The 144,179-nt window shown below is 43.7% G+C and overlaps 1 protein-coding gene, 2 long non-coding RNA genes and 1 other non-coding gene across 5 annotated transcripts; 3 read left to right on the plus strand and 1 right to left on the minus strand.

The window, feature by feature from the left end:
* Window positions 1-22,082: 22,082 nt before the first annotated feature.
* On the minus strand, window positions 22,083-26,022 carry LOC141278623 (uncharacterized). Of its 2 annotated transcripts, XR_012331620.1 has the most exons (3): window positions 25,871-26,013; window positions 24,625-25,625; window positions 22,083-23,756 (listed from the first exon to the last, which is right to left on the minus strand). It is a non-coding gene; the product is annotated as an uncharacterized lncRNA (long non-coding RNA). The 2 variants fall into 2 exon arrangements; XR_012331619.1 differs by having other exon boundaries at window positions 22,083-25,625; window positions 25,871-26,022.
* LOC141278624 (uncharacterized) lies at window positions 25,911-103,639 on the plus strand. Its single transcript, XR_012331621.1, has 3 exons — window positions 25,911-26,036; window positions 29,884-30,028; window positions 103,539-103,639. It is a non-coding gene; the product is annotated as an uncharacterized lncRNA (long non-coding RNA).
* Window positions 67,560-81,170, plus strand: B3GALT5 (beta-1,3-galactosyltransferase 5). The gene has a single exon (XM_033856093.2). The coding sequence runs from the start codon at window positions 67,566-67,568 to the stop codon at window positions 68,499-68,501; it is 936 nt and encodes a 311-aa protein (XP_033711984.1). The 5' UTR covers window positions 67,560-67,565; the 3' UTR covers window positions 68,502-81,170.
* A 14,797-nt stretch (window positions 103,640-118,436) lies between the features above and the next one.
* Window positions 118,437-118,543, plus strand: LOC117312310 (U6 spliceosomal RNA). Its single transcript, XR_004526564.1, has one exon. It is a non-coding gene; the product is annotated as a U6 spliceosomal RNA (small nuclear RNA).
* The last annotated feature ends 25,636 nt before the right edge of the window (window positions 118,544-144,179 follow it).

Raw genomic sequence — 144,179 nt, forward strand, 5'->3', positions numbered from 1 at the left:
TTTTACAACAGCAGAATATACAATTTTGCTCCTTGAAAGTAAATAATGTGAAGATTTTGGTAACAGGCACATGAAAATATGCTCAATGTCACTCATCATCAGGGAAATGCAAATCAAAACCACAATGAGATATCACTTCACACCTGACAGAATGGCTATTATCAAAAAGACAACCAGTAACAAGTGTTGGTGAGGATATGGAGAAAAGGGAGCTCTTGTGCACTTTGGTGGGAATGTAAATTGGTGGAGCCACTATGGAAAACAGTAGGGAGAGACTTCAAAAAATTAAAACTAAAACTACCATATGGTCCAGCAATTCCACTCTTCGTATTTATCTGAAAAAAATGAAAACACTAATTCAAAAAGATATATGCACCACTATGTTCATTGCAGCACTATTTACAATAGACAAGATATGGACGCAATCTAAGTGCCCATCAATAAGTGAATGGATAAAGAAGATGTGACATAGTGATATATAAAAATATATATGTTATAAAAAATGAAACCCTGCCGTTTGCAACAACATGGATGGATTTAGAGCATATTATGTTAAGTGCAATAAGTCAGACAGAGAAGGACAAATACTGTATAATTTTACTTATATGTGGAATCTAGAAAACAAAACAAATAACAAACATAATGAAAGACAGTCATAGATACGGAGAACAAACAAGTGGTTGCCAGAGGACAGGGGGGTTGGGGGAGGAGAGAAATAGGCGAGGGAGATTAAGGGGTATAAACTTCCAGTTACAAAATAAATGAGTCACAAGTATGAAATGTACAGTGTGGGGACTATAGCCAATAACTATAATATCTTTGTATGGTGATATATCGCAACTAGGGTTATCATGGTGATCATGTTTGTTAATTTTCTTTTTTTAAAAAAAATTTATTGGAGTATAGTTGCTTTACAATGTTGCATTAGTTTCTACTGTACAGCAAAGTGAATCAGCTATACGTATACATATATCCCCTCTTTTCTGGATTTCCTTCCCATTTAGGTTATCTTGGTGATCATTTTTAAATGTATAAAAATATCAAATCACTATGTTGGGTAACAGGAACTAACATAGTGTTGTAGGTCAGTTATACTTCAAAAAGAAACAAATGCATAGAAAAAGAGATGAGATTTGTGGTTATCAGAGGTGGGGGCAGGGGGTTGGGGGACAGTGGTCAAGAGGTACAAACTTTGAGTTATAATTAACTACTAGGGATGTAACGTACAACATGATAAATATAAGTAATACTGCTGTACGTTATATATGAAAGATGTTGAGAGAGGAAATCCTAAGAGTTCTCACACAAGGAAAAAAATCTTTTTCTCTTTCTTTAATTTTGTATCCATATGAGAGGATGGATGTTCACTGAATTTACTGTGGTCATCATTTCATGATGTATGTAAGTCAAATCATTATGCTGTACACCTTAATCTTATACAGTGATTATAAGATTATATAATTATATAATAATAATAAAATAATAATTATTATATAATACAGTGATTATAAGATTATATAATTATTATATAACTATATGTCCATAAAACTGGAAGGAATAAAAAAGGAACTAAGGAAGACACAGAAAGAATAAATGCCTTCTCCTTAGGGAGAGCATCTCACAGCTCTAATCAGGGATTCAGGGAAGAAGACAGCACTTGGAATTTGACAAAAGACAAAGATGAGTGAGGAAAAATACTCCCTCAGTACATTGCTGTAATTTCCTTTCAAGCAACTGAGTTCCTCCAAAGTCCCTCAGAAGCTGGGTAACATAGGTGCACATCTTGTAGGGAGAGGAGCTAAAGATGGTAGCTTGTCTCTCCTCTCAGCACCGCTTCTTTGCTCTCCATTTCTATCTTGGAAATGTTACAGACCAGGAGGAGAGGATGGACAGTTGTGGGGTGGGATGAGAGAGAAGAAGATGGGGAGAAGAAATTTAAATATTGGTGAGAAAGGAAGGAATGACGATTTTGGCTAAATTTAGAATTTTTTGAAGTGTGGTTTATATTTATTGTTTATAAATGCATCCTGAAAAAATATGTACAAACTTTAAAACCAGTTGATGGCCATGTCTATTTTAATTTTGGGTGAAAGATCAGAAGAACTCACCAGGGAATAGCTGGAAGCATATAGAAACCAGTCCTTGGGCGAGTGGCTGGCCCATCTGCAGATGGCACAGAGCATTAGTCCACTAACAAAGAAAGTCTTGAGTTGAGACTACAGGAAATTGAATTATGAACTGTTCTGGAACCCAATAAATGGATTATAAAACGACTGTTTTATGCCCTCAGCCAAACTTCTCTTGTGTTTGGGCAGCTCCCTGGCTCTGTGGCATGAGGGTGGGTGGGTTTCCCTCACACTCAGACAGGGTTCTACATTTGCATGGTAACATTTGCATTTTGCACACTGATTTAATTCACTTGGCAAGTTTATGCAAATCATAACAGAAACCTTTATATACTGGTGGAGGAAAGAGAACCATAAACTGCTGCTCGAGAAATTATACTTTAGGAAATAGCCTTTTTCTTGGAGAAGAAAAGCAAAATTAATGACTTAGTAGCCTTATCGGAATAATGCACAGAAGACAATATGGTGTTCTTAAGCCTGAAATACCCTTGCAGGTTACAAGCCCAGAGTAGATCATGGCTATTTAAGTGGGATAGAGATGGATTTTCAAAATGTGGAGAGGCAAATTCTAAAACAGTATTGTGAATATTAAAACAAAACCAAGAATTTAATATGCTTTCTTTTACAATGTAGCTGTCCCTTCTTTTTTTTTTTTAAAAATAAATTTCTTTCTTTCTTTCTTTAATTTATTTTTGGCTGTGTTGGGTCTTTGTTGCTGAGCACGGGCTTTCTCTAGTTGCAGTGAGTGGGGGCTACTTCTCATTGCGGTGCGTGGGCTTCTCATTGTGCTGGCTTCTCTTGCTGCAGAGCGCGGGCTCTAGGTGCACAGGTTTCAGTAGTTGTGGCTCACAGGCTCTAGGCATGCAGGTTTGAGTAGTTGTGGCACACGGGTTTAGCTGCTCTGTGGCATCTGGGATCTTCCTGGAACCAGTGATCGAACCCATGTCACCAGTACTGGCAGGCGGATTCTTAACCACTGTGCCACCAGGGAAGTCCTGCGGTTCCTTCTTAAACAGGTGTGGTTATAAGCTCTCAAAGGGCATCACTGAAAAACTCCCCCAGTGACTAGACTCAGCATGGAGATGCTTCTCTTGTAATGGCTACCTAAGTAATTTAAGAATGTATGTGATTCAATAATTCACAGTTAAGTCAAAACATTTGCAATTATTTACAAGTCTCAGAACTTTGTTCATGGAAACAAAATATTTTGAGGATATGAAAGAAAAACTGGTTCAGTAAATACCTGCAAAATAAATTGTTGACCAAAGTATGGGAAAATTTGTCATTTTAGAATATCCTAAGGGAAGAGCAGTCTGCTCTGCTGACCTTCTCAGGCCCCAACTGGCCGTGGCTACAGGGTCCACACAGGAAGGAGGAGAAAATTGTCCCTGAGCCCCAAAGTCACAAAGTCTTAATCAAAACATTCTCTTTGCCCTTGACTTACAACCCTACTTTTTGAAGGGCAAGTAGGGGAGGGGCTGGGTTCCCCACATCCTCCCACAAACTTCTCCAGGTTCCCTCCAAGCCTCTTCCCCAGGCCCCAAGCACCATCTCTCCCCTCCTTCATTAACTCCAATGCCATTCCCCACCCCCAAACAGCTTATGAAAATGGATGCCTGGGTGGGGTGGAAGGGACCAGAGTCCTACACCCCATCAATACTCGATATCCACTTAGACTCCCAGTTACACTGAAATACAATATTTAGCACAGTGCCTGGTCCAGAGCAGGAGCTCAATAAATACATGTTGGCAGGTAGTGGACCAACGCTTGGGTTGCATGTAGATTCACTCCCATATCCTGCAACGCCCTCACCCACATCTACAGTGTGGAAGGGATCTCAGTGACAATGAATGATCTACACAACAATCTAGTTGGTCGGCTATGACTGTGACCTTGTAGGTGTGAAACATGGCAGCTAACGACCCCGAGTGCCTGTACAGGTCTGGATGGCGGGCGTGTGGAGTCCTTCTTGTCTGCTGTCAGGGCCCAGGGCTTCCAGCCACAGGCACGGCTGACTTTGTTTCCCAGAGAGGGATTGCATGGATGGGCTAAACAAACAGATAATCAGCAGCTCCCTCTGCAACGCTCACCCTGCTTGGGGGACTTTTCTCTGCTGTACTTTTCTTTCCTTTCATATTTTTTTTCCTTTCTTATGTCTCCTGTGTTTCTTACTCTCCTGGGAAAGGCTGGTTTTCCATAGATACTCAGCCAGCTAGAACATGGATTTCTACAAGAACTGGGCATAGTCTTTGGAGCCTTGGTTCTTCTCAGCTGATTTTGTTGTTTGTTGCTGAAGAGCTTCTTCTTTTAGATTAAAGTGACTTTCAGGGCAAAGGCTGGAGGTGGGAGTGTTTTACGGGCTGAATTGTGTAACCCTCCTAACCCTATGGTGACGTCCTGACCCTTAGTGCCTCACAGAGTGGCTGTTTTTGGAGACGGGTTTTTACCAAGTGAAAATGAGGTCATTATGGTGGCCCCTAATCTAATATGACTGGCGTCCTTATAAAAAGGGGAAATTTGGAGACAGGCTTGCAGATGGGGATAGTGCCATGTGAGCATGAAAAGAGCCATGAACAAGCCAAGGAGAGAGGCCCGGAACAGATCTTCTCCTCACAGCCCTCAGAGGGGACCAACCCTGCCAACACCTTGATTTCAGACCGCTAGTCTCCAGAAATGTGAGACAACACATTTCTGTTGGTTAAGCCACCCCATCTGGGGTACTTTGTTATGGCAGCCTGAGAACATTAAAACGGGGTGACTGACAGATTCAGAGCTATTTAGGAAACCTCATGTTCAAGAGAAGTATGATGGCAAGAAAGAGGGATGCATATGTACATATGTATACAGATACAGATGAAGATACATATGTTTGTATAGTCTCATTTTATTTATGTATGAGGAATGGGGCATCCTTTTAAATAGGAAAATATGCAAACTCTTCAGTAAGTGTATTTGGCTGGGGGCTAAGCTGCCACCCTCTGTCCTCCAGAGAGGGTGAGTTCTACAGCAACATTATGAGCAGCTGCTTTAGAATTTCACCTTGGGTAGGTGCCCTGAAGACTGAATGACTTATTTAGAAATGATTTTGTCAGTTTGGGTTTAGAACATCCTGCTTGCTAAACATTACTAAGTTTGATGCTTCTGATCTCTCTGCCATGAAACCTCATTTGAATCTTCAGGTTCAATAAAGACTGTCTCGAAGAAATCCTGCATCTTAGGAAGAGACACACAGACTTGTTTACTGTGGTTTGTAACTGGGTAGCGATCATGGCATTTGTAGAACTCAGCGCAGCTCTGGAATGTCTGGGTTCTTCTACAGCAAGCACGTGTACTTTCGATGTTTTTAGTGCAAGTATGGGAAAAATCATGTGCTTCTTTGCTTTCATTCCCATATATCGCTTTTACGTTCCGATAATAACTAAAGTGCCTTCCTACTTTTGACATTCTTGTATTTGAAATTTTGAATGTGAGCTTTTTTCATCAGCTACAAACTTCTCAAATTATTTTCTTGGCATCCTCTCGACTTAATCTCTTGCTTGTACACAACTTTCCCTACTTTCTGGATTTTTCTATTTATTTTAAAAGGATGTTAAGATTCAGTGATCTGACTACAGATTCTTTTTTTTTTTTCAAACATCTTTATCGGAGTATAATTGCTTTACAATGGTGTGTTAGTTTCTGCTTTACAACAAAATGAATCAGTTATATATATATATACATATGTTCCCATATCTCTTCCCTCTTGCCTCTCCCTCCCTCCCACCCTCCCTATCCCACCCCTCCAGGCGGTCACAAAGCACCGAGCTGATCTCCCTGTGCTATGCGGCTGCTTCCCACTAGCTATCTACCTTACAGTTGGTAGTGTATATATGTCCATGCCTCTCTCTTGCTCTGTCACAGCTTACCCTTCCCCCTCCCCATGTCCTCAAGTCCATTCTCTAGTAGGTCTGTGTCTTTATTCCTGTCTTACCCCTAGGTTCTTCATAACACTTTTTTTCCCTTAAATTCCATATATATGTGTTAGCATACGGTATTTGTCTCTCTCTTTCCGACTTACTTCACTCTGTATGACAGACTCTAGGTCTATCCACCTCATTACAAATAGCTCAATTTCATTTCTTTTTATGGCTGTGACTATAGACTCTTAAAAGGGATATTCATCTGTAAGGAATAGAAGCTTTGGAAAAAAATAAAATAATATTTAGAACTCACAAATAATATTAAAGGGAAAGACATCTAGAGAAGACAAAAGGCTGCATAAGAAGGTCTTTGAGCTCAACTTTATGAAATAATGTACAAAGGATGGAGGGGGAGGTGCTCTATATAAATAGAATAAAACTCTTTGGCAGGGGCCTGTAAGAAGAGGGTCAGGTGACCGAGAAGTGTAAGACCTTTCTATGAGGAAGATGCTCTTGTCCCTAGATGGAGGAAGGCCAACAGACTCACTCAATCTATGCTCTTCCAAAGGAGGTCTTCTGGTTAGAAAGCATAGAACAACATAGAAAGGGAGGTAGACACAGGAGAAGTGAAAAGATAGTCAGAAAATTGGTCGAGCATTTAAGTGGCAAGTAGATGCTTCAGCTTCAGACCAGTCACATCCCAGAGCATTTCTCAAAGCTCCCACCAGGTAACTTTGAGGAGTCACAGTCCAGGGAAGGGGCTCCAGACACTGGACTCATGTGAGTCCCTTCAGAAAAATGGGAAAATGGAGACTCTGAACTGGTGAACTTCAAGTCAGTCCCTGGTAGCCTTGGGAATGGTGCATGAAACAGATGGCGTCTGAATATGTACAAGAGGAGATAACAAACACTGGGTGCCAGCTGAGGTTCCTGATGAACAAAACCATCACCATTAGCCTCATTTTCTTCTTGCTTTTAATTAGTGAATTTAGGAATACTGTATGCATGTTTTCATCTCCTTAAAATACTTGATGACGTTTCTTATAGAAATGTTCTCTGATACGGTGGAGAAATAAGGAAATATGGGCTAAGATCCAGGAGGTGGATTCTGACCTGATGAAGGACTGTCTTCAAATAGCGTTGATGCAGGACACAGTCTGGAGGTAAAGAGTTGTAATCTTGGGCCACAGGTCTCTGCCCCGGGGTGGCTTTTGTTGTCAGTCATACAAATGAAGACTTAGATGTGTTTGTTAGAGTGTGGGGTCCCTGCAAACAGACATTGTGTCTTGTAGAAATTCATGTCCCCCATGAGGGTTTAGCTAATGACTTGCACATGGTGGGTTATCAGTGTTTGTTGAGTGAATAAATGAAGAAACAGAATGCATGTGAATTAAATTTGCAAATCACAAAAAGCTGAATGGAAATTCCTATTGGATATTCAAGATTAAAATATTTCTCCAATTCCTGGAACATTTGACAAAAGCCAATATAAGATTTTAAAAGAGTGAACATAAATTTCTGCATTGAGTTTATTGTCTCCCCCACCCCTTCCAACTACAGGTGCTATGCTTATGAGAAAAAAGTGGGCTGTGAATTAACTGACAATGAGTTAAAAATGGGACAAAACTTGGGGCCATGGAAAAGCTCAGTCCACACTGATAGAAAAATGGTGTCCATCTGGTCTCATTATGGCCTGTGGTGGGCAGATCATACGTAGAGTATTGAATCCATTTATATGTGTGACATAGTTTTTGAAGCAATGTCCAGATTAGACTGAATACAGACGAAGGCAACTGGAGAACATCACTTTACAGACCCAGTTAAAAGGATGAGGACTGTTTCACTGAACAGAGGAGAAATTTGGAGGAGAATTTGTTGCCAGAATAGTGACCAAATTAGTGCTGGCCCATGAACTAATTGCATCCAAAGCCACTGGGGAAATTCCAAAAACTGACCCAACCTCAGATCCTGTCCAACTCTAAGAATCTATTACAAGATAAGGGAGAGGTTTTTTAAGATAGGTTATCATGCAGAATCAAGTATAATCCTAGGAAGCATTACTGCAGAAGAATCAACTGGGACCCAGATGGACTAGGTGTAGGAAGTAGAGTGACTCAAATAAAAAAGCCCAAACCAACCAAACAACTGGGTCTAGTGGGGGACAGGTCTAGGGGTGAGTGGAATAGATTTCTGTATGCTGTTGAGAGCTCTTTGCCACTGGAGATATTTAGGTAGAGTTTGGATTACTCTGATGCCACTAAAAGGGATTCCAGCTTTGGGAGGGAAGTTCATTTGAAAAAGCTTAAAGTTTCTTTCATTCATTCAACAGATATTTGTTGAGTGCATCCTACAGGGCTGAGGATATAGGGCTGAATAAGAACGAGTCCCTGCCCTTTTGGAGCTCCATTTTATGACTTAATTATTTCAACAAAGTCCAGACTTAAAGAATGCCAACGCAGGAGATGGAAAAACCGAAGGCATGTAATTATGCAGCGAAACATTTAACTTAGAAATGAATATATTCTCTTTTTCTCAGCAGAGTTAAGTTGAAAGAAAAGAAATAGGGAAATTTGATTTTGAGTGTGAATTTAGGCAAAAAGAAAAAAAAGCTGGCAAGTATATAAAATGCTATCAAGTATTCTGAAAAAATATAAATTTAATGTTGGTATGTTTAATGGAATGAAATCATGATGCTTAATTAGCCCACAGACAAGAGAATAGAAATGGGCAGGTTGGTGACCCGAAAAAAGAAACGCATGGTGTATCTTCTTTTACTCACTGGCCTTGGTAAGAGGTTTCTGCAGGCAGATAAGTTTTTGGGAAAAAGGTGTTGGCACAATAAGGTTTTTGAACATCCTTTGAGTGTCAGTCAGAGGAAATTTAAGTTCAAACATTCCCTTGCTTTCAATGATCAGCTTAGCACTCTTATAAGAATAATGTCATTGTATGCAGTGTATACAGATTTTCCCATTTAAATAAGTAATTTGGGGGTCTAAAGAGTTCTTTGGTATTATATTTGAATTTAATGTTAAATTTAAAGAACTTGAAAAGTGCACAGATTAGGACTTTTCTTTCTGTCAATGAGGTGATCCACATACACGGAAAACCTTCCTGCTATTAAAGAAAACCCTAGAAATACGGGATGACATAAAAAAAGATCCTTCTAAATGCAAGGTTGGGCTTGCAAGAGATAGAGGTAATATTCAAGGAAATAATGGCTGAGAATTTTCCAATCTCAAGGAAGAAAACAAGTTCTTCGATTCGGGAAGTTCGGTGAGACCTAAATAAATAAAAATAAACAACAGATAGATACACGGGAACGAAATTGTAAAACACCTAAAACGAAGATCCTACATGGAAGCAGGGAGCAAAGTCAGGTTACCTAAAAGAAAAGAACAAAAATTAGACGTCATCAGACTTCTCAACAGCACCAGTAAAAGTCAGAAGACAGTAAAGTGATGATAAAAAGAACAGCTAACCTTACGGCAGGCATTGTTATGTTCTCAGGGTTTTACATGTACTATGTCTTTACAACAATCCTACAAGGTAGGACCTATATTATCCGGGTGTTGCCAGTGAGGACGCTAGGCCCTGAGTCTCTGAGTCACGTGCCAAGTTCCTACAGCTAGTAGTTGGCGAAGCCAGGCAGAGCCTGTGCCTATAACTCTCACACCATACAGGAACATTTTCAAATAGCTGAGAGAAAATAGCTTCAACTTAGAATTCTATACCTGGGGGGATCATTAAAGCGTGAGTGAGCAAGGGCATTTTCAGACAAATAAAATGGAAACCAGACGGAAACCAGTAGACCTCCACTGAATTCACTGAAGAGAACAGCTATTAGCAAAAAAAAAAAAAAAAGCATGGACTATATAAAATAACAAAAATAATGATGACTAGTTTGGGGCTGTAAATAAAGGGAATGAGAATGCAGGACAACAAGGCAGGGAGATACAGCAGGAAGAGGGCTGGAGACCCCACATTGTAAGGTCTGCGCTGCCCGGTGGGATGAGAGAGTGGATTAATTTTGGGCATCTGCCATGTATGTCTAGTCTAATTTTAAGGATAACCACCCGAAGAATAGAAAGGGGAAGGCATAATTTCCAAATGTATAGAGAGAAAACTTGATTTATCGAATAATTATTTTGATATAAAATATTCAAAATCATATTGAGCCTCTTCTCTTGGGGTTTTATTATTGGATGTGAATTTAAACGTGACTCCCCTGTTGAGACAGAGGACACAGGCCTTTGCTGAGTGCCTGCTGTATGCCAGCTCTTTGGCTTACGTTGTCTGAGTTCATCATCAGAGGACGCCTACAAGGGAATGAGTATCACCCCCGATTTCCAGATACAGAAGCCAAGGCTCACTCAGAGAGCTTTCTTAACTTGCTCACAATCACACAGCTTTTATGAGGTCGGATATAACTTTAAACATGTCACTGACTCAGAGGCCAGGATGTTTTCCCCTCATTAGGGTTTCCAAGCTCCTGAGGAGCAGAGAGCTTTGTAAAGGGAGTTTAAACCCGTGTGTGTGCCATTAGCATCGTGCATGTCCCAGAAAAAGAGTTTTCCTCCTACGTGTTCTCTGTTGTTCAACTATGTGTAGAGACACTTGTGAAACAGAAGGTGCAAAATCATTTAAAATTTATGAGGCTTTTAAAACAGTGTTTACCTTCCCAGGCAACAGATGTCAGGAATGCAGGATGTCTTTTTTATGTCAGGAAAAAACCCCCCCAAAAACAAGCAGTTCGCTTACTAAATATGTGGGAATCTCTGAACTTGGCTTTCCACGCAAGACCCTCCAAGACCTCAGTGCACTGCACTGAAAGGGGTGTCTTCCACATCCACATTGATCCTGCTTTCAGGGGTGTGGAGAGTTCACTGCTTTCCTGCCAGAAAAACATATACTCCTTTTGGTTTTAACTCTACGGGTCTTGGCCAGCCTTCATACAATTTTAGTTAGCAATAAAAGATTTAAATAAAATTTTACCTTTTTTTTTTTTAACACCTTCTGCTCTGGACTCAGCCCATCCTACACTCATTCACTCCCTCCCTCCCTCCCTCCCTCCCTCCCTCTTTCATCTAGCACTTGCTGGGGTCACCGTATGCCAGGCCCCATTGTTACTGAATCTGGACAGCCCTGAGGTCTGACAACGTGTAAGAGGCTTGCCCAAGGTTATGAGCTTGTATACGGAAGGGCCTTGCCTTTAGATTCACTGTATAGGGCTGTCTCATTTTATTTGTACATATTTCTATTTAATCTCCTTTCTCTACTCAACAGATCTTTATCTAAATTTTTGCTTGCTCTGTTTCTGGCTGAGCACTGCGTGGATTAAGTCAGTCCAGGGCTGGGCAGGTGGGGTTCCCAGACAATGTGGGGGAACGGAGAGCTCAGGCTGGCTTCTGGCCCTGGCAGGGACACAGCTGTAAGGATGTGTTGTCAAATGGACATCGTGTAATAGACAGAAAGGACATATCTCACCATTATTTATTTCCCTTTGATTTATTTTGCTTTAGAACATCATTCTCCAAAGTGAGGACCTTGGAACAACAGTTCTACAACGTGCTCTTTGAAAAATGGGTTACATTATTAGATACATTTGGAAAAGCCTGCATTCCTCATGCCCCTCTTGAACATTCACAATTCACCATAAAGGCTCTGAGAAGTCCTGCACTAAAAAACTGTATGGACCAGGTTGTTAGTACATGAGACTTTAGACACTGTTTTTAATTTTTTAAAATACACTTTTAACGCCCAGGGGACGGACTTTTGTAAATGCTGCCCTAGGACACACAAACCATGAGAACCTTAAAAGTCGTGTTCTTAAGTCCATAAAAAAGGAAGAAAAATGGGAAAACCGTGGGTAATGGAATGCAGGGCTGGTCCTGGACATCTAAAGAGGGTCTTATCATTTGTCGCATGGCTCTTCCTTTTCCATTTTTTACCTTGTCTCTAATTAATTTTTCTTATTGCTCTCCACCCTATTCCTGGATGTTTTGCCTCAGAGGGAAGCAGGGTAATTGGCTTCCTATCTCTTTTTTAAAGGTTTCTGATCCAGCTTGCAGCCCAGGCACTAATGATGGATTCTGGGGTTTCTTCTTTTGAAACAAATCTCTGCTAACTCCTGCCAGCCTTCCATTCACATCAGGTTAAAAGTGATGCACATACATGATTACTTTAGGTTATTTCTAGTTGGCCAGAGACTGTTTTCTGGGGTCCAATGATTTGACCTCTCTGTGGTTCAGTCTCCTCATCTGTAAAATGGGGATAAAACAGCACTTACCTCACACAACTGTAGTGAGAGAAAGAAACAAGTTAATGCTTATAAAACATTTAGCGTAATGATTGGCATGGAGATTTGATAATAGTTAATAATAATATTACCTCCAAAAAATAACAGTGAGTTAGTCACACTATGATTAATTCTTTCTCCCAGGCTTCACTCAATGAAATCAACAATTAAAAATTCTGGATAACAGAGCCTTCACATCACAGTGTTGTTCATTCATTCACCAATAAATAAATGCTAACACTTTTTACTTTCTTTTGGAGACCAGAAGTGCTTCTGTGCGGACTCAAGCAACCACACAAAGGGCCCTGGAATAGCAGGACTAGGGAGGCCGTTCAAGGGGGGACTCAGAGGCTTCGGTCTTGGTGCTCAGCCCCCCACCTCCTAGAGATGTGTTCGTGGGTCAGTGACCCGGCCACCAGAGCTGCCATGTCCTGAGGGCTTGCGAGGTGCCAGGCAGGTACAGTTCAAAACACTTTTCCTGGGGAGACACCTTCAAGATGGCGGAAGAGTAAGACGTGGAAATCACCTTCCTACCCACAAATACATCAGAAATACATCTACACGTGGAACAGCTCCTACAGAACACCTACTGAGCGCTGGCAGAAGACCTCAGACCTCCCAAAAGGAAGAAACCCCCCACGTACCTGGGTAGGGCAAAAGAAAAAAGAAAAAACAGAGACAAAAGGATAGGGACGGGACCTGCACCAGTGGGAGGGAGCTGTGAAGGAGGAAAGGTTTCCACACGCTAGGAAGCCCGATCACGGGCGGAGACGGCGGTTGGCGGAGGGGGGAAGCTTCGAGGCCGCGGAGGAGAGCACAGCCACAGAGGTGCGGAGGGCAAAGCGGAGAGATTCCCGCACAGAGGATTGGTGCCGACCAGCACTCACCAGCCCGAGAGGCTTGTCTGCTCACCCGCTGGGGCGGGCGGGGCTGGGAGCTGAGGCTCGGGCTTTGGTCGGAGCGCAGGGAGAGGACTGGGGTTGGGGGTGTGAACACAGCCTGAAGGGGGCTAGTGCGCCACGTATAGCCGGGAGGGAGTCTGGGGAAAAGTCTGGACCTGCCGAAGAGGCAAGAGACTTTTTCTTCCCTCTTTGTTTCCTGGTGCGCGAGGAGAGGGGATTCAGAGCACCACTTAAAGGAGCTCCAGAGACGGGCACGAGCCGTGGCTAACAGCGCGGACCCCAGAGACGGGCATGAGACGCTAAGGCTGCTGCTGCCGCCACCAAGAAGCCTGTGTGCGAGCACAGGTCACTCTCCACACCTCTCCTCCTGGGAGCCTGTGCAGCCCGCCACCGCCAGAGTCCCGGGATCCAGGGACAACTTCCCCGGCAGAACGCACAGCTCGCCTCAGGCTGGTGCAACGTCACGCCGGCCTCTGCCGCCGCAGGCCCGCCCCGCACTCCGTGCCCCTCCCTCCCCCCCCCCCCCCCCCCCCCCCCCCCCGCCTGAGTGAGCCAGAGCCCCCGAATCAGCGGCTCCTTTAACCCCGTCCCGTCTGAGCGAAGAACAGACGCCCTCAGGCGATCTACACGCAGAGGCGGGGCCGCATCCAAAGCTGAGCCCCTGGGAGCTGTGAGAACAAAGAAGAGAAGGGGAAATCTCTCCCAGCAGCCTCAGGAGCAGCGGATTAAAGCTCCACGATCAACTTGATGTACCCTGCATCTGTGGAATACTTGAATAGACAACGAATCATCCCAAATTGAGGAGGTGGACTTTGGGAGCAACTGCAGACTTGGGGTTTGCTTTCTGCATCTAATTTGTTTCTGGTTTTATGTTTATCTTAGTTTAGTATTTAGAGTTTATTATCATTGGTAGATGTGTTTATTGATTTGGTTGCTCTCTTCCTTTTCTTTTAAATATATATATATATATATTTTTTCTTTCCTCTTTTGTGTGTATGTGTATGCTTCTTTGTCCAATTTTGTCTGAATAGCTTTGCTTTTACCATTTGTCTTAGGGTTCTTTCTTTCCGTTGTTTTCTTTTTTTATTACATTAATTTTTTTTATTTTTAATAAATTTTTTATTTTAGTAACCCTTCCCTCCTTTCTTTTTCTCTCCCTTTTCTTCTGAGCCAAGTGGCTGACAGGGTCTTGGTGCTCTGGCCGGTGTCAGGCCTGTGCCTCTGAGGTGGGAGAGCTGAGTTCAGGACATTGGTCCACTGGAGACCTCCTGGCTCCATGTAATATCAAACAGAGAAAGCTCTCCCAGCCATCTCCATCTCAACGCTAAGACCCAGCTGCACTCAATGACCAGCAAGCTCCAGTGCTGGACACCGCATGCCAAACAACTAGCAAGACAGGAACACAACCCCACCCATTAGCAGAGAGGCTGCCTAAAATCATATTAAGGTCACAGACACCCCAAAACAACCCACCGGACATGGTCCTGCCCACCACAAAGACAAGATCCAGCTTCATCCACCAGAACACAGGCACCAGTCCCCTCCACCAGGAAGCCTACACAACCCACTGAACCAACCTTAGCCACTGGGGGCAGACACCAAAAACAACGGGAACTACGAACCTGCAGCCTGAGAAAAGGAGACCCCAAACACAGTAAGGTAGGCAACAAGAGAAGACGGAGAAACACGTAGCAGATGAAGGAGCAAGGTAAAAACCCACCAGACCAAACAAGTGAAGAGAAAATAGGCAGTCTACCTGACAAAGAATTCAGAGTAGTGATAGTAAAGACGATCCAAAATCTTGGAAATAGAATGGAGAAAATACAAGAAATGTTTAACAAGAACCTAGAAGAACTAAAGAGCAAACAAACAATGATGAACAACACAATAAATGAAATTAAAAATTCTCTGGAAGGAATCAAGAGCCTCTTGATCAAGAGCCTGAGGCAGAAGAACAGATAAGTGACCTGGAAGATAAAATAGTGGAAATAACTACTGCAGAGCAGATTAAAGAAAAAAGACTGAAAAGAATTGAGGACAGTCTCAGAGACCTCTGGGACAACATTAAATGCACCAACATTGGAATTATAGGGGTCCCAGAAGAAGAAGAGAAAAAGAAAGGGACTGAGAAAATATCTGAAGAGATTATAGTTGAAAACTTCCCTAATATGGGAAAAGAAATAGTCACTCAAGTCCAGGAAGCACAGAGAGTCCCATACAGGATAAATCCAAGGAGGAACACACCAAGACACATATTAATCAAACTGTCAAAAATTAAATACAAAGGAAAAATATTAAAAGCAGCAAGGGAAAAACAACAAATAACATACAAAGGAATCCCCATAAGGTTAACAGCTGAACTTTCAGCAGAAACTCTGCAAGCCAGAAGGGAGTGGCAGGACATATTTAAAGTGATGAAAGGGAACAACCTACAACCAAGATTACTCAACCCAGCAAGGATCTCATTCAGATTTGACAGAGAAATTAAAACGTTTACAGACAAGCAAAAGCTAAGAGAATTTAGCACCACCAAACCAGCTTTACAACAAATGCTAAAGGAACTTCTCTAGGCAGGAAACACAAGAGAAGGAAAAGACCTACAATAACAAACCCAAAACAATTAAGAAAATGGGAATAGGAACATACATATCGATAACTACATCAAATGTAAATGGATTAAGTGCTCCCACCAAAAGACATAGACTGGCTGAATGTCTACAAAAACAGGAACCGTATATATGCTGTCTACAAGAGACCCACTTCAGACCTAGGGACACATACAAACTGAAAGTGAGGGGATGGAAAAAGATATTCCATGCAAATGGAAATCAAAAGAAAGCTGGAGTAGCAATTCTCATATCAGACAAAACAGACTTTCAAATAAAGACTATTACAAGAGACAAAGAAGGACACTACATAATGACCAAGGGATTGATCCAAGAAGAAAATATAACAATTGTAAATATTTAAGCATACAGTATAGCAGCACCCCAATACATAAGGCAAATGCTAACAGGCATAAAAGGGGAAATCAAAGTAACACAATCATAGTAGGGGACTTTAACACCCCACTTTCACCAATGGGCAGATCATCCCAAATGAAATTAAATAAGGAAACACAAGCTTTAAATGATACATTAGACAAGACAGGTTTAATTGATATTTATAGGACATTCCATCCAAAACCAACAGAATACACTTTCTTCTCAAGTGCTCATGGAACATTCTCCAGGATAGATCATATCTTGGGTCATAAATCAAGCCTTGGTAAATTTAAGAAAATTGAAATCGTATAAGTACCTTTTCCAACCACAACGCTATGAGACTAGATATCAGTTACAGGAAAAACTCTGTAAAAAATACAAATACATGGAGGCTAAACAATACACTACTAAATAACCAAGAGATCACTGAAGAAATCAAAGAGGAAATAAAAAAATACCTAGAGACAAATGACAATGAAAACACGATGACCCAAAACCTATGGGACACAGCAAAAACAGTTCTAAGAGGGAAGTTTATAGCAATACAATCCTACCTCAAGAAACAAGAAACATCTCAAATAAACAACCTAACCTTACACCAAAAGTAATTAGAGAAAGAAGAACAAAAACACCCCAAAGTTAGCAGAAGGAAAGAAATCATAAAGATCAGATCAGAAATAAATGAAAAAGAAATGAAGGAAACAATAGCAAAGATCAATAAAACTAAAAGTTGGTTATTTGAGAAGATAAACAAAATTGATAAACCATTAGCCAGACTCATCAAGAAAAAAAGGGAGAAGACTCAAACCAACAGAATAAGAAATGAAAAAGAAGTAACAACTGACACTGCAGAAATACAAAGGATCATGAGAGATTACTACAAGCAACTACATGCCAATAAAATGGACAACCTGGAAGAAATGGGCAAATGCTTAGAAAAGCACAACCTTCCGAGACTGAACCAGGAAGAAGTAGAAAATATAAACAGACCAATCACAAGTACTGAATTTGAGACTGTGATTAAAAATCTTCCAACAAACAGAAGCCCAGGACCAGATGGCTTCACAGGTGAATTCTATCAAACATTTAGAGAAGAGCTAACACCTGTCCTTCTCAAACTCTTCCAAAATATAACAGAGGGAGGAACACTCCCAAACTCATTCTATGAGGCCACCATCACCCTGATACCAAAACCAGACAAGGATGTCACAAAGAAAGAAAACTACAGGCCAATATCACTGATGAACATAGATGCAAAAATCCTCAACAAAATACTAGCAAACAGAATCCAACAGCACATTAAAAGGATCATACACCATGATCAAGTGTGGTTTATCCCAGGAATGAAAGGATTCTTCAATATACGCAAATCAATCAATGTGATAAACCATGTTAACATATTGAAGGAGAAAAACCACATGATCGTCTCAGTAGATGCAGAAAAAGCTTTTGACAAAATTCAACACCTATTTATGATAAAAAATCCTCAAGAAAGTAGGCATAGAGGAACTTACCTCAACACAATAAAGGCCATATATGACAAACCCACAGCCAACATCGTTCTCAATGGTGAAAAACTGAAACCATTTCCTCTAAGATCAGAAACAAGATAAGGTTGTCCACTTTCACCACTATTATTCAATATAGTTTTGGAAGTTTTAGCCACAGCAATCAGAGAATAAAAATATATAAAAGGAATCCAAATTGAATAAGAAGAAGTAAGACTGTCACTGTTTGCAGATGACATGATACTATTCATAGAGAATCCTAAAGATCTTACCAGAAAACTACTAGAGCTAATCAATGAATTTGGTAAGCAGCAGGATACAAAATTAATGCACAGAAATCTCTTGCATTCCTATACAATAATGATGAGAAATCTGAAAGGGAAATTAAAGAAACACTCCCATTTACCATTGCAACAAAAAGAATAAAATACCTAGGAATAAACCTACCTAAGGAGACAAAAGACATGTATGCAGAAAACTATAAGACACTGATGAAAGAAATTAAAAATGATACAAACAGTTGGAGAGATATACCATGTTCTTGGATTGGAAGAATCAACATTGCGAAAATGACTATACTACTCAAAGCAATCTACAGATTCAATGCAATCCCCATCAAACTACCAATGGCATTTTTCACAGAACTATAACAAAATATTTCACAATTTGCATGGAAACACATGAGACCCCGAATAGCCAAAGCTATCTTGAGAAAGAAAAACATAGCTGGAGGAATCAGGCTCCCAGACTTCAGACTATACTACAAAGCTACAGTAATCAAGACAGTATGGTACTAGCACAAAAACAGAAAGATAGGTCAATGGAACAGGATAGAAAGCCCAGAAATAAACCCATGCAGATGGTCACCTTATCTTTGATAAAGGAGGCAAGAATATACAATGGAGGAAAGACAACCTCTTCAATAAGTGGTGCTGGGAAAACTGGACAGGTACATGTGAAAGAATGAACTTAGAACACTCCCTAACACCATATAGAAAAATAAACTCAAAATGGATTAAAGACCTAAATGTAAGGCCAGACACTATAAAACTCTTAGAGGAAGACATAGGCAGAACCTCTATGACCTAAATCACAGCAAGATCCTTTTTGACTCACCTCCTAGAGAAGTGGAAATAAAAACAAAAATAAACAAATGGGACCTAATGAAAGTTAAAAGCTTTTGCACAGCAAAGGAAACCATAAACAAGATGAAAAGACAACCCTCAGAATGGGAGAAAGTATTTGCAAATGAAGCAACTGACAAAGCATTAATCTCCAAAATTTACAAGCAGCTCATGCAACTCAATATTAAAAAAGCAAACAACCCAATCCAAAAATGGGCGGAAGACCTAGATAGATATTTGTCCAAAGAAGATATACAGATTGCCAACAAACACATGAAAGGATGCTCAACATCACTAATCATCAGAGAAATGCAAATCAAAACTACAATGAGGTATCACCTCACACCAGTCCAATGGCCACCATCAAAAAATCTACAAACAGTAAATGCTGGAGAGGGTGTGGAGAAAAGGGAACCCTCTTGCACTGTTGTTGGGAATGTAAATTCATACAGCCACTATGGAGAAGAATATGGAGGTTCCTTAAAAAACTAAAAATAGAACTACCATACGACCCAGCAAGCCCACTACTGGGCATATACTCTGAGAAAACCATAATTGAAAAAGAGTCATGTACCACAATGTTCATTGCAGCTCTGTTTACAATAGCCAGGACATGGAAGCAACCTAAGTGTCCTACGACAGATGAATGGATAAAGAAGATGTGGCACATATATACAATGGAACATTACTCAGCCATAAAAAGAAATGAAATTGAGTTATTTGTAGCAAGGTGGATGGACCTAGAGTCTGTCATACAGAGTGAAATAAGAAAGAGAAAAACAAATACCGTATGCTAATACATATATAGGGTCTAAAAAAAAAAGAAAATGGTTCTGAAGAACCTAGGGGCAGGACAGGAATAAAGATGCAGATGTAGGGAATGGACTTGGGGACACGGGGAGGGGGAAGGGTAAGCTGGGATGAAGTGAGAGAGTGGCATGGACATATATACACTACCAAATGTACAATAGACAGGTAGTGGGAAGCATCTGCATAGCACAGGGAGATCAGCTCGGTGCTTTGTGACCATCTAGAGGGGTGGGATAGGGAGGGTGGGAGGGAGACACAAGAGGGAGGGGATATGGGGATATATGTATACGTATAGCTGTTTCACTTTGTTATAAAGCAGAAACTAACACACCATTGTAAAGCAATTATACTCCAATAAAGATGTTAAAAAAACCCACGAATGCTTTAAGGAACAAAGATGTATGAAGTAAAAAACCGCAAAAAACTAACCCCTCCCCACCACTTTTCCTGCACCTCCCTTATGGGCACAGGTCACGGTGGTGACAAAGGGCACAGGGCTGGTAAGTGACTTTGGAGCCCGTGATCTCAGTCACCACTGGGTCAGTTTCATCTGAAAAATAGTAAAGCCTCCCACGCAGTCCACCAGGGGTGGAAGGGGTAGAGGGGTGGAATATGGGAAGCTTGAATGAAACGGTTTACAGACACGGTGCTTTGAAAGTAGGAGAGTTCGGACAAAGTAAGAGGCCCTCCAAACTGCACTGTAGCTTTTGCCTTTATCTTGATTCCATCTCGGGGAAGGGAGCAGGCAAGAAGTCACGGCTGATTAATATTTGATTTCCTCGCCCTGCCCTGGCACACCCACCTGTGGGCTAAAGGGAAGGAAATGTCTGAGAGGCCAGAGTCGAGGGCAAGGGCCCCAGCATACAGCTTCGGAAACAAGTGGCCAGTGCCCTGACTTCCTTAGCCTCCTCCCTGCTCTGTACTTCTCCCCCTTAACTGACATGATGGTTAGAACCGGAAGGAAACGTCCCTGTGCTCAGGTCTAGAGACGCTGAAGCGCTTGCGCAAAGTCCTAGGGGTGTAAGATGGTATCCCTGGGACGATGAAAGAGAGCTGTTGAGTGGGCTGGGGGGTCCCGCTAACCTCCTAGAGAACAACTCTGACCTAGCTCGTTTTGGGGTATTGGAGGCCCACACACATTGCATTTGCAAAGAGGGTTTCTAGTGCTAAAAAAGGATGGAAAACAATGATGAAGTCTTGATTCTAAATGGTGACTGATGCTGGGTAACAGTTATGAGCTTACTTGCTACCTGTATATCTTCTTCAGTGAGGAGACTGTTCAAGTCTTTTGTACATATTTAAGTTTAGGCTTTTGTTTTCTTCCTATTGAGTTCTGAATGTTCTTTATATATTCTGGATACAAGTCCTCCTTTGTCCCCCACTTAGAACTGAGCGGCCCTTCCTTGTTCTCCCACCACGTTCTGTTAAACTTCATTCACGTCCAGATCCAACTCCTGAAATGGACAGTTACTGACAAGCTGGTCCCTCTTCTGCCAGGGGGGCTCCCTGAAGGAGAAAGATGATGACTTTTACCTTTTTTTGTGCCCTCTTCAAAAGACGATCAATATATGAAGCCAACGCTCCGGAGTTTATATGCTTGAAATGAATGTCCTCTCTTGCTAATGGTCCCCGTGACTCTCTTCAATGCCTCTCTAGGAGCTGTTAACAGAGCTCAGGGCACGTGAACGTGAAAGTCTCCTCAGTCGTAAAAGAATCTCTGAGTGTGGAGTTGATTTCAACACCTCAAAAAAGAGAAGGTAGATAGCTTCTCTGACAAGGATGGTGCATACCTCTGAAGAATGGGTTTCTTAAGAGGGTCACCAATGCTCCTGCAGGCAATGCTGAGACAAGGGTTGGTGGCTGTCTTCCACATAACCCTCCGTCCTGATGTCCACTGTTCAAATGAGGGAGCTGGAGGACCCAACGCCCAGAGCCAGAAGCTTGCAGAACCAGGATGACTGGCCCCACCTCTCTGTCACCTCCCTGGCTTGGAACTTCTATCCTTAAGATGCAAGGCGGGACTGCCCTGGTGGCAGTGGTTAAGAATCCGCCTGCCAATGCAGGGGACACGGGTTCGAGCCCTGGTCCGGGAAGATCCCACATGCTGTGGAGCAACTAAGCCCGTGCGCCACAACGACTGAGCCTGCTCTCTAGAGCCCACGAGCCACAACTACTGAGCCCACGTGCCACAACTACTGAAGCCCATGCGCCTAGAGCCCGTGCTCCACAACAAGAGAAGCCACCGCAATGAGAAGCCCGCGCACCGCAACTAAGAGTAGCCCCCGCTCGCCACAACTAGAGAAAGCCTGCGCGCAGCAACGAAGACGCAACAACGAAGACCCAATGCAGCCAAAAATTAAAAAAAAAAAATTAAAATGCTTTAAAGAAAAAAAGAGGCAAGGCGAACACTTATTTTTAGACTTTAGAATCCAGTTATGTTTATTTATTTATTTATATATTTATTATGTTTTTGGCCATGCTGTGTGGCTTGTGGGGTCTTAGTTCCCCGACCAGGGGTCGAACCTGAGCTCTTGGCAATGAAAGCTTAGGACTTGCTCTGCTTGGTTAGCCGCTGGACCACCAGGGAGTTCTCTGGGTTAGGTTTAGATGCTCCAGCACTCACTGGAGACGTCAAGGGGAGCGTGTCCCTGCGTGGATGGTGTTCATTGTGCTGAGGAGTAAGTACAAATGACCACGCCAGCAGCTGAAAGTCAGGGGTCTTTTTCTGAGTCCTTGGGTTTTTCATGTGCCATAAAATTGCATGATGATAAAAAAATCCCAAAATAAAGCAAAATACTTACATGAAAGTACAAAATACAAAACTTACTGATGCGAGTTCACACACTGTTTACTACACTCCGGCTGTGGCCTAAGGGCTGAAGGGCTCTATCTGTTCAGAGGTGGCCGGGGTCATCGGAACTCAGCCCTTCTGCCTAACCCGACCCTCTTTAGACCGGGGTAGACTGCCATTTCTGGACTCACTCGGAGCGTGAATCCCTTCATTGTCTGGGAAGGTGGGGTCCCATCTACTTATAAGAATGAGGGGCGGCCCTAATATCCCAGTATGTAGGGTGTGACTGGCCACAGCCTTGTAGGACCACATGGGCCAACCTGGCTGTAGCCAGGATCTCCTCACTGAGGCCTCACACAGCCAGCACATACACCAGATCCCGAGCCAATTTCAGCCACTTCCTCGGAGCTCGGGATATCAATTCCCACAACCCTTCACCTTGCTCCCTGAGAGCTTTGCTTAACGCTTCAGAAAACTGCTGCTGGCCTGAAACACCTCCCCCAGCACAATCACTCTAATTAGTGTAGTGGATGCCCCAGGAGCACCGTTTTCCAGGCCTCAAAGAAACTCTGGTCTGTTCTGTAAATTTCCATGCGGGTCCCCGGGACTGTGTGAGTCACGGTGCTGGTTCCACCGGGTTCTTTATCGGAAGTGCAGGACTTCTCGCTTGGGGCAGCTGTCCCCTGTCTGAGATGAGAGAAGTAGGCACTACCTCCACCCGCTGTGATCACCAAGGAGGGAAAGGATTGCCCCCTGCTTCCCATAACGCCCAGACCCAAGCCAACAGCGTAAACGGAGCTTTCTCCACGCCCTCCAGCCCCTGTGCACATCTCTGCCCCCTGTCCATCCTCCCACTTGTCTATCCAATAAGTACGGTCCAAGCGTCCACTGCGTGCCAGGCCGAGCCTCTGCTGGGGATGAGGTCGCCTTCCCCTGGATATTCGGCAGAGGAGCACTCCAGACAGAGGGAAGAGGAGGTGCCCAGACCCTGCCATGGGATGAGCTCGGCCTGTTCAAGGAGCACAGGAAGGATGCTGTGACCGGACGAAGTGGACTTTGGCCAGGGGCCCCGTTCTGTAGTGAAGGCTTCCAATCTGAGAAACAGCCCCTTTCCATGGGGCCATCACTGATAAATACGTGTTCTGCAGTATTTGTGGGGCACTGGGTCCCCTTCCTTCTTATTAGAGCAGTGCTTCTTCATCAGGGCCAACTTCGCTCCCTTTGGGACACGTGGCAACGTCTGGAGACAACCATGTGTGTGCGCATGCGCACACCTGGCATCTAGTTGGGAGAGGCCAGGGTTCCTGCTAGACATCCTGCAACACACGGGACAGTCCTCACAACTCTGATCCCAAATGTCCACGGTGCTGAGGTTGGGAACCCTTGTTTTGGGTCTCAGCAGCCTACGACTGGCAGTCACGGGTCCCCTGCGGCGGAGAGGGCGTGGGGTGGAGGTGGGGGACATGGGGCAGAGCTGCCTCTGCTTCTGCAAAATCCTTTCCTCAAGGGGAGTGCTGTGCGTCACTCACAGGTGAGACCCACCCCGCGGTGAAGGGGACAGAGCAGCCACTACCCGGGTCCTCCCGGAGCTTAGCAAACACCCGCCAACCTCAGTGAGCTCTGCTCCAGGGATGGTGCTTTCATTTTCCCGACATGTGTAACCAGAGCTACGTGATTCGCGCACACTGACCCGTGTCACCACACGGTAGTACTGAGCCACGGGCAGGCAGATTCGTGCCTCAGCCTTCCCTCTGCCTGGATGGCTTTTCATCGTTGCAATCTCAGGGGACACTGGCCTTCCACCACTCAGTCCCATCCTCCCCAGACCCTTTTCTCTAGGTCTTGGACCCACCTTGCTCTCCTCGATTAAAAAACATCTGCCCTGTGTCACAGCCCCTCGGGATACCAGAAGCGAGGCCTAGAGCCCTCTGAGCTGAGGTGAGCTGAGGTGTGTGTGTGTGTGACAGGCGTGGCTTGGTACCAACGCTGGACGGAGGAGGCACAAGACACGGAGCGCGAGACTGAGAGGGGCTTGGGGGAGGGAGACGACGGGGATGCCTGGGGAGGCCAGGCATTTCCTCACTCACCCCTGGGCTCTGGCCGCCTCACCTAAAGGCTGTGGAAGCTGCAACCGCCTGGCTGCGCCAGCCCATCAGCGCTCAGCTGCGAGGCTCATTTGCTTACCGCAGGAAACGAGCTGCATCAACCGAGTGAGGCTGGTGTTCGCGCCACGCCACCCTGCTCTCAGCGCTGACTCCTGTCTCATCAGCCTCTTCACGGGGCATTCGCCAGCCACCCTCAGCTCAGCTCCGCCCACTGGATCTCGGGGCGGGGGCGGGTGTCTGTGACTTCCTTTCTCTCCAGCTCAGCAAGGGTTCTGCACCTTTCAGGCTCTGGCGCTGTAGCTCACCAAGTATCGGGGGTCTTCGTCCTCCCCCCGAGAAGAGCTCACTTCATCTTTGCGCAAGAAGGATCACATGCTAACCGTGGCAAAAGAAGGCCTGGCATTGTTCTGACGTTACTGCAGATATGAGATTAAGGAAAAGAAGTCAGTTCCTTTGGCCTGGGGTAGGGCCTGAACGTTTGGAATTTTGGAACTTTCCCAGGCAATTTTAATGTGCGGCCAGGGTTGAGATGAATGAGATGATCCATGACGTGTCCCCAGCTCTCAACAAGCGTACATGTATATTTTCGCACATGAATCTCTAGCCAGCGATTTTTTCCCTGCCAGAGGGAGCTGGGTGCCCACCGGCATCTTCTCATCCATCTCGCTGCTCATCCCCTCAGCCGCTGCACGCCCCTTAACTTTCCCGCGCCTGTTTCCTCATCTGTGAAGTGGGAATGGGGATACAGCCTGCTTCGCTCGGCCGTCCTAAGGTTTTAAGAGCCCCCCTAACTCCCCATTCCGTCGTCTGACCTTGACTCTGCTCATAACCACGTTGTTTGCTATGAAAATAGCATCTCTTTTCTGAAAGGCGGGGGGAGGGACTTCTTTCTGGAGGCCTCTGGGGTTTAGGAAGTGCTGGACCGCGGGGCTTCTCCCCGCACGGAGAGCGTTTTCGAAGTTAACTTTGGGATCGTCCCCAGGGAGGGCAGGACGGTAAACGCAAAGCCCCGGCCTGAGGGGCATCGGAGCAAACTCCACCGTCGTGAACGTCTGGTGCTCCGTGAAAGATGTTCTTCCCCTGGGGGCGACCAAAGAGGAACGAGTCAGAGCGTGCCTGCCGCCTCCCCTGGCGCTCGGCGCGGGGGTACCGCCACTTACCGGAGCCCCGCGCGGGGCGCTGGCGGGGACTCGGGGGGGAGGAGGAGGGGGAGGGGGGGAGGAGGAGGGGGAGGGGGCGGGGGAGGGCGGCCCCCCCCCCCCCAGCAGCAGCCGCAGCAGCACCGCCCCGCGTCCCCGCCCCTCCCCCCCCCCCCGCCTCCTCACCTATCAAATTTCCCGTGCGCACGGCGCGCCGCTCCTCCCACCTCCTAAATGCCTAGCGGAGGGGACAGCCACGCTGGGCCTCGACCTGCTGCTCCGCGGACGGCCGCAATGCGGCTCTGAGCTCCCGCGGCTGCACCGGCTCCGCGCGGGGAGTGCTGGGCGCACGGTGAGGGCCGGCAGGGCCGAGCGGGCGCGCGGGGAGCGCGGGCGGGGCCGGGGCAGCTGGGGGCGGCGGCCGGGGCCGGGCGGATTTCCCCTCCAGCGCACTTCCGAGGAGCGCCTACGGCGGGCTTGGGTTTGACCTCTTTCTTTCTTCTTTGCACATTAAGGCAGTGGTTACAAACTAGATGTGATCCAAGTTGGTCCAACAGTGTATTCATTTAAAAAATTTACCTTTGTTGTTGAGAGCGTTTATGTTCTAACCGCTTAGCAAATTTCAGTTATCCGATACAGTGTCACCAGCTATAGACACCTTGCTGTGCAGTAGATCCTCAGGAGCTCTATTTCCCTCACGCTCTAGCGCCTGGCAACCACTCTTTTACTCTCTATGATTTCCACTTAAAAAAAAAAAATTTAAGCTTCCCGTGTAAGCGATACCATGCAGTATTTGCAGCATTTGTCTTTCTCCCTATGGGTTACTTCACTTAGCATAATGCCCTTCAGGGTTATCCATGTTGTTACAAAGGGCAGGATTTTTTCTTTTTTAAGGCTGAAAACATTCCATTCCATCATTCCTATGTGTGTATCACATTTTCTTTTCGTTTTTGAAGATTTTTTTTTTGATGTGGACCATTTTTAAAGTCTTTATTGAATTTGTTATAATATTGCTTCTGTTTTATGTTTTGGTTTTCTGGCCACGAGGCATGTGAGATATTAGCTCCCACACTATGGATGGAACCTGCACACCCTGCACTGGAAGGCAAAGTCTTAACCACTGGACCGCCAGGGAAGTCCCCCCACGTTTTCTTTATCTGTTCATCTCTCCACACTTAGGTTGTGTTTGTACCTTGGCTATTGTGAATAATGCCGCAGGGAGCATGGGACTAGACAGCTCTCTGAGATGATGTTTTTATTTCCTTTAGGTTTTATACTCAGAGATGGGATTGCTGGCTCCTGTGGTAGTTCTGATTTCTTGAGGAACCTACATACTCTTTTCCATAGTGGCTGCACCTATATATATTCCCATGAACAGGGCACAGGGGCTCATTTTCCTCCACATCCTTGCCAGCGTTTGTTATCTCTTCTTCTGTTGATAATAGACAACCTAACAGGTGTGAGGTGATATCTCACTGTGGTTTTGATTCGCATTTCCCTGATGAGTCCCTGATGATTACTGATGTTGAGCATGTTTTCACATACCTGTTGGCCATATGTCTTCTTTGGAAAAAATGTTCACATCTTTTGCCCATTGGATGATTTGTTTCTTTCTTTCTTTCTTTTTTTTTTTTGCGGTTCGCGGGCCTCTCACTGCTGTGGCCTCAGCCGCTCCGCGGCATGTGGGATCTTCCCAGACCGGGGCACAAACCCGTGTCCCCTGCATCGGCAGATGGACTCCCAACCACTGCGCCACCAGGGAAGGCCTGATTTGTTTATTTCTTGCTGTTGATAACAATATATTTCTGAAGGGTTATCCCTACTCACATCACACACCCAGGAAGTTGGGTTATTGGGTGGACACAGTGCAAACAGAAGATTAGGGAATTAACATTGGATAGAAATGTCTCACAGTTAAAATGAATAACTGATCTAAAAAAAAAAAAAAAAATGTCAGCTCCTTAGCAGTCTGCACAGACAGCTCCTGCAGAGCGTGGGCGTTGTGCAGGGACTGACAGACAATATGATGAAAAGACATCTTTTCACCAAGTGCTAGTAGGGTTTTGACTTTGTGGAAGAGATGAGAAAGGGAGTCTCTTTAGATCATTTCTAAGTGCGGTGAGATTTTATAATCAACATTTTTGCAATATCTGTGCCAGTCGTGTGTGTGTGTGTGTGTGTGTGTGTGTGTGTGTGTGTGTGTGTGTGTGTGTATGTGTGGTAAATATTGCATCTAACTTAAAAAAGAAAAAATCCTGTTTCTGTTTCACTTTTTTGTTGGTTTCTTTAGGTTTCTGACCTGTTGGGGATAAATACAGCTTCCAAAACCCTTTCCAAATCAGTAGTAATCAGATATTGTGAAGTTATTTTTCACTCTTCCTTTGTATTAGCATGACAAACTTAAAAAAAAAATCTTTGTTATGTTTTTACCCTTTGTAAATATTAATATCACCTCCCATCCCCTTGTCTCCCTCATTTACTATTTCTGCCCCCGCTTCTTGAAATGGAGGAGTAGAATTTAAGGAAGATAGAGATCTGGGGAGTGTCATATTCCAGCGAGCGCTGGGGGGTGGGACATGGCAGCTGTGTGGAGTGTCTTATAGACAGGAAATCCCTAGAACCACATTTGTGGCTAAATGCATACTGATTCTGCCCATCCTTACATGTACTAAAATATTTCAGTTAAGTTGTCTAGTCTGGCAGATGGCCATCTTTTATGGTGTTTCCTCTGAAACAGCTACAAGTAATAGGCAAATTGTTTCAAAGAGAGAGCATTTAATATCTTCCTTTTGGTGAAATAAGTCAGACAAAGACAAATACCGTATGATCTCACTAATATGTGGAATCTAAAACAAAACCAAACAAAAAACTGAGCTCATAGAGATCAGATTGGTGGTTGCCGGAGGCCGGGGGTGGGGAATTGAGGGGTGGAGGTGGGGTGGGCGATAGGCAAAGTGGGTCAAGGGGCTTAAAATGTACAGATTCCAGTTAGAAGAGAAATAAGTTCTTATTACAAGAGAAACAAGTTTTTTTTTAACATAGTAAAAAAAACACCCTATCTATCTATCTATCTATCTATCTGTCTGTCTACATATATCTTCCTTTTAAGGAATGGTTGCACATCTATTAAGACCTGTTTTCTCTGTCCTTTCTTGTTTTCTTTCTCTTTTCAAGTCAGTTCATCTTATATAGTTCCTTTGTTAGGTAAACTTAAAAAATAATTAAGCTCTAATATGTGCAGAGAGGATTTCAATATGAGGTCCACTGACATTTAACTCCTGCATATGCAACTCGGAGTGTAAAGATATTTCACTAAGTTGTCACCTCAAAAAATTGACAAGGACAGTGCTGTCTTTGTGAAGATTCTTCCAGACACTGGCACCCTTTCTTCTGTATGATTTCTAAGTAGGTGCTTTGAATAAACCAGGACCACGATTAATATCTGTTTTTATGAGAGGCTACGTGCCTGGACAGACTTCCTCGTGTGGGTGGCAAAGTTCATCCTTTCATCAGGGCACTAGCGCGCAGCCCTCCTTCCTCCGTCCTGCCTGCCCAGCTTCAGGCAGAAGACAAGCGCAGACTCAGGTCAGTTCAGACCAATTCTGGAAGGGTGTCAGGGTCTCCATTGCCTCCTGCCTGGACATGGACTTGGACTTGGGCTCCGAGCCAGGCACTGGTGTCCCAGGGGAGTCCTTTGCCTTCTCAGGATGCTTGTCTATTTGACCCAGCCTCTGATCACATTTTTACTTGATTCTCTGCCAGAACTAGATCCTCGTCCTGGGTCCTGGTTCCAATGGCCGAGAAACTCGGCTTGGCCCTGGTGCTCTGTTGACCTCCTCTGCTGCACCTCCCCACCCCCAGGAAAGCCCCTCGAATGGGTAGGGGCTACTTCCAGCCCTCCTAATTCCAGACTTTTCTCCTTTGCCCTTGGCCTGAGGACCAGGCTCCTTTGAGTTTTTTGTGGCTGGTCTCTTGTGGGTTTTGGCAAGACTTTTCTTTGTTTACGAAGGGAGTGAACCTGTGTCTGAAGTGACAAGGTGAAGTGTGTGGGGGGGCGGGTGATTTGTAGAGATTTTGACAATAAACGTGGCCTTCCTTGCAAACCAGAATTATGGGATATGGATATGGTGGAATGAGACTCATTTGAAAGAACACATCAACCAGAATTTTTATATCTAACTTTGGATGTTTTCCCATAGCCTCAATAGAAGAAAAAGAGCCAGAAGTTGTGTGAGACCAAGTTGGGTAAACGAAGTAGCTGGCCATCTATTCACGCATTCATGGAGGGATGAAGAGTTTGGACGCTGGACCCAAGTGCCTGGGTTCACATGCCAGCTCTGTCAGGTACTTGTTCTGTGACCTTTGGCAAGTTACTTAATTTCTCTCTGCATCAGTTTCCTCAATTGAAATCAGAGGTCATAGTGATATTTATTTCATTGGGGGTGGTTATGAGATTAGATGGTTCCATATCTATAGAGTTTTACAACAGTGCCATTATGTAATATGTACCATAAAACTTATAGCTATTACTATTATTTGCCTTTTATGTGCCACACACTTAAAACCATGTTGTATAAAATTGTTTCATGGGCTTCCCTGGTGGCGCAGTGGTTCAGAGTCCACCTGCCAATGCAGGGGACACGGGTTCGTGCCCCGGTCCGGGAAGATCCCACATGCCACGGAGCGGCTGGGCCCGTGAGCCATGGCCGCTGAGCCTGCGCATCCGGAGCCTGTGCTCTGCAACGGGAGAGGCCACAACAGTGAGAGGCCTGTGTACCGCAAAAAAAAAAAAAAAAAAAAATTGCTTTGGATCAAGAATGAAAATGAAGTAACAAAACTGGTTTTCTTTTATTGAATTAAAAAAAAAAGCACCTTGGTTTTAAAAGCAATTGCACCCAAAATGTGCCCGGACTATTTTGAGCAACAGCAGAATTGTTGGAATAAAATGACTAATGTTAGGGCCACAGTATTTAATTTGATGTCTCAGTTTTGGTTCCTACGCCTTATATTTAACTTCTGACTCTGTAATTATTTGAAGCCATTCCTGGGCATTACTATGTAAGTTTTCAGCTTTGTCTATGCCGTTTCTTACCACTTCTAATTTATTGATTAGTTTTAAAGATTAGTTGTAAAGTTTCCCCACCTTGTTCTTTTAAGCCACTTTTCTAGATCTTATAGCTATGGGGAGAAATGGAATCATATTTATGATATTGCATCTTTCTACCTATGAACATCGTATGTCTATACATAGTTTATGTCCTTTTGTTATATTTGTTATTTATTATATTGCTATCTGTTGCATTGTTCATTGAATGTTCCTTAATAACATTTTAAAATATAGCAGTCTTGCACATCTGTAGTTAGATTTAGTCCTTGATACCTTTCTTCTAGTTTTTGATGCCCTTGTGAACGAGATTTTTGTTCATTTTTGTGCTGCTTTAAAAAGTATTCATTTTGAAACAATTCTAGACTTACAGAAATGTTGCAAAGATTGTACAGAGAGTGCCTGTAAACCTTTCACTCAGCTTCCCCTTTACATGGTTATGTAAGATGTTAACACTAATAGTTCAGTTATTGAGATCAGAAAATTAACATTGACACAGTACTCTTAATTAATCTTCAGACCTTATTTGAATTTTGCCCTTTTTCTTGCTGATGTCATTTTTCTGGTCCAGGATCCCACCAAAAGCCCCATTTTGCATTTGGTTGTTATGTCGCCTTATCACCTTCAATCTGTAGTAGTTCCTCAGTCTTTCTTTGTCTTTCACAAACTTGATATTTTGGAAGAGTCCAGGGCAGTTATCTTGTAGAATGTTCCTCAGTTTGGATTTGCCTGACATTTTCTTAGGACTAGATTGAAGTTATGCATTTTTGACAATAGTAACCCCGATGTTTGATAAATTGGATATGTTTTCTTATTGGTTATAACAGTTTATATGTAGATTCTCTAGAATATTTTATATAGAAAATTGTATTAGATATTTTGGTTATCTGTGTTTTCCTAGCATGTGAGAGGGTTTTACTTCTCTAAACTTTTGAAGTTAGGCACAGTCACATGACTTTTTTTGGTCAGTGAAATGGGAGCTGAAGTGGTGAATGCTAAGAGATTTAATTGCAGCTGCTTGACTTTCCAGCTCTCTATTCTCTGCTTGTGTAAGCACATATTGATATGAACATGTCATAAGAAAAATAGCATAAAATGATAAATCAACATATGAAGGATAGCTGCCTTCAAAAGTAGCCTGGATCAGCAATGGACTTTGCTTATGTGAAAATAAATGTTTACAGTATTTAGATCTGAGATTTTGGGGTTGTTTGTTAATGTGGCATAATCTAGACTATTTGGTTTGATACAGTATTTTCTGTAAATAAGAATAGCATAGTTTCATTTCTTCCAGTTCTTATATCTCATTTCTTTTTCTGGTCTTATTGCATTGGCTGGGACCTTGAGTACAATGTTCGATAAAAGCAGTGATAATTGACATTCTTGTCTTGATCTTGACATTGAAGGGAAGTCTCTTAATTTTCACTATTAAGTATGATGTTTATGATTGGGGTTTGATGAATACCCTTCTCTATCATGAATTAGTGCTGAATTTTATTGATTCCGTTCTTTTGGTTGCATCCCTAGAGATAATCATGTATTTTTTTCCTTCATTTAATTTACTGATATAGTATATTAATAGAAACCTGATATATTATTTAGGAACTTTACCATTTATGTCTGAAGGAGATATTGTTCATAATTTTCTTTTCTTTTACTTTTGCTCTCTGAAGTTGAAATTTTTATTTCTGTTTCTCTAAAACAGCTTGTATAAAAGAAAGATTTTTATCAGTATTTTGTTCCTTTAAATTTTGTACGTTTAAATCTAAATCTTTTTGAATTGTTGTCTTTTAGGGTGGGATAAGGTACAATATCTTTAATTACTGTTTGTTTATTCAGGTTCTATTTCTTCTTCAGTGAACCTTGTTATTTGTGATTTTTTTACAATATGCTTTCATCTAAGTTGAAATTTATTACATAAAGGTTGTTCATAATATTCCATTATGATTTAAAATGTTTATTTCTTTATGGTTATGGACCTTTTTAATTTTTAATATGATTCATTTGTGCCTCTTTTCTGGTTAAATCTTGCTAGAACTTTATTTTATTGGTGTTTCTAATAAACAGTTTTTGAATATGTAGGTATCTCCTCTGTTTTATTCTCTATTTCATTCATTGCTACTCATATCATTTCCCCATCGTTTTTGCCTTTTTAATGTTTATTGTCTTTTCACTAGCTTCTTGAATTACATGTGTAACTTATTTTAAATCCTTCTTTTTCTATCTGTAAATTTATTCTTAAGTGATTTTTAGTTGCATTCCAGAGGTTTCAATATGTTGTTCTTTCATTGTTATTTGGTTTAAAATATCCGTTGTGAATTCCTCTTTAAGCCATAAATTATTATTATTATTTTGATTTATTTGATTATTTATTTATTTTTGGCCATGTTGGGTCTTAGTTGTGGCACACGGGCTCTTTGTTTTAGCGCGCGGGCTTCTCGCTAGTTGTGGCGTACAGGTTTTCTCTCTCTAGTTGTGGTGCACAGGCTCCAGGGCACGTGGGCTCTGTAGTTTGTGGCACACAGGCTCTCTGGTTGAGGCATGCAATCTCAGTAGTTGTGGCATGTGGGCTTAGTTGCCCCGTGGCATGTGGGATCTTAGTTCCCTGACCAGGGATCGAACCCACATCCCCTGCATTGGAAGGCGAATTCTTTACCACTGGACCACCAGGGAAGTCCCAGCCATAAATTATTTCATATATAAATTTAAAAGTTTCAAAACATACGTTTTTCTCCATTATGTTTTTATGTTTTTTTTTTTTTTTTTTTTTTTTTTGTGGTATGCGGGCCTCTCACTGTTGTGGCCTCTCCTGTTGCGGAGCACAGGCTCTGGACGCACAGACTCAGCGGCCATGGCTCACGGGCCCAGCCGCTCCACGGCATGTGGGATCTTCCCGGACCGGGGCACGAACCCGTGTCCCCTGCATCGGCAGGCGGACTCTCAACCACTGTGCCACCAGGGAAGCCCCTATGTTGATTTTTAGATTCTAAAAATGGTACACGTGCAATTAAAAAAAGTGTTTATTCTTTATTTCTCTACATATATATTAAATGAAGTTCATTAGTTTTCTTTATTAAGTCACTATTATTACTGTTTTTTGGTTTGCTTGTCTTATACTTTCTGAGAGGAATGTGTACACATACAATTTATCCTTGTAATACTTGGATATACTGTATCCAAGTACACAATTTATACTTGTAATACTGTCTTTTTTTGTGTTGTATGTTTTGAGGCTGTGTTGTGAAAGGCTTCCAGGTATATCAAGGATCTGTATTATAAGATTAAATGGTGAACTGCTGTGTTGAGTTGCTACTTTTGGCTTGAATCCTCCTTTGTCTCAAATAGCTGCACTAGGGATCTCCCCCAGCCCACCTCACTGCTTAGTACTGCAGGTATCCGTCCCACCTATTTTTGTACCTTTACTTCGGGTGTGTTATTTGAACCTGCATATAGATGGACTTTTTCTCCCAATCTGATAAATTCTGTTTATAAATGAGTTTAATCCACTTATAATAAGTATGATTTCTGAGGTACTTGGATTGAATTCTATTTTCTCATGAGTGTTCTCTTTACCAAAGTGTTTTCTTTTTTTTTATAGATTAAAATAAAATCTTATTTTATTTTTGGCTGCGTTGGGTCTTTGTTGCTGCACATGGGCTTTCTCTAGTTGTGGCAAGTAGGCGCTATTCTTTGTTGCGGTGCACAGGCTTCTCATTGAGGTGGCTTCTCTTGTTGCGAACCATGGGCTCTAGGCATGTGGACTTTAGTAGTTGCAGTGCGTGGGCTCAGTAGTTGCAGCACATGGGATCTAGGGCCCGCGGGCTTCAGTAGTTGTGGCGTGCGGGCTCAGTAGTAGCTGTGGCTTGCGAGCTCTAGAGCACAGGCTCAGTACTTGTGGTGCACAGGCCTAGCTGCTCCGCAGCATGTGGGATCTTCCCAGACCAGGGATCCAACCCATGTCCCCTGTATTGGCAGGTGGACTCCCAGCCACTGTGCCACCAGGGAAGTCCCCATTTTTCTTTAGTTCTCTTTTCTTCATTTTTTGTCTCCTGTTGAATTGATAAAGTTTTCTATGTTTCTATATTAGCCCTTTGCTGATTTGCAAACTACAGACTGTATTTGCATTATTTTAGTGATTATCCTTAATTTTGAGTCATGCATTTTAACCATATATAACTTAAAGTTTTTCAGTATTTCTATCATTTTCCCTACCATGACAAGGACCTTAACACACTTTAATTATCAAACAACCTCTTTCCCTTATTTTTAAATTTATTTTTATTTTTTGCGGTACGCAGGCCTCTCACTGTTGTGGCCTCTCCCGTTGCGGAGCACAGGCTCCCGACGCGCAGGCTCAGCGGCCATGGCTTACGGGCCTAGCCGCTCCGCGGCATGTGTGATCTTCCCAGACCGGGGCACGAACCTGTGTCCCCTGCATCGGCAGGTGAACTCTCAACCACTGTGCCACCGGGGAAGCCCTCTCTCCCTTATTTTGTAACTGTTTCTAGAGTTTGGTTTTAACTTTTTGAACATGAAATAGTAGTTCTTTATATGGACATAAATTAATTAAAATTAATTAATTTATTCACACAATTTAATTTATTAATCACAAATTTGGTCAATTTCTCTGCCATTGTTGTGTCCCATATCCCGGGATGTAGGTCTGGGTTTGGACATCTTGCTGAAGTGCATCCATTAATAATTGTTTTAGTGGTACTACATGGGTGGTAAACTTTCATACTATTTGTGTGCTTGAAAATGTCTTAATTATGGCTTTACATTTGCATGTTAGTTTAACTGGGTATAACATTTTAGATGGGCAATAATTTCCTTCCAGCATTTTGAAGATAACACTCCATTATCTTCCGTCATGAGAAATTTCTGTCAGTCTAGTTGTGTGGCTTTTGTGGACAATTTGCCTTTCTTTCTGATAGCTTTTGAGACTTTCTCCTTACCCCCCATGTCCCACAGTGCCCCCATGATGTGTTGAGGTGTGGATTTATCTTTATTTATCATGCTGGGTACTTACGGTGCCGGTGCCGTTTTGATTTCAGAACTCATATCTTCATTCTGAAAAAGTTTCAGCTGGTATTTCTTCTGGTATTTCTTCTCTGCTATTCCCTCAATTCTTTTCTTCAGGAACTCTTTTCAGATTAAGCTGATCCTTTTAATCTGTTTGCAACATCTCCTTTGTCTTTCTGATAAGTTCTGGTTGTTGTTGGAGAGTTATCTCTGAGGGGAGATAATGATTCTCCTTTCAGTAAGGGTCTGCCTTTCTCTATGGAAACTGGGAAGGCAAGCCTGGAGGTTTAACCCTCATTTTACTCTAGAGCAGGGGTCCCCATCCCCCAGGATCTAATGCCTGATGATCTGAGGTGGAGCTGATGTAATAATAATAGAAATAAAGTGCACAATAAATGTAATGTGCTTGAATCATCCCCAAACCACCCCCCCCCAACCCCGGTCCTTGGAAAAATTGTCTTCCATCAAAATGGTCCCTGGTGCCAAAAAGGTTGGGGACCGCTGCTCTAGAGGATCACTTCCCTCAGGTTTCCTACCTACCACCTCTGTTCACTTTTCTCCAGCTTGGGAAGTGCAACAAGTAAGACTTTTATGAATTTCAGTTCCTCACCTTTTCCCACTTTCATCTGCCCATTCACCTGTGCATGTAAAGTTCTGGTGTTTCCAGTGCTTTTCCTGGACCAGCACTTTCAAGGAGTATGCCAAGAGTTGTGTCCCTTCATTTGAGTGTTGCTTGTATAATTTTGGCCCATTTGAACTTATTGTTTCATTTCAGTGTGGACAAAGTAGAGGAAGAAATGTCTCGGTACCCTATTACACATTTAAGCAATAATATCAATAATTGCTAATATTATTCAACCCATCAGCAGTGGGTCATGATGCTGAAAGCTCAGCCTCTCTGTACACTGGTGCCGAATTGAATCTCGGAGACAGCGTTTTGGGTGAAGTAGAAAAAAATAGCTTTCTTGCTTTGCGAGGCAAAGGGGGACACAGTGGGCTCCTGCCCACGAAAACTATGTGTCCCAACCCAGGGGAGTTTGGCGAGGAGTTTTATGGCAACGGTTCAAGGGTGGGGTTGCTGACAGGATGAGGATGTGAGCAGGGTCTCGGGTGGTCGGTCTCCTAATCTGGATGAGCTTCTCTGGTCCCTTTAATCTTGCTTCGGGTGGTTTCCCGGCTGTTCCTTCCTTGATTAGCAGCTGTTCAAATCTGCCCTTTGGAACTCAGGGCAGGCCATGGAGGCTGGAGTCTTGCCTACAAGAAACACGGGACAAAAAAGGCCTCCATGCCTGGGAGCCCCACAGGGCCCCACTAGGTTTCAGTCAGAGTGGGTGTTCAATATTCCTATTTTGTATGAGGTCTGGCACCATGCCCAGGTGATTGGAATCTTTAGAAAGAAAGAGGTACCCACTATAATTGGACATGAATTAAGGAACTGAGAAATTTGAATGAGGCAAATAAATGGTGGAGAGATGGCCTTATTAAGGTGTAGGTGTAGATGGAAGAATGGTGGTCAACATTCCATAGATACAACCCGTCATGAATGCTCCACAGTTAACTCTCAAAGTTTTCTGGAGAATCCTGAAACTGGATTTTTTGGATACCCTTATTTGGCTTTCTCAAGGACAAAATGCCCAGTTTCCCTCCTTGCTAGTTATTAACTAATCAGTTTACCCCTCAAAAAAGTGCAAGTAAGATTCGTTATCCCAAAATTGAAGTTTTTCTCCCTGTACACATTCTCTTGTATATCTCGTTTTTGCTTCTGCTCTGAGAGTCAGTTTACCAGTTGCTTCCCATGCGAGAACATCATTTATAAGAAAGATAACTAAACTGCATGCAAATATGCAATTTCCCCTGCGTTACGCTTTGACGGATCTACACGTCCCATTGTAGACTTAGGGCATAGCACTTACATCCAGTATCGCGTGCCCACTTTGCCTGGTTCTTGTTTTGCTGACTTCTAACGTGCTCCTCGCACCTGTCTAATTGAAACTCCTTCTTGGATCACCTGTAGTTTGTACTGGTTTTTCCATCAGGTGAAACGGAGGAGCTTTTTCAGGCTAATGAAAACCTATGATGCCAACCACCATGTGGGAGATTTGAATGGTTAGAGAAAAGGACTTCTGAGGTTAGAAAGGCATTTTGCATGTGGTTGGTTATTCAGATTCGTGGGGCTGATGGCTTTTGCTGTCTTGCTGCCCCACCCCATCTGGGCTGCTACCCCACGCAGTCAGTCTGTTCTTTGTTTGTTCAACGTCTTCATTAGTCTGTGGGATATGTTTCCTATTGTTCAAAGATCAGAGAAATTTGGGCAACTCTGCCTGTGAATCTTCTCTTGAGGTTCACTCTGCACATGGTCTTTGTAAAGTTTCCCCAAAGTCGTGCATTAAAGAAGCCTGTTTAATTTTGTTTAATACAGTGGTTCCCCAACTTGCAGTTCCGCCTCTCTCCCACCCTCACCCCTCTGCCCCCAACACAACACACAGTCTGCTTGACGTATGTGTGGGCACCTACGTGGGCACGGTGGGGCAGTGTGGGCAAACCTCCCCCACACTGACAGAAAGGACTCCATGTTCCCACTCACTCTCATCTTGGCTTCCCTTCAACCCTTGATTCTTTCCTTTTTCTTTTTTTATTTAATAGTTTTATTGGAGTATAATATCCACATCATATATTTTTTTGCACAGAGTTTACAATTCATTGACCCTCAAACTCTTTTTTATAAATTTGTGTAAAATATACGTAAATTAAATTGACCATGTTAGCCACAATTCCACAATATTTAGTACATCCACAGTGGTTTGCAACCATGCCTACTATCTAGTTGCCGAACATTTTCATCATCGCAAAAGGAAACCCTGTACCCGTCATCAGTCATTTCTCCCCAGAGCCCCCAGCCCTTAACAACTACCATTCTACCTTCTGTCGCTATGGGTTTGACCATTTGTATTTGTCCTCGTGTGACTGTCTTGTTTCACTTAGCATCATGTCTTCGAGGTTCATCCTTTCTGTAGTGTGTCAGAATTTCTTTCCTTTTCAAGGCTGAATACTATTCCATTGTATGAATATGCCACATTTTGTTTATCCATTCATCCATCAATGGGCTATTGTTCCCACATTTTGGCTACTGTGAATAATGCTGCTGTGAACGTGGGTGTACAAATATTTGTTCAAGTCCCTGCTTTCATTTCTCGTGGGTTTATACTCAGAAGGAGAATTACTGGATCATATGGTATGTCTAGGGTTTCTTATTTTGGGAATTGCCATACTGTTTTTTACAGTGCCGTGCCACTTTATAGTTCCACCAGCATTGCACAGGTTGGGTTCCAATGTCTTCACATACTTGCCAGCACTGGTTAATTTTTAAAAAGTTGTGTTTTTGTAATAGCCTTCCCAGTGGGTGTGAACTAGTATCTCGTTTTGTTTTTTGCATGTGGGATCTTAGTTCCCTGACCAGGGATCCAACCCATGCCCCCTGCAGTGGAAGCGTGGAGTCTTAACCACTGGACCATCAGGGAAGTCCCCTCATTGTGGTTTTGATTTACATTTCTCTAATGATTAGTGATGTTGAGCATCTTTTCATGAGTGTATTTGCCATCTGAATGTCTTCTGTGGAGAAAGGTCTATTCAGGTCTTTTGCCCATTTTTAAATATGGGTGTTTGTTTTTTGTTATTGATGAACCCTTACTTGTTAACAGATAAGATACTCTCACTGTCATGAACTTATGGGAAAGATATTGACTTGCATTTATTTCTTTTCTGCTTTTCTCTCTCCATCATAGTTCCCCATTGGTTATTATTTATTGCTGTCCTAGTTTGTCCTGTTCTCAGACTTGACCCAACAGATCCGCTCCTTCCCTCCCCTTCCCACATCCCATGTTGTGGACTCTTGTCTCTTTAGCTGTTGGTTCCTTGGACAGAGAGTTTTATTTAAGCCAACGGCCCCCATTGCCTTCTTTTTCTTCCTAAGGATTGTCATCTGCTCTCTGATTTTAGCCACAGTTCCTCCACTGAAGCTGCATTTTGGGAGCCCAGGAGCTTCTGGCTCCACAGTTTTTTTGTCAGATTGACACTGATGATGACCTCTTCCTCCTTGAAGCTCCTTTGGTCCCTGGGACACTTCTCTGTGAGGGGAGGGGAGTGAGCAGTGGGGTTTAGGACGGTGGACCTTTGCCTGGCTGTAGATGCTAGCTTTGACTGTGAACTCACTCTAGTGACGTCATTCTGTGGGATTCCTCTCAGTGAAGGAGAACATTAGCACCCACCTCGGAGATGTGTGGTGAGCACTGAATGAGTCATCACATAAAATCTGCTTAGACACAGTAGTTGGCGCATAGGAAGTGTTAGTTTTTAGACACTATTGGAATGTTACATTTGGCCTTCTATATCCGTGGGTTCTGCATCCTCGAATTTAAGCAACCACAGATAGAAAATATTCAGGAAAAGAAATTATAGAAACCTCGCACCTGCAACTGTTTACATAGCATTTACACTGTATTTACGAGCATTGACATAGTACTTACATTGTATTAGGTATTAAAAGTCATCTAGGGACTTCCCTGGTGGTGCAGTGGTTAAGAATCTGCCTGCCAATGCAGGGGACACGGGTTCGATCCCTGGTCTGGGAAGATCCCACATGCCATGGAACAACTAAGCCCATGCACCACAACTACTGAGCCTGTGCTCTGGAGCCCTCAAGCCACAACTACTGAGCCCGCGTTTCACAACTACTGGAGCCCGCATGTCACAACCACTGCATGCCTAGAGCTCATGTTCTGCAACATGAGAAGCCACTGCAATAAGAAGCCTGCGCACCGCAAGGAAGAGTAGCCCCCGCTCGCCACAGCTAGAGAAAGCCCGCGCGCAGTAGCGAAGACCCAACGCAGCCAAAAATAAATAAATAAAGTAAATAAATTTAAAAAAAGGTAATCAAGAGATGAGTTAAAGTATACAGGAGGATGTGCGTAGGTTATGTGCAAATACTACGTCATTTTATAAGATTGAGCATCCTTGGATTTTGGTATCCGCAGAGGTCCTGGAGCCAATCCCCATGGATACCGAGGGATGCCTGTAATCTGGTTTTTCTCTTACGTGTCCAGTTGGTCCCTTTTCACCTCCATTTGTTCCCCTCCTGACTCTTGTTTCCTAAATTCTGTTCTTTGCTCCTCATCATTCTCTTCCTAGACATTGTCTTGCTGTCGTCATTTCATTGTCCGCCTTTGTGCAGACAGATTCTCACTAGGTTACCTCTCTACCTTTTAGTAGGAGGCTTCTTGTAGCATGAAACTGTGCTGTATGGATATCTTTTGGGGAGGACATTTTGACTCTTGTCAGATCACTCCATGTCAGCTGCCCCCTCACCAGCTCATACACAGCCATGTCAGTTCCACCACAAACCTGGAAGAATTTGACCTTTCACCTATTTCTATGAATTGCGTTATTTTGAAGATGAAATCACAAGTGTCACCCTGCACAGTGGACCTAATAGGACCACATTAAGTGATTATATCCTGAGTAGATGTAAGAAGGGATGGTGGGGCTTTATGAATCAAACAAACTAACGTCATGGAAGTCCTAGGAGTGATTTAGAATGTAGCCTGGTGCTTACTAGTTACTGGATAATGTGAGGTACTTAATTGACTTTCACAAAAACTTTAGAAGGTAGTTAGTATTATCTTACCATTTTAGACTTTTTCCATTTCTCACTTATAGAGACAATAGTCTTTTTTTTTTTTTTTTTGAGATTCCAGAAATATATTCAACCTTCTGTGGCCAGTTGATTTTCTTTCTTTCTTGTTTTTTTAGTGTTTTCCAGCATGTTTTTTTTTTAACATCTTTATTGGAGTATAATTGCTTTACAATGGTGTGTTAGTTTCTGCTTTATAACAAAGTGAATCAGTTAGTCTTAAGATGGTAAATATGCCCAGAGTCTCATAACTAGCAAGTGCCTGACTTAAGATTTAACCCATTTCCTTGGACTCCAAACACAGAACTCTTAACATCTTGACTGTCTTCAGTATGTGTCATTTCCCATTTTCCATTTCTCATTTTATTTTTTCCTGCCCCCTCTTCCTATATTTATTGGATATGCTACAGCTTAGTCCATTTCAAAGAGAGGATGTGTGTGTATTTATCAATAATATCTTGTTTTAATGTGTGAATTAATTCAATCCTGCTTTTAGTTTTTATTATTCCAACTCTTTTCTATAATTTTCATTTGTTTTCTAAATTCTATGAGAGCTTAGTCCTTTTCTTTAATAATGGAAATACTTAAGGCTATGCATTTGCCTCTGAAAGCAACTTTGAACACATTCTAAGGAATCAACTAGTGTTCTCCTTTGTTTTGTTTTATAATTAAACTGTTATTACACCTTTAATATCTCCTTTTCACCTCATAGTTAATTTTCTTTATTTCTAAGTGGTTAGGATTTGATGATCTTGTTAAACTTAATGTTAATTCCTGGTTTTATTGGTTTATTGCTGGGATGATGGCCTGTTGTTTCCCTCTTAAGTCGGTATACAGTTATACTGCTATTCAGAAGTACATGTAGTTATAATAATGGGAATGCTGGCTTAAAATGAAAATTACCAGCATTTGAAAACAGTGCTTATAACTCACTTATTTTAGTCTAAATTTGAGTTCTCATTTCTCCAACTGATATGCTGTGTTTCTTTTATTATTAAAATAAACTATATATTCTCAATAAAATCCTTAGGGTACATTTCTAGCTTTGTTTTTTACAGGAAAATGGTCCCAGCCTGTTCTGTAACAACCAGCACTCTGTAAAAACGAAGAGCTGTTGTTAAGTGGAACCGTAGGAGTAGCTAACAAATCCGTCAATGTTTAACAATTTTAATGAGCTTTTCAAAAGTGTCATATTTTCACTGTGAATCGTTTCACATTAAAATCTCTAGTTTTCTTGCCAACGTTATCGTTAATGAAAGCTGTGTGCTTCCAGCCAGATTTGGAGCGAAGTGAATGTGAGTGAGCTGGAAGCAGAATCCATAAGAAACCCGTGTCCGAGGGGAAATTTCCTGAGCATGTGGGTCTTGGTTCTGTTAATTACCTCTGGCAATTTTAGCCACATTCCCCCCAAGTCCCAGGGCAGTGACTCATTCAGGACTACTTGGGAATTGGTGACTTAGGTCAGTGAAATGTCTTTCTCACATATTTCTGCTTCTTCCACTGATTCATGGCCTCTGTGCTGGGTTTTCAAGTGAGAATTTCAAGTGTGTATTTCAAGTGAAATACACAAGGAGGTGACTGGCATTTGACCAGGAGATGATGTTTGCATGTTAGTATTTTCTTTTTCCATTTCAGGAAAGGTGGTTTCCATAGATTCATTGAAAAGCTATGATGACCTAGAGGTGGCCAGAGGAGAGAGGGTAGTTCTGGAGAGGTAAGATGAGGCAGGAAAAACTAAGGAAGGATGGGACACAGCTGAATGGAAACAGCCCCCAGCTCTTTTTGACTCTTGAATGTTGTAACCATCTGTCTAGTCTTTTGTAGGAGTTCCTGCCTTTAGAGTTTTCTTTAAACAGAAATAAAAATCAAGTGGGGAAGAATTACGGAAAATTATGGAAAAAACATTTTTCCTTTCAGAATATTCATAGAGAGAGGAGGAAGCATGTCCTGACAGATCTAAATGCAATGTGACTTGTGGGAGGAATTCCACCGAGTACCGTATTGTGTTTGCTGCCTAGCACAGCTCACACAAGATGCGTTGCAGATATTCCAGCAATAACTGCTTTGAGTAATTTTATTCATTTATTCACTTAGTAAATGTGTAAGTGTTCTAGGGCTGACATAACAAGGGACCACAGAGCAAGTGGCTTAAACAACAGAAATTTACTGTCTCACAGCCTTGGAGGCTGGAAGTCCGAGATCAAGGTGTCAGCAGGGCTGGTTCTGAGTCCTGTGAAGGAGAATCTGCTCCAGGTTTTTCCTCAGCTTCTGGTGGTTTGATAACAATTTTTGATGTTCCTCAGCTCGTAGAAGCATTACCCTGATCTCTGTCTTCATCTTCACATGGTGCTCTGTGTGTGTGTGTGCATCTGTGTCCAAATCTCTCTGTTTTCTAAGGACCCCAGTCATATTGGATGAGGGACCACCCTATTCCGGTATGACCTCATCTTAACTAATTACATCTGCAATGTCCCTATTTCCAAATAAGGTCACATTCTGAGGTCCTGAGGGTTAGGACTTCAGTATACGGACTTGGGGGGAACAAAATTCAACCCATAACAGTAAATATTTATTTACGCAGCCAGTGAATGTTTACTGAGCATCTGCTATGTGAAAAGTACGTTATGAGGTGTTGAGGTTTAAATAAATACCAATAAAATATTTCCTGTCACAAGCCACTTACAGTATAGTATAAACAAATAATGTAGCAACAAATAACTATAATCCGGTGGTGCTATGGTAAAGGTGTGTACAAGGAATTGTGGTGGAGATGACAGGAAAACTTCACTCAAAGGGCAAAGTTTGAGCCGGATCTGAAAGGATTAAAAGGAGATCACTTGGTAGACCATGGGCATTCTGGCCAGAGAGAGCAGAATGGAGGTCTGAAACAAAACAGTGCACTCATGGGACTTTAAGCCATCTTGTGGCAGGAGTGTAGGCTGCACTGTGGAGGTGATGGTTGCCACTGGAAAGGTTTTGTTTTAATTGCAGTACAGTTGATTTACAGTATTCTGTTTGTTTCAGGTGTACAGCAAACGTGATTCACTTATATATATGTATATATATATTCACTTATATATTATATATGTATATATATTCTTTTTCATTCTTTTCCATTATAGGTTATTACAAGATATTGAATATAGTTCCCTGTGCTCTACAGTAAATCCTTGTTGTTTGTCTACTTTATATATAGCAGTTTGTATCTGTTAATCCCATACTCTTAATTTATCCCTCCCCCACCTCCATTTCCGCTTTGGTAACTGAAAGTTTGTTTTCTGTGCTTGTGAGTCTGTTTCTGTTTTGTAAATAAGTTCATCTGTGTTATTTTTTTTAGATTCTACATATAAGTGATATCCTATGATATTTGTCTTTCTCTGTCGGACTTATTTCACTCAGTATGATCATCTGCAGGTCCATCCATGTTGCTGCAAATGGCATTATTTCATTCTTTTTTAAAGGCTGAGTAATAGTCCATGGTCACTGGAAAGTTTTAAGCACTGGAATGACACTACTGGACTTGTGGTTTTGAAAAGTTCTGATTGACAGCATAGAGGCTGCAGTGGAGGTGGTTAAGTCCAGAGTTTGTGAGATGAAACAGTCAAAATGGGCTTGAGTTTGGCGCTTGTGAGCGGATTCTAAGGCCCTTCAGCCTGAAAAGAGGAGTGGAATTTGAGATGTCTATGGGAGGTCCATTTGGCATTTGGATTTGGAGATAGGCAAAAAGTGCGGCAAGACAGTATGGATTAGGGGATGATTTTGTGTATAACCGGGGGAGGTGGGGTGGATCAGGGAGACCATGTCAAGTAACAAGAGAGGGTCGGCAGCACACCTGAATTTTAGGGGCAAGATGAGTAGCAGAGACAACAAAGGAGAGTCAGAGTGAAAAATCAGAGTGATCAGAGGAGAAGCAGTTGAGCACAGCGTAGAAGCCAAGGACTGTGGCTGTTATGAGAAGAAACACCCAACATCTCCAGCAGGTCATGGAAGATGAAGCCTGCGTAGAGCTCATGTGCCTTGTGGCTCAGTCTTGACGTTATATCTTTTACAGTCTCACCTGATATATATGAAAATATCAGCCGTTTGATATCCAAAAGGCAAGTAGAATCTTTGCTGAAATCTTTCAAAGGACACCAAAGGCGATTCCATTCATAATGCCCAACAACATCTTAAATTCTCCCTGCTCTTTCCCTGTAATCTGCCACCTTCCAAGTTACCCGGTCCCCGTCCTGTAAATTCTCCAACATCTCTCCAATCCAGCCCTCACTAGCTCTTTCTTTCACCCCAGCCTCTTATCTTCCATGTTGATTCTGTTCTGTTCTACTAGTAACTCTCCGCCTTTTCCAGTATTTCTCAATTCTTCGCACATCTGTGACCCTAATTCTTTGCAAGGAACAAGCTGGTAAAGACAGCATTCTTGGCAGAAGTGTGGAGGAGGAACAGACTATCGGTATGCCTCCGTTAATCCTTTCCTGACCCAAAGCAGGCTATTGGTGACCTCTGGTAGAGTGCTTTCAGGTAAGCAATGGGGGTAGAGGCAGATAGCAGTGTGTTGAAAGTTAATTAATTGGGGGATAAGGCTGTACAAAGTGGTGAATACAGACTATTTATTCCAGAAGCTTGATTTGGAAGGGAAAGAAAATAAAAGACTGACCAGAAGATGTTAGGTTATTGAGATAAGGTCCTTTAAACATGTTTTTGGAGTGAATTTTTGTTTTGCAATCATACTTACAGCAGAGATTCATGTAGGCCGTGGCTGTTATCTTAAGAGGAAAAAACAATACCGTCTGCATTGCTCATTATTATTATTATTTTTAAAGGTTTTTTTTTTTTTTTTTTTTTGATGTGGACCATTTTTAAAGACTTTTAAGTCTTTTTTGTTACAATTTTGCTTCTGTTTTACGTTTTGGTGTTTTGGCCATGAGGCATGTGGGATCTTAGCTCCCCAACCAGGGATCAAACCCACACCCCCTGCATTGGAAGGCAAAGTCTTAACCACTGGCCCATCAGGGAAGTCCCACATTGCTCATTATTAATATGTATTGTCATTGGAACTGATGAAGAAGAAAGTCACAGTACCCCCAGGCCAGAAGCCTGGATCCCAGAACACGGACATTTACTACTAGAGAGGCTTAAACATTATGAGGACAGGGTGAGGTATGAATGTGGGTCCACCTTGAGGGGAAGGAATGAGCCGAGCGATGGGGCTTATTGACGCAGGGAAAAGTGCCTTTTGTTTTATGCTCATAGACTTTACCCAGATTACTTATTCAATAAATATTTGTGCATCGCCTACCATTTCGTTCCCATTGTTCTAGGCCTCGGGGTTCCTAGGGCTCCTGGGGCTGTAGCAGGGCAGATATAATATCCCATCATTCCTTTGCTAATTTTTTTCTTAACCCAAAGATTCCCAGAGGGAAGTGGCTATTGAATTCTTCTATTAAGAGGCTGAGGATTTAGGTCTGGGAACAGGGGAGTGGATATCATTATTTATCTAAATGGGGAGGTGGATGTAGACAGGTGGCTCCGTCCATCACAGGAGGACCATGAGGGTTTGCCGTGACTAGCTGTCTTACACCTTGGCCCTTTGGTAATAAGGGAATCCTAAAAAGTATGTGTGACTCAGCAGCACCTGTTGCGACTGTGGTGAGGTGATCCCAAGTTCAGAAATGTAGGGAAAGGTCAAGTTTAAATTAGTGAATGTTTATGTGCAATGGCATTCACTTTCTTTGCTTCTGCACTTCATAAAACTAGAAATACAAGAAGGTTAACAGAATATTGTCATGGAATACTGCCTGCACTAGGATCTGGGTAGGAATGTTTGTAACCAGCACAATATTTATACACATGTGGCAGTTGTGAAACTGGTTATTAGGGTGTCCTGTGGAAATCTGCTTTCTTAAGAAGACTACAAAAATGTTTGCCCAATCCTTCCTCCCAGTTGCTAATTCTCCTCAAACGTCTATGTTTTACTCTTCATGGCTGGTCTTTGTAAATGAAAGTTTGGGTTGAACAGTCTTGGGAGTTTGAGGGAAGTCTCTTGGCAACTGTGTAGGTCAGTGTTTGAATCAAAAAAGGGGTCTAAACCCTCCCCCATCAGTGAGTCTTTTGGCCGAGTGTCATGGCCTCACCATTTTGTCCGGACCCTGGGCACAGGGATCTGCTTCAGGCCAGGCCAAGTGATCTTGAACCCAACAGGCAGAAGTCACGAGGTTTTCTCTACTTCTACTAGAAAAACAAAGCTCCTTTCCTAGTCATATGTCCTCAGTAGAATCCGCCCACTTTCTTATAGACAATCAGCAAGTAATGACAGGCTGGAGGAAGCTATGTGATTACTATATAGGAAAAAATGACAGGCATAAGTAAGCATTCATCACATTGAGGTAGAAATCACCCACTTGTTACAAGAACATCCACTGTGAAATCAGATTGTTCTACCACACCTCCTGCGATGAAGTCAAGAGCCTGAAATAGCCCACAGTTCAAAGGACATTCCAGCAGAAGACATGATAATAATCGCAGTTACCGTGGGCAGCTCAAGAAGGGACCTGCCTATGTGGATGCGACTGTTGATGTTTGGCTTCAGCTTTTCACCTGTCTGCTTGTAGATTTCTGTGATTGTCTGCTGTCAGGATTGAGAGGGAGCTGTGAGTGATGAAATCCGTGGTGAGAAGTCATCCCACAATGAGAAGAAGTTGTGGGTTGAGGGTGATCTGCGTGTGTCGTGGAGGGCGCAGGTGCGAGTCAAGAGGCAGTTCCGCCAGAGGTGTATCTGCTCCTGAAAGAGTCACTCTGCTGTGTGACAGGTCACGTAGGTTTTTACATTTTGTGTCTGGACAGCCATGGTTTATTACTGTGTGTGCATGATTTTCTGAACAAAGACTATCTTTCTCTCTCTCTGTTTTTAAACTGAAGTATAGTTGATTTACAATGTTGTGGTAATTTCTGCCGTATAGCCAAGTGATTCAGTTATACATATATATACTATTTTTCATCTTCTTTTCCATTACGGTTTATCACAAGATATTGAATATAGTTCCCTGTGCTGTACAGTAGGACCTTGTTGTTTATCCATTCTGTGTGTACGAGTTTGCATCTGCTAATCCCAAACTCCCAATCCTTCCCTCTCCCAGCCCCCTCCCCCTTGGCAATCACCAGTCTATTCTCTATGTCCCTGATATTGTTTCTGTTTCATAGGTTCATTTGTGTCATCTTTTAGATTCCACATATAAGTGATAGCATATGGTATTTGTCTTTCTCTTTCTGACTGCACTTAGTGTGATATCTCTAGTTGCATCCGTGTTGCTGCAGATGACTTTATTTCATTCTTTTTTATGGCTGAGTAATATTCCATTGTATATATGTACCACATCTTCTTTGTCCATTCATCTGTCATGGACATTTAGGATGTTTGGTTATTGTCTTGGCAATTGTAAATAGTGATGCAATGAACATAGGGGTGCGTGTATTGTTTTGAATTGTAGTTTTGTCTGGATATATGCCTAGGAGTGGGATTGCTGGATCATATGGTAATTCTAGTTTTAGTTTTCTAAGGAACCTCTGTACTGTTTTCCACAGTGGCTGCACCAACTTACATTCCCACCAACAGTGTAGGAGGGTTCCCCTTTCTCCACACCCTCTCCAGCACTTGTTATTTGTAGACTTTTTAATGATGGTCATTCTGACCAGCATGAGGTGATACCTCATTGCAGTTTTGATTCACATTTCTCCAGTAATTAGCTATGTTGAGCATCTTTTATGTGCCTATTGGCCATCTGTATTTCTTCTTTGGAGAAATGTCTCTTTAGGTCTTCTGCCCATTTTTTGATCGCGTTGTTTGTTTTTTTGTTGTAGAGTTATGTGAGCTCTTTGTATATTTGAAATCAAGCCCTCGTCGGTCGCATCGTTTGCAAATATTTTCTGGCATTCTGTAGGTTGTCTTTTTGTTTTCTTTATGGTTTCATTTGCTGTGCAAAAGCTTGTAAGTTTGATTAGGTCCCATTTGTTTATTTTCATTTTTATTTCTATTGCCTTGGGAGACTGACCTAAGAAAACATTGGCATGATTTATGTCAGAGAATGTTTTGTCTATGTGCTCTTCTAGGAGTTTTACAGTGTCATGTCTTATGTTTAAGTCCTTAAGCCATTTTGAGTTTATTTTTGTGTATGGTGAGAGGGTGTGTTCTAACTTAATTGATTTACATGCTGCTGTTTAGCTTTCCTAACACTTGCTGAAGGGACTGTCTTTTTCCCATTGTATGTTCTTGCCTCCTTTGTGGAAGATTAATTGACTGTAGGTGTGTGGGTTTATTTCTGGGCTGTCTGTTCTGTTCCATTGATCTACATGTCTGTTTTTGTGCCAGTACCATGCTGATTTGATTACTGTAGCTTTGTAGTATTGTCTGAAGCCTGGGATGGTTATGCCTCCTGCTTTGTTCTTTTTCTTCAGGATTGCTTTGGCAATTCTGGGTCTTTTATGGTTCCATATGAATTTTAGAATTATTTGTTTTAGTTCTGTGAAAAAGGTCATGGTAATTTGATAGAGTTCACATTAAATCCATAGATTGCTTTGGGTAGAATGGGCATTTCAACAGTATTAATTCTTCCAATCCAAGAGCATGCGATATCTTTCCATTTCTTTGAATCATCTTCAACTTCCTTTATTAAAGTTTTATAGTTCTCAGAGTATAAATCTTTCACCTCCTTGGTGAGGTTTATTCCTAAGTATTTTATTTTGGGGGTTGCGATTTTAAAAGGTATTTTTTTTTACATTCCGTTTCTGATATTTCATTGTTGGTGTAAAGAAATGCAATGGATTTCTGTACATTAATCTTGTATCCTGCTACCTTGCTGAATTTGTTTATCAGTTCTAGCAGCTTTTGTGTGGAGTCTTCAGGGTTTTGAAAGAAGGCTGTCTCCCATCCTCTTAATCATCCTGTCTACCTCCTGGCACCAATAGGCAGATCTGTGCCCTGTGTGTGCCCTTCGTTCCCTGTCTTTCTTCTTGCACAGCTTTTTATTCCCCTTCCTGCTAAAGCAGCCTGACTTAGGTTTCTGAATGCTCCTAAAAACAGTCCAAACTTTGCCTCTAGTAACCCACCAGCCTCCTCAGTGTGAACAGCAGGGGGTGAAACTCTTGATATGGCTTCTTCCTCTTCCATTGAAATACGCCAGGTTCTATTTCTTCTGAGATATTATTGAAGTCCTATGCAATGTTCATAAAGCAAAAGTACTTAATGCACTGAAAAATTTTGTAAACAGTTTAATCCTCAGGAGACGCCATATAAACCAAGTGTTTGTTTTCATGTAAGAAACTGTTATCCAAGTTGCAAAGAAGCATAATTTGGCCTTTGGAGACTTGGGTGGCTTCTCTATTCATTCAGATCTTTCCTTTGGGTTTCTTTGAGTCAAATACGGTGAGTCAGCAGATGCTACAATGACAGAAAATATGGAAGATGGTCCCTGCTCTGTCCTTCTGGAGTATCAGCCAGTGAGAAAGGTGGGCAGCAGTCCAAAGTCTGCACAAAGAAATGATAAAATCCCATTCATGAAACTGATAAAATACCATGCAGTGGGTGGCGGAAGTAAAGGAGAGAACACCGCTGCTGGGGAATGGGCCCTGAAGGGTAACGCAGAGCAGAGTGGGGTGGGCGGGGGTGTGGCAGAGGCTTTGGAAACTCACACAAGGAAGGTCATTTGCACAGGAGGGAAGGATCTGAAAGGGAGCAAGCGTGGCCTGAGAGGAGAGGCAGGGAGAGGTCAACTGTAACAGAGAATGCAGGATGTGAGCTGTTTTATAAGGAGCTCGGTGGGTGAGTGGACGGTCATCTTAAAGATCCACTGAACTTATTTGTCAAGAATTGAAATTTCAAGCCATGAAGGGTTCAGCGCAGTCCAACCTGAATCCTGCCTACTGTTGCTATGGCCTCCTGTTGAGGGTGCTTCATGTAAGTCGAAATCTGGGCAGGCTGTATTTCCAGAATGATCACACTCCCTTGTTTCAGTGATTTTTCTTCCTTCTCTCCCCCGTGCCTGTGGTTTGCACGCTGAATCCCTATCACTCTCGACTTTCTTATTGAGACCCTATTCCAGCATTCTAGATTCTGTGACTCTCCCATTCAGGCCGCAGGAGTCCAGAATAATTGGGGAGAAGATGTTCTTTGAGAAAAATCTCTTGTATTTGTTTTCAGAGTGTTTTATATGGGGCTAAAGAATACTTTATTTCACCAGACTCAGGCAGCCAAAGAGTTTTTCCAAAAATTTCAGATTTTTCTAACCTGGTTATTGCACAGAAGAATAAGCAAGGATATGTTCTGCTGTATCCTTTTTCGGTATGTTATTAATTTGTTTTGTTTCATTTTTGGTCAGAAGAAGGGTCCTTATTCTTAGCTTATTGAAGTCATCAGAAGCTTATCGTCTTTAAAAACCCATTGTAGATCGGCTTTCTTAAATCTATGGACACATTTTTTGGTTCTTTTTAACACTGTGGATAAAACTGTTCAATAAAATGAAAATTGTTCATTGTTATTTGGGCTGTTCAGAAAAGAATGCTTCAGAGGCTTAACAGAAATAGGTTCAAAATACCTTGAGTTGGGCCCTTGGTTTCTTAAGGATTGGGAGCCGCAAGTAAAGGCATTATTATTATTATTATTATTTTTGAAATAAAGAAGTCTTCAGCAGTGGGTAGATTGCAGAGTGAGGGGACAGAGCCTGAATGGAGTATGGACCCCTGCAAACACACGTCTCTGTCTCACTGTCAGAATTCCAGTCACAAGGCCCGGTGGGGTGATCTTTTCCACAGTTGGGAGAGAAAAAGAGACAGAAGGTCCAGAAATGGAGCTTCCCAGTGGAAAGCACAACCGATAGCCTGGAAAAGAGCGATGCTTTCCTCTGGATAATAGTTCATATAATTGAGGGAAATCTAAGGAGACCCCCTGGGACCAGCAGTACCTTTCAGATAGTAAACGCTGCGAGATGGTCCCTGGTATGGACTGAATTGTGTCCCTGCCAAGTTCACATGTGTGTGATAGTGTTTGGAGCTGGGGCCTTTGGAAGGTAACTAGGTTTAGTTTTAGTGCATTCTCTTTGCCTCTCTCTCTCTCCTCTCTCTCTCTCATCCCTCCCTCTTTCCTCACTGTGCCACGTGAGGACACATGGAGACATCGGCCATCGCAAGCCAGGAAGAGAGCTCTCACTGGAACCCAGCCCTGCTGGCAGCCTGATCTCAGACTTCCAGCCACCAGAACTGTGAGAAAATAAATGTCCGTGGTTTAAGCCTCCTTTGACTATGGTGTTTTGGTACGGCAGCCTGACCTGCCTAAAATGCCAACCCCTAAAATGCCTTCCTAAAGCTAAACATTTATTGATTCTGAGACCAGGGATCGTTGGTATGAATCTCTGGGCTCTGTCTTCTCAGTCACTTGATGTGGTTGGAGCTGTCATGTTCAAAGTAAGTGGATGGGGAGAGAGGCCCCACTGGACCCCAGACTCAGCAGTCCGTAAAGCCTAGAGAAGCCGACCCCCTGATGTCCTCAGAAAAGCCAAACTCCTCACGTGCTTCTCAAGGCCGTGCTGGCCCCCAGCCTCACTTCCAAGCTTTCCCTTTGCATGTTGCCCTGTTTCTGGGACCCATGGGCCTCCCCAGAGCAGCAATCCTGAACACCCTCAGGTAGGACTTCTGTTCTCTCCTCTGTGCTGTCAAAGCAAAGCCAGAGCCGGACAGCAGATAAAGCAGGAAGCACACATTTTATTGCAGAACTATCGCGATAGGGGAAATGAGACCTCAGTACAGAGCTGGGCTCAGCTCGGAGTACGGCCCGGACAAGTGGGGAGTTATAGCCGAGGAGCAGGGTGTGGGATCCGTGGGTAGGAAATTACTGAGAGGAAGCATCAGGGGTCGGGGGGATTCTGGCTAAACTGAACTTGACAGGGTTCTTGCTGACGGTGGGCCCCAAGCCTGGGGGGATAAGGAATTTGACCAGATATTGAGGATGGGAGATTCTGGCTAAACCCGCTTAGCAGGATTCTTGCTGAAATTGGGTGACACAGAGATTACGTGGGAGTCCAAGGTTGAGGCCTCGTTGAGAAATGGATTCAGAAGAGCCTGACGAATTTGGTCAGGGAGAGGGTCTGTCAGGTCCGCAGACCTCCTCGTTGTGTCGTGTCGTTCTTAACTGCTCTGCTCATCCTGTGGGCTGTGAGCCCCTCAAAAGTTTGCCTTCTTCATCCTGGAACCCGGGGCCCCCGGACCCCTGCCGGGTACAGAGGAGGTGCTCGGAAGAGGTTTTCTGAGGCAGTGAAAGTGTCTGGGATGAGGGTGCAGGGCTCGCTCCCTCCCAACAGCAAGGGGCTACACTGAAAGCTCTTCCAATGGGAAGCATTCCTGTCCCAGCCGGTCAGCCTCAAAGGATGGGCACAGGATGCCCCCGAGGCCACGTCGGTGGGGACGCTTCACCAATATAATTTCCTACAGCCGCCGGCAGCATGAGAGCTGAATGGTAAATGGAATTTTTGTTCACGGTTCTTGGTTGAGCTCATGAGGTGATGTGAAAGGCACAGAAAGAAACCATTCGTGGTGGGGTTGGGACGTTCAAATTCCCTTCTCGCCAAAGAGGAGGCCCCCGGCGCCCTCTAGACACCTCTGTGTGCAGACTCCAGCCACTGGCTCGGCGATGACCCACAGTGTCAAAGGCAGCTGGGGTGCGCGGCCACAGCCCAAGGGTGCCTCCGGGGGAGGGGCAGCCTCCCCTGAGCTGCCGCAGGGAGCCAGAACAGATGGTCTCAAACAGTTTTTAAGTGGGAGAGGGGCTGAAGTAGAGTTGATGGTTTCTTTGGTTAAGCAGAAAAAATTTTAAAAATGGTCAGCCACCGTCACCATTCTTTTTCATAAAATGGAAAAATATGTTTTACTGAGAAAAGTGGTAAAAATGTGCGAAGTTTCCACTCCACTTCACCCCAGCCCTGACTCTCAGGCCCTCGAGGGAAGGTCAGATAAAAACAACTACCGTAACCTTCTTAGAGGGACCAGAAATGTGGAGATGACCTCACCCAGCGCCTCAGATGCCCACGGTGCCGTCTTTCGCCTCCTGGAATCACTGCCATCATTAGTTTTGAAGTGTGACCATCCCTCAGCTCAGGTGTGAGAGCCTCTGTCCACCAGTGGTGACGGAAGACCCTGAGCACCAGAATAGGACTAATAAAGTGGATCTGACACCTTGGATGGGACAAAAATTACATTCTTATTTTCATGAACCTTTCACTGAAATTTAGCACTTCCTTCCATCACGAATATGGCATGGTATTAGTTTCCTAGGGCGGTGGTAACAAAGAACCTCAAACCCAGGGCTTAGGACCAGAGGAGATGGGGTGGTGTGACCGCAGAGAGACAACAGGTACTTATCTTCTCACAGCTCTGGAGGCTGGAAGTTGGAGGTCAAGGTATGGGCAGAATTGGTTCCTTCTGAGGGCTGTGAGGGAGAGTCTGTCCCAGGCCTTGCCCCCAGCTTCTGCTGGTTGGCTGGCAATCCTTGACGTTCCTTGGCTTCTACAAGCATCACTCTAACCTCTGTCTTCATCTTCACATGGTGTTCTTCCTGTGTGCTTAACTGTGTGCAAATTTCCCCCTTTAATAAGGACCCCAGTCATAAGTGGACGAGGGCCCGCTCTAATAGACCTCATTGTAACTTGGTAAAGACTCTCCAAATCAGGTCACGTTCTGAGGCTCTGGGGATTAGGGCTCCAACAGAGGCGTTTTGCAGGGTGGGGGCCACAGGTCAGCCCCTAACAGGCACCGACCCGCTCAGCAGTGGAGCCCGCGACTTCGCCTCCGAAAGAGCTCATCGGCGTTTGCACAGCACAGTAGTAGCTGTGGACCCTTCCAAATACGGGCGGAGCTCATGCTGCCTTCAAAATGAAGATAGTTATTAGACATGCAGCTACAAATCATTAGCAGATACAATAATAAAGGGCATTCCAGCATAGAAGAGTTTTTTTCTTATAAAACTATTTTTAAAGAAATTGATGTATTTCGATGTTGTTAACATGATAGCCCAAAGAGAGCGTCCACCTGATGCCTGAAATCCAGCATACTGTTGCTCTGACCCACAACAGTAGTGCAGGTTATCCTCACCAGCATTTATACAGAGCAGGGAGTTCTAGTTTTTGCCAATTGATAGTGTTGTGTGTATGAGGAGATTCCACCCTACAGACAGCTGCGGGACTCCAAGGGGAGTCCAAGTCCCCTCCAAGCTGCGGAACTTCTTTCCCTCACAAACCGGGTACAAGCACATTCATTTCTCCAGGGTTTGAAGCTGTGTGTCTTCTTATGTCTCCATTTCTATAAGATAATCTGTAGTTTGAATTCATGCTGTATTTTCTTTCAGTGACTAAGTTTAAAAGGCTTGGGATTTGTTCAGCAGCGTAGAATATTACTTTGGTACACTTTTAAAAGTATTTTGATACATTTATTTCAACATCGTTGATTTCCTTTGTAATCCTGTATCATTTATTTTATGAACTGTGGTGAAAGGTTCCATGATATAAAATGTTTGTGGAGGGTTTGTGGCTCCTGCTGCCCTCGGGAAGAACTTACTTACACAGAGAACTGTAGGAGACCCAGTTCTGTTCCTCTCGCTGGCTGTCCAAGAGCCCACTGTCCTCTGAACACTGAGGACACTGTCCTCTGAACCCACCCGGCTGCGTTTTCTCTCCGGTGCCCTTGAACCCTCTGTGGATGTGGCCTGTGTTGCAAGCAGCCAGCCAGGAGGGAGGCTCTCAGGGCAAATCTGGACCACTCTTCCCACGCTTCTCCAGGCTGGGGTCATCCCGGGGGCAGGGCGCCCTCTGCTTGTGTGTGACAGAATCCCTCTGGCAAGGTGGACTTGAAGGGGCGAACTGAGGTGACACTATGGGGTGCCCCCCAACCTGCCAAAGGGCACACTTTGATTCGAAGTTGTCAGGAGGGTGAAAATTCCCCCTCTACCCCTCTTGAGTTCTTGTGGCTGGACTCATAATAAAACTGACACAAGACAGATGAACAGGAGAAAAAGAAACAAATTTTACCTTTTGTGTATGGAAGGAGATCTCATAGAAATGGGACTTGAGAAGTGGCTAAAAAGCAGGCAGCTTTTAAACCTTTGAGCCTATAAATTTGTGGGGAATTGACAAGATAAAGAAACTTAGGTTTGGGGTGCTCTGTTAGGGAAGAATATAAACGGAGTTTGGGCTGGGGTAATAAAGAAGTGACAAGATCTGTTTATATAGGTTTCTCAGCCCTGGATTCCCCATCTCTGGAGATAAAGGTGTTCTTCTACCTCTAGATGCAGGGGGTGCATCTTTCACATGGGAGATTTATTTTTTTGATTTCAGAGAGACGGAAAGGAGGGTCAGAGTGTCCCTCGTGCATCGGCTGTTTCTTAAGTAACCGTAATTCAAGATAACCCATACGCCACTGAGGCATATTTTGGAGCGACCTGCCCTGAGCCCCCAAAAAGTCATGACAGGAGTAATTATCACCAGGCAGGCATGATTCTCCCCAGTTGGAGACATAGACACAGGTGTGGAGTATTTAAATACCCTGGGTCAAATTGCAAACTGTTGTGATCCAGCCAGATGTGAACAAGATCTTTTGTTTCCAAATTCCCGGATCTTTCCATCCCAGCAGGCTGCCTGAAGTTAACAAAAGAGGACTTTTTTTTTTTTTTTAATCTGCTCTGCAGCATCTTAAGCTGATTTAAAATGGAAAACGGAGTGGGTACTGATTTGGCAATTAATGAAATACTGAAGCATCATCATAGCAACCTCATACTTGATTAAGGAGCCTGCCTTTCGTATCTGGCCAACTGGTGTGTTAAAGCAACCGTCAGTGCTTTAGAGTTTATAGAAAAAGCAAATCTCAGACTTTATTTCCTGGGGTTGTATTAATCCTATTTTTAATTTTCTGTATATTATGATGTTTTGACATTTAAAAAAAAACCTTTCTGGCTGGGGAGAAGAGCTGTCACTTCCTAGAGATCACAAAGTGCCCAGCCAGGAGCTAGTCTTTAACATGTAAATGAACCCATGTGGAGCCCCACTTCCTCTCCGTGGCCCTGGGGCCCCAGGAGAATAGTCCTGTGCCTTAGTCATCCCAGGGCCAGGCACCAGGCAACTAAGGGCACCCCTGTAGCCCAAGGCCCACCAAAATTATTCAAACTAGCCAATCCTAAAGTGTTCACCCTGTCCTGTCTCGAAGGGTCCTGGCCTTAGTCCCCATCATCTGTAGGGGTCTTCTGGCCATCACAGGACAGGTCACCATCCTCATGGAAAACGAGGGACCTAAAAGTGTCATGTTTCAAAGGCAGGTCTGGTTGTGGTCGCTTACTCAGCTGCTGTCCCCATCCCATCCTTAGATACCTGTGGCTCAATGCTTAGTCAAAAATAATAAAAGACAACCCTCAGAGTGGGAGAAAATATTTGCAAATGAAGCAACTGACAAAGGATTAATCTCCAAAATTTACAAGCAGCTCATGCAGCTCAATAACAAAAAACAAACAACCCAATCCAAAAATGGGCAGAAGACCTAAATAGACATTTCTCCAAAGAAGATATACAGACTGCCAACAAACACATGAAAGAATGCTCAACATCATTAATCATTAGAGAAATGCAAATCAAAACTACAATGAGATATCATCTCACACCAGTCAGAATGGCCATCATCAAAAAATCTAGAAACAATAAATGCTGGAGAGGGTGTGGAGAAAAGGGAACACTCTTGCACTGCTGGTGGGAATGTGAATTGGTACAGCCACTATGGAGAACAGTATGGAGGTTCCTTAAAAAACTACAAATAGAACTACCATATGACCCAGCAATCCCACTACTGGGCATGTACCCTGAGAAAACCATAATTCAAAAAGAGTCACGTACCACAATGTTCATTGCAGCTCTATTTACAATAGCCCGGAGATGGAAACAACCTAAGTGTCCATCATCGGATGAATGGATCAAGAAGATGTGGCACATATATACAATGGAATATTACTCAGCCATAAAAAGAAACGAAATTGAGCTATTTGTAATGAGGTGGATGGAGACGCAAGAGGGAAGAGATATGGGAACATATGTATATGTATAACTGATTCACTTTGTTATAAAGCAGAAACTAACACACCATTGTAAAGCAATTATACTCTAACAAAGATGTTAAAAAAAAAAAAAAAAAACCAAGCAAGGAGCACTTGATCCCACTCCCCTAAAGCCCCTGGGGAGGTTGCTTAGCTCAGCTTCGATCACAAATGTCCCACTCCACGTCCTCAGGCACTTGTAGGTGTGGCTGCCTACTGACCTGCTCAGTCTCTTCCTGAAACCAAATAATCACAAAATCAGGATGCTGCCCGCGGCTCTCCTGAGTGTAGACCACAGCTGCTCTGAGCTTGGTTGGGACACCTGGCCAAGGGAGGCCCTGTGCACAGCAGAGGCCATCAGGGCTTATCAGGAAAACATCCGAAAAGATAAAAGCAAACAAACAACAGTTGGGGATGGACAGGAGATACAAAAGAAAAAAAAAAAAGAAAAATTAAGCTGCTTAGAGATACCAGCCGACCAACCATTCTCAAAAATTTTGCTTAAGGAAAAAATAAAAGAGGAAAGGGTTTTCTCCAGGAGAGGTCCCTGCAGACACTGGGGTTTCCCTTCCTTCCTCATATTATTATTATTTTTTTTTGCGGTATGCGGGCCCCTCACCGCCGTGGCCTCTCCCGTCGTGGAGCACAGGCTCCGGATGCGCAGGCCCAGCGGCCATGGCTCACGGGCCCAGCCGCTCCGCGGCATATGGGATCCTCGCGGACCGGGGCACGAACCCGCGTCCCCTGCATCAGCAGGCGGACTCTCAACCACTGCGCCACCAGGGAAGCCCCCTTCCTCTTATTGACCTGAGAGAGAAACTGATGATGTGACTTTGGGTGGCTAAAGCCTCAAGCAAAAAACAAACAACTCTCACCCCAGTACAGCTTTAGGAGGCTACAAGACCAAGAGAAAAAAAAAGGGAAACTGAATTTTTTTTTCTTGAGCACATGGCAGGTCTAACCAACATTACTAGAGCCCTAGATTACCTAATGATTTCAAAACACACTCCTAGATACAGAGGGAGAAACTGGAGAGGGCATTAAATAAATTATGGATACATAGAATATTTTAATATAAATATATAACACGTTGTGTAACTGCTAAAACAAATATTTGATTAAAATATTTAATACTAATAAATATTGATATAAGCATTTTATTATTTTTACTATTAACTATTTAATTATTAATATAGTTCATGAAAATGATTATGATTATATAACTAAATTAAGACAAAGATTTCATATACATAGATACTAAAGAATATATAATTATATAACTAAATTAAAACCAAGTTCCATAATTTGATCCAGTTAAAAACCCAAAATTTGCATACTAAAAAAAATTGTGACAAAAAGTAAAAAAGGCGCCTATTGGCTTTTGTGCTTGTACCACAGAGTTTCTCAAATTATCTTTAACATTTGCTAAAATGCAGTAATTAACAAAACTTCATGGACTTAGTCAGTACTGGGCCTCAAATTATAGTTATATCTGAGGATCCCACTGAATTGAAACATTGTACCCCCATAATCTTAAAAAAGTAACTAAATATCAAATGGAGGAGAAATGGGTATACTCTGTTGTCTTGCCTAAATTACCCGTCATCACAGCACCCATTGCTTTGAAATATTCCAAATTGGACATAGATGGTCTGACACAATAAATAATGAATTAAAATAAAAGGACTTTTTTTTGACACTTACAAACTGGCTCAGTAAAATGGAATCCCATAAACACCCAGTTAAAATAGTTAACATGGCTCCATGTACGTTAATACGGGGCCTTATTAACTATATGAAATCTAACGAATAAAGTGTGATTATCCCCACTGTTTCTCCATTTGACAGCTCAATTTTCCTTGTTCTGGAATCTGGAAAAAATAAAGGGCGCCTCATGGTGGATTCCTACAATCTTTTTTTTTTTTTTTTTTCCATGAAACAAACCAAACCAGTATTTCTTTCAAGTTAACCAAAATACATTCCGTGTTAAAACACAATTTTTGTATAGATACAGTTGCATTTAAAAAACTCGTAACGGTTTTCTTACCAGTATTTTTGCGTTCATAATACAAAAGTGAAATAAAGCACTAAGGAGAGCGCTCTTAACTTTTTATTTTTAAATTTTTATTTATTTTTAAAATTAAAATTCAAAAATTTTATATTGGAGTATAGTTGATTTACAATGTTGTGATTTCTGGTGTACAGCAAAGTGATTCAGATACACGTATATGTATAACTTATATGTTATACACGTATATGTATAACTTATATGTATATGCATATACATACGTATATGTATAACTTATATGTATATATGTATATACACGTATATGTATAACTTATATGTATTCAGATTCTTTTCCCATATGGGGAATTCCTACAATCTTAATGCTGTGCTTCCATCAATTAGGGCCCAATATCCAATACCCAATATTATTAAAATTATTGATATTATTCAGTCCACAACTGGCTAGCATTTTGCTCTTATGGATATGGTGGACGTGTCTGTTCAGTGTCAATTTCAACAGCCTCTCAGCTGAGTTGCTCCACTTCCCAAGGGACATGTTTTCCATGTTTCCCATGGGGCACCCCAGCAGCTTTGCCATCCTGATCTTTTCAGACAAGACCTTCACTGCATCCACCTTTCTCTAGGACACAGTATGACATTACATTAATGATATCCTCCTCCAAGGACACTCATTTGACACCCTCATTAAGGACACACAAGTCTAACATCTTTTAGTCATTATCGGGTTCTGGTGGCATCATGTATTTCTCATTTACAAATTTTACTTCCCAATTAAAATCAACAGACACTTCCATTTGTACCCTCAAAAACTCCTTCACTATAGAAGCTTTGAAGTTCCATTTATCATCCTTTTCTTTTATGGTGTGTTTTGTATCCTGTTTTAAAAAAAAATCACCCAGTCCAAGATCAGAAAACTTTTCTTCCAGAAGCTTTATTGTTGTACCTTTCACCTTTAGATATTGCAATCCACCTGGATTTGACTTGTGTATGGTGTAAGGTAGGGGTCAGGTACTTCTTACCCATGTGGATATCAAATAGACCCAGGACTCTTTTTTTTTTTTTAACATCTTTATTGGAGTGTAATTGCTTTACAGTGTTGTGTTAGTTTCTGCCGTATAACAAAGTGAATCAGCTATATGTATACATATGTCCCCATATCCCCTCCCTCTTGCATCTCCCTCCCACCTTCCCTATCCCACCCATCTAGGTGGTCACAAAACACCGAGCTGATCTTCCCGTGCAATGCAGCTGCTTCCCACTAGCTATCTGTTTTACATTTGGTAGTGTATATATGTCCATGCCACTCTCTCACATCGTTCCAGCTTACCCTTCCCCCTCCCCATGTCCTCAAGTCCGTCCTCTACGTCTGCCTCTTTATTCCTGTCCTGCCCCTAGGTTCATGAGAACCATTTTTTCTTTTTCTTTTTTTGGATTCCATGTATACGTGTTAGCATACGGTATTTGTTTTTCTCTTTCTGACTTCTCTCTGTATGACAGACTCTAGGTCCATCCACCTCACTACAAATAACTCAATTTCATTTCTTTTTATGGCTGAGTAATATTCCATTGTATTCATGTGCCACATCTTCTTTATCCATTCGTCTGTCGATGGACACTCAGGTTGCTTCCATGTCCCGGATATTGTAAATAGTGATGCAATGAACATTGTGGTACATGTCTCTTTTTGATGGTTTCCTCATGGTGTATGCCCAGCAGTGGGATTGCTGGGTCGTATGGTAGTTCTATTTTTAGTTTTTTAAGGAACCTCCATACTGTTCTCCATAGTGGCTGTATCCATTTACATTCCTGCCAACAGGGCATGAAGATTCCCTTTTCTCCTCACCCTCTCCAGCATTTAGACCCAGGACCCTTTTTCTCTCCCGTTGTGGAGCACAGGCTCTGGACGCGCAGGCATAGCAGCCATGGCTCACGGGCCCAGCCACTCCATGGCATGTGGGATCTTCTTGGACCGGGGCACAAACCCATATCCCCCGCATCGGCAGGCGGACTCTCAACCACTGCGCCACCAGGGAAGCCTGGAGCCAGGACTCTTGATTGAAAGATCACTCTTTCCCCACGAAATTGTGTTGCATTTATCATATGTATGGGTTTCTTTCTGGGCTCTCTCTTCTGCTCCATTAACCTATTTTTCTATTGTAATGCCAGTTTTCTTACATAGTTAACTGCACATCAGCTTATGTGTATAGTAAAGGAAATTGCTGAACTTGGTTAAAAGATTAGATAGACACCCTCAGCTTTTGTATAAGATATCTAGTTGCCCAGGCTACCAGACAGCCTGGGGGAGTCATCTGGGTGCAAACAGAATTGCAGGACATGATTGTTCTGTGCCTCACTCCCCTCCATTTACTCATTGTCCTGTGAGAAACCTGTGATGGGGTGTGTACTCCTGATGTCTTCCTCCTCTTTTACTCCTCTCCCTTATGCTTCCAGAAGAATCTCTTTGCCCCCTCCACCATAAATGCTGCCCTGGAAGCATCACTGACAGGCTGTTCCCAAGACGCAGGGGTGGGATGGGGTGCACTCACCACATAACAGAACCAACAGGAGATGCTTGATAAGTTGAGGTTTATTTTAAGGAGCTGGGTCACATGGTTATGGAGGATGAGAAGCTCCAAGATCTGCAGTCAGCCTGCTGGACACCCAGGAGGGCCAAGAGTGTGGTTCTAGTCTAACAGCTCGAGCCTCAGGAAGAACTGATGTTTAGCTGGAGTCTGAAAGCAGGGAAAGCCGTGAAGTACCAGTCCAAGCAGTCAGGCAGGAGGAGTTCCCCTCACTTGGGGGAAGGTCAGCCCTTTTCTTCTCTTCAGGCCTTCAACTGATTGGGTGCAGCCCACCCGCACTAGGGAGGGCAATCTGCTTTATTCAGCCTCTTTATTCAAATTTTCATCTCATCCAAAAAACACCCTCACAGACACACCCAGCATAGTGTTTGACCAAATGTCTAGGCACCTCATGGCCTAGGCAAGTTGACGCACGGCCATTGCACTGCAAGAGCTGCGTTGTTCCCACTGCCTTGGAGGCTGACGCCCATGTCTCCTCCAGTGGGCAGGGGCTGGGCACCAGGTGGGAGCTGAGAGCTGCGGCCCAGCGTAGGTCTGGGGCAGTTGTAGGGAAACTTATTCCAGACTGCTTTACCCGAGTGCTGCCCACTGGTGTTTTCAAAGGAACCAGCCTAGAGTAGTCACCTGGGACATATGAAAACACAGATTCCTGGGCTCCAGACCTGCCTTATCTGAGTCTGTGTGGGATGACACCCTTTTGTAAAATAATTTATTGTATTGAAATATAGTTGATTTACAGTGTTGTGTTAATTTCTACTGTACAGCAACGTGATTCAGTTTACACATATATACGTTCTTTTTCATATTCTTTTCCATTATGGTGTATCACAGGATATTGAATCTAGTTCCCTGTGCTCTACAGTAGGACCTAGTTGTTTTTTCCAGTCTTTATATTATAACAGTTTGCATCTACTAATCCCAAACTCCCAATCCATCCTTCCTCTATACCCCCTTCCCTTTGGCAACCACAAGTCTGTTCTCTACGTCTGTGAGTCTGTTTCTGTTTTGTAGATAAGTTCATTTGTGTCATATTTTACAGTCCACATATAAGTGATATCATATGGTATTTGCCTCTCTCTTTCTGACTTATTTCACTTAGTATGATCATCTCTAGGTCCATCCATGTTGCTGCAAATGGCATTATTTCATTCTTTTTAAGGGATGGAACCTTTGAAATTGCATTTTTAAGCAGCCTCCTGGGAGATTCTTCCACCTACTGAGTTTGAGAGCCTCTGGGTTTCTCAGGCTGCATGTCGTCCATTCATTGTGCATTCCCTGCAATGCCATTCTGCTCTCCGGTGGCCCGTGGGTTGGCAGCAGTCTTCTCAGATGTGTGAGGATAGCTCTGGAGCAGATGTCCTGAAGGTGGATCCCAGCCCTCTGAACTGCCCACCACCCTCTGTGAGTCCCTGGCTCTGGAATTCCCACCTCTGCTGCCACCTGTCACATCGCACCTGCCCTTCAAGAACAAGCTCGAGTACCACATCCTTCACCTGGCCCATCCAATGGGCTGGGCACCTCACCAGTTCTCTCTCCCTTGAGGCCATGGGCCTCTTGGCTGTGTGCCTTGGCCCCGGACACTCTCTCTGGCCTCAGAGTGGACCATTGCTGTTCATTCCAGGTCCTTCCCTTCAGATCCAGGAGGTCTTCCCCACCAGCCCACTTGAACTTAACTTTCCAGACTGTCCCTTTGGCCTTCCAGGCCTTGGGGTGTGGACTTCCAATGCCTTTGTCTCCAGGCCCTGTAGCCTCTGGTCCTTCGATGGAAGGTTGGATTCCTGGTCCTGGTGACACACCATATGCTCGATCAGAGATGCAGATGTAAATGGGAGTGTGAGGTATAACTTCTGGAGAGTGTGTTTCCTTTTTTTTTTTTTTTTTAAATAAATTTACTTATTTTATTTATTTATTTTTGGCTGCGTTAGGTCCTCGTTACTGCATGTGGGCTTTCTCTAGTTGTGGCAAGTGGGGGCTACTCTTTGTTGCGGTGGGCAGGCTTCTTATTGCGGTGGCTTCTCTTGTTGTGGAGCACGGGCTCTAGAGTGCAGGCTCAGTAGTTGTGGTGCACCGGCTTAGTTGCTCTGCGGCATGTGGGATCTTCCCAGACCAGGGCTCAAACCCGTGTGCCCTGCATTGGCAGGCGGATTCTTAACCACTGCGCCACCAGGGAGGTCCCCAGAGTGTGTTTCTTGGTCACTGCGCTGTAGGCAGGAAGTTTCTTCCAATTGCACGTGAAGACGAATGACCCCAGGGAGTGCTGGCCAGTCGGGCCATGGAGCGTGGTGCTCGCTCTGCCGTCTGAACGCCAGTGCTGTGAGTGAGCTGAGCGTCCCTTCCTGGGGACTGAGATCCAGGCGAAGGGTCCCGGGAAAGGGCACAGGAGGTGGAATGAAAACCAAGGTTTGCTGTTGAGGCAACCACAGAGGAAGAGCAAACTTATCTGCGAAAGGAAGCAAAATCGAGAAATAGCGTCTTTTCCCCTGCATTGGTTTTCATGTTTCTTTCTAGAGTATACTGCGGGAGAAAATGCAATTTCGTTTCCCTTACACCTTCCCCCCGCCGCAAATCGACTACACATCCTAGCCCTGCAAGTAAATAACCTCACAAAGAAAGGGTTGTAGACTTCTCAGCCTCCTGCAGGCTCAGCCACGTTCTCAAAGTCCTTTTGTGTCCTGTGGTGATTTCTGTGAAGTCAGTGAGGGCTGCAGCTGGTCAGGAGCTCCATGGGGGACCCAGAAGAACAGCAGCTGGACCGAGTTAGCCTCCAGAGAGTGGGCTAGTTCTGGAAAGCTCCATCATTGTTCCATTTCTTTTATGAAGAATGTACTTGGAACAGATTTTTACTTAATGAAATTTCAAGTCCTCTTTGGCTATCAAAACAACCAACCCTTTCTACATTTCACTTTGTGGGTTTCTTGCTAACCCCTATGTCCTCTTTTTTTTTTTTTTTTTTCTTTGCGGTACACGGGCCTCTCACTGTTGTGGCCTCTCCCGTTGCAGAGCACAGGCTCCGGACGCGCAGGCTCAGCGGCCATGGCTCACGGGCCCAGCCGCTCCGCGGCATGTGGGATCTTCCCGGACCGGGGCACGAACCCGTGTCCCCTTCATTGGCAGGCAGACTCTTAACCACTGCGCCACCAGGGAAGCCCACCCCTATGTCCTCTTATCCAGCATAACATTCTGAAAACGTGGACAGTGAGTTGAGAATTGATGGGTTGGTTTCCTCCCTGTGTTAGGTTCTTTAAGCATCCTCCATGGACTCTGTTACGTGACTGTCACTGGCTTACATGTCCGTCGTGTCTCCTTAAAAATTTCTGGCTGCTGTCCTAACCCATTAGGCTAAAAAGATTCCTGGATATTTGCTTGCTGTTATTATTGTCAACAGGGGAACGGTGTGTTGGGATTTGTCTTGACTGGACCCATTTTACAGATGAGAAAAGTGAGGCTGGGGATTAATGTCTTGCAGGTGGGTGGTGCATCGGCACTACAGCAAATGCTTCAGTACAGCAAAAGGTGAAGAGCTGCCGGTGAGGCATGAGTGCTTTTAATGACACTATTCTTTTTGGTTTGCCCTTATAGGGCGTCCCAAGGAAGAGAATCATTGTTTTGGCAAACAAACCAGGCCCAGAACCTGATCGTGCTGAATGTCATATGCTGACAGCTCTTGGAATCTACCCTTTGGCTTAGCTTTGAACCCAGAGGTTCATCTTACCCAGGAAAAGAGTGAGTTATTTGCTTTCTTAATGTTATAACACTGACATGGATAATCCTGAATTTGTGGAGCATAAAAGAGAGGTGAGCAAAAGATAAGAGAACCAGGAGATTTAAACAGTAAGCTAAAAACAGAACAGAACAAAACAAAAAACGGCCACTGCTAGCAGAGACGGAATTCCGAGGTAGTTGTGCACATCTGAAGACTGGTCTTGCTTCTTTCTGGGAGTGATGAAGTGGTACTTAAATCAATCAGAGAAGAATGCCAGGTGGCCTGTACATGTAGGTCTAGCCTTGCAGGTTCTCTAGCCAGATGTCGTTATGGAGTCAGAGAAGGGCAGAACCGGAAGGACGGACCTAGTGAGCCCTGTGTTTCCATATCCTTTTGGGTAAGGAATGTGAGGCTCCCATCGGTGAAGGGCTGCCTGAGCCTGATCTTCCACTAGGGGGTGAGAGATGCTGGCAGCCGTCTCTGCCTCTGTGTGGAACCATGGTTCTCCACTTCTGTCTGCAACAAGATTCCAGAGTTTCTAAAACCTGAGCCATGAAACGTGGGTCTTGTCCCCCATCTCAGCCTCCCAGGGTAAAGCTAAACAGGCACTCCTGCTTTTGAGGTCTAACCATGTGACTTTGTTCCTTTCAGATGGCTTATGTGAAGATGAGATGGATTTATATTTCCCTGGTGGTCCTGGGAGCCCTTTGTCTGTATTTTAGCCTGGATGGTCTGAGTCCTTTTAAAGGCGAACCATTGGTTTTCAAGAACGAAGGTGGGAGCTTCCTTCAGCTCCCAGATATAGACTGCAGGCAGGACCCCCCCTTCCTTGTCCTGCTGGTTACTTCATCCCACGAGCAGATGTTTGCCCGCTCGGTCATCCGGAACACGTGGGGGAGAGAAAAGATCGTGAGGGGAAAACGAATAAAAACATTCTTCCTCCTGGGAACCACCCCCAGTAAAGGCATGTCGAGGGCCGTGTCCCAGGAGAGCCAGCAATATCACGATATTATCCAGAAGGACTTCGTGGATGTTTATTCCAATCTGACTCTAAAGACCATGATGGGTATGGAGTGGATCTACCGTTTTTGTCCGCAGGCATCTTTCGTGATGAAAACAGACTCTGACATGTTTGTCAACATCTACTATCTGACTGAACTGCTCCTGAAGAAAAACAGAACAACTCGGTTTTTCACCGGCTACTTAAAACTAAACGAATACCCAATCAGGAAAAGGTATAATAAGTGGTTTGTTAGTAAATTCGAATATCCGTGGGACAAGTACCCGCCCTTTTGCTCCGGTGTTGGCTATGTTTTCTCCAGCGATGTGGCGGGCCAGGTGTACAACGTGGCTGAAAGTGTCCCATTCATTAAACTGGAAGATGTCTTTGTGGGGCTCTGCCTGGAAAAACTGCAAATCACACTGGAGGAGCTTCACTCCAAGCAGACTTTCTTCCCCAATGGGTTACCCTTCACCATATGCCGTTACAAGAAGATCGTGGCCTGCCATCACATCGAGCCTCACAATATCCTGCTGTATTGGCAGGCTCTGGAAAATTCCCTGGAGGAAGAGTGTCCAGATATCTGAAGGGAGCCCAGCGGCACATCTGGACACACAGCAGACAGCCCGCGGTGATGGTGTTTGAAAGATCTTGGATGGCACGGCTGAGACTCCTGGGGTAGGGAGGGAGCAAGGAAGGAAGAGGCCGAAGAGTGAGGGTGATATCCTGAAGGCTTCCCGATCTAAACCTGAACGCCACCGCGGACGAATCCCCATCTGGTGCCCTGAGCCATCACAAATACTCTCTCTTGAGTACCTACCCTGTTGCACTAAGTGATGTATGCCTGCATTTTCTCATGTCCGGGGTCAGCATCTATACGGAGTGGTGGGTGTTAGCACCCCATCTCACACACAAGGAAACAGCAGCTTAGAGAAGCATGCGGGCCTGTCCCAAGGATTACAGCCAGCACACACTGGAGCAGGGATGAGAGCCCACCTCTCAGTACACCCCTGCGTGCTGCCTCTTGGCAGAGGACGGTGGTGTGGGAGGCTCCGAGGGAAGCCTTGCTGCTGGCATCTGTCAGTCCCTTGCTCGAGTCCCCTCCTCCTCAAATCCCATTCCTGTGCCTTTTAGTGCAGAGACTGGGGTGAACCAATGCACCCCCAGTTCCCTTTGTTCACTGCAGTGGGTCTGGCTGGCCTGAGACCGTGTTAGCAGCTTGGCCCTCAACTCACTGCAAAAAACGTGCCAGAAGACACCTCCACAGTGGCTGCAGCTCAGCCCCCCAGAGACACCCAGCTCGAGACAGCAATCAGCCTTTCAAGATTTGGCTCAGAAATCGCTGTGAAGCTTGGCCCACTGTAGAGACTCGCTGGCCACTCTGCTGAGCGCGCGACCCCGAGAGCATGGCATTTCTTCCCAGCCATCTGCGGCAACCCCGCCTGTCAGCTCCACGTGCCCTTGGTCTGCACGTCAGGTCTCCAAGTGCAAACCGGAAGGCAGCTGGATGCAAGGCTTCGTCTGTGAAGGATGCTGGGAGCTTTGCTGGGAATTTGGGTGGATTTAACTCAAGACACTCTTAAGAACCCCCTGGGACTCTGAGCACTGAACTGAGTCCTGGTCAAGGGAGCGTCTTCCTGGGTCCGTTTCCTAAATCAGATCCTAGCTCAGCTTCTTTGAACTTCTCAGATGGCCAAGGAACAGCTGAGTTTTGTGGTGTGGAGTTAAACCTTCAATATTCTTCTGGTGGTTTGGAAGAGCCTGTTCTGCAGGGTTGGGTGGCAATGAAGCACTTTTTTTTTTTGGCCAGGGTCTTTGCCCGTTCAGTCACTGTCACATGACACGCAAAGCTATTTTGCTCGCGATCATCGAGATGAACGGTTCTTACTTTCTACTTTACGGAACTGGATGTTAGCAGCCTGCAAAGCCGAGACCTCACGTGGCTGTGAAACTTACAAAAGCTGGGTGAACCTCTTACCTGAACTCAGAAAGAGATGTTCGCTGCAAAATGGTCACGGCCGTGTTAGATTGCAAACTGGCATCTTATTTTGCACAGTGTTTCTCGTATCTGGATGGGGCTGCTTCTTGCAGATGTGTTTTCTTATCCTGGCTGCTCTGAACGTGCTGGGTCACGTTCAGAGAAGCCACCTCCTCAGGTGGGAAATCAGGGACTGAACTTGTTTTTCTGAAGCCCAGATTTTGCCAGGGTGGGTCCCTCGGTCCTGTAGGATGGGCTGCCTCTCAACGGTGGGCTTTGAGGGTGAAGGAGTTTGTCTGTGCTTAGAATCACAGAACCAGCCCTTGTCTGGTGCGCGTGTCCAGGTGGCCACCAGGCTGGGTGGGTGAGTGTGGCTGACTCAGGATCTGGTCTTCTCAGCATCCACCCGGAAGCCCTCGGCCGTAGGAGTCCATGAGCACAGGCTCAGCTCCACCGAGAGCCGCTCTGTGTTCTTGAAGGACTTTCTGCAAAACACATTCGGCCCCCTGCACCCCTCGCCGACTCTATTTCTTTATGTAGTCAAGACTTTTTCTTCTCGAGGGAAAAAATATGTTTCGTGACTGTAGACCTTGAAGGGACCACAGAGCTCATTCGGTCCTGCCATTACGTAGGATGAAAATAAAGCTCGAAGAGACCCAGAGGCTTGCCCAAGACTTTGCCCGAGACTTCACAGCTTGTTTGTTGTGGAATGCGGGTTCCAGCCAGAGCTGTATTCCATGATGCCGTCTTGCCTGGGTGAGAGTAAGAAACTGTGAATTAGGAGGCGAAGCGACGCTTTTCCAGTAACACCCAAAGCGAGTTTCATAATGGGATCGGAGAGGAGCCCGGCTGGCGATGCAGTGGCTTCACTCACAGGCACCCAGGGACGAATGATGCTGATGGCAAAGGCTCTTTGCTAGGCACTGAGATAAGGGCTTTCAAAGTATTACCTCCTTAGATGCGCACAACCACTCCAGTGGGGAGGTGACTGCCCACTTCCTTGCTTTACAGATGAGGAAACCGAGGCAGAGACAGAGCATGAACAGCTAGTTCAAGCTTATATAGCTGAAAAGCAGCAACAATAGAATGTGAACCCAAGCTCTTGGGGGCACGATGCGTGCTGGGTACACTCAGCGCTGCGGCCCCTAGGCGGTCAGCGGGCCCCAGGGATGCGGTCAGTGTGCAGAGGGATGCAGGTGCCCGCTGCCTTGGCTGCTCAGGTTGTACATCTGGCCCGTCATCAGTCTCTCCGCATCACGCACACCCACCCTCCAGGATCTGAACCCCGAATCCTCCTCTCTGCTGGGCTCTCACAGAGCCAGCCTCTCCACTTTTGGGCTTGATTCCCAGCTCTTCTTACCTCAGCAAGAGCAAGACCCCTGCCTAGGCCTCACTCTCACTCTCACGCTCCATCTCCCCTCTGCCGGCTCAGCCCTCACGTGCCCAGATGTGCTGTCATTTCCCATCTTCCAAACCATCATAAAACCCTTCCCCTTCACTGCCCCACCTCTCCCTTTGCTGTTCAGCCCCACAAGAGCGTGTTCCATATTTGTCTCCTTTTCTACCTGAAATCCCCTCTCATCAGACTCTGGTGCCTGACTCCACCAGATGGTTCTTTCCAACGTCACTGATGACCCGAGATGCAGGATCCAAGGTCTGGTCTCTGTCCTCATCGTGCCGCCTGGACTGCGGGTCTTGCCCGCTTCCAGGACGCTGGGTGCTTTGTGTTCTCCTCCTCGCGGGTCGCTTCTTTGCTTGTTCCATCTCCTCGCTGTGCCTTGGCCTCCTTTCTTCCCTGGTTGTACTCTGGTGGTCTCATCCAGCCCCACGGTTTAAAACATCCTCTCTCGTGTTGAGGACGCCCGTTTATCTCCAGCCCGGAATCCTCTCTCACTTTTCAGTCTCACATGTCCCACTGTCTGCTTAACATCCCATAGTGAGCAAATCCGAGACTGAAGTCGGGATGAACCCCTCCCTCCACTCCTAACCCGCACCACCTGCAGCCTTCACTACCTCAGGTAATGGCCCTTCCATCCTTTGGTGGCTCAAGTCAAACACTTCGGAGCCATCTGTGACTCCTCTCTCTCAGCCGGTATGTCAGGAGAGAGACCATCATTTTATATCCAGAAGCCAATCACTGGCCCTCACTGTGCTATGGCCACCCTGTCCAAGCCCCCGTCACCTCGCACCTGCGTTCTGGCAGTAGCTTCTACCTCGTCTCTCCACCTCCATCGCTGCATCCCCTTGGTCTGTTTCCTAGGCAGCATCCAGACTACTCCTTTAAAAATATGGACCAGAGCATCTTACGTCTCTGCTCCACACCCTCCAGTGATGTCCCATCTCTGAGAAAAGCCACATCTTTAATATCATTGTCTGCCTCTGTTATTCTCTAACCTCATCCCTTCCTACCCTCCCCTCACTCACTCTGGCCTCCCTGAAAGGAGATACTATTCCAGCAGCACAAGCCTCCTTGCTCTTCCTGGAACATCCAGGCACCCTCTATCTTCCTCAGGGCCTTTGCACGGGCTGATCCCTCTGCCAGGCTCGCCCTTTCCTTAGACAGTCTCATGGCCCATTCCTTTGCTTTCTTCACATCTTTGGCCATATATCCCCTTCTTAATGAGGCTCATCCTGATTACTTTCTTTGGAATTGCAACTCAACCCACCCCCTGTCCCCTTGCCTTGTTATATCGTTTCCATTGCACTTATCAATTTCTAACAGAGTATACAATATCTATTTATTATCGTGTGGCTATTTTGTTAATGTTTATAGTTCAGCCCACTTGAGCAAAAGCTTCGTGCAGGAATGGGTCTTTGTTTTCTCCACTGATGAACCTCAAATTCATAGCACAGTTTCTGGTACATAGTAGATGCTCAAGAAATATTTGTCGATTGGATGTGAGATGACCTTTATGGAAGGTGGTTTTAGAGGGGAAGTGATGAACCTTGACTAAAATGTGAAGGATTTCTGACATGTAGCCAACACTATGGGTCCAACGTATGGTTCCAGTATCAATCAGTAAATGGGATGCTGAAATCCTGTTTTTACTGAAAACTGGGACCTGAAAACCTAGAAATGCTGTATGACAGTGCTTCTTGACCTCACATCCCCCTTTTTCTAGAATGGAAAACCTCCCACCTTGAGAAGTAGACAGAATCCTATAATGTACTCAGGGTGCCTGTCCCCCAGTCCTACCCACCCCCAGCCCCTGCCATGGCCAATCTTATCTCATCTACAACCTCCTTCTGTTTTCATGATTATAAAATTTTGGATCTTTTCCTCAACCGTATGCAACTTTTAGTCTCAGGAGAAGGACAGCAATAAAACACATTGTTACGAAATAGACCTCATTTCTAAAGATGATGACAACTGCAATAAAGGGTAAAAAGATAGTTTCAGGTGAAGGTACAATTGCTGTGCTTCCAAACTTCAAGAGGTTTTAGAGCTCTGGTCCCATCCCTTTAGTTTATGTGTGAAAACCAAGATTTGCAGAATTTGAGCTTCAGGTCAGCACTCAGAGGGACGCTGACCCTCAGCCTGATGCTACACCCATGGTGCTGTACTGCCTCTTTCTGTCTTATGTACCTAATTCCTATTTGTCTTAAAACACACCATTGTAGCCACATCACACTCTGTGTAAAAAGGGAGGGAGGAAAAATCCAAACAAACAAAACCTGTTAGACCTCCTTTCCTTGAGTTCCCGACTAGCGTCTGCTCTTGGACACCCCTCCCAGGTGCATCTAAAAGGCACATCGAAACCACATCTTCACCCTTCCGACCCCAGCCCTGTCTTCCCCCAGTGTTTCGGGTTGCAGGAAATGTTGTCACTGTCCATTTGCCTATTCAGTTCTTCGACTTTTCCTCTGCCTTGCTGCGGCCCTGCCGTACCTGATGGTTGCCGATTCCCATGGATTTGGCCTCTTCTCTCCACATCCATCGTTGCAGCCTCAGTCCAGGACACCATCTTGGATCAGCTGGTCTCAGGCAACATGTTTTTAACTGGTCTCAGATCTGATCATGTTGCCTTCCAACCTCTCCTCCACTTTACACCCAGAATAATTAAAAAAAATTATTGAAGTATAGTTGATTTACAATGTTGTGTTAGTTTCAGGTGTACAGCAAAGTGATTCAGTTATACGTACATGTATATAAATCTATTCCTTTTCAGGTTCTTTTCCATTATAGGTTATTATAAGATATTGAATGTAGTTCCCAGTGCTATACAGTAGGTCCTTGTTGTTCAACTGTTTTATTTATAATGGTGTATATCTGCTAATCCCAAACTCCTAATTTATCCCTCCTCTCCCACTTTTTGGGCAACCATAAGTTTATCTTCTATATCTGTGAGTCTATTTCTGTTTTATAAATAAGTTCATTTGTATCATTTTTTTAAGATTCCACATATAAGCGATATCGTATGCTATTTGATTTTTTTCTGTCTGACTTACTTCACTTAGTATAATAATCTCTAGGTCCATCCATATTGCTGCAAACAGAGTAATTTTTTTAAAAAACGTGGATCTGATTAGGAAACTCAGAGACCCAGGGAAGCTGAGTGATTGCCCTGGGGGAATTCTGTCCTCCTGTCCATGAGCCAGGAGCTGTTTCAGAAGTCAGACTGATGATGCCAGCTACTTCTGGGCACCCCAGCACTGCTCCAGTGATCTCCACATGCTGGCATGAAGTGCTAAAATGTACTTTTAGGACAAACTGAATTAATTTTCATGTGAGTTTTTTGATCCTCTTGAAAGTGGTTGCTCTGGGGTTGGGCTGCCTGGGTTTGAATTTTACTTTCCTCCCTCACTCCATAAGCAAGTTACTTATCTTTACCTCATTTATTTATTTATTTTACACCTTTATTGGAGTATAATTGCTTTACAATGGTGTGTTAGTTTCTGCTTTACAACAAATTGAATCAGTTATATATATACATATGTTCCCATATCTCTTCCCTCTTGCTTCTCCCTCCCTCCCACCCTCCCTGTCCCACCCCTCTAGGTGGTCACAAAGCACTGAGCTGATCTCCCTGTGCTATGCGGCTGCTTCCCACTAGCTATCTATTTTACGTTTGGTAGTGTATATATGTCCATGCCATTCTCTCGCTTTGTCACAGCTCACCCTTCCCCCTCTCCATATCCTCAAGTCCATTCTGTAGTAGGTCTGTGTCTTTATTCCCATCTTACCCCTAGGTTCTTCATGACCATTTTTTTCCCTTAAATTCCATATATATGTGTTAGCATACTGTATTTGTCTTTCTCTTTCTGACTTACTTCACTCTGTATGACAGACTCTAGGTCCATCTACCTCATTACAAATAGCTCAATTTCGTTTCTTTTTATGGCTGAGTAATATTCCATTGTATATATGTGCCACATCTTCTTTATCCATTCATCCGATGATGGACACTTAGGTTGTTTCCATCTCCTGGCTATTGTAAATAGAGCTGCAATGAACATTGTGGTACATGACTCTTTTTGAATTATGGTTTTCTCAGGGTATATGCCCAGGAGTGGGATTGCTGGGTCATATGGTAGTTCTATTTGTAGTTTTTTAAGGAACCTCCATACTGTTCTCCATAGTGGCTGTACCAATTTATATCCCCACCATCAGTGCAAGAGTGTTCCATTTTCTCCACACCCTCTCCAGCATTTATTGTTTCTAGATTTTTTGATGATGGCCATTCTGACTGGTGTGAGATGATATCTCATTGCAGTTTTGATTTGCATTTCTCTAATGATTAATGATGTTGAGCACTCTTTCATGTGTTTGTTGGCAATCTGTATATCTTCTTTGGAGAAATGTCTATTTAGGTCTTCTGCCCATTTTTTGATTGAGTTGTTTGTTTTTTTGTTATTGAGCTGCATGAGCTGCTTGTAAATTTTGGAGATTAATCCTTTGTCAGTTACTTCATTTGCAAATATTTTCTTCCATTCTGAAGGTTGTCTTTTCATCTTGTTTATGGCTTCCTTTGCTGTGCAGAAGCTTTGAAGTTTCATTAGGTCCCATTTGTTTATTTTTGGTTTCATTTCCATTTCTCTAGGAGGTGGGTCAAAAAGGATCTTGCTGTGATTTATGTCATAGAGTGTACTGCCTCTATTTTCCTCTAAGAGTTTGATAGTTTCTGGCCTTACATTTAGGTCGTTAATCCATTTTGAGCTTATTTTTGTGTATGGTGTTAGGGAGTGATCTAATCTCATACTTTTACATGTACCTGTCCAGTTTTCCCAGCACCACTTATTGAAGAGGCTGTCCTTTCTCCGCTGTACATTCCTGCCTCCTTTATCAAAGATAAGGTGACCATATGTGCGTGGGTTTATCTCTGGGCTTTCTATCCTGTTCCATTGATCTTTCTGTTTTTGTGCCAGTACCATACTGTCTTGATTACTGTAGCTTTGTAGTATAGTCTGAACTGAGGGAGCTTGATTCCTCCAGCTCCAGTTTTTTGTTCTCATGATTGCTTTGGCTATTCGGGGTCTTTTGTGTTTCCATACACATTGTGAAATTTTTTGTTCTAGTTCTGTGAAAAATGCCAGTGGTAGTTTGATAGGGATTGCATTGAATCTGTAGATTGCTTTGGGTAGTAGAGTCATTTTCTCAATGTTGATTCTTCCAATCCAAGAACATGGTATATCTCTCCATCTATTTGTATCATCTTTAATTTCTTTCATCAGTATCTTATAATTTTCTGCATAACTACAGGCCAATATCACTGATGAACATAGATACAAAAATCCTCAACAAAATACTAGCAAACAGAATCCAACAGCACATTAAAAGGATCATACACCATGATCAAGTGGGGTTTATTCCAGGAATGCAAGGATTCTTCAATATATGCAAATCAATCAATGTGGTACACCATATTAACAAATTGAAGGTGAAAAACCATATGATCATCTCAAGAGATGCAGAGAAAGTTTTTGATAAAATTCAACACCCATTTATGATAAAAGCCCTACAGAATGTAGGCATAGAGGGAACTTTCCTCAACATAATAAAGGCCATATATGACAAACCCACAGCCAACATTGTTCTCAATGGTGAAAAACTGAAAGCATTTCCCCTTAAGATCAGGAACAAGGCAAGGTTGCCCACTCTCACCACTCTTATTCAACATAGTTTTGGAAGTTTTAGCCACTGCAATCAGATAAGAAAAGGAAATAAAAGGAATCCAAATCGGAAAAGAAGAAGTAAAGCTGTCACTGTTTGCAGATGACATGATACTATACATAGAGAATCCTAAAGATGCTACCAGAAAACTACTAGAGCTAATCAACGAATTTGGTAAAGTAGCAGGATACAAAATTAATACACAGAAATCTCTGGCATTCCTATACACTAATGATGAAAAATCTGAAAGTGAAATCAAGAAAACACTCCCATTTACCATTACCTCATTTATTTTCAACTGAAAAATGGGACAATAGTAGTTCCCAACTCACAGGGTTATTGTGTTAGCTGAGACATTGTGTGTAAATTGCTCAGTAATCTGGGTGCTTTTGAGATGGTCAGTGTTCAGGCTGTGAATTTTGGTGCATTTTTTAGTGATCCGTGGGCAAATCAAGAGATCTTCAGGGTGAGTCTTTAAGACTTTGTTTCAGCTCTTGTTTCTTTCTCTCCTTTTAATCTTCCCTGGCACTCTTGAAGAAGTTCTTCTATCCATTGCATTCTTCAACATCGCAGAGTACAGTGTTTCTAGACTCAGTTAATTCAGAAGGTACGACAACCTGAACAGGTAAAAAACAGATGGAGCCGGAGGTGCCATAGAGATTATATGCAGTTTAAAAAACAGCCTTCTTTTTCCAGATGAGAGAACCAAGACTCAGGAAAATGGAGTGACTTTGCTAAGTCCTTCAATTAGCGGCATCTCCAAGATCAGTAACCAGCATCAGAGAGCTCATGTCAGCCATTCATTCTTCTATTTATTCACCCCTTGGGAAAATATGCTCAGTGCTTTTTACAAGGCACCAGGAATGAGAGTCAAGCTCAGGTTCACGGCCAGCCATCTGTTCTGCAAACAGAGCGTTAGCTGGGTAAACACACAGTGTCAAGAAGATGAAGGGGTGTCTGTTCTCTGGACAACTGAAAGAAGAAGCGTTTGTTTAGTGCCTTCTCAGTTGACAGACATCATAAGCCTCTTCCATACCTGCTGTGTCCTCGGTTCCTCACAGTAGCTATTCTTATTATAAACAACACCCTGGTTTTGAGCTGAGGTTCAGAGTGGCTTACTGACCTGCCAGGGAGGCTCAGATGTGGCAGAGACCATCCGCCCCCTTAGCCTTCAATACCTCCCCCTTCACCAGGGCATGGTTGGTGAGCCCTCCCACGGTGCTTAAGGACCGGCAAAGCCGCCTGAGTCTCATGGGAAGCTCAGGACGGGCCCCGCCCAACTGCCCAAGGGGTCTGCCATCTTGTCTTTGTTCCACGTGCCACCACTTCTTTTCCAAGTGTTGACAGCATCTCTGTCTGCTCCTTCCCTGTCCTATGTGACCTTCTGGGACTTGGCCCTTTGTCATCTATGGTGTCCCAGGAATCTCCTGTGTAGCTGGGTCGTCCAACCTGTCCTGTCCTGGCCAGCCCCATCTTGAGTTCACTCAAGTCTGCATCTGACGGCTTGAACAAGTGTCTGGCTTCAGAACACGAACCCCTCCAGGCCAGTCCAGCCCACTTTTCACCTCTCTTTACCTGAAGCCCTTGCAAAACAAGCTGTCTCTCCAAAGAGTGTGGGTTCAACACTCCAGGCATTGGCTTCTATCAGCGTGCATGCATGTGTGCATGTGTGTGTGTATGTGTGTGTAAAGGTGTGATCTGAGGCTCGAAATAGAGGCTCCATGCTCAGTGGCAGCCGGTTTTTGTATGTTATCTGCCCTCGCCAAGTCTGTGAAGGGCAATAAGTAGAGCGAGGTGATGTTTGCCCACGTGGGATGTGAGGACCAGGTGCCCCCAGTGTTCTCAGCCCTGGCCGTGACGGTGTGGAGTCTGAGAGGTGTCCCTTGTCACCTATCACACAGCAAGTATGTGCCACATGCCGTGCTTGGTGTGGTGGAAACCCGGGCTGCAGGAATGGTCTGCAGTCGCCTGGGTCAGAGATTTTCCTGAGCTCCACCTTTCAGGCAGGATACTTAGAAAAAGTGAAAGAAAGTGAAAGAGATCAAACAGCCTCTTGAATTTGGATGCATTTCTTAGAAGCAAGGACTGTGCCCACACTACTATTTAGAGTGGTCTGCTCCACCCACTGAGCCCTGATACACCAGCTAAAGGGAAAAGGCCGGGTCTGGGTGCTTCTCCTGGGCTCTCCAGGCTGAGCGTCTATGGCTCTACAAGAGATTAAATAATTAACAAGCCTGCTTGTACACAACAGCTGCTGTGCCTCCTTATTTTAAAAATAGACGGGATGTTTACCTCTTCTCCACATCTCCTGTTTGGAAGTATTTGTTTTCTCATTTTTTTAAGAATTCATTTTTGGCATTTGTCATATCAGGACTGACATTTTAGCAATTTCCCAAGTGATTGTCAGATTCTCCCAGGCTTCTCTTCCCTCTGTCCAGTCCCCTGCCTGGTGGGGAGGAGATGCTTAATAAACTAGTTGTTGGGTTAGGTGTCCAAGCAGAATGGTGGGGTGGAGTAGAAGATAAAGGGAACCGCAGGCCCCTTCAAGCACCCATCCCTGAAGCCTCTTTTCTAGATTGTTGTTGCCACTCACTTTTATGTCTGTTTGGTTCTACATGATCCAGAAATCCGTATGTGAACTTGGGCTGAGGTGTATTAGAGATAAGCTCTCAAGGAGGTGTCTGGGAGGTAAAATATGCTTCCATTCTCTGTTTTGAATTTGATGGAAGGATTTGTAGCTTGTGGGAACTTAGAAGCATGAGTTCCTCTATTTTCCTGCTTTTCAAATATGACTCTGAGGAAAAGCCCTTTGCTCTCAGATTGGACACTGAGTGGTGAAGCTCCCCGCCCCCCATGTGGGACAAAGAGCCGTGAAACCTGGGTGAGCCCAGGGGACAAGGAAGCGGGGTATGTCCTAGTGCCTGCCGGATGGAATAGGGACAGACCAAAAAACTAGCTTTTAATTAAATAAAAAAACCCAATTCTTCTCTTATCAGACATAATCAACCTTAAATATAAGTAGAAAAATGAATTCCATAGCCAAATGTAGCTTTTGGTGTCATAATGTGTCACCTTGTCTCTTTGTCCCACTACCTCTGTACTCTGGTTGAAGAAACCCGTGCCCAGTGCAGGCAGAGTTAAGGTCACCAGGGTGGCGTTTACCCGGCCTGGCCCAGAGCTCCTGCCACACACATTCCGGGGGAGTTAATGCAAGGTCTTCAAGTCCTCAAATAGAGACAAACCAAAGAAGTAGTGATACTCTTAGTTAAATTCTGCTTTGGAATATATCAGATGCCGGGGGCGGGTGGGGATTGATTTATGTTCCAGCTGGTCAAATAAGACATCAAGAAAAATCCAGCGTGACTGGAAATTACTTAATGCCAACCGAGGACCCTTTGTGGTCAAATTTTGCTTGTCCTAAAAGACAAGAAATAAAAATAAAACTCTATACTACTGAATGATACCTGAAAATGTTGTCTCCCTGTATTTTAGGGGAATTTACTAGACTCTTAGGTCATCATATTTTGGGAGTAGGCATATGTATTTATGAAGTATTAAGAATGGTATTTATCTTTAATAAAAGTTAAATTATTATGATAGCAGAGTGCACTTAACTTGGTTCGTTCTCAGTTGTCAATGATGCAATAAACTTGTATTCTTCCTGAAAAGTCAGCAATGTAATATTTAAAGTGGACAATCTTCCTTTTTCCCCCCGATATTGATGTTTTTTATATTTATTTTGTTTGGGGAAAATATTTTAAAAATTCGACTTTGATTTTATATGTTTAGAAAAATATGCTGAACAACCTCGACACGCTTATCTTTGTAAGAGATGGGGATTTCTTGTTTCGTTTGGAGTTTGGAAGCAAAGAAATGGAGCTGTAACTCTTGCAGAGTCTTTCGGGTGCAGTGCCTGGGCGAGTGACAGGAGGTGAGGTATCCTGTTGGGAATCATAAGCCCAGGGTGTTATGAGGCAGCCATCCTTTGGAATTTTCTTTCTCTCAGGTATATTTATAATCTTTAAAAGCTACCATTTAAGTTTAAGAAATCAAGCCTTGTGAATTGATATGATTGTACCTTTAGAATCTTCCTGGTAACTCATCTCTGAGGTATAGCTTGGATCCTTGATCTTTCAAAGTTCATTTAAATGGAAATAAAATGATTGAAACAGATGTGTTTTTCTTTGCCTTGAGCATGTATTTGCCATGATTCCTGTGGTACCGCAGACCTGCAGGTCACTGTCCATCCATGCTTCCTGCAGGTGGCATTCCCAGCCCATCATAAACACAAAACAGAAGTTGGAGGAGGCTTCCCTGGTGGCGCAGTGGTTGAGAATCTGCCTGCCAATGCAGGGGACATGGGTTTGGGCCCTGGCCCGGGAAGATCCCACATGCCGCAGAGCAACTAGGCCCGTGAGCCACAACTACTGAGCCTGCGCGTCTGGAGCTTGTGCTCCGCAACAAGAGAGGCCGTGACAGTGAGAGGCCCGCACACCGCGATGAAGAGTGGCCCCCTCTCGCCGCAACTAGAGAAAGCCCTCGCACAGAAATGAAGACCCAACACAGCCATAATTAATTAATTAATTAATAAATTAAAAAAAGAAGTTGGAGGGATCAGGCAGGGGGTGCAGGGCTGTGTGTCAGGGGGTGTGGATGCCTGGAGATGGGCAGAGAAGGGGACATCTTCAAAGTGATGCTGAAAACTTGGCCTCTGTGCAGTGGTGCCGAATTGAATCTTGGAGAATTTTGGGTGAAGTAGAAAAGAATACCTTTATTGCTTTGCCAGGCAAAGGGGGACACAGTGGGCTTGTGCCCTGAAAAACTCTGTGTCCCAACCTGGGAGTATTTGGTGAGGAGTTTTATAGCAATGGTTCAAGGACAGGGGTGCTGATAAGAATCAGGGTGTGTGCAGGGCCTGCGCTCCTTTAATCTGGCCTCAGGTGGTCTTCATGAAGAGCTTCTCTGGTTCCTTTAATCTGGAAGGAAGAATGCTACATCTTCCATTTGTTGGGGGTTTTAGTTCTGTAAAGAGCTCAAAGCTATTGTTACGTGTATCCCTTGTGGTGGAACCAGGACCTGCCCCAAGGCTGCACTACTGTTTCTTGCCTGCTCCTCCCTTGTCTCTGCATCCCCTCCCTTCCCTGATGAGCAACTGTTTGAACCTGCCCTTTGGAACTCAGGGAAGGTAATGGAGGCTGGACAGAAAGACTCCCATGCCCAGGAGCCCCACAGGGTCCTGCTTGGGTTCAAAAGTGTGGGTGACCTTGCAGCCAGGCCTTTCCCTCCCTCCAGTGATGAAGTGGTCTTGTCCCTGGTCCCCTAAATGGCCTGACCTGCCTCACCTGCCGTTCCCCTCACAGACTCCACTCCCACTATTGTCTCTCTCCCCCATCTGCAGCTCCAGTCACCCCTCCCTTCTAGAACATTCCCATGACACACAAACCTGCTCTCACTTTCCACTCAAAGACAGCCCTCTAGACTTCCCTCCTTTTTCCAGTACTGTTCCCTTCCTCTATTTTTTAAGATTATAACATCTCCAAAGAACAGCCAACCGCCACCCATCCTCAGCTCCCGTTTTCTCCTCACCTGGCCACTGCACTGACAGTTCTGTTGGATGCACCAGTGCCCTCCACCTGACCAACACCAATGTCTTGCTGGAGCCCTTGGCCCCATCTGACACGGCTGAGCCCACCCTGCTCCCTTGGGCTCCCTCCCTGCTCCCTTGGGCTCCCCTCCCCTGTCTTCCAAGACCACATGCTCTGCTGTATTTCCTCTCACCTCACCTCTTGGCCTCTACTTCCTGGTCTCCTTTGCTGATTCCACGTTCACTCCCCAGCCTTGCCAGCCAGCATTTGGAGCACTCCAGGGCTGAAACTTCAGACCTCTTCTCTTCCTCGCCATTGACTCTCGCTTGGAGTCAAATGACCTCTTTCCATGTGTATTAGTCTGCTCCAGCTGCCGTAACAAAATACCACAGACCAGGAGGCTTAAACTACAGAAATGCATTTGCTTTCAGTTCTGGAAGCTGAAAGACCTAGATCAAGATGTTGGCAGGGTTGGTTCTTCTGAGGCCTCTTGGCTTGTAGACAACTGTCTTCTCCCTGTGTCCTTACGTGTTCTCTCCTTTGTATCCTATTGGATTAGGACCCACCCTGATGACCTCATTTTACCTTAAAGACCCTACCTCCAAAGAGCAGATAACCTTATCTTCTCCTATTGAATCAAGTTCTCTGCCAGTGACAGAGGCCATGGACCATGGGGGCTGCAGTCTGCACAGGGAGAGAGCATCTTTCCCAGCTTTTGTGGTTCCATACCTTCAAAGCTCTCTGACTGGTCTGCTTGTGTCACAGGCCCATACCTTGGGTCAATCCATGTTGCCAATGGTGGGGTTGGGGGCGGGGGAGGAGATCTGATGGGCCACACCTGAGTTGTGGCTCATTCTCGGGACCCTGCAGCCTTGAGGGGTCATAGGTAGTGACTAATACAGTCTAAGCAGAACCACATGGATTAGAGCCAGGGATACTTTGTCCTAAGGCAAGAATGCTACCTAGACCAAATAATAGAGGTTGTTTACCCTGAAGATTGTTAGGCAATGTGCCGAAACAAGAGGAATAAAGATGTAATGGAGACACGACAGAGTGGTGGGTGTGTGTCTGTCTCTGGGAGGAGATTCTGTCTTTCTCATACCCTTTTTTCAAAAAAAAGTTTATTTATTTATTTATTTATTTATTTAGTCTGTGCCAGGTCTTAGTTGCAGCATGCAGGATCTATTTTTTTTTTAAACACCTTTATTGGGGTATAATTGCTTTAAAATGGTGTGTTAGTTTCTGCTTTATAACAAAGTGAATCAGTTATACATATAAATATGTTCCCATATCTCTTCCCTCTTGCGTCTCCCTCCCTCCCACCCTCCCTATCCCACCCCTCCAGGCGGTCACAAAGCACGGACATGATCTCCCTGTGCTATGCAGCTGCTTCACACTAGCTATCTACCTTACGTTTGGTAGTGTATATATGTCCATGCCATTCTCTCGCTTTGTCACAGCTCACCCTTCCCCCTCTCCATATCCTCAAGTCCGTTCTCTAGTAGGTCTGTGTCTTTATTCCTGTCTTACCCCTAGGTTCTTCATGACATTTTTTCCCCCTAAATTCCATACATATGTGTTAGCATACGGTATTTGTCTTTCTCTTTCTGACTTACTTCACTCTGTATGACAGACTCTAGGTCTACCCACCTCATTACAAAGAGCTCAATTTCATTTCTTTTTATGGCTGAGTAATATTCCATTGTATATATGTGCCACATCTTCTTTATCCATTTATCCGATGATGGGCACTTAGGTTGTTTCCATCTCCTGGCTATTGTAAATAGAGCTGCAATGAACATTTTGGTACATGACTCTTTTTTGAATTATGGTTTTCTCAGGGTATATGCCCAGGAGTGGGATTGCTGGGTCATATGGTAGTTCTATTTGTAGTTTTTTAAGAAACCTCCATACTGTTCTCCATAGTGGCTGTACCAATTCACATTCCCAACAGCAGTGCAAGAGTGTTCCATTTTCTCCACGTCCTCTCCAACATTTATTGTTTCTAGATTTTTTGATGATGGCCATTCGGACTGGTGTGAGATGATATCTCATTGTAGTTTTGATTTGCATTTCTCTAATGATTAATGATGTTGAGTATTCTTTCATGTGTTTGTTGGCAGTCTGTATATCTTCCTTGGAGAAATGTCTATTTAGATTTTCTGCCCATTTTTGAATTGGGTTGTTTGTTTTTTTGTTATTGAGCTGCATGAGCTGCTTGTAAATTTTGGAAATTAATCCTTTGTCAGTTGCTTCATTTGCAAATATTTTCTCCCATTCTTTGGGTTGTCTTTTGGTCTTATTTATGGTTTCCTTTGCTGTGCAAAAGCTTTGAAGTTTCATTAGGTCCCATTTGTTTATTTTAGTTTTTATTTGCATTTCTCTAGGAGGTGGGTCAAAAAGGATCTTGCTGTGATTTATGTCATAGAGCGTTCTGCCTATGTTTTCCTCTAAGAGTTTGATAGTTTCTGGCCTTACATTTAGGTCTTTAATCCATTCTAGCTTATTTGTGTGTGTATGGAGTTAGGGAGTGATCTAGTCTCATACTTTTACATGTACCTGTCCAGTTTTCCCAGCACCACTTATTGAAGAGGCTGTCCTTTCTCCACTGTACATTCCTGCCTCCTTTATCAAAGATAAGGTGACCATATGTGCATGGGTTTTTCTCTGGGCTTTCTATCCTGTTCCATTGATCTATATTTCTTTTTTTGTGCCAGTACCATACTGTCTTGATTACTGTAGCTTTGTAGTTTAGTCTGAAGTCAGGGAGCCTGATTCTTCCAGCTCCTTTTTTTGTTCTCAAGATTGCTTTGGCTATTTGGGGTCTTTTGTGTTTCCATACACATTGTGAAATTTTTTGTTCTAGTTCTGTGAAAAATGCCAGTGGTAGTTTGATAGGGATTGCATTGAATCTGTAGATTGCTTTGGGTAGTAGAGTCATTTTCACAATGTTGATTCTTCCAGTCCAAGAACATGGTATATCTCTCCATCTATTTGTATCATCTTTAATTTCTTTCATCAGTGTCTTATAATTTTCTGCATACAGGTCTTTTGTCTCCATAGGTAGTTTATTCCTAGATATTTTATTCTTTTTGTTGCAGTGGTAAATAGGAGTGTTTTCTTGATTTCACTTTCAGATTTTTCATCATTAGTGTATAGGAATGCCAGAGATTTCTGTGCATCAATTTTGTATCCTGCTACTTTACCAAATTCATTGATTAGCCCTAATAGTTTTCTGGTAGCATCCTTAGGATTCTCTATGTATAGTATCATGTCATCTGCAAACAGTGGCAGTTTTACTTCTTCTTTTCCGATTTGGATTCCTTTTATTTCCTTTTCTTCTCTGATTGCTGTGGCTAAAACTTCCAAAACTATGTTGAATAAGAGTGGTGAGAGTGGGCAACCTTGTTTTGTTCCTGATCTTAGTGGAAATGCTTTCAGTTTCTCACCACTGAGGACGATGTTGGCTGTGGGTTTGTCATATATGGCCTTTTTTATGTTGAAGAAAGTTCCCTCTATGCCTACGTTCTGCAGGGTTTTTGTCATATATGGGTGTTGAATTTTTTCAAAAGCTTTGTCTGCATCTATTGAGATGATCATATGTTTTTTAAATCAATTTGTTAATATGGTGTATCACGTTGATTGATTTGCATATATTGAAGAATCCTTGCATTCCTGGAATAAATCCCACTTGATCATGGTGTATGATCCTTTTAATGTGCTGTTGGATTCTGTTTGCTAGTATTTTGTTGAGGATTTTTGTATCTATGTTCATCAGTGATATTGGCCTGTAGTTTTCTTTCTTTGTGACTTCCTTGTCTGGTTTTGGTATCAGGGTGATGGTGGCATCGTAGAATGAGTTTGGGAGTTTTTCTCCCTCTGCTACATTTTGGAAGATTTTGAGAAGGATAGGTGTTAGCTCTTCTCTAAATGTTTGATAGCATTCGCCTGTGAAGCCATCTGGTCCTGGGCTTTTGTTTGTTGGAAGATTTTTAATCACACTTTCAATTTCAGTGCTTGTGATTGGTTTGTTCATATTTTCTATTTCTTCCTGATTCAGTCTTGGCAGGTTGTGCTTTTCTAAGAATTTGTCCATTTCTTCCAGGTTGTCCATTTTATTGGCATAGAGTTGCTTGTAGTAATCTCTCATGATCTTTTGTATTTTTGCAGTGTCAGTTGTTACTTCTCTTTTTCATTTCTAATTCTATGGATTTGAGTCTTCTCCCTTTTTTTCTTGATGAGTCTGGCTAATGGTTTATCAATTTTGTTTATCTTCTCAAAGAATGAGCTTTTAGTTTTTTTGATCTTTGCTATTGTTTCCTTCATTTCTTTTTCATTTGTTTCTGATCTGATCTTCATGTTTTCTTTCCTTCTGCTAATTTTGGGGTTTTTTGTTCTTCTTTCTCTAATTGCTTTAGGTGCAGGGTTAGGTTGTTTATTCGAGATGTTTCCTGTTTCTTAAGGTAGGATTGTATTGCTATAAACTTCCCACTTAGAACTGCTTTTGCTGCACCCCATAGGTTTTGGGTCATCGTGTCTCCATTGTCATTTGTTTCTAGGTATTTTTTGATTTCCTCTTTGATTTCTTCAGTGATCACTTCGTTATTAAGTAGTGTACTGTTTAGCCTCCATGTGTTTGTATTTTTTACAGATCTTTTCCTGTAATTGATATCTAGTCTCATAGCATTGTGGTTGGAAAAGGTACTTATACGATTTCAATTTTCTTAAATTTACCAAGGCTTGATTTGTGACCCAAGATATGATGTATCCTGGAGAATGTTCCATGAGCACTTGAGAAAACTGTGTATATTATGTTGGTTTTGGATGGAATGTCCTATAAATATCAATTAAGTCCATCTTGTTTAATGTATCATTTAATGTATCATTTAAGTCTTGTGTTTCCTTATTTATTTTCATTTTGGATGATCTGGGGTGTTAAAGTCCCCTACTATGAATGTGTTACTGTCGATTTCGCCTTTTATGGCTGTTAATGTTTGACTTATGTATTGAGGTGCTTCTATGTTGGGAGCATAAATATTTACAATTGTTATATCTTCTTGGATCGATCCCTTGATCATTATGTAGTGTCCTTCTTTGTCTCCTCTAATAGTCTTTATTTTAATGTCTATTTTGTCTGATATGAGAATTGCTACTACAGCTTTCTTTTGGTTTCCATTTGCATGGAATATCTTTTTCCATCCCCTTACTTTCAGTCTGTATGTGTCTCTATGTCTGAAGTGGGTCTCTTGTAGACAGCATATATATGGGCCTTGTTTTTGTATCCATTCAGCCAGTCTGTGTCTTTTGGTGGGAGCATTTATTCCATTTACGTTTAAGGTAATTATTGATATGTATGTTCCTATTCCCATTTTCTTAATTGTTTTGTGTCTGTTATTGTAGGTCTTTTCCTTCTCTTGTGTTTCTTGGCTAGAGAATGTCCTTTAGCATTTGTTGTAAAGTTGGTTTGGTGGGGCTGAACTCTCTCCGCTTTTGCTTGTCTGTAAAGTTTTTAATTTCTCCATCAAATTTGAATGAGATCCTTGCTGGGTAGAGTCATCTTGGTTGTAGCTTTTCCTCCTTCATCACTTTAAATATGTCTTGCCAATCCCTTCTGGCTTGCAAAGTTTCTGCTGAAAGATCAGCTGTTAACCTTATGGGGATTCCCTTGTGTGTTATTTGTTGTTTTTCCCTTGCTGCTTTTAATATGTTTTCTTTGTATTTAATTTTTGACAGTTTGATTAATATGTGTCTTGGCGTGCTTCTCCTAGGATTTATCCTGTATGGGACTCTCTGTGCTTTCTGGACTTGATTCACTATTTCCTTTCCCATATTAGGGAAGTTTTCAAATCTGATCTCTTCAAATATTTTCTCAGCCCCTTTCTTTTTCTCTTCTTCCTCTGGGACCCCTATAATTCGAATGTTGGTGCATTTAATGTTGTCCCAGAGGTCTCTGAGACTGTCCTCAATTCTTTTCATTCTTTTTTCTTTCTTCTGCTCTGCAGTAGTTATTTCCACTATTTTATGTTCTAGGTCACTTATCCGTTCTTCTGCCTCAGTTATTCTGCTATTGATCCCATCTAGAGTATTTTTAATTTCATTTATTGTGTTGTTCATCATTGCTTGTTTTATCTTTAGTTCTTCTAGGTCCTTGTTAAATGTTTCTTGCATTTTCTCTATTCCATTTCCAAGATTTGGGATAATGTTTACTATCATTATTCTGAATTCTTTTTCTGGTAGACTGCCTATTTCCTCTTCATTTGTTAGGTCTGGTGGGTTTTTTTTCTTGCTCCTTCATCTGCTCTGTGTTTTTCTGTCTTCTCATTTTGCTTATCTTACTGTGTTTGGGGTGTCCTTTTTGCAGGCTGCAGTTTCGTGGTTCCCATTGTTTTTGGTGTCTGTCCCCGGTGGCTAAAGTTGGTTCAGTGGGTTGTGTAGTCTTCCTGATGGAGGGGACTAGTGCCTGTGTTGTGGTGGATGAGGCTGGATCTTGTCTTTCTGGTGGGCAGGTCTACATCTGGTGGTGTGTTTTGGGGTGTCTGTGGCCTTAATATGATTTTAGGCAGCCTCTCTGCTAATGGGTGGGGTTGTGTTCCTGTCTTGCTAGTTGTTTGGGAGAGGCTGTCCAGCACTGTAGCTTGCTGGTTGTTGAGTGAAGCTGGGTGCTGGTGTTGAGATGTAGATCTCTGGGAGATTTTCGCCATTTGATATTATGTGGAGCTGGGAGGTGTCTTGTGGACCAGTGTCCTGAAGTTGGCTCTCCCAACTCTGATGCATAGCACTGACTGCTGGCTGCAGCACCAAGAGCCTTTCATCCACACGGGTCCGAATAAAAGGGAGAAAAAGAAGAAAGAAAGAAAGAAAGAAAGAAAGAAAGAAAGAAAGAAAGAAAGAAAGAAAGAAAGAAAGAAAGAAAGAAAGAAAGAAAGAAAGAAAGAAAGAAAGAAAGAAAGAAAGAAAGAAAGAAAGAAAGAAAGAAAGAAAGAAAGAAAGAAAGAAAGAAAGAAAAGAGAAGAAAGAAAGAAAGAGGAAAGAGGATAAAATAAAATAAAGTTATTAAAATAAAAAATAATTATTAAGAAAAACGTTTTTTTAAAAAGAAAAAAACAAAACAAAACAAAATAACAAAAGAAAAAAATGGATGGATAGAACCCTAGGACAAATGGTGACAGCAAAGCTACACAGACAAAATCTCTCACAGAAGCATACACATACACACTCACAAAAAGAGGAAATGGGGAAAAAATAGTAAATCTTGCTCTCAAAGTCCACCTCCTCAATTTGGGATGATTCATGTATTCCACAGATGCAGGGTACATCAAGTTGATTGTGGAGCTTTAATCCGCTGCTCCTGAGGCTGCTGGGAGAGATTTCCCTTTCTCTTCTTTGTTCGCACAGCTCCCAGGGCTCAGCTTTGGATTTGGCCCCGCCTCTGCATGTAGGTCGCCTGAGGGCGTCTGTTCTTCCCTCAGAGAGGACGGGGTTAAAGGAGCAGCTGATTCGGGGGCTCTGGCTCACTCAGGCCGTGGGGAGGAAGGGGTGCAGATGCGGGGCGAACCTGCGGGGCAGAGGCCGGCGGGACGTTGCACCAGCCTGTGGCGCGCCATGCATTCTCCCGGGGAAGTTGTCCCTGGATCCCGGGACCCTGTCAGTGGCAGGCTGCACCGGCTCCCCGGAAGGGGTTGTGGATAGTGACCTGTTTTTGCACACAGGCTTCTTGGTGGCGGCAGCAGCAGCCTTAGCGTCTCATGCCCGTCTGTGGTGTCTGCACTGTTAGCCGCAGCTCGCACCCGTCTCTGGAGCTCCTTTAAGCGGTGCTCTTAATCCCCTCCCCTCCCGCACCAGGAAACAAAGAGGGAAGAAAAAGTCTCTTGCCTCTTCGGCAGGTCCAGACTTTTCCCCGGACTCCCTCCCGGCTAGCCGTCATGCACTAGCCCCCTGCAGGCTGTGTTTCCACCGCCAGCCCCAGTCCTCTCCCTGCGCCCTGACTGAAGCCCGAGCCTCAGCTCCCAGCCCCACCCACCTGAGCAGACAAGCGTCTCAGGCTGGTGAGTGCCGGTCGGCACCGATCCTCTGTGTGGGAATCTCTCCGCTATGCCCCCCACACCTCTGTTGCTGTGCTCTCCTCTGCAGCTCCAAAGCTTCCCCCCTCCGCCACCCGCAGTCTCCGCCTGCGAAGGGGCTCCTAGTGTGTGGAAACCTTTCCTCCTTCACAGCTCCCTCCTACTGGTGCAGGCCCCATCCCTATTCTTTTGTCTCTGTTTTTTCTTTTTTCTTTTGCCCTACCCAGGTATGTGGAGAGTTTCTTGCCTTATTGGGAGATCTGAGGTCTTCTGCCAGGGTTCAGTAGGTGTTCTGTAGGAGTTGTTCCACGTGTAGGTGTATTTCTGGTGTATCTGTGGGAAGGAAGGTGATCTATGCGTCTTACTCTTCCGCCATCTTCCTGATCTCCTGTCAATCACTCCTGCAGGATCTTTAGTTGTGGCATGTGGGCTTCTTTAGTTGTGGCATACAAACTCTTAGTTGTGGCGTATCTTTGCAGGATCTAGTTCCCCAGCCAGGGATCAAACCTGGGCCACCTGTATTGGGAGCATGGAGTCTTACCCACTGGACAACCAGGGAAGTCCCTTTCTCATGCTTCTTGAAACATACTTCTTAAGTAGCTGTCTACCTTTTCTGCCCATGAGTCCACTAGTCCTAAATAGCTTAAATGGTCAGCTAACAATAAGCATTTACTAGGTATTAGCAATTGATTTATGTACATTATTTCATTTAATTCCTATTTGAATAGCCACTAGAATTATCCCCAGCTTACAACAGACAAAGTGACCTGTGTTAGGTGATTAAGAAGCCAAAGGAGAAATAAACTGTGACATCAACAATTCCCTTCACGTTGGCCTGGTGAGTTCCTCTGCCCACATGGAATAGCGACTGAACTCAGGAGTGTCCTATGACTGATGTCAGGTGATGTCAGGTGTACTATCTCATGACGCAGAGCTATAAGGTAGGTCTAGAAAAGAGTCACTTAGGTAGGAAACAACAAAGATAACAGATCCGGTACTGTCTTTTTTTGTGTCTGTGGTACGCGGGCCTCTCACTGTTGTGGCCTCTCCCATTGCGGAGCACAGGCTCTGGACGCGCATGCTCAGCGGCCATGGCTCACGGGCCCAGCCGCTCCACGGCATGTGGGATCTTCCCAGACCGGGGCACGAACCCATGTTCCCTGCATCGGCAGGCGGACTCTCAACCACTGCGCCACCAGGGAAGCCCACCGGTACTGTCTTTAGAGTTCTAGGTGGTTCTGCTCTGCATGTTCATGCCATATGGACAATGTCTATGAACCATGACAAAATATTCTTCCCATCACGCACCTGCAGCCAATCCTGACTCTGGGCTGACCAATGCTTCTGTTTATCCTCTTGTTATTTGAACAGCACTGTGGCCCTGAAGGTTTCTGGAGGACACTGTCCTTCATCAGTAGAGATGAAGATTGGAACTCAACAGTTAGATTCCTGTTCAGTCGTGAGAACCTGACTGCGTCTATATTAAGGCAGTCTTTTAATTAGTGCTTTTAGCGGTAATACTTTTAGTGATGCCTGCTCATCTCAGGTAAGAAGCCCAGAGTATCAGACAGGAGAGGGGCCTTGGAGACCCACGGGTCCAACCTCCTTATTGCAGAGACGATGAAACTAAGTTAGATCGGACTTATCTACAGGAGAAAACACCAGAAACAAGGTCATTTATTCATTTCTCTGTAATTTTAGCTCCTTTTGGATTTTGAATGCTACATTAAATCATAGCACTTAAGATATTTTATATATATATATATACACATAAATATGTATATATATGTATATGTATATAAATATGTATATCTATATAAATATATATACATATTTATGTGTGTATATATATATATATATATATATATGCACATATATATATATACACATACACCATTCTGCATTTGATCTTGCAAAGTGTAAGCAAAGATCTCAAAGTTAAAACCATCCGACTCAGAGACTCGGAAAGTTTAAAGAATTTGCCCAAGTCTGTCTGAGTCAGCTCAGCCTTCTGTAACAAAAATACCACAGACAGGGTGGCTTTAAGAACAGAAATTTATTTCTCACAGATCTGGGGGCTAGAAGTCCGAGATCAAGGTGCCAACAGTCTGGTTTCTGGTGAGGTGTGTTTCCTCGTTTTCCTTACTTGGAGGAGAGCAAGCAAGCTCATATCTCTGGTGTCTCTTAATCCCATCATGAGGAGGGAGGGGGACAAAAACATTTAGTTCATAGCAAAGGTGCACATCTAGAAATTGGCCCTGGAGTTCTAACTCCAACTGCATGGCAGTAAAGCCTAGAATTCAAATTTAGAGACAGAGGTATACATCGTAAAGCAATTATGTGCTTAGCTTTCCAACAGTTTACTGACAGCCAATTGCTATGCATTCATTCATCAAATTTTTGTTGAACACTTACTGTGGGCCGGGTTTCCTGCCCTCATGGAATTCATTTTCTATTAAAGGAAATGGTTTGTTGACAGGCATTCACAGTGCAGTGTGATAAGGGCTGTGTTGGTAAGTTTCATGCTGGGTGCGATGGGCGCACACAGAGAAGGATCTAACGTATTCTTGACGGACCAGGAAAGCTCTCCAGAAAAAGTGAACTCTAACCTGAGACCTGTGTAAGACTCAGCCTCATGGGAGGCGCAGGAGGACTTCAGGGACAAAATGGTGAGTTGGGGAAGGAAATACTGCTCAGTAAGCAGAAGCCAAGTCCATAGGGGCAGGACCAAGGGATAAGACATGCTATGGACTCAATGTCTGTGTCCCCCTCAAATTCATATGTGGAAGCCCTAATCCCCAGTGTGATGGTATTCGGAGGTGGGATCCTTGGGAAGTGATTAGACTGTGAGGATGGAGTCCTCATGATGGGATTAGTGCCCTTATAAGAAGAGACATGAGAGAGAGAATTTCTCTCTCCTCTGTGTGAGGATACAGCAAGAAGACCAAGAAGACATTTGTCTGAAAACCAGGAAGAGATGTCTCACCAGGAACCGAGTCTTCTGGTGCCTTGGTCTTAGACTTTGAGCCTCCAGAACTGTGAGAAATAAATTTCTGTTCTTGAAGCCACCCAGTCTATGGTATTTGTTATGGCAGCCTGAGCTGACGAGACAAGACTAGATAACTTGGAACCAGATAATGAATGGCTTCACAGCATGTGGTGGGACATAATTCTAAAACGGTCCCCTGAGATCTCCCACCCTGATCTCAAGGACTGTGAATATGATGAGACATCACAGCCATGATTACATTACATTACATGGAAAAAGGGATTTTGCAGATGTAAGTAAGGTTACCAATCAGTTGGCTTTGAGTTAATGAAAAGGGAGATTATCTGGGTGAGTCTATTCTAATCACACGAGCCCTTTAAAAGCAGAGCGTTTCTCCTGGCTAGTGGCAGAAAGAAGTCACAGTGATGCCAAAATTGAGACTGCAACATGCTGTTGCTGGCTTAAGGATGGGGGTGGCCATTGTCAGGGAATGTGCACATCTTCAGCTGACAACCAGCGCAGAAGTGGGACTTCAGTCCTACAGCTTCGAGGAACAGAATGTGCCAACAACCTGGATGAACTTGGAAGTGGATTCTTCCCCCAAACTTTCAAATAAGGATCCAGCCTGGCTGACACTTTTTGACAGTGTGAGGTCCTTAGTGGAGCCCTCTCCAGCACACCCAGACTTCCCGCCTGCAGAGCTGTGAGAGAATAAATAGCGTGAGGCAATTTGCTACACAGTGATAGAAAGCTCATACTCAAGCCAAGTTAAAAAGAAAATAGATGTAAAAACCAAAAATAATCCACTACCAAATGGAATGCTGTAGTACATTAAAATATATGACAGGGGCTTCCCTGGTGGCTCAGTGGTTGAGAGTCCGCCTGCCGATGCAGGGGACACGGGTTCGTGCCCCGGTCTGGGAGGATCCCACGTGCCGCGGAGCGGCTGGGCCCGTGAGCCATGGCCGCTGAGCGTGCGCGTCCGGAGCCTGTGCTCCGCAACGGGAGAAGCCACAACAGTGAGAGGCCTGCGTACCGCAAAACAAACAAACAAACAAAATGACAATATTGTTTAAGATTCGAAAGTCGGTGTAATTTACATTAACAGGATGTATTAGGGTGTAAGTTTGGCTCCTGGAGCAGAGAGATCTAAAATAACAGCAATTTTAACAAGACAGAATTTTGTGTCTTACACAAAACTCTGCACAGATGGTCTAAAGCTGGTGTGGTGACTCATGGTCAATAGTGACTTACACTCAGTCATTGCCTTGCCCCCTTCAACACATGGCTTCCATCTTCTGGTCCAGATGGCTGCTCCAGCTGCCGTCATGATATATCCCAGGCAGTAGGAAGGAAGAAATGGGAGAAACGGGCATGCCTTCCTATCCATCCCCTGCTCTTCCCGGGTGACTTCAAGGGCAAGACAAAGACATGGCAACTGCACATACTTCAAATCACAACTCAGCAGCCAGAACTTAGTCACATGGACACATCTAGCTTCAAGGGATTTGAGGAAAGTATTGAGTGGCCACGTGTCCCCTGAAATTTTACTACTATGGAAGAAAAAGAGAACAGATAATAGGGGAAAACTAGCTGTCTCTGCCCCAAGGAGAAAAAAGAAGATTCTCTTATTAAATGCAGATAAAACATTTAATAAAATGAAACACTGTTTGTTATCAGTCAGTGTTCTCCAGAGAAATAGAAAAAGTGTATATTTTTACTCAAATCTATATATTAACAGAATACACACACACACACACACACACACACACACACACACACACACACACACACACATTTATTGCAAGCAATTGGCTTAGGTAACTGAGGGGCTGGCAAATCTGAAATCTGTAGGGCAGGTCAGCAGGCTGGAGACGTTCATGCAAGAGCTGATGTTGCAGTCCTGAGGCAGAATTTCTTCTTCCCTAGGAAACTTCAGTAGACTCTTAAGGCCTTCAACTGATTGGATGAGGCCCACCCTCATCCCACTGGCGATTACTTCAATGGCGAGTAGCCTGCTTTCCTAACCACATTTACAAGATACTAGCACTGCAACACCTTGATTAGTGTTTGATTGGATAACTGGGGACTCTAGCCTAGCTCAGTTGACAAATCAAACTAATCCTCAAGCCAAAGGAAAAAAAAAAAAAACCAAATTAGGCTTTGAAAATATTTCCTGAACCTGATAAATGCAGTTGTATTCCATATCGATTATATTTTACTTCTCAATATTTGTGTATATTTTTAGTCAGCTCAGCATCTGAATCTCCTTCCTACATTCGGGAAATCCACTTTTCTGTGAGTGTCAGTGACAGCCCAGCCCCATCTACCATTCTAGAGGCCCCAAAGTCTGATCCTGTCCCCGCTCGCCCCCAGCTGCTCTGTGACTTAAACCTAGCCGATTGGATGCTCTACCAGTGACCTTGATAAGGAATGGGTTTCACAAAGAAGCAGCTCTGGTTTGGGGCTGTCCCCGGTGGCAAGGGCAGAAGCTTCCCGCCAGTACCCTCACCAGGCTGTTTCTGGAAATTTCCCTGGGCCCTGGGTTCCTGCATAGCCTCCTTGGTTCATGCCTATACTCTAAGCCTGCTTTTTTCAGCCTTCTCATTGATTCTGTTAGAAACCTGCCATCTCTTTTTTGTTGTCCCTTTTGTGATAAGTTTAGCCTGAATCAGATTCTGAGGTATGTAACCCTAAACCCTAATTGGTATATATAGAAAGGTTACAGCAAAAATCAAACCTAATGGTGAAATGTGAGAACACCTTCTAAAGTGGTGTTTCTCGACTGGAACAGAGGCAATATTGCCTCTCAAGGGACATTTGGCAATGTCTGGAGATCTTCTCGGTTGTCACAACCTGCAGTGGGTATGGTGTGGATGGGGGTGAGGGCTCTGTGCTATGGCATCCAGCATCTACTGGTAGAGGCCAGGGATGCTGCTACACCGCCTATGAAGTCAGTAGTGCTGAGATTGAGAAACTCTGCTCTAAAGTAAGAAACAAGACAAGGAAGCTTGCTTTCACTGTTTCTATTCAGTGCTATATTGAAGAATGTAAAAAGCAAAATAAAGCAAGAGAAAAAGAGATGTAAGGACTGGAATGGAAAAAAATGTTTACTTCTTGCAGATGATATGACTGAACACCTGAAGATAATAGTCAGAAACTAGTAAAACCATAGATAACTCATCACGGTTGCTGGATGTAAGATCAATATACATAAGCAAATAGCATACTAACAACAACCACTTTAAAAGTAATACTACTACTTCTCTGTGTTATTTTTGCAACTTCTTGTGAATATATAATTATTTCAAAATAAAAAGGTTTTAAAAGATAATTTCAAAAATTTCTTTAGTAACAGCAACAAAAACTATAAGCTATTTAAGATTAATTTAACCAAAATGTGAAAGAAATTTGTGAGGAAAATTATATATCTTCATTGAAGAACAAAATAAGAATTAAATAAATGGAGAGACATATCATATTCATGTTTGGAAAAATCCAGTGCTGTAGGTTGTCACTTCTTTTAAAATTCATCTGTACATTCAATGCAATTCCAGCAAAAATCCCAACAAGGCTTTTAATAGAAGTCAACAAACTGACCTTAAAAATCATATAGGGGACTTTCCCTGGTGGCACAGTGGTTAAGAATCCGCCTGCCAATGCAGGGGACATGAGTTCGAGCCCTAGTCTGGGAAGATCCCATATGCCGTGGAGCAACTAAGCCCATGTGCCACAACTACTGAGCCTGCACTCTAGAGTCTGCAAGCCACAACTACTGAGCCCACATACCACAACTACTGAAGCCCATGTGCCACAACTACTGAAGCCCACGTGCCACAACTACTGAAGCCCGCATGCCTAGAGCCCGTGCTGCACAACAAAGAGAAGCCACCGCAGTGAGAAGCCCCCACACTGCAATGAAGAGTAGCCCCGCTCTCCGCAACTAGAGAAAGCCCGCGCACAGCAACGAAGACCCAATGCAGCCAATAATAAATAAATAAATAAATAGATTTATTAAAAAAAAATCACATGGAAGAACTAAGGGCCAAATACGTAAACTCTAGGCTGTGAATTTAAAAAAGCTTCTATAAAAACTTCTATAAACAAAATTTTGCTCTGGCTTTTCTGTATAGGTTGGGTTAAAGGCAGGTAAAACTGGAAGACAGGAGTTCCATGATAGTAATCTGTGCAAGAGGAAATGACCCAGGCCATGGGGATAATTGCAGGGAAATATTTAAGGAGTGAGATGTACATACAGACTTGGTGATTAATTAAATATGGGGACTAAGAGAAGGAGAGAATAGGATGATACCAAGAGTTTCAGGCCTGGTAATTGGGTAGATAGTGGTTCCATTTTCTGGGATAGAAAACACAAAAGGAGGACTGGCATTTGGGAGAGAAGATATTGAATGTAGGTTTTGTTGATGAAAATTCAAGTAAGTATCAAGAAGAAAAAGAGGGAGTTTTATTGGAGCCAAACTGAGGATGCTAACCCAGGAAGCAGATTCTCAGGAAGCTCTGAGAACTGTTCCGCCTGATAGAAGTCGAAGGCATAGTCAGCTACAATTTTTTTTGGCGGTACGTGGGCCTCTCACTGCTGTGGCCTCTCCCGTTGCGGAGCACAGGCTCCGGACGCGCAGGCTCAGCGGCCATGGCTCACGGGCCCAGCCGCTCCGCGGCATGTGGGATCCTCCCGGACCGGGGCACGAACCCGTGTGTCCTGCATCGGCAGGCGGACTCCCAACCACTGCGCCACCAGGGAAGCCCAGTCAGCTACATTTTTGAGACAAAGGATCGTACATCAAAATGATGTACTGATATTTCACATAAAGTTCCCCAAGGATTCATAGTCCAGGTAAGCATGTACAAAGCGAGCAGCAAGTCATCATCACCCCCTACAGAGCTGGGAAAGAATGCTATTGTTTAAGAAGTTACGTTGCTAAGGTCAGAAGAAAGAAAACAGATTGATCTTTGCTGTCGAGCAGGCACTCCCGTCTTTGAGCAGCTCTGGTTAATGTGTAATGCCGATGCCCGCTGCACATTAGGGAGGGAGGAGGCCCAAATGGACACAGAGAGAATTTTATGTTTAATTTTTTCTTGTCCTGTTTTAATAGATAAATTTTATTTCATCAGTTTGGACAGAGAGAGTTTGTAATGGATGGGGTCATCCAAGTGGAGCTGTCTGAGAGGTAGTTGGTTGTATAGGTCTGAGAGCCCAGGAGAAACATCTGGGCTGGAGACCTAAATCTAGGAATCTAGAACATAATAGAAGCAGTAAGAATGAATGAAAATCACCAAGAACAGTCGTTAGATAAGAAGAGGGTGTGTTTAAGAACCCGGAGGAACAGACAGAGCAAGAAAGAAGGAAAAGAGGAACATCCAGAGGGGTGGGAGGAGACCAGAGTCTTGTGCCAAAACCCAAGGAGAGGGAGCAAAAGGAGTAAAAATGTGGCTAGTGAACGAATGTGGCTGAAGTTCATGGAGAAGATGACCTGAGTCTGGTCAACTAGATCAAGCAGCAGGGGCATCTTGGGCACTTGGCAAGAGGCCTTTCAGCAGTGTGGGAGGAGAGGAACCCTGCGTGGAGGGAGAAATGGCATGCACCAAAGGCAAGGCAGTGGGGCAGTGACGTTTCTTTTCTCTCTTAATCAATTTGGGTAAAAGTGTGTGTGGAGGGGAGGTCAACGATTCACTGGTTATGAACAAGAGACTTGGCATCTTGGCTAAAGTTTAGTTTCATTCTCTGCGCTGAGAGGTGGGTGGAGAGAGAAGGTCCTCTTCATTTGTCCTGGACCTATCTGATGAGAATCAGTTATGAATTACAGAAGATGTTCCTCAAAAGGCTCTCTTGCATGAAGCAGGGTACATCCACATAACAAATCACTCTGAAGACATGGAAAAGAATGGAGAAGCTTTCTTATACAGATACGGGTTGTTCTCTAGGATATATTGTTAGGTGTGAAACCACACAGGATCCTGTGGGGCTCCTGGGCATGGAAGCTTTTCTGTGTCCCCCATTTCTTGTTTGTAGGTAATAGACTCCAGCCTCCATGACCTTCCCTGAGTCCTGAAGGGCAGATTCAAACAGTTGCTAATCAGGGAAGGAAGGGGATGCAGAGACAGGGGAGGAACAGTCAAGAAACAATAGTGCAGCCTTGGGGCAGGTCCTGGTTCCACCACAAGGGATACACAGAACAATAGCTTTGAGCTCTTCTCCAGAACTGAAACCCCCAACAAATGGAAGATGTTAGCATTCTTCATTCCAGAGAAGGTCACAGTTTGATAACCTTGAGGAGCTCCTCACGAGACCACCTGAGGCCAGATTAAAGGAGCGCAGGCCCTGCACACACCCCGATCCTCATCAGCAGCCCCACCCTTGAACCATTGCTATGAAACTCCTCACCAAATTCCACCAGGTTGGGACACACAGTTTTGCGAGACATGAGCCCACTGTGTCCCCCTTTGCCTGGCAAAACAATAAAGCTATTCTTTTCTACTTCACCCCAAACTCTGTCTCTGAGATTTGATTTAGCACTAGTGCACAGAGGACGAGGTTTTGGCATCAGGTGAGAAACACAAGGTGTAGAATGATGTTTATGGTATGCGACTCCTTGTGTAGATACATATTTACTTGTGTTTTCAAAAAGAAAGGCTAGAAGAATACACAAAACTAATAGTGGTGGTCGTCCAAGGGTAGCGGTGTAGGACACGAGGTAGAAGATTTCCAGGAATATGTTTAGTATATAGTTTTATTCTGGAACCATGCACATGTTTTACATAGTTTAACAAAAGAAATAAAAGTAAGATAAAAAGCAGTTCCTAAAAACTGAAAACAATTGACCCTACCCCTATCAAGGTAAAGAAGAACCACACAGAAAACATACTTCCTTGGTGTGACTTTCAACACAATGTTTTGAATCCATATCTCTAGGAAAATTCTTCTAAGGATCAATAGCAGATCAAATAATTCTTAAACTCCATTCAGCACTCTTCTTGTCAGTAGTAATATTAATATTGTTAATATGAGACTATTATAAGTTATTAATGTAAAACAAATACATAATTATTGGACTGTCATTAGAAATTAAGATTTCTAGTATAAAAGAGATACAGCATAAAATCAAAGAAGTTAAATCAAAACCTTCTAATATTAAATTTGAATGGGATATATCAGAATGGTCTTATGATATTTTTTTTCTTAAAAAGTATTTCCTGGTTCTGTCCATCAAAAGGGCCAAGAAACAATGACATCCAGATTGTGGTTTCTAATACAACTTCCCTGTGAAAGGAATCAGAGGGTTTTTTGGGGGGAATAAAAAGAGACTGACTCATGGATTGAAGCAGAAAATGGGCAAGATTTTCACCCTGTTGTGTCAGAAAGCAAGGAGGCTGTTGTAGGCGCCATGGGGCAGAGTAAGGATATAGGACTAGCAATCCAGGTGGCAAATGGCTTACTAGAAAACTCTAGACTGGAACTTGACTCCTGTTTTTAGTTCTAGCTCTCGACTTTGGGCAAGATGCTTAATCTCTCTGAGACTAGGTCTCCATGAAATTTATTTTTCATTAGTAAGATGAAGACAAACACCCTTTCCCTTTCCTCAACTCAGGGCTATTGCCATCCCATAAGACTACCTTTGCATAAAATAGAAAATTGCCCCTTCTTCCTGGCCTCTTAGCTAGGTGCCCTGGGGAACACAGTATCACTAACATTTATTATCTCACAGTTTCTCTAAGAATCCAGATACAGCTTAGCTGAGTGTCTCTGGCTCAGTGTCTCTCATAAGACTGCAGTCAAGGTGGTGGCTTGTGTCTCATCTGAGGGCTTGATTGGGGGTGGATCCACGCCCAAGCTCACTCAGTGGTTGAGGGCTGAATTCATGTCTGTATATGTTACTGCTTCACCAGAGGGAAACAGAACCAGTAGGATGTGTCTACGCCTATGTCCTTGTCCAAGTCCATGTTCACATCCACACCTGTATCCACACCTGCACCCACATCTCTATGTATCTAGATCTATATATTGCAAGGACCTGGCTTATGTAATTGTGGGGTCTGACTAGGTTAGTCTGACATCCATACGGCAGGCTGTGAGGAAGGCAGGTGAAATCTTTTGGGCAGAAGCTGATGCTATAATCCACATCCTCAGGGAAACCTTGGTTCTGTTTTTAAGGGCTTTCAGTGAATTGAATCAGACCCAGATTATCTAGGAAAATCTCTTTTGCAAAAAGTCAACTGATTCTAGATGTCAATCACATCTACAAAATACCTTCACAGCAACACCAAGATGTGTGTTTAACTTAATGGCTGGGTACTGTAGCCTGGCCAGGTTGGCACATAAAACTGACCATCACAAATTCCTCGAGAGCTGCCAGCCAGCGGGTGTCCTCACTTCCTTGCCTTGTGGGCCTCTCCATAGGGCAGCTCACAGCACAGCAGCTGGCTTGCTGGGAGCAAGGGAGTGAGAAGAGCCAGGGAGAATGTCCGAGCAAGACAGAAGTTGCAGCCTTTTGTAACCTGACCTCTGAAGTGACTTGTCACTTCTGTTGTATTCTGTTTGTTAGAAGCAAAATATGTAGGTTCAACCCACACTCAAGGGGAGGGGATGACCCAAGGGTGTGAGTAGGAGTCTGCAACCATAGGGGCCCTACTCAGTAAATGCTGGGAAGAATAAGTGAGATAATGTGTGTGAAAGAATTGTGTAATCCAGTAGATAAATATTAGCTGGAACCATATAAAATTGCTAGTATTAGATTGTTCATTTTTTACCCACAAAAATGGCTGTCACCTAACGTAAGTTGTAGTTAAATAGGGAACTGATAGGGTGTAAAACAACTTCATAATTTTTGAGGGGGCCAGGCATGAATGGACTCTTGGATAAATGGCAGCGGTGAGGGGTAGAGAGAGAGAAGCAGTGTCAATTTTACTAGGTTTGCATTTGGCTTGTTCCTCTCTCTCTCTCACTCTCTCTCTCTATCATTTCTATCATCAATCAATCTATCTCTCTATCTCTCTATCTGTCATCTATCATCTACTACCTATCTATCATCTATCTATCTATCTATCTATCTATCATCTATATCTATCTATCATCCATCTTCTATCTATCTGCCATCTACTATCTATCTATCTAGCTATCATCTATCTATATCTATCCCTATATCATTGTCTACTGATTGATCTATCTTCCTATCTGTCATCTATTTATTATGTATTTTGACTGGTCAGCTGCTGGGATTGATTTGGGCATCTTTAAAATGCAACCCAAGGCTAGCGCTTTGCAAAGGTTTTGTCTGCACCTTGAGCAATGTGTTTGTTGTGAACTAAGGGAGTGGCCACAGCATACTCCTCTGAAGCATCCGTCCACAGTGGATTCTTTTCTCTCCTTTCATTTTCTTTTCTTCTTCCGTGTTTTCTCTTTCTGATCCATTTGGCACCAAAGGCAATAGACTTCCCAGCCCTTTGTGGATGAGAGAAAAAGAGTAGGTCCTCTGTAACCCTAAAGGTATAACTTTTAAAGTTATAAACCATAGTTAGCTTATCATCCTGAGGCCACCCTCAACGACACACAAGTCCTGTAGAAACAGATATGTGTGTTATTTCTATATTATTCTACAGATAGAAATATTTATCTAGAGAAATAAAAAAATAAGCAAAGAAACAAAAGTGCACACGGAGCAACTTTCCACCCGGAGGAAAGGCATATCTCTTCTGTCATCAATGATCCTGAATTGGGTTTCTGCCGCTGCCAACTGACACTTTTATACTAAATTGTATTTTTTTTAAAGGGGTGTGGTCAGAGGAAAGAAAATTCACACCAGTTTGAAATAAAGTAGGGCAAGTCAACATACTTCTACCCATTTTCTTTGAGTGCAATTCTTGTGTTCCTCTGTTTCTTTCATAGTTTTTAATGGGCATCATCCTCAGATTCAAAGACCAGATGTGCTTTCTTATCATCCAAGATGAGCTGTTATTAATGGAAGAGAAGAAAATCAGCAATGTGGATTTTTTTTTTTTTTTTTTTTTTTTTTGCGGTACGCGGGCCTCTCACTGCTGTGGCCTCTCCGGTTGCGGAGCACAGGCTCCGGACGCGCAGGCTCAGCGGCCATGGCTCACGGGCCCAGCCGCTCCGCGGCATGTGGGATCCTCCCGAACCGGGGCACGAACCCGCGTCCCCTGCATCGGCAGGCGGACTCTCAGCCGCAGCGCCACCAGGGAAGCCCAGCAATGTGGATTTTTAAATAGAACTTGGAGGGAACAGAAAATAATGCCACTCTGTATTCAGAAATCCCAAACGTAGTGCCATGCTGACCTGGAGGAACAACCAACTTCGTGGCATCGAACCCCTTCAGTTAACAGGACGGCCCCGGGATTACTCACCTGCTGTCCCCCACTCTCTCCCACTCAGTCCCTCCACAACGTGACTCTTGTCTCCCAAGTGTGAGGAGTAATAAAGTGTGTGAGGTTAATAAAGAGGTGAAATGCGTGGGAAACTGAGGTTTTCCTTTTTCTTTTTCCTCTTTTACTTATTTTCATTCCCCCAATACTTGTTCCTCCCCTCAGCCCCTCTGTCTGCAGATAAAATACTGTCTTTTTAACCTAAATACAAGAAACACAATTAAGATTCGATAATCAACATGTTCACGAAAGACATGCACAGATAAGTTCATGGCAGCATTATCCATTCTAGCCCCAAACAATCCAAACGGTGTGATGGACAATAGTGACGTGTTTGCACAGTGGGGTCCTACATGGTAAAGAAAATGAATGAACCAACTCTACATGCAACAGTGTGGGTGAATCTCACACACGTGATTTTGCATGAAAATTACACAAACACAAAAGAATAAAATGCATTTACGAAAAGTCCCCAGACAGGCAAGACTAATCAGTGGTGTTGGAAGTCTGGCCAGTGGTAACCTCTGAGAAGAAGGGTTGGAGCAGTAACTTGGGGGGTCTGAGAGGGGTCTCCGGGGTGCTGACAATGTTCGTTTTTGGTGTGACTTGGGTGGTTACACAGGTGTGATCACTTTGTAAGAATTCATCAATTTCTATACTTACAGCTTGTGAAATTTTCTACACGTGACTGACATGGATAAAAAATTTAAAATAATACCAATATGCTAATAGGGAAAAAATACAACAAAGGCAGTAGACACTTTGGAAAAGCTCCCCATGAACTGCTCAGAAGTTTGCCAAGGGAAAAGCAAAGGAAAGTTGGGTGGAGTCAGAGTTGAGTGGAAGTGATAGAATTAGTTCTTTTTCTGGACTCCTTGGAGCTTTGATACAGGTGTGTAATTGGAATTTGGGCTTTATAATCAAAACTGAAGTCCTTTGAAGGATTTCTAAGTAACTCAGTGTATTGCTAAACATAAAAAAAAAAAGTGCAGGGAATTCCCTGGCGGTCCAGTGGTTAGGACTCTGTGCTTCCACTGCAGGGGACTTGGGTTCAATCCCCGGTCAGGGAACAAAGATCCAGTGTGCCTCACGGTGTACAGAAATCGTAAAGGCCAAAATATGTACATATTTCCCAAATGACTTAGATAAACTAGGAAAATCAGAGCCAAGTCTAACCCTCCAGGAATGTGTGCACTACTCTGGTAGCTGGGCCTTGGGTCAGAGGAGGAATCCAGGACTGGCTTTGCCAATGTTCTGGCACCAAATGCCATTTTAAAAAATTCCAGTGCAAAACAGTGGTATCTATTTAGACCTGAGCCACCAAGACAATATTTCAGAGACGATCTTCTCCTCCTTAAAGTGCAAAATCAACGGGTCCTGCAGGACAGAGGATGGAAGGGACGTTTTCTGGTCTTCCTTGCCCTTCAGGGTCTCTGTTGCCAGTCCTTTCTGGAGACCAGACCGATAGGAGATGGACTTCTCAGCCTTTTTCCCAGCATCCATCTCCACCTGGCCCTCCATCCTGACCTACACTGCTTTGTCTCCTTCCTCAGGACCTTGTCTGAGGGCATCACCTCCTCAACGTTCATGGAATTGACCCCTGGGCACATTTTCAGCTCCTTCCTCTGCCTCCCCTATCCAATGAGTCACCAAGCTCTGTGGCTTGCCCCTTGCCTCAGCTCTGGACGAGGGGTTCTCATCCTTAGCGAACACTGCAATCACCTGGAGAGCTTTAAAGCACGGATAGCTGGCTCTCACCCCGAGGTTCTGGTTCAGCTGGTCTGCAGGTGTAACGTGGGCATCTATACTTTGGAAGTCCTCCTGACTCTGATACGCAGCCCAGATGGAGAACCTCAGCTCCAGATCTGGACTCTTCCTCTCCACTGCTGTCCTGTTTTCCCTTGCTCCCACTGACACTATCTTTCTTTGCCCTATTGAGACAGCCTCCTAACTGGTTTGCCTATGTCTGGCCTCACTATTCTGATCCATATGTGCTGTCCTCTTGATATCCTAACCTAAAATCCTACCTCTGACATTCAAAGTCTGCCCTAAGTAACTCTTATCTACTTTTTAACCTTGTCTTACCCCACCCACCGGTGCCCTGCACTTCCGAGTATGTGTTCCATCCATCTACGTGCCTGCATTTTCCTGGTATCTGTTGAGGGTGTGTCACCCATACCCGCCCCTGAGACCTGAAGGATCCAGGTCTTGATGTATCTCTGTGTTTATTTCAAAGCACCCGGTATTTGTCGAATGTTTTACCGTCGTGCTTCAAGAGATATGCAGTGGTTTATGCCCTGAACCGGCTCTGACTTGACCACAGATGCACAGATGAGACCTGGAGGTGTCCAAAAGTTCCCTTTGCTTCATCACCATGCTAAGATCTCCACAGGGGGTGGAGGAGGTGGGGTGGGGTGGGCTAGAGGGACTTGCCCTCTGCTAGGCACAATCTGCGCCGAGTGCAAAGAAGCCTGGAAGACTGCGCATGCCCTGGCTGCCCCCAGCTGCCCTCAGAAATCTCCGCCCCTTTGCTAGAGCCTGCCTCCTACCCCTTCAAATCCTTTACTCCCCTCCCTTTGGAGAGAAGGTACTTTTAGAGCATGAACCCTCCTTTCTCCATTCTTTGATCAACGAATCAAGTTTCTGCTCTGCTCTACCTGACATTTGATTGGCATTGGCAGCTCTGGGCAAAGGACCCATTACGGGGTCACCCACCCATTGGGGATCAGTAACAGTTGTCTTCTCTCAACACCCAGCTGGATCTCCATACCTCTGGAAACCTTCCTTCCTTCAGTTAACACATCTGTTTCTTCTCCACTTCCCCCCAGCACACTGTTTATACCCAGGAGACACAGAGTCTGCCCTGTGTACCATATAGGTAAGGATTTTCTATTCCAATGAGACCGAGAGATCCCAGGAGATGGAGCCCCTCCATTGCGGGTAATAAGTGACCTGGTCTCCTCTGCATCTAGGATCGTGTGAGTAGTATTCCATCCAAGGGAGAATTGAGAAATAGCCGCTCAAATCATTCTCTGTGCTCTGTGGTTCCGAACCCAGCTGAGAAAGACATTCTTCAAAGTGGATGCTCTGTAAATGCAAAATTCATGAGATAATATATTCTGAATCTGAATTCCAGAGGCAGTGGGATTTGAATCTGTGTTGGAACAATCACGCCACACACTTTTGCCCTTTTCTTGCTCTGCTCTGTACTCTAGAGGCTATCAAATGAAAATATTTAATTTCACAGGCTCCTTTGTAGCTAGGGTGGCTCTTTACAGAACTCTGGTTCAGGCAGAAGTCCCTGGGGGAGGCCTCTCTTGTGCTTCCCCTCTTCTGTCGACCTGGAATGCAGGCGTAATAGCTGGAGGAGCGGCAGCCATTTTTTCACACTTAGAGTCACATGGTAATTATGATGAAGCCAGAAAACACAAGGATGACATTGTTTTGGATTGGTCTCAGCCTATTAATAATGATGCTATTCACTAGGAATGCCTGGGGGTGTTCACCTGGGACCTTTTGGTGAGTCCTCAGAGACATTTCCCTGACCAGAGCCAATGTTGAGGCTGGACTGGCTCTGACAGATCATATTATAATTGCAAGATGCACCTCAGCAACAACGATTAGGGAACTTTGCAAAAATCAGATTTATTACTCTGGGTTCTGGAGGGTACATGCCAAGTTTAAGACCATACTGTGAGGTTGCAGGTAGAGAGGCAGAGCGAGAGAGACTGAGCATGTACCTGGGGTTTTTGCCTTTATGGGGATCGAGGGTGGGGTGTCTAGGGTTGCAGGTTCATTTTTTTACTGACAAATTTACAACATAAGAGTGGAAATTAAAGGACAGGAAAGGACACACAGGGTCAGTCCGGTGGTCAGTTATCATCCAGAACCTTCTAAAAGGAGAACTTTATGGGTGGGGGGCAGCCTGGCCCTTGACCTCGTTATGTAGTTGGCAATGTGTTTATTTGAGATGGATTTGTTGGCGATCAAAAGCTTAACGTCAGCACTTATGCTCAGAAAAGCCAGTTGTCAGGCACTCTCACTGCAGACATCCTTGAGTATTGGCCTCGGCCTTGGACCGTTTACTACTAAGCTTCACATTGTATGAGAAAAATAAAACTCTTTACTTCTTTAAACTAGTCTTTGTCAAGTTTTTCACACACACACACACACACACACACACACGCACACACGCCTTATATCTCTAATGTGGGGGTGGAAAAATTCCTTTCTTCCCTTCTAGGTTCTTTGGATGGTTTAATAATGAAATTGACACAACACAAAGTAACAAGAGAAAATTTAATTACATACATATATACGAGAGTCCCATAAAAATATGAGACTCAAAGAAGTGACCAAAGCAGGAAGCTTTTATATCTTTTAGACAAAGAAAATAAATTTGTGAAGAATCGATAAGACAAAAGGGTTTAGGCTTGGCATAGCAAATGGGTGAAAAAATAACCAGGTTTGTTTACACAGCCTGCTTGGCCCTGAATTCCCAGGCTCTGGTGATAAGGATGCCTTCTACTCTCCTGGTACAGGGAGGGCACCTTTCACCCTGGAGATTGATCAATTGCTTTCAGGGACACAGAGAAGGGTCAGCGTGTTCTTGCAACAGCTGTTTCTCAAATACCTTTAATTCAAAATAATCAATCATATTTGGGGGTGGCTTATTCTGCTCCCCTTTATCTCCATAAAATCTTCCTCTCCCATGCTTCTGGTTAATTAAAGGAGAGGGTTCTTCAACTCTCCTGCTTTAAGCTAATGCTTTAAACGCAGGGTGTGCACATTCAACAGCAGTAAGGTAATTAATAAGTAATTTATTTTCTGCAGTTCATTTTTCCTTTAACCTCTTATAAGCCTCCTCCACTTACTAAGTGATTTCTGAGAACTTACTATCAGCTGTGCTCTGGCTCTGGCGTGGTCAACCAGCCATGTAGCATCGCTGGCTGTGGTGTGCTGGTAAATGCTTAGGGGTGGGGGGACCCCATGCCATTTGTGCATTTCCATTTGTGCATTTCCCATTTCTATGGTGTAAGTACTACCATCAAGGTGATTTCAAGCTCCCAATAGAGATGCACATAACTGGTCCCTGGGAGCCCTGAGTGCCACACCTGCAGCACACCCCTGGAACTCGGTGCTCCCAAAGATAACATCAGGGCTCTTGCAAAATTCATTTTCTTAAGAGTGAGCCTTAAACACATTTCTCCAGATAAAAGGCTTTTGATGACTAGATCCAACCCGAGGGGAACGGCTGGGAGGCTGAGTGGATTTGGTCCTAGACTAGTGGCTTTCCTTTACCCTGAATTCCCCAAAAGTCTTGTCAAGAGCTCCACCACCTTCCCATTTTCTTTCTTTTGTGTCATGCTGATTATGAAACCCACCATCTTCACTCTAATTTCTTTGGGGAGGGAATTTAATAGACCCATTTTTTCTAACAGTTATGTTTAATCATCCATTCCAGGCTGATCTGCTGTGTTCAAAATCGCTATGAATTATTTCTACCTTTGGTTATTTCACATACTATTTCCTTATGCTGAAGTTCACATAAGGGATTCTGCCACTAGCAAGTATCTGAACTAAAAGAGGCTGGCCGCGCAGCATTGACAAAGGCCGACTTGGCTGTTAGTGATGCTGGGGAGGGAGCCTCCCGTACGTGGGTCCTCACCTTCCCCAACCACACCCACTCACTCAGACTATAGCGACTTGCCCTTCCTCTTGGGCTGAGCTGGTGAGATCCCAATTATGTCACCTGAAGTTACAATTTCATTAATTGGGTCTCATTAACCAGGGATTATTTATACCTCTATTTGTTTAGTTCAGGTTTCCTGTTATACTTGGAAGCAAGTGTTTGCTAAGCAAATTAACAGTGTAATCAAGATCCCAGGGAGAATGTTTAAGTGATTAAACGTCAAAGGTAAATTACAATAGAATATAATTACTATTTAAATAAATACCCCAGGGTCTTTCCCTAGAAACATCTTGGGAGGCAAATAATTTAGTTATTTTATACACCTAGAAATCATAAAAGCAAGATTTTTTAAAATGTTATTCTATTATAATTGAGAATATTCAGATTGACCTGACTGCATCCAAATTGTGCAAATGGGAACTTTGAGTGTACTTCAAAGGATAGTTACAGAACCACTAATTATATCCTGTATGGGTTATATTAGTTTTTAACCGTAAACAATATGTACAGTCTTATATATATATACACATATATATATATATATATATATATTTATTTATTTATTTATTTTTGGCTGCTTTGAGTCTTCTTTGCTGCGCACGGGCTTTCTCTAGTTGCGGTGAGCTAGGGCTACTCTTCGTTGCGGTGTGCAGGCTTTGCACTGCGGTGGCTTCTCTTTGTTGTGGAGCACAGGCTCTAGGCACGCAGGCTTCAGTAGTTATGGCTCGTGGGCTTAGTTGCTGCGCTGCATGTGGGATCTTCCAAGACCAGGGCTTGAACCTGTGTCCCCTGCATTGGCAGGCAGATTCTTAACCACTGCACCACCAGGGAAGTCCAAGATGTACAGTCTTTCCCTGTGATTCCAACTTAAGTGAGGATCACTTGCTAATTAATTCACTTCTGTTGTTCAGTTTCCCAAGTTTAAAAATAGCATTTATCTGCCCATACAAAGACTTGGACATGAATATTCATGGTAGTTTTTAATTTAGAGTAGCCCAAACTAGAAAGTAACCCAAATGTCCACCAATAAGAAAATGGATAAATAAATGTTGATATATTCACACAACATAACAGTACTCAACAGTAAAAAAAGAACAGACTACAGATACATGCACCATGGATAAATCTCAAAAATACGATGCTGAGAAAAGGGAGCCAGACACAAAAGCATTAATACTGTGTGATTCCATTGATATGAATTTTAGAAAAGACTAAAGTCACCTACAATGACCAAGAGTAGAATAATGGTTGTCTTGGGCGGCCAGGGGTTGAGAGTATGGACATCTTTGGGGGACTATTCACTGTTCAGTCTACCACAGTCTGCCTCAGGCTCCCAAAGATTCGTACCCATCCTACGTGCAAAATACAGTCAGCCGGTCCCAAAGTCCCCCAGATTCTCAAATCATTACAGCATCAACTCAACTCCAAAATCTTATCATCTGTCTTATCAGATCAAAAGCCCTAAATCTCATTATCTAAATCACTGAAAGCAGGTATCAGTGAGACTCTGGGTATGATCACCCTGGGGCAAAATTCCTCTCCATCAGTGGATACGTGAATTGGAGTCCAGAATTTCAATGATGGGAAGCATCATCCCCCGTGAGTCATTGGAAGTGATGATAAGTAGGGCCAATGTTACTTCCACACTTGATTTCCACACTTATATATAATACCTACTGGGGATGCAGGACCATGTTTTGTTGTTGACTTACTACATCCTGGAGGGTAGTGCCCACCCTTGATGGGTACCACCTCCAAGGTGATGCTTTACCTGTGTCTTCAAAGAATTCTTCCATTGTGCTATCAGGTCAGAAGCTTTGGTGTGGTACAGTATGTGATAGGACCAGTGACTTTGTGGTCATTGGCCCACTGTCAAACATTTTTGCTGTAAAATGAGTCCCTGAGCCCATGAGATGTTACGTGGGATCCATATTCGTGGATCAAATATTCTGTAAACCTTCAGCTAGTGGTGCTGCCTGAAGCCCTGTGGACAGGAAAGGCAAACACACATTGGCATATGAGTTAATGCCTATCAAGGTGAGTCATTCCCTTCCAGGACAGCTGGTTGGTCTCTGAATGACGGTACCATTTTGAGAGTTCAGGGTGGCACTCTATTGTTTGAGGGTTGGACATTCAGCCATAGCAGTAGCTAGATGAGCCTTGATGAGTTGGAGCCCATGCTGCTGGGCTCTTGCATAGCCTCCTTCCTGTCACCATGGCTATTCTATTCATGCATCCATTGTGTAAGCACTGGTGTGGTCAGTGAATGAGAGGACTGACCTCAGTTGGCTGAGCCATTTTATCTACTTGGTTGCATGGTGAGTACTCTCTGGTGGATGCTAACATAGAACACAATGATCTTTATGCCTAATGCTCATTCCCACAGGACCATCTACAGACCTCCTTGTCCCTTCAAAACTTCCTTCCTCCAAGCCACTGAACAGTGAGCCAAGCAGTTCACCATTGCCCACGAGTCCATGTATGTTCTAACCTCAGGTCACTTCTGCTCCAAATGGATGACAGAGGTTTGAAGCTCTTCCCATTGGGAGGAGTTCCATCACCATGACTTTCAGGGCCCCCTCCCTGAGCGCTCAGCGACTGTAGTGAATCAATAGTCTGTTCTCAGGGTGTACTACGTAGCAAGCTGACTCACCAATGAACTAAAACTTAGCCTATTATCTCCTCTTTAGCAGGTAGTAATGTACAGTCCTCATCCTGTAGCCACAGGTGTGAACAGCAGCTGGCATTCAGCAGAGGTGGGAGCTAGATCAGCCTTGGTGAGGGGCCATGCAGAACCTCCCTCCATCCCTGCCATCTTGGCTACTCCACCCATGGGCCATTGCAGGTGCAATGGGTGACTGAGGACAGAGGCCATTGGACACCACCAGACCAGTCACCCTGTCCGACTGGTTGTAGAGGCACAGAGGCCCTCAGTGGACAGTGCCATGGACATGGGCATCTGCATGCCCCCTGCCCACTCCCCAAAGCCCATCCACATCCCTTTTCCCTGGGCCTCCAGTGTCTTTGTCTGCTGGGGCTGATAAGATGCAATACCGTAGCCTGGGGGAGGGAGGGAGCGTAAGCAGCAGGCATCCATTTCTCACAGTTCTGAAGGCTGGAAGTTCAAGGTCAGGGTGCAGGCATGGTTGAGCTCTGAGCTCTCTTTCTTGCTTGTACATGGTCACCTTCTGCTGTGTCCTCACATAACAAAGAAAGAGAGAGTGCTCCCTGATCTCTTCCTGTGAGGACACTAATCTCATCATGAAGATCCAACTGTCATGACCTCATCTAACCCCAGTTATCTCCCAAAGGCCCATCTCCAAATACCATCACATTGCAGATTAGGGCTTCAACATATAAATTTTGGAAGGGGGAGGGGGTGGAGACACAATTCAGTCCATAGCATCCAGTCTCTGATCTACAACCCTGCTTCTTCTAGGTCTCCACCAGAGGTCTCGATCCACTGGTGTAACAGTCCTAAATGACATGGATCTCTAGGCCACCTGCAGGCGCAACTTACTTTCTGGCCCTGCTGGTGCCTCATCTGTAGGCTCCACTTCCATTGTAAGAATTATTTGCTTGTGAGTGTGTAGGTCAAGATGGGCAGTGATGGCTACGTGGTCACTTCGTGTTCATGGTCAGGTAATCAGTCTCGATCAGGATCCAGCAGCAGGACAAATGCTTTTCCTTTCAAATACTGTATATTTCTCTGCTGCAGTTGGCATGGGCTTGCTCTAGAATCTTAGGGGTCTACATCGTGATTCTCCTGCTGGGGTTTGTCTTAAGTGGCCACCACAGACACACAGGGTCTCCCAGCTGCATGGCCAAGCAGCAGGCACACTTACACCACAGCCTGGACCTACTGCGGTGCCCTTTCCTTTTCTCAGTGTCCCTGAGAGCTGGCACCTTCCATGCCACACAGTAAATGTAAACGTGTTCGGTAATATTCTGAAGTCTGAAATATGTTACTTCCAGAAAGCGGAGAACCAAGCTGTGCTTCCTTCTTAGAGGTGGGAGATAAAAATGCAATAATTCATCCTTTACTTTAGAGGGGATGTCCCAGCAAGCCCCGGCCCATTAAGCTCTTAAAAATTTACTGAATATCCTGAATTTTTACAGCAATTTCTCCCACCTTCTGGAGCACTCCTATCTTTCAGAAACCTCCAGCATACTTGCCACTTTTGTTCATTCAGTCTACTTACCATGTCATCTATAGAGTGGACCAACATGATGTTCTGGGAAAAGTCCAGATGGCCCAGGCCTTTTTGGATTAAATTATGACAGGGGGAAGGAGAATTAATGCAACCCTGGGGCAGAGCTATAAATAAATGCTGTTCTCCATCTCATGTGTAAACTGCTTCTAATCCTCTTCCCGGATAAAGATGAAAAATAACGCATACGTCAAATCAAGGGCTGCATATCACATCCACGCAAATTGATTCTAGAAAAGAGACCACATCTGGCACAATGGCTGTTGTCAAGGCTGCTGTGTGGTTGAGTTGGCAGTAGTTCACGTTTATCTTCCAGAACCTCCACGACTTGGAAGGAGCCCAGTTAGTAAACAAGACAGAGGAGGTGATAGAAGCCTTCACCCCCTGCACTGGTCTTTAAAGATCTTTCATTTCTCTGGGAAATATTGTTTTTTATTTAGTCTCTTGTCCTGAAGCCAATTACATGAGTTTCTGTTTGGCTTTCCCACTGTGATAGCTCTTACTACTTAGGCCAAGGAATCCATACGTGGTAGAGCAGAGTCCTAGGGCTACCACAACAAAATACCACCAGTGGGTTAGTTTAAACAACAGATATTGATTTTCTCACAGCTCTGGAGGCCAGAAGTCCATCATGAAGGTGTGGGCAGGGCTGGTTCCTTCCGAGGATGTGAGGGAGAATCTATCCCCTCCCTCTCAGCTTCTCGTGGTTCTGTGGAAATCTTTGGCTTTCCTTGGCTTGCAGAAGCATCACTCTAATTTCTGCTTCCATATTCCCACGGTGTTCTCCCTAAGTGTGTCTCTGTGTCCAAATTTCTCTTTTTTATAAGGACACCAGTCATATTAGATTAGGGCCTGTCCTAATGACCTTAACTGATTACATGTGCAACCATCATTTCCTAACCAGGGAACATTCTGAGGTACTGGGGATTATGACTTCAAAATGTGAGTTTTGGGGGACACAATTCAACCCATCATATGTGGGCTCTTCCAACTACCAAGTCTGTCCATTCCAGTTATATTGATACATGGAGGATGGGGAGACGGCCACTGGGTGAGTCTGTGCACCTGCCAGAACCGGGCCAAGTCTGGCCTTATTATCAGCCCCAATGTGCCCCCACTCCAACAGGGGCACCCTGGTGGTGCTTCAGATCCCTGAGTGTCAACCACCGTGTATAGCAGCCCTCAAACTGTGTGTGTCTCCTTTCTGTTAGTGGCTGTGGGTCCCTTTGGGGAACAACTGGGGAATCATTACCAGTTGCATTTGCTGTGGTGCTGAGGGCCCTTCCTCCTGAGAATCCAGCGTCTTCTTTAGTCCATGGGCTTCAGCCCTGAGAAGTGGCTCAGGTACAGAAAGTGGGCAGGGGTTGGGACTTATTGCCCTCAGCATCCCCACCAGCCATCCTTGATTTTGGTTGAATGTAGAGATGGGGCCATACCCCACTGGCTGCCTCTGTCTTGTTCCTCGGAACTCTGTCCTAGTTTCCATGTCCAAGGCTCTCTGAGGGGTGAGCTCTTCCAGCTGCCCTTCCAGTCATGCTTCCCATTACAGTAATCGCATCCTTGTGGCTGCTGGTGGGGAACTGCTGCCCCCAGGCCTTTGTACTTTGTGGATTCCCTCCTCCCACTGCTATCAGGGAGCCTGGTCCTGCCACAGCATCCTGTGGTCAGCCAGCCCCTAGCTTCCCAACAGTGCTTGTGGCTTCTCACCTGAGGATTTCTAACCATTGTCTTCAGATGGTTCCCAAGAACACAGGTGGCATGGTCACTCCTCTGGACAAGCCCCCCGACATGTTCCCCCAGCTCTGGCTGGTGCATGTCCGCTGGGTCCTGCAGCTCCAGTGGGGCAGAGCCCCTCTCTCCCCTGGCCGACCCAACCCTTCCCTGGCTGGGTTATGTTGCAAGTAAACCCAGGTTGCTGGCGGGATGGTGAGTTTGGAGTAGGTCCTGGGGAAAGGGTGGGGGACGCATGTTTTCTGACAAGGCAGGGGCCTCTGCATTGTCGTCAAGCAAGGTTGGGGCGGAGATGCATTCATCAGAGAAGAGTTGGCTACTTACATAGACCCAGAGGGTTTAGGATTTGCGTATTGACTCGGGTCGCCATCTGGAGTGTTTGAGTCTCTGTCCTTTCCCATCAGGGCCCTCACTTTGTTATACCAGGCTTGCGGGGGTGGAGTCAAACACCCCTGCAGGTTTGTCATCCTTACACTTAATTCCTGGGCCGGAGCCTCAGCTGGTTCAACCCTCCATGAGTCTCTCTACACACGGCCAAGGAGGTCCTATGGCTTTCACCTTTGTCTTTTATTTCCTCTTTTTTAAAAAATTCAAGTATAGTTGATTTACAGCATTGTGTTAGTTTCTGGTGTACAGCAAAATGATTCAGCTATACATATATATATTCTTTTCCATCATGGTTTATCACAGGATATTGAATAGAGTTCTCTGTGCTCTACAGTAGGCCCTTGTCATTGACCCATTCTCTATGTAATAGCTTGCATCTGCTAGGCCCGAACTCCCAATCCACCTTTGCCTTGAGTTGATGACTGAGCCACGTCAGGCTTTCGCTGTGTTCTGCCAGCTCTCTGACAGTGCCCGGCCGCAGCCTCTGAGCCCACAGTCCTCACGTTGCCCCATCCCGAACCTCTTGGTGCTCCCTTCCAAGGGGATCTTATCCCATCCATCGTCTGTGAGGGCGTCACGATTGCACTTGGGCTGAACCATCTGAGTACATTGAACTGTTCCAGGAATCGTCCATCGTTGCCCATCATCAGCCTGAAGTCCATGGCCATCCAGAGGGTGGATGGTCCAACTACCTACTCCCATTTTAGAGTCCGCTTCTTTGGTCCAGTATTGCCCAGACTGTCCTCAGCAGGACACAGAGATGGAGGCGTGTGTGCGGAGCCTCACTGGGGTGGGGAGGTGCTGTCAGGACCTGCCCTTGGCAGAGAGTCAAGCAGGAAACGGAGCAGCAGGAATGTGGTGGTAACAGAGACCTCGGCCAGCCCCGTGGTTCTGTGAAGAGGGGACGGCCCTTCACAGTGTTCCGAACTGAGGCCTGGGGCTGGGCTGGCTGTTGTCTTCCCACACCCTGGGTCTTTCGATACAGGTTGCCCTTGGGAGGGGAGTGAAACCTTGGGCAAGGAAGCTCGCTTTGGCTGGGGACCATTCCTGGAGACACAGTAAAGTGTGAGCCATGCAGGTGACACTCCTGGAAGCCGGGGGGACATCTGAGGGTCTCCCTCAGCATCTGCTACAGGCCTGCTTTGGGGAAGGCTCAGGTGTGCCAGGCAACACGTCCCCAGCCCGTCTCAGAAAGGAGCCTGTCCACCTGTGTCCTGAAAGTCACAAAGCCCAGAACCTACTCCCCAGAAAAGAGTTCAGGAGCCCCCAGGTGTGCCTGAGCCCAGACCAGGCCAGCTTCTCACAGGGAGGACAGGGGTAGGTAGAGCATGCGGGTGCCTGGATCAGGGCACCTGCAAGCGTGTCCTGATGGGGCAGGGCCGGGAGGGCTCTAGCTGTCCCTACTCCTCTCTCCCTAAATCCCTCCTCTTCTTGCAGGAACAAGGTGTGAGGCGCAGACAGAATAGTGGACCTGGCCACAGAGGTTCCAAGAGGCTGGGAATGTCTGCTCCGGGGTCAGGCAGGCCTCTGGGGAGAGAGAGGAAGTGGTTCCTCCAATTCGGCACAATGGGCATTTGTGGACATTTTGCCTACACAGCATCCATTCCTACTTGTTAAAAACATCGCATCTCCTCTTGGAAAAGGACTTCTCCCTGATGTGTGTTGCCCTGGGGGTGTCCATCTGTCAAGGTGTTCTACCAGCTCCAGCCAAGGGGTAGGCACATGCCCCAAACTCAGCCATGCAGACTTTCTCTGGGACTTGAATTTTGAGGGGAATCATCTCCAGATGGAAAAAGGTGGTGGGAGCACGTTCATCCCCCTGATGGGCCCTGAACTATCAGTGGCTGAGAGGTTGAGAGGTCCTGCTGTGTAGACACCCAGGATCTGGTCCTGCTTCGAAACACTGTTCTCAGCTCCATCTATTCCTTGAGCTGCCCAACTTTCCCCTGAATTTTGCTTGTGACCCGGAGTTAGATGCTGTTTACAGCCAAAACCCTTGAATGTGATAAGATGCAGCCCAGTCTGGTCCCCAGACACACGTTCATAACCACTAGCTATGGACATGTTGGCTAAGAAACCCATCCTGTTTCCTCCAGGATTTGCCACGTAGGCTTTCAATGGGGTTCATTTTCATCTGGACCCCAGATCGTTTTGTTGAAATGTTATTGCTGAGAGCTGGGAGGATGGGGTAAGGCAAGGTTTCTTATAAAGGACAGATTCAGGTGGGGGAAGGTGTCATCAGCCCTAAACAATCCTTTCTCATGAAGAACTTTCTGTCTTGATGACAACCCTAGATATTCATTTTCTCGTAAAAGCTGTGCTTCAGGCATCGTCGGGACTGGACAGCATCAACGCTGACACTGCGGTTGAAAGTGTGTCTTCCATGCTCACTTCGGCAGCACACACACTAAAATTGTAATGATACAGAGAAGATTATCGGGGACCCTGTGCAAGGATGACATGCAAATTTGGGAAGTGTTCCATGTTTTTAAATGTCCATTGACAGATAAATGGATAAAGAAGATGTGGTATACACACACACACACACATATACACACACAATGGACTATTGCTCAGCCATTAAAAGGAATGAAATAATGCCATTTGCAGCAACACGGATGGACCTAGAGATGATCATACTAAGTGAAGTAAGTCAGACAGAGAAAGACAAACACCATACGACATCACTTATGTGTGGAATCTAAGATACGACACAAATGAACGTATCTACAAAACAGAAACAGACTCACAGACATAGAGAACAGACTTGTGGTTGCCAAGAGGTGGGGGTGGGATGGATTGGGATTTGGGGATTAGCAGATGCAAACTAGTATATATGGAATGGATAAACAACAGGCCCTACTGTAGAGCACAGGGAACTATATTCAATATCCTGTGGCAAACCATAATGCAAAAGAATATGAAAAAGAATATATATATGAGTCACTTTGCTGTACAGCAGAGATTAATACAACATTGTAAATCAACTATACTTCAATAAAAAAAAGAAATGCACGTCTTCTGTCTCTCAGCTGCTGCTGGGAGGTTTTTGTGGATATCCCTGTGATGTGGGAGTGTTTTATTATGATCATGAATTTATTTTGTACCAACAATATACATATTTGGTTCTCAGGTGAAATTTTCTTTTTGTTAAATTTCAAAAGGCCAATAGGACTCAGTGTTTGAAATGCTGCTTTTCTTCTGTTTTGCTGACAGACATGTTTTGAGGTGCTTTTGGGGGGTGTGTGTCTTATTTATTAATAGAACTGAAAAAGAAATTATTTAATGTTTTTCTTGGTGCACTGGCCTGGAAAAATATTTTTATCTCTGACCAGTTCCTTGCTTGGTGTATGCTGGTACCTGAAGGCTGGGTCTTCAAATCTCTCTTGAATGTGACTTTCTTTCCTTTCCAATAAAGGGAAAAGAAAACCCTTTATTTTCCTATTGAGGGTAGAATAAGCAAAGAATCGAGCGGAGGAAAATTTTAGCTTTTTATTCTAGTTGACCTCTGTTTTCCAAGAAGAGCATTTGATTCTCCCTTAAGACACAGAGCTGATAATCCCTGGTACCGTAACCCTCTCTCTAAATGTAAATAAATATGTGCTTCTGTTTTCAACTGGGTCACATCACTCCAGCTTCCAGAAAGTTTCAGTCCAAATTATGGCGGTCCATATATTTATCTTCTTAACAATCAACCCTGGCATTCATTCATTCATTCTCCATTGAGCACTTATCATGCTTGGTACTGTTTTAGATACTAACAATGCGTTGTAAGCAAATAAGAAAATAGATGTTCTTGTAGAATGCCAAGAAAGTTCTGGCTAATTTTAGCCTGAATTATGAAAGTTAGAAATACTACTTTATTCTATTCAAGAACAAAATATGGCCGGAGGATAATCATTCATGAGTTTTATGACTAGTGTTATTTACAGTTTTCTTTTTTTGTGTTCCAGCTTTAGGGTGAGCATTCAGAGAATCACTGAGTCACCCAACAACACCGAATAAAATGAAATGTGTGTGTGTGTGCGCGCGCGCGTGTGCTGGGTGGGCAGGGAACGGACCCAGGGATGTTATTAAGGTAAAATTTTATGTACATCTTTCTCATTCGGCTTATCACCCTGCAGTGCCATCTGGTGGTTGAAATGAAGGAAAACATTCCAACAAACACTGACTTAATGTGGTATAAACATTTGGCCCCTGTACCTGTGATGAACATATAATTTATACAAACTGGGACAGTTTTGAATGTAAAAAGGAAAACTATTAATAATTTCCCAGGGGCAACAGGCATAAACTAAGACTGTCAAAGGCAAACCTATGCTAGATACAAGAATAATAATTTTAATATATTGGGCATTACTTTACATGCATTATTTAATAAAATCCACATAGTAACCTCATGAAGGGTAAGTTCAATTATTCTCATTTTGCTGTTGAAGGCATGGGGCTTGCAGATTTTCCAGATGACATATAAGATGTCCATTTAATTACAGACAATCAACAAATCATTTTTTAGTATAAGTCCAGATATTCAGGTAAGCAACAAATAATTTTTAGTATAAGTATATCCCATGCAATATTGGAGGCCTATTTATACTAAAATATTATTTTTTGTTTATTTGAGATTTCAAATTTAGCTGGACGGTCTGTTATTGTTATTGTTACTGTTGATTTTCCCCTAAATCTGGCAACCCTAGCTTGGAGAGGTGCAGTAACTTACTCAAGATAGTGTAGACAGCGAGGATGAACTGGTATTTGAAACCAAATGTTGCTCAGAATGAAGCTCAGGCTCTTAACTGCATGGCTTACTTTTGGTGACCACGAGCCACTCCTGGCCAAGCAGGACGCATCTGGGTGGGGAGGCAGAATCCCGAGTTATTTAATTGTCTTTCCTCTTCAGTTATATATGTAGGTCCAGACTGGGTAGTATATGAAGATATGGACTATAATGATTAACCCCACAGTTTGGTTTAATTTAGTGACCTTCATAGAATTTGGGGGCAGAAAGTGCTGTTGGGCCATAGCGAGAACTAGACCCAGGCCCCGGAAGGTGCCGGAGGACTGGAGAAGATTTCCACGTGGACAAACGGAGATGCCAGCTTGGAACTTTGGGTGCCGAGCAACAGATGCGAGGGTGGGAGTGTCACGTACAGAGTCCAGTGCTGTGAACGCAGAATTCTTAAAGGAAATGCCCCTGCTCACTCCCCAGCAGGGTACCATTATGAGGGGCACACGAAGGCCTCCAGCAGGGGCCAGCTTCTCTGATCCAGGTCGGTGGGCAGCCCAGCCATGGCTGGAGGGCCAAGCCTGGGTCACCAACTTCTAGAATGTGTGTTGGGAGGAACTTCTCATCCACGAACCCTTCTTAGGAAACCTACCCTCCAACCCATAGATGAGGCCCTGGCAGCCACTCCTGTTCTTGGTGGCCCAGCCCTGTGTGCCCATGACGGCAGGTGGCAGTGGGGACACCTGAGCAAGGTGGACGGTCAGAGTCCATCCCACAGGAACCTAGAGAATGGACTCGAGACACTAGTCTCTGATGGTCCCCTGAGGAGGAGATGAAACCTGGAGCTGGGAGGGCCCTGATAGGAGGGAGGGAGGGGGAAGGGAGAAAGGGGAGGAGGGAGGGGGAGGGAAGGGGAAGGGAAGAGGAGGGAGGGAGGGAGATCCTGAGGCCTCCACAGTGCCGGGAGCCCGGGCCTGGCTTTCTGGTGGCCTCCCAGCCCCCAGTTCTGGAGCCCTGCTGCCCAACAAGCATCGTATTCCAGTTCTGGAAGCTCTGTGCGCTCCCCGGCAGCCCCTCAGCCTCCCCGTCTGTGTGATGCTGTCAACACCATCATCCCGAATGACATCCAGCACGTGGTCCAAGAATCCCAGCCCTCACCCATGGAGTCCCCCTCATATTAGATACAGAGAAACACTGCGTTATCTCCATTTACCCAGAGGCAGGTTTCTTTGGATCCGATTCCCTGGGACTTCTCCCCCATAAGTGAATCTTGGCCTCAGGACCATACTGAGTCCACTACGAGGTGCGTCAGAGTACCGCAAAGGAGGCCGCCCTCTAGCCCGAGCTGAGGGCTCCTGCTCTGGCCTCCGGGGCTGCTCCCTGCCTGAGTCCTTCCCTGCAGCCACGGGGTCTGTTACCTTCCCGCCTGGGCGGCAGGCCCGCTCTTCCAGGCTTGCTGGCTGTTCTCTCTGTGGGACTCGGGGGTCTGGTGTCCCAGAGGAGGCGGTGACCAGGGGACTGTGCGGCACGCGGAGGTCTGTCGCCACCTAGTGGCCAGGTGTGGCCAGTGGCGAAATCGTGCCCAGAGCAGATGACGTCCTCTTGGGCCGGGGGAAGCAGCAGCATCCGCGGGCCCCTGGGGAGAGTTGGAGGACCACTGAGATGGGCAGAATCAGAAGCCACGTAAGTCAGAGAACAGGAGACTTCCATCTGTGGGCTGACAAGCCTGCCGCGGATAGGAGGCTGGCGGTAGTGGACACAGCGTTGGCTTGGTCCCCCACGGCCCCACCGCCCTGCAATGGACCACGTGGAGTGCCATTTCCTCTTGTGACCTTGCTCATCGGACCACAGTGGACCGGCCTGGAGCTGGACACCAACTAAGATGGAGCAATGAGCATTCCACCCTGGAGTTATGGACGTGAGACCTGCAGGATACAGTCAGTCTTTTTCCAGGGCTGGAGGGCAATGCCGATGGACCGTGGCTTTTGATGAAAGGGCAGCAGCAGGAGCTGAGCTTCACCCACACACGGGGAAGGGGAGGAGAGGGGAAGGGAAGCGGGAAGGGATACAGGTGTCGGGCTCCACTGGGCCTGAAGCTCAGACCCGGTTCTGTCCATGCCGTCTGTGAGCCACTCTGGGCCCTTATAATAAATCGCTCATTTTTGCTCAGATGACGCACCTTGGATTTCTCACACTGACAGCAGAACCAAAGTTGCATGAATGCACGTTCAAAGCCAATCGGCAGCCCCCCAGTGTGTGCCGTCGGATCAGCCAGTGCTGTGTCCGCAGGGAGCCGAGGCACCTACAGCCCCCTGAGGCCCTGGACACGCTCATGGGGACCCCGCCCAGCCGTGGGGTGGGTAGACGAGCCGAGGCCTGCGGGGGTGACCTGAGGGGTATTGGAAGGCCACCTGCCCCTCCCGCCTACACATCTTCCCTTAGTACCTGTCACAACGCCTGGGATTCTTCCAGTGGGGAAGCATCATTCAGGTCCGGACATCCTCTTCCCTGACCATCCTCCCTCCCGACCTTCCCTGATACAAACACCTCAGCGGAGGGTCAAACTGTAACTCTCCACCCCTCACTGCTTTTACACCACGGGCTTATACTGGTGAGATCTATTTTTATTGCGTGCCTTTCTCCTCCACCTGACTGTAAGCTCCATGAGGGAGGAAACCATGTTTGCTTTATGTCCCTGTTGCACGAAAAACAGGCCCTGACAGGCCATAGGTGCTCTACATGTGTTGAGTAAATGGATGGGTACCGGGACCACCTGTAAATGACAAAATTCTTGAGGTCACTTCACCTTTCCGAGGCTTCACCTGGGCCAGTGTAGGCACAGAAGGAGACCCCAGGCTCTCCCTGCCTGCAGTTTGGCTTGGCTGGGGGCCAGCCTGACCTAATTCTCTTCCAGGTCATGATCAGGCTGCTAACTGATGAGCTTAACTGATACGGGGAGATAGAAGAAACAGACAGGAAATATACATGCATCTCCTGTGTATATAATACCCACAGACTCACTGCATACTGCGCTGCGCAATAAATGTCATTAGTCCCTAAAATATTTTCCTACAAATATAGCATATAGAATACACTGAACTACCCATCTGGTTTGGTATGAATGTGTTTTTTTTCTGCCACGCAGTAAGTCCTTGCGTGCTCCGGCCTTGAGAGCCGGTGAGGCCGACGGAAGCATTGTTCCCACCAGCACACCAACACCCAGAGCTGAGCATTGTACTAATAATCACAGCGCAATCTTCGGCCATTTGACATTGTGAAGATGGTATCTTGATGATATAGTTTTCAACTGACCATTCTCTTGTCTTAGGCTTTTTAAAATGAACTTTAAATTTTAGAATTGTTTTAGATTTACAGAAAAATTGAATACAGTCCAGAGGGTTTCTATATACGCCACACTCAGTTTCCCCTGTAATTAACACCCTACATCTGTATGGTACATGAGGAACATCAAACAAATCGCAGCTGAAGGGCATTCTGCAGAGTATCTGTCCGGTAGGTCTCACAACTGTCAAGGTCATCAAAAACAAAGAAAGTCTGAGAAGCTGTCACAGCCAAGAGGGGCCCAAAGAGACATGGTGACTGAGTGTCATGGTGGATCCTGGGTGGGGCTCAGGAAAGGAAAAAAAGAATTCAGGGAAAACAGGAGATCTGAATGAAGTATGGACTTCAGTTAATTAGAATAAATCAATCTTCAGTTGTTAATTGTGACAAGGGTACCTACTCCTGTAGGGTGTTAATAAGCAGGGAAGCTGGAGGAGGGGGTACCTGGGAACTCCCTGTACTATCCTGGGGATTTTTCTGTAGATCTAAAACTACTCTAAAATAAAAAGTTTATTTAACAACAGCAACAAAAAATCCATGTGGAATCCAAAAACCAAAACAAAAAACCCCCTTGAGCTATAGATAAAGAGAAGAGGTTGGTGGTTGTCTGAGGTGGGGCTGGGGGAAGCGTACAATGGGGAAAGGGGGTCAAAATGTATAAAATTTCAGCTATAAGATAAATAAGTCCTGGGGACTATAGCATGGGGACTATAGTTAATAGTACTATGTTGCATATTTGTAAGTTGCTAAGAGGGTAAATCTTAAGAGTTCTCATCACAAGAAGAACAATTTTTGTTAACTCTGTGAGGTGATGGATGTTAACTAGACTTATTGTAGTAATAGTTTTATAATATATACGTATATTGAGTCATTATGTTATATACCTGAAATGAATATATGTCAATTATATCTGTTAAAAAAAGATGCTTCAAAACAAAACAAACAACAATAGTTGCCCTAACAGAGAGAAATCTTAGTATAAAGTGGCTGATGGATTGAACTGCAAGAGGCAGTAATGTACGCTGTAGAGACAGACATCCGAAATGACATCTTTCATGATAAGGGCAGTTTTCTGAATGAGGGGTTAGATGAGCAAAGCCCCTTATAAACTTTCTCATAAATATCCTAATAAAAAGACAACTCAGTAGAGCAGGAAAGGAACGGGCAGACTTTGGTGTCAGAGACAGAAGCAGAGCTCCTGGCTTACCGATGGCATGGCTCTTGGCAACGCAATGTCTAGAGCCTCCGTTTTAATCTCTAAAATGTGTATGATACCGCCTCTCAGGACTGTAGGGCCGGTTACATGAGACTGTAGAAACTGCCCCCGACACAGCGCTGGGCCCAGGGGAGGCAATCCCTCCACCCACCACACCTCCACAACAGGTCAGACTTTCCACCTCCAAAACTGTGAAAAATAAATGTCTATTGTTTAAGCCACCCAATTGATGGTCTGCCTCTCTCTATTTCTCTAACACACACAAACACCCATAAACAATCACATACTTAAACATTTTACAAAAAATTACAATTATGTTGCAAAATTTTTTTCTATCATTCTTTGATCACTTAGTAATATAGAGTGTACATTGTCACATGACGTTCTTCTGCAACTTGGTTCTCAACGATTTTATAGAATTCCATTAAAGGATTTCCCATTCTTTAGTTAAATTATAACCATACTATATTTTTTTCCTTTTTTTTCCTCTAAGAGTTTTATTTATTTATTTATATTTTTACATCTTTATTGGAGTATAATTGCTTTACAATGGTGTGTTAGTTTCTGCTTTATAACAAAGTGAATCAGTTATACATATACATATGCTCCCATATCTCTTCCCTCTTGCATCTCTCTCCCTCCCCCCTCCCTATCCCACCCCTCCAGGTGGTCACAAAGCACAAAGCTGATCTCCCTGTGCTATGCAGCTGCTTCCCACTAGCTATCTATTTTACGTTTGGTAGTGTATATATGTCCATGCCACTCTCTCACTTTGTCACAGCTTACCCTTCCCCCTCTCCATATCCTCAAGTCCATTCTCTAGTAGGTCTGTGTCTTTATTCCTGTTTTACCCCTAGGTTCTTCATGACATTTTTTTTTCTTAAATTCCATATATATGTGTTAGCATATGGTATTTGTCTTTCTCTTTCTGACTTACTTCACTCGGTATGACAGACTCTAGGTCCATCCACCTCATTACAAATAGCTCAATTTCGTTTCTTTTAATGGCTGAGTAAAATTCCATTGTATATATGTGCCACATCTTCTTTATCCATTCATCTGATGATGGACACTTAGGTTGTTTCCATCTCCTGGCTATTGTAAATAGAGCTGCAATGAATATTTTGGTACATGACTCTTTTTGAATGATGGTTTTCTCAGGGTATATGCCCAGTAGTGGGATTGCTGGGTCATATGGTAGTTCTATTTGTAGTGTTTTAAGGAACCCCTATACTGTTCTCCATAGTGGCTGTACCAATTCACATTCCCACCAGCAGTGCAAGAGTTTTCCCTTTTCTCCACACCCTCTCCAGCATTTATTGTTTCTAGATTTTTTGATGATGGCCATTCTGACTGGTGTGAGATGATATCTCATTGTAGTTTTTTTTTTTTTTGTGTGGTACACGGGCCTCTCACTGTTGTGGCCTTTCCCATTGCGGAGCACAGGCTCCGGATGTGCAGGCTCAGCAGCCATGGCTCATGGGCCCAGCCGCTCCGCGGCATGTGGGATCTTCCTGGACCGGGGCATGATCCCGTGTCCCCTGCATCAGCAGGCGGACTCTCTACCACTGCGCCACCAGGGAAGCCCCTCTCATTGTAGTTTTGATTTGCATTTCTCTAATGATTAATGATGTTGAGCATTCTTTCATGTGTTTTTTGGAAGTCTGTATATCTTCTTTGGAGAAATGTCTATTTAGGTCTTCTGCCCATTTTTGGATTGGGTTGTTTGTTTTTTTGTTATTGAGCTGCATGAGCTGCTTGTAAATTTTGGAGATTAACCTTTGTCAGTTGCTTCATTTGCAAATATTTTCTCCCATTCTGAGGGTTGCCTTTTGGTCTTGTTTATGGTTTCCTTTGCTGTGCAAAAGCTTTGAAGTTTTATTAGGTCCCATTTGTTTACTTTTCTTTTTATTTGCATTTCTCTAGGAGGTGGATCAAAAAGGATCTTGCTGTGATTTATGTCATAGAGCGTTCTGCCTATGTTTTCCTCTAAGAGTTTGATAGTTTCTGGCCTTACATTTAGGTCTTTAATCTATTTTGAGCTTATTTTTATGTATGGTGTTAGGGAGTGTTCTAATCTCATACTTTTACATGTACCTGTCCAGTTTTCCCAGCACCACTTATTGAAGAGGCTGTCCTTTCTCCACTGTACATTCCTGCCTCCTTTATCAAAGATAAGGTGACCATATGTACATGGGTTTATCTCTGGGATTTCTATCCTGTTCCATTGATCTATCTTTCTGTTTTTGTGCCAGTACCATACTGTCTTTATTACTGTAGCTTTGTAGTTTAGTCTGAAGTCAGGGAGCCTGATTCCTCCAGCTCCGTTTTTCGTTCTCAAGATTGCTTTGGCTATTCGGGGTCTTTTGTGTTTCCATACACATTGTGAAATTTTTTGTTCTAGTTCTGTGAAAAATGCCAGTGGTAGTTTGATAGGGATTGCATTGAATCTGTAGATTGCCTTGGGTAGTAGAGTCATTTTCACAATGTTGATTCTTCCAGTCCAAGAACATGGTATATCTCTCCATCTATTTGTATCATCTTTAATTTCTTTCATCAGTGTCTTATAATTTTCTGCATACAGGTCTTTTGTCTCCATAGGTAGGTTTATTCCTAGATATTTTATTCTTTTTGTTGCAATGGTAAATGGGAGTGTTTTCTTGATTTCACTTTCAGATTTTTCATCATTAGTGTATAGGAATGCCAGAGATTTCTGTGCATTGATTTTGTATCCTGCTACTTTACCAAATTCACTGATTAGCTCTAGTAGTTTTCTGGTAGCATCTTTAGGATTCTCTATGTATAGTATCATGTCATCTGCAAACAGTGACAGCTTTACTTCTTCTTCTCCGATTTGGATTCCTTTTATTTCCTTTTCTTCTCTGATTGCTGTGGCTAAAACTTCCAAAACTATGGTGGCATCATAGAATGAGTTTGGGAGTGTTCCTCCCTCTCTTATATTTTGGAAGAGTTTGAGAAGGATAGGTGTTAGCTCTTCTCTAAATGTTTGATAGAATTCGCCTGTGAATCCATCTGGTCCTGGGTTTTTGTTTTTGGAAGATTTTTAATCAGAGTTTCAATTTCAGTGCTTGTGATTGGTCTGTTCATATTTTCTGTTTCTTCCTGGTTCAGTCTTGGCAGGTTGTGCATTTCTAAGAATTTGTCCACTTCCTCCAGGTTGTCCATTTTTTTGGCATAGAGTTGCTTGTAGTAATCTCTCGTGATCTTTTGTATTTTTGCAGTGTCAGTTGTTACTTCTCCTTTTTCATTTCTAATTCTAATGATTTGATTCTTCTCCCCTTTTTTCTTGATGTGTCTGGCTAATGGTTTATCAATTTTGTTTATCTTCTCAAAGAGCCAGCTTTTAGTTTTATTGATCTTTGCTATTGTTTCCTTCATTTCTTTTTCATTTATTTCTGATCTGATCTATATGATTTCTTTCCTTCTGCTAACTTTGGGGTTTTTTTGTTCTTCTTTCTCTAATTGCTTTAGGTGGAAGGTTAGGTTGTTTATTTGAGATGTTTCCTCTTTCTTAAGGTAGGATTGTATTGCTATAAAATTCCCTCTTAGAACAGCTTTTGCTGCATCCCATAGGTTTTGGGTTGTCGTGTCTCCATTGTCATTTGTTTCTAGGTATTTTTTGATTTCCTCTTTGATTTCTTCAGTGATCACTTCGTTATCAAGTAGTGTATTGTTTAGCCTCCATGTATTTGTATTTTTTACAGATCTTTTCCTGTAATTGATATCTAGTCTCATAGCATTGTGGTAGGAAAAGATACTTGATACAATTTTCTTAAATTTACCAAGGCTTGATTTGTGACCCAAGATATGATCTATCCTGGAGAATGTTCCATGAGCACTTGAGAAAAATGTGTATTCTGTTGATTTTGGATGGAATGTCCTATAAATATCAATTAAGTCCATCTTGTATAATGTATCATTTAAGGCTTGTGTTTCCTTATTTATTTTCATTTTGGATGATCTGCCCATTGGTGAAAGTGGGGTGTTAAAGTCCCCTACTATGAATGTGTTACTGTCAATTTCCCCTTTTATGCCTGTTAGCATTTATCTTATGTATTGAGGTGCTCCTATGTTGGGAGCATAAATATTTATAATTGTTATATCTTCTTCTTGGATCGATCCCTTGATCATTATGTAGTGTCCTTCTTTTTCTTTTCTATAGTCTTTATTTGAAAGTCTGTTTTGTCTGATATGAGAATTGCTACTCCAGCTTTCTTTTGATTTCCATTTGCATGGAATATCTTTTTTCATCCTCTCACTTTTAGTCTGTATGTGTCTCTAGGTCTGAAGTGGGTCTCTTGTAGACAGCATATATATGGGGTATTTTTGGTATCCATTCAGCCAGTCTGTGTCTTTTAGTGGGAGTGTTTAATCCATTTACATTTAAGGTAATTATCGATATATATGTTCCTATTTCCATTTTCTTAATTGTTTTGGGTTTGTTATTGTAGGTCTTTTCCTTCTCTTGTGTTTCTTGCCTAGAGAAGATCCTTTAGCATTTGTTGTAAAGCTGGTTTGGTGGTGCTGAACTCTCTCAGCTTTTGCTTGTCTGTAAAGGTTTTAATTTCTCCATCAAATCTGAATGAGATCCTTGCTGGGTAGAGTAATCTTGGTTGTAGGTTTTTCTCCTTCATCACTTTAAATATGTCTTGCCAGTCCCTTCTGGCTTGCAGAGTTTCTGCTGAAAGATCAGCTGTTAACCTTATGGGGATTCCCTTGTGTGTTATTTGTTGTTTTTACATTGCTGCTTTTAATATATTTTCTTTGTATTTAATTTTTGAAAGTTTGATTAATATGTGTCTTGGCATGTTTCTCCTTGGATTTATCCTTATGGGACTCTCTGTGCTTCCTGGACTTGATTAACTATTTCCTTTCCCATATTAGGGAAGTTTTCAACTCTAATCTCTTCAAATATTTTCTCAGTCCCTTTCTTTTGCTCTTCTTCTTCTGGAACCCCTATAATTTGAATGTTTGTTCATTTAATGTTGTCCCAGAGGTCTCTGAGACTGTCCTTAGTTCTTATTATTCTTTTTTCTTTATTCTGCTCTGCAGTAGTTATTTCCACTATTTTATCTTCCAGGTCACTTATCTGTTCTTCTGCCTCAGTTATTCTGCTATTGAGCCCTTCTAGAGTATTTTTAGTTTCATTTATTGTGTTGTTCATCATTGCTTGTTTCATCTTTAGTTCTTCTAGGTCCTTGTTAAATGTTTCTTGCATTTTCTCTATTCTATTTCCAAGATTTTGGATCATCTTTACTATCATTATTCTGAATTCTTTTTCAGGTAGACTGCTCATTTCCCCTTCATTTGTTAGGTCTGGTGGGTTTTTATCTTGCTCCTTCATCTGCTGTGTGTTTTTCTGTCTTCTCATTTTGCTTATCTTACTGTGTTTAGGGTCTCTTTTTCGCAGGCTGCAGGTTCATAGTTCCTGTTGTTTTTGGTGTCTGGCCCCAGTGGCTAAAGTTGGTTCAGTGGGTTGTGTAGGCTTCCTGGTGGAGGGGACTAGTGCCTGTGTTCTGGTGGGTGAGGCTGGATCCTGTCTTTCTGGTGGGCAGGTCCACGGCTGGTGGTGTGTTTTGGGGTGTCTGTGGACTTATTATGATTTTAGGCAGCTTCTCTGTTAATGAGTGGGGCTGTGTTCCTGTCTTGCTAGTTGTTTGGCATAGGATATCCAGCACTGTAGCTTATTGGTCATTGAGTGAAGCTGGGTGTTGGTGTTGAGATGTAGATCTCTGGGAGATTTTCGCCGTTTGATATTATGTGGAGCTGGGAGGTCTCTTGTGGACCAGCGTCCTGAAGTTGGCTCTCCCACCTCAGAGTCACAACACTGACTCCTGGCTGTAGCACCAAGAACCTTTCATCCACACGGCTCCGAATAAAAGGGAGAAAAAGTAGAAAGAAAGAAAGAAAGAAGATAAAATAAAATAAAATAAAATAAAGTTATTAAAATAAGAAATAATTATTAAGAAAAAAATTTAAAAAAAAGTAAAACAAAACAAAACAAAAAAATGGACGGATAGAACCCTAGGACAAATGGTGAAAGCAAAGCTACACAGACAAAATCTCTCACAGAAGCATACACATACACACTCACAAGAAGAGGAAAAGGGGAAAAAATAATAAATCTTGCTCTTAAAGTCCACCTCCTCAATTTGGGATGATTCGTTGTCTATTCATGTATTCCACAGATGCAGGTACATCAACTTGATTGTGGAGATTTATCCCGCTGCTCCTGAGGCTGCTGGGAGAGATTTCCCTTTCTCTTCTTTGTTCGCAGAGCTCCAGGGGTTCAGCTTTGGATTTGGCCCCGCCTCTGCATGTAGGTCACAGGAGGCCGTCTGTTCTTTGCTCAGACAGGACGGGGTTAAAGGAGCTGCTGATTCGGGGGCTCCGGCTCACTCAGGCTGAGGGAAGGGAGGGGTACAGAGTGCGGGGTGAGCCTGCAGCTGCAGAGGCTGGCGTGACGTTGCACCAGCCTGAGGCGCGACGTGCGTTCTCCCTGGGAAGTTGTCCCTAGATCCCGGGACCCTGGCCGTGGCGGGCTGCACAGGCTCCCCGGAAGGGAGGTGTGGAGAGTGACCTGTGCTCGCACACAGGCTTCTTGGTGGTGGCAACAGGAGCCTTAGCGTCTCATGCTTCTAGCCGCGGCTCGCGCCCGTCTCTGGAGCTCCTTTAAGCAGCGCTCTGAATCCCCTCTCCTCGCGCACCAGGAAACAAAGAGGGAAGAAAAAGTCTCTTGCCTCTTCGGCAGGTCCAGACTTTTCCTCGGACTCCCTCCCGGCTATCCGTGGTGCACTAACCCCTTCAGGCTATGTTCACGCCACCAGTGCTCAACCATACTATATTTAACAAATTTCTCGTTCAGTTGCTTCCGTTGTATGTACGTATGTATATATGTACGTACTGTTGACCTAAAACAAATAGACTGCCAGATATTTCTGCAGCAAAGATGGGTTTATTTGGGATCAGCAGAGAATTGCAATTTAGGGTCTGCAACCATGGTGAGCTACCTTCAAATTCCCTGCACAGGTAGGGAAGGAGAACGCTTTTATATAGGGGTATAGGAAGTTGGTAGGGCTCTAGTAAACAAAGAGTCCGCGGTGTTGCACTGGCTGAGTCCTTTCCAGGAAGGGAGAGGAGTCTCCTTTTCTTCCTGTTGGGCTCTGCAATCATGGCATGGTGTGAGAGCTCCCCCTTCTGGTCTCCCGAGGTTATTTAATTGAGGTAGGAAAAACACTGCTGTGTTTCTACTGTACTTTAAATATTCACACTGAACACTTCTGTGGCCAGATATGTGGGGAGGTGTGTTTACCCCCCGCCAAGCAATTCTGTGACACCACTTGGGTGTCCTACAATTTAATTCAATTCTGACACTACCTACCTGGAGAGAGTATCAGATCCCACATGTTAAGAATGCGGTCCTCCTGTAAGACTGCCCTTTCCCCCCACTTCAGACACGAATCTCAAGTCCAGGTTGTTACCTGTGCTTCCAACCAACTGCTATACATGGAACATTTCCATGGACCCATTCCTTGGGTTTGATCAATTTGCTAGAGTGGCTCTCAGAGCTCAGGAAAACAGTTTACTTCCTAGATTACTAGTTTATTACAAAGGAAAGTAAAGGACAGAATGAACAGCCAGATGAAGAGAAACATAGGGGGAGCTGTGCAAGGGTCCCAAGCACAGGATCTGCTGCCTCTGTGGAGTCTGGGGTGAACCACCCTCCTAGCAATGGATGTATTCTTGTTCATTGACCTGGAAGCTCTCTGAACACCATTCTTTTGGGTTTTTATGGAAGCATCATTATATAGGCACGATTGATTAAATCGTTGGCCATTGGTGATTAATTCAACCTCCAGCCCTCTCCCCTCCCTAGGTAGATGCAGGGCATGGAGCTGAAAATTCCAACCCTCTAATCACAAGGGTGATTCCCCTGGCAACCAGCCCCACCCCCATCCTTAGGGGCTTTCTAAACATCATTGCATTCACAAATGCAGCCTTGGTTGAAGGAAGCCTTCTGTGAATAAGAAAGCCATCTTTATCTCTTATCACTTAGGAAGTTCCAAGGGTTTTAGGAACTCTGTGCTAGGAATGGGGATGAAGAGCAGACACATGTATGTCTTATTATAAATCACAGTATTATACCATCTATTTACCTATCTATATCAATGAGAGTCCTACCAGAGAAACAGAACTACTAGGAGATGATATATGTATATCCAGATAGGCAGGTCTGAAATTCACAGTATAGACCATCAGAAAGTGCAGCTGGAACTCAGTACAAACTAAAGATGAAGTCCACAGGTGGAATTTCTTCTTTTGAGAAGCCTCAGTTCTGCTCTTAAAGCCTTTAAATTGATCGAATCAAGCCCACCAAGATTATCTACAATAATCTCTTTTACTTCAAATCAATTATAGACATTAATCACATCTACAAAATACCTTCTCTGCAGCACCTAGGTTAGCATTTAATTGAATAGTTGGGGACTGTGACTTATCCACGTTGACACATAAAACCATTTATTATCTATCTATGCATTCATTCATCCATCTGTCATTTATCATAAATACTACCCTACTATACCTTCTTTTATATAAACTATGTGCACCTTCCTTGTTGTTTCCTCAGAAAGGGGAATTACTGAATGAAAGGTCATGCTCATTTCTTAAAATTCTGAGTATAGATGTAGATCAGGGGTCAGAAAACTTTCTCTGTAAAGGAAGATAATAAATACTTTTGGCTTTGTGGTCCATATATCTGCTATGACTACTTAGACTTGCTTTCAACAGCCATAGACCATATGTAAGTAAATGAGCATGGTTATATTTTAATAAAACTTTATTTACAAAAACACATGCTGAGTTGGACTTTGCAGTATGACAAATTATAAAGGGGTGCTTTTAGAAAACACTATAAATGGAAAAGGAAGCTAGCAAGAGACCCTGCCAAAGGCAGAGAGAAGGAAGGGCATCTCATTCGTGCTTAGAGCAAGGACAGGAGACTCGTGGTGATGACTGTGTAAAAACAGTGACACAGCTGAGCTCTGTGTGACGTTAGCAGTGCCGTTCACTACATGAGGGTTTCCCTCCTTCCAAGCGCTTTGATGTTAGGTGTTGCCATGTGGTTTGATTTGGACAGTGCAATATAAGCAGAAATAACCTGTTACTTATGCAGGTAGTGGCAGGGGGTGGGGGTGGGGGACTTTAAGAGCAAGCACAGGATTTGTCACATTTCTGTCTCAATGAAGGAAAAATTTTTAAGATGAAACTTCCACAAACCTGGGTGTCTGCGGAAGCAAGATGAGCAGAATTCTCCTGAGTGAGATATAAACTTAGACTGTGTGCAGCCACCATGATTTGGGGATTATTTGGTACCATGACAGAGCCTATCTTATCCTGACTGATATACTTAACAATAGCAACCCTTAACTAAAATTGTATCCCTTGTTACTATTTATCTTTTGTACCCTACCTTATTTGTCTTTATAACATTTACCACCACACAACATACATTTGTCTGTTTATTTATTGGTTGTCTGTTTTCCCCTCTAGAGTATGAGTTTCCCCAAAGCAGAGATTTCTATTGTGCTCACTGCTGTCAAAGCTCAGTATTATTTATTATGTGAATTAATCAACATCACTGAAAGCATCCACACTATAAATGAGCACCTTCTAAGTGTGGGGTATTCTCCAAGGAGTTTATATGCAGTATCTCATTTGGAGCTCACGATGGTGTATGAGGTAGATAGTATTGTTGTCCTTATTTTTCCTTATAGATGAATTATTCTCATTTTACTTATGAGAAATGTATTTGTTAGCTTTTTCTGTGTAGCAAATTACCACAAAATAGCTTAGAACCACACATATTTATTATTTCCTAGTTGCTGTGGGTCAGGAGTCCAGATAGTTAGCTTGTAGTTTTGTTTAGGGTTTCCACAAGACTGCAATCAGGTTTGGCTAGGACTCAGATCTCATCTGATGGCTTGACTGGGGAAGGATACACTTCCAAGCTCATGTTGCTGCCAGCAGGGTTCAGTTTCTTGCAGGCTGTTGACTGAAGTCTTCCCACAGTCTCAGTCCCTTGCCATGGACCTCTCCAACACGACTGCTTACTTCCTCAAACTGTGCCTGCTGAGAAGGCAATGGAGAGCATTGGCTAGCAAGGTGGAAGTTACCACCTTTTGCAACCACAGAAGGGACACCCCATCACTTTGGCTGTATCTGTTGGTTAGAAGGTCCCCTCACACTCAAAGGGGGGACGTTACACAAGGGCATGAACACCAGGAGGGAGGAGTTATTGAGACCATCTTGGAGTTTGCCCGCCACAAGGAACTATATGTTCAGATAAGGGACATCACTTATACAAGGCCACATAGCAGGTAAGTGGTAAGGACCACGCTCCCCAGAACCTACCTCACAGAGGCATTATTAGAACTATACGTCATTACAGATCAAAAAGTAGTTTGCGTTCACTAAGCAAGACTCAAATATTAATTTTATTCCCATTAGGGTCAGAATCAGATCCCTGAATAATACACATCCTTTAAAAAAAATGAAATCAGGAAATTTAGACTCACTTTAAGAAAGAGATTGGTTTTTGATGGCATGAAATTATGAAACTAATTGCTTGGACCTAAGAGTACTTTGCTTCTTCAGAAAATGTAATACATTCTTCTCTCTACACTGATAACAGAAGTCAGTGGAACTATTTCTATTCACACCTTTATCCTAAGTCCTTTTATTTGGGCCCAAAAGAGTACATTTCTCATCCTCCTTTGCAGGTACAGTGGATATTTGACTAAATTCTAGCCACTGTGTTATGTGTACCTCCTGGAAAGGTGCCTTACCCCTGGGTGACTCAGCTGGTCAGTGCATCCTCTGGAGCTTTCCTTTATCCTGCTCCAGCCACCAGCTGAGGCTGCAGAGCAGAGAGAAGGAAGGACTCCGGGAACTGGTCCAGGACTTTTACCTCTGGACGTTTTTCTGCGAGAGAAAATGCCTACGTGAATGAGCCCCTGTTTTCTGGGGTTTCTCTCCTCTATATCTGAAGCATATGTGGCTGCAACTAATCCTGACACACAGGGGATATTTACAACCTAAGGATGTGTCATAAAGAACAATTTGCCATCTCATCAAGTTAGCAGTGAGGCGAGGCGCTCAGTAAGACTCAGGTGGACTGTATTGTGTTTTCTGCTAAATGTGCCTGATGGATCCGTTGTGATTTTCTGCTCTTCCAAATCAAGAGATCATGACTCACTCGCCTGGTGGCTTTATTGCAGAGCCTGCTGTACCCATCTGGAATGTAAAACTCTGCTTTTGTATGAGTGCCAACATGCTTAAACATGTTTTGGGTATTTTTGCAGTCATTAAACATGGGAAATGGTAACAGCTCATAAATACTACTTGGTGTTAATCACTTCAAATGTCACTGCGTTTACTCAAAATGGAACCAGGATACTTTTTCTTCCATTGTGTAAAATCAAGCCCCTTTGTTCCCCTGACATAGAAACCCCTAAATGATTTTCAGCATTTGAAAATGGTTCCTCTTTCTTCTCTGCTGTGGTTACAATAAAAGAGCTTCTAACAGTCCCAACAGGTGAACCCCAAGTCCAAGTTCTAAACACTTTAACAGACCCAAAAGAAGACAAGTTTCCTCTTCTAGAGTAAAAAAAGGACTAAATATATAAAATCTGACTTTGGGCCAGATGACCATTTTTCCTACAAGTGGTCCATTAGATGATTCTCGATAGCACAAACACAATTTTAATTTTCATAATTATGACTTTTATTTTAGTGTCAATCAGGAAAAAACATTACAAGAAAAAATCATGGCCTTAATTCCATGGATATTATGATTTAGGATGAGACTAAAGTAGGTAATTGTGCAAATTAAAGTAAAATATGAAGTGAATATTGGCTGCGGGTGACAGCTGCTGTTTCGGAATTCTGGACTCCATGGAGGGTGAAATTGGTCGAGATGGTAAGAGACCATGGGCTCAGGTAACCTGCAGGATCCAAGAGGGAGTGCAGACAAGGAGGCCCCAGGGGCTGGTTGATGCTTTACATCCCATCAGTCTATGTGAATGAAATGAGATTGAAATGTTTAATATGCAATTCACATTGATATGATTGATGTGAGATTGATACGAGAATGACATGAGGGTTGTGATTTTCCTTCACTGAATGCGGTCTGCTTCCTAACTCCCTCTCATTATACTAATTTTTAACCATATGAGTGTGTGTGCAGGTGCATATGTGTGCCTTCAACTCCAGTGATGGGGGATGGGGAATGTGAAGAAAGGGGGCTAGAGTAGGAGAGATGATGAGGAAAGGCCTTGATCCATAGATATGGACTTTGAGAGATTTCCCCCTCATTTAGTCTGTGGGTTGGAATTATTTAAAAAAATTAACTGGAAATTCAGAAATTAAATGGAGACCTCTGGTGGAGACCTAGAAGAAGTAGGGTTGTAGATCAGAGACTGGATGCTATGGACTGAATTGTGTCTCCACCCCCTCCCCCTTCCAAAATTTATATGTTGAAGCCCTAACCTGCAATGTGATGGTATTTGGAGATGGGCCTTGTGGGAGATAACTGGGGTTAGATGAGGCCATGACAGTTGGATCTTCATGATGAGATTAGTGTCCTCACAAGAAGAGACCAGGGAGCTCTATCTCTTTCTTTGTTATGTGAGGACACAGCAGAAGGTGACCATGTACATTATCGGAAGTCAAAGTCAATTTAACTCTCACCCTCAGGAGCAAGAAAGATCCCACTACCAAAGCCCATGTTAGCATCCAGGGGGTATCATTTCCCAGACAGCTCTGAGCCCCTGTGCAAGCACTGATGGCCAAAAAAGGGCGATGTGATCGTTTCCCAGACACGTGCACCTGTGATGTGTCAAGCCATTTTGACATGCCTAAAATGAGAATTCCATCATAAAAATGGAATAGAAGAAATTAGATGATGATGTTCCGAAGGCAATTTATGCTTTCCCATGCTCTGGAATTCATTAAAAAAAATAATTTATTTGTCTTTGAAAATCTAAGTTCACTTTCAAGGACCACTTTTATTTTGCTTTGCATACAATCATTAGTGTGTGAACTGTATCAGTGTGTGAACAGGATGGTACCTAAGAGGGGAACTCCTGGCTTGGGGCCAGGGTACCAATAGAAGCCCTCCAATTTAATGACTGCTTTTAAAAGATTTTGCACATTTTTAAAGCCCACTCATCCATCAACAAGCACTACTCAGCCCAGTGACAAAGCCAGGTTGACCTCACAGGGCTTCTTGTCACGTGGAGGACACCTGACACCTGAGGTCTAGGCTGCTTGACAAGGATGTACTTGTCAAGGAAGCCACCAGTCATTTGTTAGCAAGTTGATAACATCGGAGTCCTTCAGTTACAGCAGGAGGAATTTATCCTTACTGGAATTGACATCTGCTCCTAATATAAGTTTGCCTTTCCTGCTCCTGTCCTGCCAGCACCACCGTCAGAGGGCCTCAGGATGAATGATTTATCAAATTGGATCAGCATGACATCAGCTCAAACCAAGGACCCATTTTTATGGACAAAGAAGTGTGTCATGAGTACATGACCATATAATCCATTATCTCTACCATGTACTACATAGCCTGGAAGCAATCAGCCTAAATCAACAACAAAAAAAGGCCATTAAAGGCTCAGCAACTGTGCCAGCTCAGAGCTGATGTCCCCTGGAGTTGGACACATCCTCTGGGGCGGCAAACATATGGTGCTGCAACAATAGCCAACGTGATGCTGAACCAGCAGCTAACATATGGTGCTTGGCTTCTAACGGCCAGAATCTGCAGGTCTGGAAAGCAAATCTTGGAAGTGGGATCAGCTGCCTTCACTGTCACTCCCAGTAGATTTTGCCAGAAAAATTACATTCTATAGGATTAGAGATTCTGGTTCCTGGGGTTAGAGTTTGGGGGCTTCCACTCAGGTTCACAGTAAAGATTCCATTGCACATGAATATGACATCACCCCGTCTTTTGGGCCTCCCCTGTGGATGGACTAGTAGGCAAAGAAAGAATATACTCTTCCAGCTAGGATCATTAACCTCGGTTACCACCGGGGCTATGGTTGCTGCCATGCAACTGAAACAGGGGAGGATGCCTGGGACTTGGAGGTTGTCTGGACTTCTCTTGGTGCTCCCCCATCTGGTGATAGCGATGACTGGACAGCACTTAGGCAAGCAGCCTGGACCAGTGGAAGAGCTGATGGAGCATGAGGGAAATGGAGAGCCAGTGGTGGAAGAGTGGGGATGACACATTTCAATCACGGTCCCTGGTTAGCTGCAGGTTGCTTACTCACCCACACCTTCTCTATGGAGTCATCTATAGAGATTGTGGCTTGTCACAGACTTGAAGATTGAGTGGAATTAACATAGAAAAAGAGCAATCTGAGAGGTGCTAGGGGTGTCCAGCAGACATGTGACGCTCTGACTCGTGTCCTCTTGGCCTGGCCTCTGATTTCAGCAGGGGCCGGGACTGCATTTCTGCTCTGTGTTCAAGTCACTTCATGCTGATAATGGCTTACATTAAGCATGTCTTTCAGGTTTTTACTTTCTACTCCAGGGCTCCTTGGATGCTGTGACTTGGGGGAGCTCAACGTGGGGAGTTATGTCCTTGGAGAAGATACTCTATCTGCGGGAGCAGAGGCTGGCAGGAAGTGCTCACTCCTCCTGTCCTTAGGTGAATTGTTCTGGGGGCAGTGTGTACACTTCTCAGGAGGTCCAAATGTGATGGAGTACTATGATCCACAGTGGTCTCCTTGATAAGACTGTTTCTTCCAAGAACACCTACTGAACACTGGCAGAAGACCTCAGACTTCCCAAAAGGCAAGAAACTCCCCATGTACCTGGCCGTGTTGCTGACAGGGTCTTGGTGCTCCAGCCGGGTGTCAGGCCTGTGCCTCTGAGGTGGGAGAGTCGAGTTCAGGACATTGGTCCACCAGAAATCTCCCAGCGCCATGTAATATCAAAAGGTGAAAGCTCTCCCAGAGATCTCCACCTCAACGCTAAGACCCAGCTCCATTCAACGACCAGCAAGCTACAGTGCTGGACACCCTATGGCAAACAACTACTAAGACAGGAACACAAACCCCAACCATTAGTAAAGAGGCTGCTTAAAATCATAATAAGGTCACAGACACCGTAAAACACACCACCGGACATGGCCCTGCCCACCAGAAAGACAAGATCCAGCTTCATCAACTAGAACACAGGCACTAGTTTCCTCCACCAGGAAGCCTACACAACCCACTGAACCAAACTTAGACACTGGGGGCAGACACTAAAAACAACGGGAATTACGAACCTGCAGCCTGCGAAAAGGAGACCCTAAACACAGTAAGGTAAGAAATATGAGAAGACAGAGAAACACGCAGCAGATGAAGGAGCAAGGTAAGAACCCACCAGACCAAACAAATGAAGAGGAAATAGGCAGTCTACCTGAAAAAGAATTCAGAAAAATGATAGTAAAGATGATCCAAAATCTTGGAAATAGAATGGAGAAAATACAAGAAACGTTTAACAAGGACCTAGAAGAACTAAAGAGCAAACAAACAATGATGAATAACACATAAATGAAATTTAAAATTCTCTAGAAAGAATCAATAGCAAAATAACCGAGGGAGAAGAATGGATAAGTGACCTGGAAGATAAAATAATGGAAATAACTACTGCAGAACAGAATAAAGAATAAAGAATGAAAAGAATTGAGGACAGTCTCAGAGACCTCTGGGACAACATGAAATGCACCAACATTTGAATTATAGGGGTCCAGAAGAAGAGAAAAAGAAAGGGACTGAGAAAATATTTGAAGAGATTAGAGTTGAAAACTTCCCTAATGTGGGAAAGGAAATAGTCACTCAAGTCCAGGAAGCGCAGAGAGTCCCATACAGGGTAAATGCAAAGAGAAACACACCAAGACACATATTAATCAAACTATCAAAAATTAAATACAAAGGAAAAATATTAAAAGCAGCAAGGGAAAAACAACAAATAACATATGAGGGAATCCCCATAAGGTTAACAGCTGATCTTTCAGCAGAAACTCTGCAAGCCAGAACAGAGTGGCAGGACATATTTAAAGTGATGAAAGGGAAAAACCTACTACTAAGATTACTCTACCCAACAACGATCTCATTCAGATTTGACAGAGAAATTAAAACCTTTACAGACAAGCAAAAGCTAAGAGAATTCAGCACCACCAAACCAGCTTTATAACAAATGCTAAAGGAACTTCTCTAGGCAGGAAACACAAAAGAAGGAAAATACCTACAATAACAAACCCAAAACAATTAAGAAAATGGGAATAGGAACATACACATCAATAATTACCTTAAATGTAAATGGAGTAGATGCTCCACCAAAAGACATAGACTGGCTGAATGGATACAAAAACAAGACCCATATATATGCTGTCTACAAGAGACCCACTTCAGACCTAGGGACACATACAGACTGAAAGTGAGAGGATGGAAAAAGATATTCCATGCAAATGGAAATCAAAAGAAAGCTGGAGTAGCAATTCTCATATCAGACAAAATAGACTTTCAAATAAAGACTATTACAAGAGACAAAGAAGGACACTACATAATGATCAAGGGATCAATCCAAGAAGAAGATATAACAATTGTAAATATTTATGCACCCAACATAGGAGCACCTCAATACGTAAGACAAATGCTAACAGCCATAAAAGGGGAAATTGACAGTAACACATTCATAGTAGGGGACTTTAACACCCCACTTTCACCAATGGACAGATCATCCCAAATGAAATTAAATAAGGAAACACAAGCTTTAAATGATACATTAAAAAAGATGGGCTTAATTGATATTTATAGGACATTCCATCCCAAAACAACAGAATACACATTCTTCTCAAGTGCTCATGGAACATTCTTCAGGCTAGATCATATCTTAGGTCACAAATCAAGGTTTGGCAAATTTAAGAAAATTGAAATCATATCAAGTATCTTTTCCGACCACAATGCTATGAGACTAGGTATCGATTACAGGAAAAAATCTGTAAAAAACACAAACACATGGAGGTTAAACAATACACTACTTAATAACCATGAGATCACTGAAGAAATCAAAGAGGAAATCAAAAAATACCTAGAGACAAATGACAATGAAAATACGACGACCCAAAACCCATGTGACGCAGCAAAAGCAGTTCTAAGAGGGAAGTTTATAGCATTACAATCCTACCTCAAGAAACAAGCAACATCTCAAATAAACAACCTAACCTTACACCTAAAGCAATTAGAGAAAGAACAAAAAAACCCCAAAGTTAGCAGAAGGAAAGAAATCATAAAGATCAGATCAGAAATAAATGAAAAAGAAATGAAGGAAACAATAGCAAAGATCAATAAAACTAAAAGTTGGTTATTTGAGAAGATAAACAAAATTGATAAACCATTAGCCAGACTCATCAAGAAAAAAAGGGAGAAGACTCAAATTAAGAGAATTAGAAATGAAAAGGAGAAGTTACAGCTGACACTGAAGAAATACGAAGGATCATGAGAGATTACTACAAGCAACTATATGCCAATAAAATGGAGAACCTGGAAGAAATGGACAAATTCTTAGAAAAGCACAACCTTCCAAGACTGAACCAGGAAGAAATAGAAAATATAAACCGACCTATCACAGGCACTGAAATTGAGATTTTCATTAAAAATCTTCCAACAAACAGAAGCCCAGGACCAGATGGCTTCACAGGCGAATTCTATCAAACATTTAGAGAAGAGCTAAAACCTATCCTTCTCAAACTCTTCCAAAATAAAGCAGAGGGAGGAACACTCCCAAACTCACTCTATGAGGCCACCATCACCCTGATACCAAAACCAGACAAAGATGTCACAAAGAAAAAAACTACAGGCCAATATCACTAATGAACATAGATGCAAAAATCCTCAACAAAATACTAGCAAACAGAATTCAACAGCACACTAAAAGGGTGATACACCATGATAAAGTGGGGTTTATCCCAGGAATGCAAGGATTCTTCAGTATATGCAAATGAATTAATGTGATAAACCATATTAACAAATTGAAGGAGAAAAACCACATGACCATCTCAATAGATGCAGAAAAATCTTACGACAATGTTCAACACCCATTTATGATAAAAGCCCTCCAGAAAGTAGGCATAGAGGAACTTACCTCAACATAATAAAGGCGATATATGACAAACCCACAGCCAACATCATTCTCAATGGTGAAAAACTGAAACCTTTCCTCTAAGATCAGGAACACGACAAGGTTGTCCACCCTCAGCACTATTATTCAATATAGTTTTGGAAATTTTAGTCACAGCAATTAGAGAAGAAAAAGAAATAAAGGGAATCCAAATTGGAAAAGAAGAAGTAAAGCTGTCGCTGTTTGCAGATGACATGATACTACATATAGAGAATCCTAAAGATGCTACCAGACTACTACTAGAGCTAATCAATGAATTTGGTAAAGTAGCAGGATACAAAATTAATGCACAGAAATCTCTGGCATTCCTATACACTAATGATGAAAAATCTGAAAGGGAAATTAAGGAAACACTCCCATTTACCATTGCAACAAAAAAATAAAATACCTAGAAATAAACCTACCTAAAGAAACAAAAGACCTGTATGCAGAAAACTATAAGATACTGATGAAAGAAATTAAAGATGATACAAACAGATGGAGAGATATACTATGTTCTTGGATTGGAAGAATCAACATGTGAAAATGACTATACTACCCACAGCAATCTGCAGATTCAATGTAATCCATATCAAACTACCAAT

Source organism: Tursiops truncatus, chromosome 4 (genome assembly GCF_011762595.2).
Source record: "Tursiops truncatus isolate mTurTru1 chromosome 4, mTurTru1.mat.Y, whole genome shotgun sequence".
Lineage (NCBI taxonomy): Eukaryota > Metazoa > Chordata > Mammalia > Artiodactyla > Delphinidae > Tursiops > Tursiops truncatus.

What these genes read in the sequence shown, in the direction of transcription:
- B3GALT5 (XM_033856093.2), top strand. Translation starts at nt 67,566, where the DNA reads ATGGCTTATGTGAAGATGAGATGGATTTATATTTCCCTGGTGGTCCTG.